We start from the raw sequence: 144,179 nt of genomic DNA on the forward strand, positions 1-144,179 counted from the left end.
TGGAAGAGGAAGATTAAGGTTAAATTTTGAATCTAGAAGTAAACATGATTTACATCTATCCTTGACTCAGCATGTTTACCACAAATTTAGCATCATACCTTTCATAAAATAATAAAATATACTATTAATATGATTAGGAAGTCAGTAAGTTACATGTATTATATACACTTTTTAAAGTATCTATAATTATAACCTATAAATTACAATTTATAGTTTTAAGGTCTGGATAGCCTAAATTTAAAAAAATAGTTTTAGATAACAGTTACTAGACCTTCATAGCTGATTAACAGTCTGTATTCTACCAGCTTTTTAGTTCTGAATATAATTCAATAGAGTGGAACATTTAGGGGACAGAATGGATTCTGTCCTTGAATGACCTTTTAGCTTTATTAATCCCTGAGAACAACAGATGTTTATAAAGTTTCAAGTCAATTTCAATTAATCAATTGTTAAAGAAAGATAACTTTAATTATGCAAAAATCCTAGCCTGTTTGAATACTTATTCATGCAATTTTATATTTATATGAGCATAATAACAATTGAGATTTTAATTGAAATTTATAATAAAGTGCTTTCACAAAAATAATTTACTTTAAAATCATTTAGTTTAATCTCATATAATCCTGAAAGTATTATTATAAATCTGTTTTGTAGAAGAATAAAAATTAAAAATATGTTAATCTCAGAAAGGAGACTCCATTATATCAAAAGTGGTGCTGCATTAGGTGGCGGAATTAGGGCACAAACAAAATTTTCTGGCTCGGATCCAGTCAATAAGTACATAATAGCAGTCTAAGACAATTTTGAAATTATATTTATTGAAATCCTATGTTGTGTCCTCTTGTACTTCCTTTCAAAAAGGGAGGGTTTTTTTCTCTTTTTTACATAAGAAGATGAGATGTAAACAACTATACAAAAAAAGTAATCTGAGAATTACATAATTAAACGGATTGGATGGATTAGAAAATAGAGTCATAAGAAAACACATTTCTTAGGAAGGGTATGAGATCAGAGAAGGCATGGGAGTGGGAATGGGAATGGCATTTAAAAAGTAATTTCAACTCTGGTATGATTTTATAAATGAAAAATAATAAAGACATTTCTGGCAGAATAAAATAGGATAAAAGCCAGAAAGTGGATCATAAAAAAGGAACAGAAAATATGGCTCAGATATATGTTATAGATTTTTATTAATGAGAGACTGGAAATACACTCTGTGGTCATATTGCAGAGAGTTTAATTTCAGGCTAAGGTGTGACTAAATTTTAAAAAGAGCTAGATTTTTTCTTTGTTATATATTTTTTACAAACAGAATTAGTTTTTTCTCCAAACAATAACTTATTTGGAACCCTAAAGTATAAGACTTTAAGACACATTAAATTAGTGAAACCTAGGTTGAAGTTGGAGCAAGGAGGTAGTGTACATCTGTACTTATAATGATAATAACGATCACATTAAAATAAGAACTTTCATACTACAAAATTCCTACAAAGTAAATATGCTCTGATCAAAATAAAAATACAAAATAATTGCAGCAAATATGACAGACATGAACTACCTATGTAACATAGAAATGTAATGTACTTACGAGAAAAGCACAACTGCCCGTAACATAAATGTACCAAAGACACAGAATGGAATTCACACACAACCTGTACATTCATAAAATAGTATTCAGTATAATTAATGAAATTCAAATTAGAACCATTTTAGAATAATTTTTTCTATCAGATTAACAACTATTAAAATTTTACAAAGCACCAAATTAACAAAAACATGAGGAAATAGGCATTCTTACGCACCACAGGTAAAAGAGAATAAGTCTCCTCGGCTTTTGAAAGGGCAAATGGGCAATTCGTTAAATTTAAAAAGCATATGATCTTTGACTCAGTAATTTTTCTTTAAATAATTTATTACATATACATTATTATGTCACTGGGTGCAAAGACATAGGTGTATGTATAATCATTACAGCATGGTTTACAATAGTAAAATCCTAGAAACAGTGTACTTGTCTAACTATAGAAATCTTGTTTGTTTGTTTAATTGTATATATCAAACAAATGAAATGGAATGCTGTTTTTAAAAAGTTAAACTTGCAAGCGTTTTGTTTTGGAAAATTCTCAATGGTAAACCTAAGTAAAAACAAGAAAATTGGAGCACAGGGCAATATATTCTCACATTTAATTTTGTAGTTATTATTTCATAAAGAAAATAAAAACTGATATTGCAGTTACTATTTCCATATGTTACCATCAGTACATGTTGAACTTTTATCAACTTATATATCACCTTTATGATATAAAGAAATAACTAGTTTTCATAAAAATGAATAGATAAAGCAGAATGAATCAACAAGCTATGAAGAATACTAGCCCTTTTAAACTAAGTAAAAATGCAATTGAAATGCAGGTGAACTTACTTCAGAGTAAAATCAAAGAAAATCTACACTCATACCCAGGACCTGTGGATCAAAATCTAGAGTTCTGCTACTAAAAGCTTCCAGAGGGAGTGGGGAGGGGAAGAGGCAGGCTGTGCGAAGTGGGGAAACATGGAAAGCAAAAACCCCAAGAGATGTTTGCCCAGTTTGTTTTGTCTTTTTCTGTTTGTTCTATTTTCTTTTTTGTTTTTTAGATTCCAAATAGCATTGATTATAGGAAGTCACCAAACATGGAGAAAGGCTGGGTGCAGCATCCAGGATGGTTCCCCATCTTGTTAAATAAATCCATACATGGCCGGGCGCGATGGCTCACGCCTGTAATCCCAACACTTTGGGAGACTGAGGCGGGCGGATCACAAGGTCAGGGGATCGAGACCATCCTGGCTAACACGGTGAAACCCTGTCTCTACTAAAAAATACAAAAAAATTAGCCAGGCATGGTGGCGGGCGCCTGTAGTCCCAGCTACTTGGGAGGCTGAGGCAGGAGAATGGCACGAATCCAGGAGGCGGAGCTTGCAGTGAGTCCAGATCGCGCCACTGCACTCCAGGTTGGGCGACAGAGCAAGACTCCGTCTCAAAAAACTAAATCAATAAAATAAAATAAATCCATTCATTTTAGCTTTGGGCCCTTGAAATCTTCCTGGAAAGTAGAACTGAAATAGTTCCTTTGCCTGTGAATTCACATATACCGTGAAGTCCCCTTCAGCCCAACTAGAATATTTGTTAAGAATTCCATGTGTCCCAGTAATAATTTCCACTCATCAAGGGCTTACTAATAACGCCATACTTCAGTGAATACCTGAATGTGACCTCAGGCTGTCTATGCTGGAACAAAGCTATGAAAATTCTTCATCTCCCTTTAAAATATTATCCACGAAAGGAAAGCTAGTTTTCTCTCTCTGTCTCTCTCTCTACCCCTCTTCTTTCTCTCTTGTATTCATTTTTGAAATGGGGGCTTTCAATAACCTGCTTCCTGTTGCTATCACTGCCTGGTTAGACAGGGTAAGTCATATAACAACTTTGTCAATCAGGAAACTCTGAATCAGTTCTCCAGAGCTTTTTCTGTCCTGAAGGCCACATAGTAAAGAAGAAAGAAACAGGAATGCATTGAATTGTGAACTTTAGCTTTCTCCTGGTAAAATGAATAGAAGGATATCCGACATTTGTTTCACGTACCAAATCAATTGCTATATATGAAATCAATTTATAAATATTAAGCATGAACCAAAGTAATATATAACTATTTGTCTCAGTAATAATAAGACCACCTACCAGGCACTAAGTGAGCACTCTGTAAATACTCAGCTTTATCCTTAGCTTTTTATTCACTTTTACAAATATTATGCCCATATTAGGCCTTTGCTTTATCCCCAATAGATATGATTTTTGCCTTTGCCTTTCCCAAATTTGCAATTTTTCTCTACAAAGTGCAATCTGCTCAGGGCAGCTAACTTGAGAAGAGTCATTATTAATAAGCAGAGGTTACACTCTTCCAGCAGGCAAATGTCACCCACAGCAGCTGAGGTCTGTTGTACAAGAACTGATTACCTACATTTATGTCTGAAGTTTCTTTACATGAAGCTATAGTTAGGTTTTTAATGGCTATATGCCAATGAAAAATCAAATTGATCAGTTCAGTGACCCTGGGAAAGTTTCCACTGGCATTCCTGTAAGTCAAAGGGGAGGGAAATGGAGATATGGACTTCAAATATTTGAAGAACCTCAGTCTACTACTGTGTGTCCCAGAAAGGAGGAGTAGGGTTAATGAATGAGAGTTAGACAACAGCCCATCATTGTCTACATCGTAAGAATATCAGATGATGGGTCTCACTGAGAAAGACACATAATTGTTAATTTTCTCCCATCCTAAAGTGTTCAAAATTGATCAATATTATCATGACTCAAAAAACACTTGAATTTTCTTGCAAAAGTGACACGGAGGCAATTGAATTCTAATTTGTTTTCAAGGTCCAAAAAACAAAGACCAAAAAACTCCAACACTTTTTATAGCACCATGGCAATTTAGCAAAAATTTTCAAGATTTAATGTCATGACCTCATTGTGCTAGAGTTCTCAAGGGCTACTAGCTTAACTAATCCACAAAACAAGATTGGTAAACCAGGAGAACTATTAATATCTAAGTTTTCCAGTACAAAAAAGAAAGCAACGTGTTTATTTTTAAGAGAATTGTGTTCACTATGGAACTAAACACATGAATTTTTCTTAGAAAATTTTAGGAAAATATATGAATTTAATTAATTTTGACAAGTTCACACTGTATTAACATGAAAAAAGCAGGATAAATTAGGAAAAAAGATAAAAGAAAAAGAAAATTCAAAGTTAGGCTATAAAAAGAGAAAATCGCAGATGGCAAAATCTAAAAAAGAAAGTGAAAGTAGAATTCTCAGGGGAAGCTGCCCTTTGGGCCAGCAAAGTTTTCAAACTGAGAATAGGCTCTAAAGTCTGAGTTTAATGTCTACCAGAGTCCAAAAGTTATGTTTTAGGCCTGCAAATGCTAGAGAGCTAGACTCAAGCTTCCTGCATGATACCCTTTGAAATGTTTCCATCTTACTGAAAATCCAGAGAAACATCAGGAAAGATTATATCTCTTTGAGCATTCTGAGCAGTGGGCATTTTGGGGCAGGGGGTGGGGAACACTTACAAGAAAGAAAAATGTTCACCTTGTGTTCAATGTGAGTGTATGGCCCACATTGATTCTACCTGAATGGTGTAGGAACTGAATCCCAACATGCAATATTTATATTTAAATGACTCAGTGCTATTAACACAGGAAGACAACTTGAAAGAGATACAAATGGGAATCTATTCAATAAAAATAAATCTTCCAAGTTTTTTTTTTCTTATCTTCTCAAGCCTCAAACTTCCAGAGCCATGGCCCAAGTATGTGTCCTTGAGTATTCTATTTATACTTGATTCATCTCATAGTCTCTTCTATTTGGATAGGGGTGGAAATCACCTTGGTTTAAGAATGAATAATTTGTAAGCCTTTATATTCAACCATGGGATGTTGAGGTTATAAATAAGAGAAAACACCATGAGCACAATTAAGTACAAAGGAGGCAATATTTTATAAGGACATAAAAAATATTCATGAAACCCAAAGGCAGGGATATGGCTGACCCAGAAAAATGAATGAATGGATTAATTAAGTTTACAAGAAATCCAATAAGTTAAAATCCTCTCTATCCATCCAGTTATTTTTCTTTTTTTTTTTCACTTTTTCTTTTTTTTTTTTTTTTCTTTTTTTGAGACCGAGTCTCACTCTGTCACCTAGACCTAGGCTAGAGTGCAGTGGCACAATTTCAGCTCACTGCAACCTCTGCCTCCTGGGTTCAAGCAATTTTTCTGCCTCACCCTCCCAAGTAGCTGGAACTACAGGCCTGCGCCACCAAGCCTGGCTAACTTTTGTATTTTCAGTAGAGACTGGGTTTCACCATGTTGGTCATATGTTCTCGAACTCCTGACCTCAGGTGATCCACCCGCCTCAGCCTCCCAAAGTGGTGGAATTACAGGCATGAGCCACCACACCTGGCCCCATCTGGTTACTTTTCTATATCTCTACTCTAATTCTCCTTTTTTCTCTGTATTTTTTTTTCTCAAACCAATTTACATAATAAAAACCTGGTTAAGAAAAAGATTATAAAGTTTTATATTACTTCTATTCAAAAGTTAAAGGTCGGAGATTCTGGGTTCAGTCTGGCAGTATACGCCGACTAAAGCCCCAGCATCTTCTGATTACAAGTAAAACTTTGGATAAAATACAATCAAAAATAAAATTATGAATGTAGGACCCTAGAAAGTAAACAACAATAAGTAACCTATGGAGGAGAGTGAAATATTGGAGAAGTGAAGAACAGGGGGTGTTTTCCGCTTTATTTATTTTTTCCTCTTGTGGCTTTGCTGTGAGTGTGATCCTTATTGGAGAATATCATGGAAACAGAGACTATGGAGATAAAACTTTGATAGAGACCCCATCTGTCTAGACATAGGAGTAATGAGGACTTTATGGGCCATAGAATGTACATAGTGCCAGAGGGAAAATGACTTTCAGGAGCATCCTCTATTTTGTGTATTAACCATCAGGCATTAACCACATATGTCCAGGAAAGACTCAAAACAAGGTAGCTAATGCTAAGAGTTCTGAATTCTTGTTTGAACCGCTCCCATAATTCTCAGACTAACACTTGACACATGCATGAGAAAGGCTCAAACCAGCATGGAAATGACTTCGAGAATGAAACTGAGATTTGAAACATTGCCTGTAGAAGGTGAACTACATCTTATCTTAATGATGCTGACTGGTTTCGGTTGAAATCCCTGATCCAAACCAAAGATCCTAGTAACCCAGAGTCATGTAATACCATTTCTATAATCCATTCACAATCCCACATTCTTCTTTTCTCTTTTCAGTTCAACTCTCCAATACCTTCCCTTCATCCTCACAGTCACTTTACAGCCTTGCTGAATAATTCACTGAGAAAATAGATAAAACCAGAAGAAAATTCCACAAGCCCCCAGAACATAACTACTTCACCACCCTACCTATGTCTATAGTCTGTCCATCTATTTAAAGTTACACTCTTTGAAAAAGTTTATTAAACTTGTTACCAAAAATTCTTTCTCTTCAACATTTTCTTGAGGTAGGGACCACCAGATTTTTTATACAGTCTTTTACTCTACCCTATGAAAACTGTCTGGCCAAGGTCCCCACTGACTTCCAACATTGATAAATATAATGTTAAATTCTGCCTACTACCTGAAGCATTTGATTGTACTGGCCATGTGCTTTTCCTCAAAGCACTTTCTTCACTTGGCATCCAGAACAAGAAATGGTATCTGGCTTTACTCTTTACTCCTGTGTTTCTGGATACTTCTCAATCACCCTTTCAGGTTCTTCCTCATATCTTCAACATCTATCTTTCGATCTCTCTCTCTCTCTTTTTCTGTTTACTCCCTTAGTAATCTCATCCAATCTTACAGATGTAAATACATTTATATGCTGAGGACTCCCAGATGTATCATTCCCATCTGAATCTTTTCCTAGACTCTAGGCCCTTGAATTCATCTCTCTAGTTACAATGTACAGTTGGATGTCTGTTAGGCATCACAAACTTTAAAAGTCATGAACTTGTGGTCTTCCTCTAAAAACTATGCTCTTTCTACAGTTGTCTTCATCTCAGTCAAATGGAAAATCTATCCTTATAGAAGTTCAGGAAAAAAGAACTTGGAATCATCCCTGACTTCTCTCTCTCAAACTTAGTATACAACTAGTTGGAAAATATTATTTCTACCCATATAATAGGGAATCTGATAACTCCCTGCTACTTCCATACCTACCAGTCTGGCTCACACCACTTTTTTTTAATTTCAATAACATTTTCGTTACATTTTTCTGCTTCTGAACTTACATATTTTGTACTAGTTTTAAGAAAGTGACCAAAATTCACCTTATAAACCATGTCAGATGACGATACTCTGATCATAATACTTTAATGACTATCATACTCATGTTAAAGCCAAAATCCTATTGATGGTCTACAGAGCTATACAAGAATTTTTACTATGTCAATCTTTATTGCTCTCTTCCTTTCTCACTACTCACAATCACTTTCGCATCATTGATTTTTCTCACACATGCCAGACATATTTTCACTTCATGGTCTATACATAGCTCATACCCTCACCTCTTTCTGTCCATTCTTTCCTTTCCACTGTGGAATATAAGCTTCATAAAGGCAGGGATATTTGTTTGCTTCACTAACTGTTGTAATCTGCCATCTGGTAGTGTCTGTGTCATAATAATCATTTAATAGATATTAGTTGAACAATGAGTAACCCCTTTCTCTGATGATTTAATCAACTGTCTTCATAGGGAGGCACGACTGCAGTGTGATCAGAAGAGCACTAAAACTTAAATCAGATTAAATGGGTTTGGTATCACCTCACTCCTTTTGTACTCTCAATGTAAGTCTCTTATTCTCTCTTGACAAGTTCTCATCTGTACATGTACATTGCTTTCTGTGTATTGTGTGTGTGTGTGCCTAGAAAACAAAACAAAATAACGCTTTTTGAATAGCCAGACAGTTCTAGGGTCCAAAAATAACTATTGAGTTTATACATGCAATAGGGAAATTAGGTTTTTTTTTGTAAAATATTCATATGAAACTTGGAACAATATCTGTTGGTCTTAGATCTGCCTATTCCCTATAAAAATAAGATTTCCTGAATTGGAGTTTACCTTATAAAAAGCTTTATACCTTTAAGTAGTATTCTGCTTATAAACCAGCACTCAGAGAATTCAGTCATAGTCAACAAAATTTATGATTTAGGGTAAGATTTCTCTATTATAGTATTTTAGTGATTCTTTATTGAATTTGCATTATTTCCAGACATGGCAAAGAGGTTTAAAATATTGTAGATGTCTCTAGGAGTACTTGGTTAATGATGTCATTAAATTATTGTACATATGCTATTGTCTCTTTTTAACATTTATAATTATTCTTTGGAAAAGTACTTAATTTTAGAATAAGTAGTATTATATTATGCATACTTCCCTCTTGCAAATCAAGTATAAAATTTTATTAATGCCTGAAAATTTCAAGCACAGAGAAGAAAAAGAAATGTATTTTTAAAACTATGTTATGTAATTACTAATAATTGAATGAACCGGAAGACAAATCCTCTTGTGTCTAAAAGTAACAGCTGCAGTGTTGGCTTGCTAATCTAAACATAAGTTTACAAAACTATTTCATGGAACACTAAAGAAGTGGAATTGAAAGACAACACTTTATGCTTATCTATTATTGGCATAGTTTCTTTTAAGTATTAAGTGTTTCAGCTCTAATTTCCATGAATTCTATGCCTTTCAGAGCTTCTCAAGGTTCTAATTTAAGATTCATAAGAACCAGAGATTTCATGCCTCAAGCCCCTTAGAATTTTCACAGTAGACACTTAGTTATCAGATATAAAAACTAAAAACAAACAAACGAAAGCACAGCTCCATGTGAGATGAACAGGAGCTGTATAATAGGACGCTTGTATATTCGAAATGACAGAGACAGTCCCTACAGTCGGTTCCTGTATCTTGGTAGAATAACTGACTGTGTTCCAATGTTGTAAAATATAGGAGATGAACAGAATGTTTGATTTATTCTGTCATCTGGTCTAAAATACACAGTTGGTGTATTCATACTTGCCTCATTTTGCATCATAATTATGTAAAGCTAAAATGGGAAACACACCTAAAGCAGCAAATGAACGAACAAAGCAGATTATTCTAATAAGGTGTGAAGAATGGATTATGGTGGGTCATTGGAGGCTGATTCAAATGTATCTGATGTATTTTGCTTCCAAGAGATCACGGAGGTGCAGAGCCAGTGAAAATCTTTTGGCAGTTCTTATATTGCCTAAGGGAGAATTAAAGTTTAAACTGTCAGGACCATGTCTAGCTCTGTGAAAAGATGAACTGATCCTATTGCTGCTGGACAGGGAATAAAGCAGCTGAACCAAGAGATAACTTCAGTACACAGAAAATAACTTCTCATATCTGATTGTGATCTGGTACAATATGCTAATCTTTCATTTCCACATGAATGAAGAAAAAAAATACTTCTTAACTTTCAACAATAAAACTTGTAGTTCCAGTCATGATCAGCAAGCTGGTATTAGGCTAACTCTCCCACTGTCAACAGAACCAACTAATCATCATCATCATCATAAACTGTTTATGAAAAATTATCTAAAATATATAAAGGAACTCTGTTTTGACATTAGACAATAATCAAGATAAACAAAGATAAAGATATGATAAGAGAAGATAAACATAGAAGAAGAAACAAACTTTCACACCAGTTTTAGTCTTGAAAGAACTGTCCAAATTGTTGTATGGGGAAAGAGAGACTAAGAAGAGAGAGGAGATTTCATGTCTTCTCAATGGGCAGAGGAGACATTGAATGTTGTCTAAGTAGGTGGCATTTGAGAGGATAGAACCCTGGAGAAGATAGGCTTTGGAGAAAAAGTTCCAAATATCTATGCATGCTTAGAGTACAGCCACTTGCAGAGCACACCAGGAAAATGTAGAAATATTTCAGAGACAATGTAAAGCTGAGAGATAGAGGTTGGAATTCAAGCCCAGGAGAATAGAGTGACCTTAGTGATCACTCTGGACAACTTGTTGAAACTCCAAAAAGAGTATAAATAATGAATAAAAAGCACACTCAAGGAATAATATTTTCAATTCTGGAATAAAGAAAAACCTGAAACAGGCCTGTCCTGACAAATATTAAACAAAGCTTTTTTTAGGATCAAGTTAATCTAGAATTTTAAAAGTATAACAGAAGAAAATTTAATAGTATTTAGAAAAAAATAACAACTCCAGATTATATTATACATAAGTTGAATAAAAATTGCTAGTTACGTGTGTTGGTTAATAGCAGCAGATCCAGTGATCTATATATTGAATTTAGCAGGCAAAGATTTCTGAATAGAATCTTAACGTATTAAATGGTTATTGATTAATATATTAAAGAAAATGCAGTAAAAGATAAAGTAATGGATGGAAAGAGAAATAATTTCATATTATATTTGAAATTGGTAAAAATAAGGCCAGGTGTGGTGGTTTATGCCTGTAATCCCAGCACTTTGGAGGCTGAGGTGGGTGGATCACCTGAGCTTAGGAGTTGGAGAACAGCCTGGCCAACAGGATGAAACCCTATCTCTACAGAAAAAATATATATATATACAAAAATTAGCAAGACACCGTGCCTTGCACCTGTAATCCCAGCTAAATGGGAAGCTGGGGCATGAGAATCACTTGAACCCAAAGGTTGCTCTGAACCAAGATCATGCCACTTCACTCCAGCCTGGGCAACAGAGTGAGAGCCTGTCAAAAAAAAAAAAAAAAAAGAAAGAAAGAAAGAAAGAAAGAAAGAAAGAAAGAAAGAAAGAAAGAAAGAAAGAAAGAAAGAAAGAAAGAAAGAAAGAAAGAAAGAAAGAAGGAATCTATCTTGAATTAATTTTGTGTATGGAATAAGGGAGGAGTCCAGTTTCAATCTTCTGCATATGGCTAGCCAGTTATCCCAGCATCATTTATAGCATAGGAAATCCTTTCCCCATTCCTTGTTTTTGTCAGGTTTGTTCAAGTGAGATAGTTGTAGGTGTGTGGGCTTATTTCTGGGTTCTCTATTCCTTTCCATTGCCCTATGTGTTTGCTTTTTGTACCAGTGCCATGCTGTTTTGGTTACTGTAGCCCTGTAGTATAGTTTGAAATCAGGTAACGTGATGCTTCCAGCTTTGTTCTTATTGCTTAGGGTTGCCTTGGCTATTCAGGCTCATTTTTGGTTTCATATGAATTTAAAATAGATTTTTCTAGTTCTGTGAAGAATCTCAATGGTAGTTTAACAGGTATAGTATTCTATCTATAAATTGCTTTGGGCATTATAGTCATCTTATGATATTTAATCTTCCTATCCATGAGCATGGAATGTTTCTCCATTTGTTCGTGTCATCTCTGATTTCTTTGAGCAGTGGTTTGTACTTCTCCTTGTAGAAATCTTTCACCTCTCTAATTAGCTATATTCCTAGGTGTTTTATTCTTTTTTCGTGGTGATTGTGAATGGGAGTGCATTTCTGATTTGGCTCCCAGCTTGACTATTGTTGGTGTTGCTTGACTGGTGTTGCTAGGGATTTTTGCACATTGATTTTGTATCCTGAGGCTTTGCTGAATTTATCAGCTTAAGAAACTTCTGGGCTGAGATTATGGGGTTTTCTAGATATAGAATCACTTCATCTGCTAACAGGCATAGTTTTATTTCCTCTCTTCCTATTTGGATGTCCTTTATTTCTTTCTCTTGCCTGATTGTCCTGAACAGGACTTCCAATATTATGTTGAACAAGAGTGGTAAGAGAGGCCATTCTTGTCTTGTGCTGGTTTTCAAAGGGGAATGCTTCCAGTTTTTGCCCACTCAGTATGTGGTTGGCTGTGGGTTTCTCGTAGATGACTCTTACTATTTCTGGTATATTCCTTCAACATCTAGTTTATTTTTTATTTATTTATTTTTTTGAGACAGAGTTTCACTCTTATTGCCCAGGCTGGAGTGCAGTGGCATGATCTTGGCTCACTGCAAACTCTGCCTTCTGGGTTCAAGCAATTCTCCTGCCTCAGCTTCCTGAGTAGCTGGGATTACAGGCACGTGCCACCAAGCCTGACAAATTTTCATATATATATATATTTTTTTTTAGTAGAGACGGGGTTTCACTATGTCGGCCAGGCTGGTCCTGAACTCCTGACCTCAGATGATCCACCCGCCTTGGCCTCCCAAAGTACTGTGATTACAGGCATGAGCCACCACATCCAGCACAATTATCTAGTTTATTGAGTTTTCAAGATGAAGGGGTATTGAATTTTATTGAAAGCCCTTTCTGCATCTATCGAAATAATCCTGAGGTTTTTGCCTTTAGTTCTATTTTTGTAATGAATCGTATTTATTGATTTGCACATGTTGAACCAGCCTTGTATCCTAGGGATAAAGCCTACTTGATCATGATTTTTGATATACTGCTGGATTCAGTTTGCCAGTATTTTGTTGAGGACTTCTGCAGTGATGTTCATCAAGGATATTGGCCTAGAGTTTTCTTTTTTGTTGGATCTCTGCCAGGTGTTGGTATCAGGATGATGCTGACCTTGTAGAATGAGTTAGGGAGGTGTCCCTCTTCCTCAGTATTTTGGAATAGTTTAGACAGGAATGGTACCAGCTCTTCTTTGTACATCTGGTAGAATTCAGCTATGAGTCCGTCTGGTGCTGGGTTTTTTTTGTGTGTGTGTTTTTTTTTTTTTTTTTTTTTGGTTAATAAGCTATTTAATACTGACTCAATTTCAGAGCTTGTTATTAGTCTGTTCAGGGATTCAGTTTCTTCTTGGTTTAGTCTTGGGATGGTTTATGTGTCCAGAAGTTTATTCATTTCTTCTAGATTTTCTAGTTCATGTGCACAGAGGTGTTCACAATATTCTCTAAGCATACCATTCAGGACATTGGAAAGGTCAAATATTTCATGATGAATTTGTCAAAAGCAACTGCAACAAAAGCAAAAATTGACAAATGGGATCTATAAACTAAAGAGTTTCTGCTTGGCAATAGAAACTATCAACACAGTGAACAGATAAGTTAGAAAATGGGATAAATTTTTGCAAGCTATGCATCCTCCAACGGTCTAATATTCAGCATCTATAAATATCTTAAACAAATTCATAAGAAAAAAAACAAACAACCCCATTAAAAAGTGAACAAAGGATATGAACAGACACATTTCAAAATAAGGCATACATGCAGCCAACAATCATGAAAAAAGTTCAACATCACTGGTCATTAGAGAAACAAAAATCAAAACAATGAAGATACCACCTCACATCAGTCAGAATGGCTATTACTAAAAAATAAAAAATAAGAGATGCTGGTGTGGTTTCAGAGAAAAAGGAATGCTTACACACTGTTGGTGAGAGTGCAAATTAGTTCAACCATTGTGGAAAACAGTGTGGTGATTCCTCAAAAACAGAAATACTATTTCACTCAGTAATCCAATTACTGAGTATATACTCAAAAGGAATTTAAATCATTTTAGTATAAAGACACATGTACATGTATGTTCATTGCAACACTATTCACAATAGCAACGATATGGAATCAATCTAATTCCCATCAATAATAGACTGAATAAAGAAAATGTTGTACATATGCATCATGGAATACTACACAGACATAAAAAATAATGCAATTATGTCCTTTGCAGGAACATGGATGAAGCTAGATGCCATTATTCTTAGCAAACTAACGTAAGAACAGAAAGCCAATTAGCATATGTTCTCACTTATAAGTGGGAGCTAATTGATGAGAACACATGGACACATAAAGGGAAACAACACACACTGGGCCCTTTTGGAGGGTGGAGGTTGGGAGGACAGAGAGGATCAGGAAAAATAGCTAATGGTACTAGACTTAATACCTCAGTGATAAACTAATCTGTACAACAAACCCCCATGACACATGTTTTCCTATATAACAAACTTGCATGTGTACCCCTGAACTTAAAGAAAGAATGAGAGAGAGAGAGAAATAAAGGAAAAAAGAAAGAAAGAATCCAAGGTACATTCCACAAATGCAACACACAACCATCTGAAGTTAAAAACTTGGTAGATGGGTTCAACAGAAGCCTGGACACATTGGAAGACAGGACTTGTGATTTCAAAAACACATCAATAGAAAATATCCAAACTGAAGAACTGAGAAAACACAATGGAAGAAGAGTAGATGGACATGTCATCACTCAAAACATTTAATACATGTGTAATTTGGGTATAACAAGAAGACAAAAGAGACTATTAAAAGAAATATTGAGAAAATATAATTAATAATTTCATAAATTTGATGAAATATATAAAACCACAGGTTGAGGCAACTCGGTGAACATGAAATTGAATAACTACAAAAGAAACTACAAATAAGTGCATTATAAAAAAATTACTAAAACAAATTCAAATTGAAGATACATAAAAAGCACCTAAAGGTATAAAAAGACAAATTATTTAAAACAAATAAAAAACAGTAACACTGGAAGTTGGCTTTTCAACAAAAACTATAAAAGAAAGCTGAAACATGTCAATAAAATATTATCCAAAAGCAAAGGTGAAACGAAGACATTTTATAAAGAAAGAGAGAAATAAAAGCTAGGTGAATTTTACTCTAGCAGATCTGAATTGCAAGAAATACTAAAACTACTTATTTATGTTAAAGGTGAAGCATGCCAAATGAAAACATAGCACTGCAAGAAAAGTGGAAAAGTTTGAAAAATGGTGACTAAATGGATAAATATAAGCAATATTGATGGATCCAAAAAGTAATAAAGTATTGTAGAATTTAAAATACATAAAATAAAACATAAGAATTAATAGAACAAATGGTAGAAGGTAAATGGTGGTGGGTAATTATAACATCATTTGGAAAATGGTTAAGATATTGATTTAAAGATATTTTTAGTAAATGAAAAAAGGAATGTTGTAGTCTGTAGAACAGCCAGCTATCAGAGTAATAAAAACACATACAATGAGAAGCTAAAAAATAGGAAAATGATTCCAAACTTGAACAAATAAAAGGGTTGGTTAAAGAAAATAAATGGGATAAATTCTAAACAGTAGCAACATACTGAACTTAATCCCAACTCAACCAGTAATAACATGAAAATTAAATGGTATACCAACCTGGGCACATGGTAAAACCCTGTCTCTTCTTAGCCAGCTACTTGGGAGACTGAGGCACAAGAATTGCTTGAATTCGGGAAGTGGAGGTTGCAGTCAGCCGAGATCACACCACTGCATTGCACTCCAGCCTGGGCGACAGAGTGAGACTCTGTCTTTAATTAATTAATTAATTAATTAATTAATTAAATGTATAAAAACTATTAAAAACCAAGATTATCATCTTGGATATAGGTAATAGATAAATATATACTTGTACCACTTTATACATATAGAGTATATATATATATGGCCACTAAATATGAGAGCACAGTTCAGCTAAAAACAGATGGCTAGACTGGGCACGGTGGCTCATGCCTGTAATCCCAGCACTTTGGGAGGTAGAGGCAGGCGGATCACGAGGTCAGAAGATAGAGACCATCTTGGCTAACACGGTGAAACCCCATCTCTACTAAAAATACAAAAAAATTAGCCGGCCGTGGTGGCGGGCGCCTGTAGTCCCATCTACTTGGGAGGCTGAGGTAGGAGAATGGCGTGAACCTGGGAGGCCGAGCTTGCAGTGAGCTGAGATCGCACCACTGCACTCCAGCCTGGGCGACAGAGCGAGACTCCATCTCAAAAACAACAACAACAACAAAAACAGATGGCTAGAAAAACATATACTATATCAACATTGAAAATTTAAGTGGCTGTTGCTTATATTAATATCAGATAAGTATTTTAAGGCAATAAAATTATGGAATCTAAGAAAAATGTTTTTTAGTAATAAATGTCTCAAGTCAATATTAATACATGGAAGTCCCATTTTGGTAAGCACCAAAACATATAGAGTAGTAGAAAGAAAATTAAACGGAACATAAAGAGAGAAAGAGTAAGAGAGTAGAGAGAGAGAGAGAGACTGAGAGAGAGAGAGAAATCATCTCTCTGGAGATTTTAATGAAGGTATATCTCAATGTCAAATAAAACATGAAAAAATGTGAGGAAGATTTGAACAATATAATTTGCTAACTTACTTTGATTGATATTTATAGAACATTACACCTATATTTGTAGGAAAAAAAAAAAAAAACTTTTCAAGTACATACAGAATATTTTCCGAAGTATTTTCTAACTTAAGACATAAAAAACACCTCTCAGCATTTGAAAAGCATTGAAATTGTATAATTCATATTCTTTGGCCACAGCAAAATTAAATTTAAACACATTAGTAGAAGGGTGACGACTATATCTCTCTGCAGGTGTTTGGAAATTAAGGAAACTACTACTAATTCACACCACCCCCCTGGACAAAGGAAAGAAAACACAAGAGAAAATTTTAAATATCCTAAGCTGAATGATAATGCCAATATGACATACCAACGTTTGTGTAACCTACATACTACAGTCTTCATATGGAAATTTATAGCTTCAAAAATCATGTATTATAAAAGAAGGAAATTTAAAAATAAAGTATCTAAGCTAGAAAAAGAACAACAAATTAAAGCCAAACGAAAAACTAATAAAGAATTATTTTTTAAAATGAGCAAATACCAAAGAACAAAAATAGGGATACAAGAGAAAAATTAATAAAGCCATATGATGACTCTTCCAAAAGATACACGAAAGAGGCAAACACCTAGCATAACAGATCAAGAATAAATGAGAATTTATAAATTACCAGTGTCAAGAATAAAGAAGAGAATGCCATTATTTTAATATAAATACTAAAAATATAATAAGATATTATGTATGATTTTATGCCAATAAATAAAATTTTAATAAAACAGACAAATTTCTTATAATTTACCAATACTGACACAAAAATAAATATAAAATCTGAATAATCCTGTATCTATAAGAGAACATGTATCTACATACAATTCTTTCAAAAAAAAAAAAAAAAGAACTGGATCAGATGGTTTGCCAGACATAAGGTCAACATACAAAAAATCCATTATATATATAAAGTATATAGAACATTATATACCTTAACAATAAGCAAGAAAAAATGAAATGAAAATCAGTTACTAAAAAATATATAAAATATCTGGAAATTGTATAATGATTAATTAATCACTGATGCATTCCTTAAAATATTGAGATAATCAATTATAACAAGTGTTCCAAGATGTTGTTCATAAAATAAAATGACAAGCAACATTTTATATCTTATTTTATATATAACCAATATAATGCTGATTTCAAAATATGACAAGGACATTAGAAGAAAAGAAAATTGGAGACCAGATATTTCCGTGAACATTGACACAAATATTGTAAAAAAAAGTTAGCAAATTTAATTCAGTGATATATCAAATAGTTAATGCCTGATAATGAAGTAATGAAGTGGTCAATCAGTCCATTTGATTCACCAGAGTGACAGAAATAAATATGACACAAAAAATGCAGAAAAATAAATTTAACACTATTTAATGATTAAAAAGATATTCTCATGAAACTAGTAACAGAAGGAGAGTTTCTTAATGTGACTAATATAATCTGCCAAAAATATCTGTGTCTAATACAATTGTTGAAAGATGAAATGTTGAATTCTTTCTCATTAAGGTTAAAATTAAATCTAGTATCAACACTACTATTCAAATTTTACGGGATGTTCAAGCCTTTGAAATAAAATGAAAAAAGAATAATTATGATTGCAAAATAGTTTTATATTAGATGACATAAATTGTACATGAAGAATAAGATTATATCTAAATATAAATAAATTACTAACAAATAAGAAGTAAATTTAGAAAGCTTGCCAGACATAGGGTTAACTTACAAAAAAATCTATTTTATATATTAAGTATATAAAGTGTTATACATCTTAACAATAAGCAAGAACAAGGAAATAAAAATGTTAGTTACACTTATTCACAAACATGTAAAATATCTGGAAGTTATATAACAAAAGTAAGCAATACCTCGAAACTGGAAACTACTGAGAATTACTGAGAGAAATTTAAGACAAAAATCCATGGGCAGTGAATCAATATTAGTGGATTAGAAAACTGGGTATTTCATGAGGTCAATTCTCTCCAAATTGATATATAGATTCAACACAATACTAGAAGCCTTTTTATTTATATTGACAAGCAAGTTATAAAATCTACATAGAAATGCAAAGCATCTTGAATATCTAAAGCAATATTGAAAAACGAACACAAAGGTAAAGGCCTTTCACTATCATAGTTCAAGACATTCACAATAATTTTGACAGTGTGATTTTGACCCCAGGGGTTGAAAAATGTTGTCAATGTAATATACATCTAATTCCATGCAAATACTTCAATGAAATTTGTTGGCAAAATATTACCTCTTTAATAAATTAGTGGAAGGAAATAAACCTTAAGTTCTGCTTTGTACCATAACACAAATATTAATTACATATAAATTAAAAGACAAATTGTGAAAAGCAAAACAGTCTTCTAGAATACAACACTGGATTTCATGGTTTAGTAAAGGCAAGGCTTACCGTACAGAACCCTGAAATCAATAGCCATTAAATAAAAGATTGATGAACTTTATTAAAGCAATGTTTAAACTTAATTACTTTTGTTAACTGAAAGTAAGGTGATCAACTCTTCCAAGGGTTCCCAGGATGTGGGACTTTTGGTGCTAGCATTTGGACAATCTCGGGCAAATCATGATAGATTTTCACCCTATTTTCAGATCACCCTACTTTCAGAAAATATGAATAAATTTGTGATTCTTTCACCCAAAAGAGTAGGATAGAAATGATGTTATAGGACTTTAAAAGCTAGATCTTAAAAGGTGTTTCAATCTTGCTCTTGGGAAAATTAGCACTGGGGCCCTAAGCTGTTGTGGAAGCAGTCTGACTGCCTTCAAGCCACCATTCCAAGAGAAAGCCCAGATTAGTCCACCTGGAGAGATCACATGGACAAATGTTTAAACTACATAAAAAAAAGATGTCCAGCAAGCCCCTAGCTTCTCCAGCAACCTACTCTTCCAAACCCATCAGCCATCTGACCGCAATTTCAAGACAGACATGAAGCCAGAACTGTTCTGCCAGGACATTTCCAAATCCCTGACCCATAGAAACTGTGAGAAATAATAAAATGAGTGTTACAGCTTTAAGCAGCTCAGTGTTGGAGTGAATTTTTATGCAGCAACAGTAACCAGAACAGTAACTGATTTTTCAAGAGTTCATATATTTTTATATTTATCTTAGTCAAGCCTCATTTTTGTCCAAATGACATATTAAATGAAAAAGCTAAGAAAAATAGGTATACTATGATACCATTGTGTGTGTGTGTGTGTGTGTGTGCAGGAGTGAATAAAATTTTGATAGAATCTCTGACCAAGACAATAATTTTTACTGTAGGTATTTATATATTGTTTAACTTTAAAATATATTTCCATGTATTATTGTACAATTTTAAATGCCCTTATTTTTAGTTAGAAAATCTATTGGGGCAAACTGGAGTATGAAATTTAAATAGAAATATCTTTATCTATGAGAGGACTTTACAAGGAAAACATAAAATATAATTTTCATTTTGATGATAACATTTTATTGATTCTATAGTGGAAGTAGAATAGTGAATGTACTGTTTTAAATTTTATTATTTTGATTTTCCATTGCTTATAATCAGTATAAATTAAATGGTTCAGATTATTAAGCTAAGCAATGACTTAAACAATCAGAAATATAATGTGTCTCATTATTTTATTGATTCTCAGTTCATGAGTACAGATGTTAAACATTAAAACATAACTTTATTAGCAAAGATCTATTTTGTTTAAAGATGATGCATAGTTTTCAATGTAAAGAAATATGTTAGTAGAAAGTAAAAGTACAGTATATTGTAGATTTTTAAATGCATCTCTCCAAGATCCTGCTCCATCAATATTAACCATAATTATTTATATAATTCATTGTTAGATCCACATGTAATGCTTTAACCCTAATGTGTTTTAGTAGTGTTTTAATAACATTTTCACTTTAAGACTATTCTTAAAATGTAACTTATATGATGTTCACTAAAATGTCTGTGTTTGCTTGTGAGATAAAATAGAGAATAATTACCTCCACATGTTCACCAAATTCTATTTATAGCTTTCATTACTGCCTTTCACTTTTGTGTTAAATACTAAAGCAGAGTGGCAACTTTGTGATAAAAATGAATTGTGTAGAAATGAGGTGATAACCCAACAAAGCTATCAAGTTATACAATGACTATTTTTGGAGGAAGAGGAGCCTTAAACTACCCATAAGAAAACAATAATTAAGGCAACGTTGGAAATATAAACTTTTGGACACTTTTGATTATGCATCAGAACATACATGAGATTGTCTGAATAAATTGAAAATATTTATCATGGTTTCCTATCCTCATCTTTATACAATTTCCAAGTTGTAGAAATCAAGAGAGAAAAACCATAAACTACTACTTCAAGTAATTTATGCTCGCTTTAATATTTTAACTCTTTTATAGCTTATATGGAATGTCTAATCCCTCACTTAGAACATAGATCACTTAGAAAAATAGCACAATAATCATACTTTCTAGGTGGAACTTTAAAAAGTAAATTCATTGCTTCTATCTCTTTTGTATTCTATTTCGTTGGCAGAGCTAACTCTAAAATGAACCGGACTTTCATTATCTAACTAGAAAAGAGGGCAAAAATAATTTACTGACTGCTGATGCTATAAATGGACAGAAAAAAAATCCTTTTATTATCTCAAAGATTTTTAAAGAGTTAAAAAATTAACAATTTTATTATTGTTTGAACATTTCCTTTATATTTGAACCTGCATATTTATTCTGTTAATATGATCAATTAATAGCTCTTTAAAACAAAATTCTGGAAATAGGTTTTAATCATAATGTTCAAGATAATTTTATAGTAAAAAGAAATTTATTGACATATAGTACTTAAATATGTAAAAAAGTTATTCAGTCTAAGAACCTTAAAACGATAAACCACCAGAATCAATTTATATTCTCCCGGTAAGAAAAAAAAGGAGATAGAGAAAACAAGAGCTCTTTGTTACACCTTCTGCTTTACAGCAAAACCTAAAAACATCTGGAAACTCAAATAAAAGTGATCACTCTTGATATTTTTGTTGTTGTTTTTCTTAAGTGTAACCCAGCTTCATCCTACTGAGACTTTCTCCTCTCAAACTACAGTTTTAATCTCCATGCTTATTTTCTTATCTCTTATAATGTATTATACAAAGTCTCAGAGCTATTAGGACTCAGGATTAGTTTTCAAAACAAGCTTTGCTTATAAGAAATAGCTGTCAGAAGTGACAAGATACAATTGTTAAGATGTCTGAAATAAAGGCTAAATAAATGCCTGTGTATAAAGTGGTATTTTTCTGTTGTGTCTAAACACACCACTCTCTCTTCATTCATATTGCTGGACTCAATGTGTCACCCGTATCTTTACTATTAAAATGAGCTATCAGTGTAATGTTGCACATCATCAGTGAAATTCTGCTGAAATTATCTACACTACTGAAGACAACGGGTTGATAAACTTTATGATTTTAGTGTTACTAAGGAATAAACAGTGATCATTTTACTGCTGAACATATTGTGTGGTCTTTTATATGGGGAGGGACATAAAACTATTTTTCAGTGTGTGGGACTTAACATCTAAATAGTAAAAACTCTATATTCCTGTTTCAGATAGTCACAGAGTATAAAATATAAATATAAATCAGTAAAAGTGGTTGATAAATAGAAAAGGTTAAAAATAAAAATTTGAGGACAAAACAGTATAAGCAAAAGGAGCTCAAATGAAATCCCTGCCTCTATTGTAAAGAAACCTAAAGTGATAGAAAAAGTGATGTGGAAGAACATAAAGAAATGACAAAATAATATAAGACTCAGAAAACAGTTTTCTCTCCTAGACCCCAGGCCTCAGCAGATTAGGTCCTTGAAAAACAGTTCCTGTTACACATGAAGACAATTACAGACAAATCCTCGACAAAATACTACCTAACCGAATCCAACAGCATATCAAAAAAATAATCCACCATAATCAAGTTGGTTTCATACAAGGAATGCAGGGATGATATAACATACACAATTCAATAAATGTAATACATTAACAATTAAAAACAAAAATCATATGATCATCTCAATAGATGCAGAAGAAACATTTGATAAAATCCAGCATCCATTTATGATAAAAACCTTCAATAAAATAGATGTAGAAGGAACTTACCTTAAAGTAATAAAACCAATATAATACAAAACCACATCCAACATCATACTTAATGGAGAAAAGCTGAAAGCATTTGCCCTGAGAACTGAAACAAGACAAGGATACCCACTTTCACCACTTCTATCAAACATCTCCTGGAAGTCCTGACCAGAGCAATCAGACAAGAGAAAGAAACAAGGGCACCCACATTGGAAAAGAGGAAGTCAAAGACAAACTGTCTGTTTGTTGATGATATGATTGTATATCTAGAAAATCCTAAAGATTCATCCACAAAGCTCCTAGATCTGTTAAACAAATTTAGTAAACTTTCAGGATACAAAATCAATGTACACAAATCAGTAGCACTGCTATACAACAACGACATAGCTGAGAATCAAATAAAGAACTCAATCCTTTTTGCAACAGTTGCAAAAAATAAGATAAATAAAATAAAATAAAATACTTAGAAATATACTTAATCAAGCAGGTAAAAGAACTCTACAAGGAAAACTACAAAACAGTGCTGAAAGAAATCATATATAATACAAATGAATGGAAACACATTCCATGGTCATAAATGAGTAGAATCAATATTGTGAAAATGACCATATTGCCCAAAGCAATCTACAACTTCAATGCAATTCCTATCAAAATACCATAATCATTCTTCACAGAACTAGAAATAAAAAACATTCCTAAAATTCACATGGAACGAAAAAAGAGACTGCATAGTCAAAGTGAGACTAAGCAACAAAAACAAATCCGGAGTCGGAACAAATCCAACTTCAAATTATACTACAAAGCTGTAGTCACCAATCAGCATGGTAATGGTATAAAAATAGGCACGTAGACCAATGGAACAGAATAGAGAATCCAGAAATAAGCCAAATACCTATAGCCAGCTGACCTTCAACAAAGCATACAAAAATGTAAATTGGGGAAAGGATATCTTATTCAATAAATGGTGCTGGGAAAACTGTCAAGCCGCATGTAGAAGAATTAAACTGGATCCCCATCTCTCATCTTATAAATAAAATCAACTCAAGAGAGATCAAAGACTATCTATGAGGCCTATCTCCTGAAATCATAACAATTCTAGAAGAGAGCATCAGAAATTCTTCTAGACATTGCCTTAGGCAAATATTTCAACTAAGACCAAAAAAGCAAATATAACAACAACAAGATAAATGGGACCTAAATATACTAAAAAGCTCCTGCATAGCAAAGGACATAATCAGCAGAGTTAACAGACAACCCACAGAGTTGGATAAAATGTTGACAAATTATGCATCTGATAAAGGACTAGTATACAGAGTCTACAAGGAGCTCAAACAAAGTAACAAAAAAAATCCTATCAAAAAGTCGACAAAGGAGAGGAATAGACAATTCTCGAAAGAAGATATACAAACAGCCAACAAACAGATGAAAAAATGTTCAACATCACTAATTATCAGGAAAATGGAAATTAAAATCACAGTGTGATACCTCCTTACTCCTGGCAGAATGGCCATAATGAAAAAGTCAAAAAACAATGGCTGTTGGCATGGATGTGGTGAAAAGGGAACACTTCTATGTAGCTGGTGAGAAGGTAAACTAGTACAACCTCTGTGGAAAACATTATGAGAATTCCTTAAAGAACTAAAAGTAGAACTACTGTTCAGTCCAGCAATCCCATAGGAAAATAAGTCATTATATGAAAAAGACACAGGCACATACATGTTTATAGCAGCATAAATCATAATTGCAAAGATATGGAACCAACTTAAGTGCCCATCCATCAGCAAGTGGATAAAAAAAAAAAATGCGGTATTTATGCACCATGGAATACTATACAGCCATAAAAAGGGAAGAAATAAAGTCTTCTGCAGCAACATGAATGGAGCTGGAGACCATTATTCTAAGTGAAGTAACTCAGGAATGAAAAACTAAATATTATATGTTCTCATTTATAAGTGGTAGCTAAGCTATGAGGATCCAAAGGCATAAGAATGATATAATGGACACTGGGGACTTGGTGGGGAAGGTTGTGAGGGGCGTGAGGGATAAAAGACTACATATTGTGTACAGTGTATAATGCTCTGGTGACCAGTGCACCAAAATCTCAGAAATCACCACTAAACAACTCATCCATGTAACCAAAAACCACCTGTACCCTAAAACTATTGAAATAAAAATAATTATTTAAGAAAAGTAAAATGAGAGAGAGGTGGACAAATTCACAAACAGTTTTAAACTAGAACACAAAGCTGTGGTCCCAGGGATCACAGCTTTCACAGCAGAGGTAACATTCATGGCAAACAAGGACTATCCAGGGCTAGAGATAATGACCCTTTCCATTAGCAATGGTGGGAAGAGATGGACCTACGGGCAGGGTCTTCTTGGAGTGGAATAAGTGTTCCTTCTGCTTAGAAAATGTAGAATAAAGTAGGGCAAACTTAAGGGCAAGAGGTCCTTGTGAAACTGCGGGGAATGTTCCCAAGACTACCTAGTAAACAATCTATTTGTTCTCTTGCATCAGATCTGCACTTCCAGAGAGACAAAGTTTGGACAGATAACTCTTAATAAAGAAACACAGCTATATTCCAAGTGTAATAGTTTCTATTTTCGTAACATTCTATCTACTGTCTTGAGACCATGGCCAGTTTTCCTAGATTCACTGTGTCATGTCATATAGGGTTAGTATGAGGGTTAATTTAGTGTATATATGTATTATTTCAAAAGTGTATGGCACGCAAAAAAATCTCTTTTACTGCTACAATTATTAACATTGATATACCTGTTAATTGACAGTTAGCTATTTTACTTTCCAAATGGCTTCTCTTCTAAATTACCGACCACAACTAAACATTTATCTGTCTTACTTAAGAGAGTGTTGTGAAAAGTTGGAAAATTTGGATTTGTAGATTAACTTTATATTGTGGTTCAAACTAAGAAAATTGGAGTATGTGTAAAAAGGTTGCATCTATTCATGATATTCGATACTTCAGCTCCTTTGTAAGCCAGAATACAGTCACAGGAATGTTAGGAAAGAATACTAACCATTAGAGAATAAGCTGCTAGTTTAGTCTGATTTAAGTAGAAATCGAAATAGATTCTCTCTATTAGGAAGAATATTGAGTACCAGGAGAAGTTGGAGTGCCATAATTAAAGGGTGTCACTGCTCAACTGCTTTCGACCTTATCTCTGATCCACTGAAGTTTCAAACAGGAATAGCTGGACCAATGGAAACAAACTAGCCATGTGTTGTGTATTTTAGGCCACCATAAGTTGTTAGGACAGAATAAAAGCAAGTTAATATTGTTTAATTGAAGTTAAGGGTTTCCTATTTGTTACAGGAACTGGTGGCTAACTGAATAATTCCCTCATCTTTTATTTACGAACAGAACCCTCCCTTCCAAGGGGTAATCACAACAAGGTAACTACATGCATTTTGCCAGTGATGGACTTTGGAAGTCTGTTAAGGGAGCAATGAATGTGGATAATCTTATGGAGGAGATTCTGAGACTTTTACCTCTTCAGTCAAAAAGACTTTTATTAATTTTGTTATTATTATTAGATGTACTCATTAAAAATACCTGCTATTTGAAAAAAAATGCAACTGTCATTTCAGTACTGTGATGTCTGTCTTAAAAATGGAGATACATTCTGAGAAACGCCTTCTTAGGCAATATTCTTATGTGAGAACATCATAGAGTATATTTACACAAACCTAGATGGTATTGTGTACTAGACACCTAGGCTGTATGGTATAACCTACAAATGGTATAACCTTACAAATGCAGGCACACAACAAATGAAGGTTCTTTCTTCTAGTTTTGAATATTCTTGTGTGATCAGGTGATGCTGGAGATAGCAGCAATCATTCTGCAACTATGAGAGGGCAAGCCTGAGGGCTGACACCAGAATGCGGAGGACAGCTGACTAGAAACATAGAAAGATGGAAAAATAAAAGTTCTGTGCAAAAATTTCAATTATGTATTTCTTCAAAACCCATATCCAATCTGTCAAGAAATCATGATGACTCTTCCTTCCAACTATATGCAGCATCTGACAGTTTCTTACTGCCTCCACAACTACCATCCTAGCATAAGCCACCATTATCTCCTGTAAGGCAATCCTTACAATTCCCTTCTATCTGATCTTTGATTTAGACCCTAGTTCCCTTTAAATCTAACCTCAACTCAACATCCACGGTGGTTTTATTGATAAATAAGTCAAATTTTATTATTGCTTTACTCAAAACTTACAGTGGTTCCTCTTGTCATTCAAAATAAAAGACACATCTCTTGTAAGAGTTTACAAGACCCTGCCTTATCTCTCCAAACTATGTTATCTTTCTAATTTCCTCTAGTACTGTTTTTCTCATTGTTTATTCTCTTTTAGCAACAGTGACCATTTTTATGATCCTTGAACATTTCAGGCATTAATATTCTGCAGAAAAATTTACCTATCCAAAATAAATTTTAAAATAATAAATGAATAAGTAGTAAGTTCTTTAGAGATTGCACTTTCCCCTCTGGAAATCTTCACCAATAAATGCTAAACCCAGTGGGAGAACCATCACTGGAGAACAGAATCTTCACAAGTTTTCAAACTATCCACAGAGTTTAAAAAATAATTATTATTAAGGAAAATTTCCTTTTATGAGCAAGAAACATAAATGGTTGAATGTAGTTATCAGCTTCATTAAAATTACACTTTTTATACTTCTTTCTTGTTTTGAATATCATTTTCTCCATTTTCTAGATGTATAACTCAATATCATCAATGTCATTTACCCTGTTCTTCAAGCTCCTAAAACAAAATTCTATTTACACAAGTGAAATAAGGGGCAATATATACATTATTCAGCATGTTTCAAATAACAGAGACTTTTTTTTTATTCTATACACAGTACCATTTTTTTAATAAAGTCCCCAATCACTTTTTAACTCTGCTGCTATACAGAGTTTCTACTCTCTGGCCATTCTGTTCTTATGCAGTGTGCCACTGGCCTCTCTGTCCTATATTGTTAAATCCCTTTTTTCTTCCCCAAGACTTTTTTCACCTGCTGCTCTGACTAGCACAATCCCTTGGCGTTTCTACTCCTGGAAAGGAATTTACACACAACTGGTAAAAGACACAAAACGTTCTCCATGTATTTTTCTTTTATAATTGTGATGTGAAATGTTGAAAATTGCCATGTGCCAAAAAAGGTTTAGTATGTCAATTGTGCAAATGTCAGAAACGGCTATTTTTACTTTCTACAAAGATGTTTATTTGGTAGTATCTATCAATACATTCAGATAAAAAGACTGGAGTATCATACCAGTACAATTTGGAAGAGCCTATCTTGAGGGTGATATATATTTCGCTGGAATTATAAAAATGAACTTTATAAATCTGGCCCATAGTATACTATACAGTAAAATGATTTTTAAGAGAATTTCTATTATTTATTTTTTTTTTCTGTAAACGTGGATTATCACGCAGAATAGCACATCAAATTGGACCATACCTATAGTGAAGTATATAAAAGGTGGGAACAATGGAAAAAGTACAGAGAAGTATCTCCTCTTCTGGTATCATTTCCTGGTGCTTTTGCCCCGTACCGTCCTACAATATTCCACCTACCATAGGAATCTGTGCTTATGATGTTTGTTCTTTCAAAGTTTCTATGAACAGCTCTTCCTTTACGTCTTTCATGATAGGACCTTTTACAACCTTTCCAGGAACAGCTAAATAAATGAAAAGTTTTTCATTTCTTCTTTGGTCTGCAAAAATAGCTTTTGTTGATGATGAAAAGTGCAACCTCCCAAATTTTTCATTTTTCCATGAAGCAAAAGGTTTACTTTCTGAAGGTTTTCACAAGTACTATGAATCACTATATTTATCTTCCCTCTGGATGTTGAAAAATGGGTGGCAATTTAAGCCCAGGCCTTGCATGTTTCTCAGAATATGAAACCATGATCATGTCCATATTTGCTTATTTTGATTATACTCTAATTTTATTTTTATCAAAAAAGAACTTAATTGTGGTTACAATTGTGTATTCTTCTTGTCAAAACAACGCAATGGAAGATATAGCTTAGCAAATCATTCAAACCTAGTCTCCAGATAGGAAAAACCTAATAGCTGCAACTAAAAAGAAGCCTATTATTTAAACATGCTAAACTATACCTCCAATTTTTCAAAATACCCTCTTTTATGTTTAAGAAAATTGATGTTCAATAATTCATTCTGAACCAGTGAAATAATTACATATAACAGTGAGGTTTTTCAAATAGATGCTTCCTTTTAAAATATCAGGTTAATATCATAAAATAGGTTCACATCTCAATAATTTATTGCAATTTCACTGATATACTGGTAATTTTCTGAAATGTCATTGGAGGTACAGAGTCTTAAAAAAAGGGGAAACAACAATATAAATGAGGCTTTTCATTTTGATGTTCCACAAATAGAACTCTTTGAAATATTTAATATTATTGCCATTCATTATTAGCTCCTAATGGAGATCTTTAAAATGATAGGTTGTTGGTTAAGAAATTGAAATAATTGCTTAAGCCCTGTACTGCTGGAAAAAAGTTTATAATTGTTATAAAGTGAGCATACATTCATAAATCTATTTATAATGCATGCTTTCATGTGAATATTAAGTATTTTTAAAATAGATTCCATGCACAAACATGCGTGCCCTAATAAGTGAGAATAAGTAGCACATTAAATCATTAAATTGTTTATACTCAAATTATAAAGGCAAATAAAAAGCTGTTTATGTTCTGCTTTAACAGATTTGTAGGCCTATGCAAGTGTTACCTGACCTTAGTTCCTTTTAGAAACTAAGAATATTTAACACCAAAACACTGTGAAAGGCAATCACCAATTCAATTAATTAAGTAACTAAAGTGAAGAAATTATACATTAGGTAAACTATTTTTAAAAAGTTAATGGAAACCAAAGCCTGGATATTTGACCACTAAAGTTTGCTGGTGAAAATAGGCCATAATATGGTAGGGTGTAGTTTCTGTACCCACAAATACATGGGTAAGATGTGTAAACCAATATGTTGAAATTCATGATCAGACAACTGTTGCTCTATACTAGGCTAAATATACTGTTATTCATTTTAAGTCACATTTTTAAAATTAAAGTTAATGAATAATAAATGGTTTATTCATGAATGTAATAACAAATTCCATTTTCTTTACTATCCTACTTACTATTATAGTTTAACCTCAGGGCCTACCTGAAGAGTGAACATCCATATTTGTTTTAATTCACCATCTTTGTAAAGGTGTCAGGCTTTAATATTTTAAGGCAAAGGGAATTTAAAATAGTTACTAATTTTAATATGATATCCCAATGGAACCAGGCATTATAATGTCAGATCTTTTCCTGTTTTTGTCAACCCCCCCACCACACATACACATACACATACACACACACCCAAACTAATTTTGTATAATTTTTCAGTTCTAGTTAGAGCCTTTGTCCCAGGGGCTTGTTAATCTTGTATCCCATTCCTGCCTTGTTACAATTTAAAGATTGTCACAAGAAGGATAAATTTCATGCCATTTTCTGTTCTCATTACAATCTTCAGATTGTTATGAGAACGGATTAATTTTGCTCAATTTTCTGCCCTCGTTACAGACTGTTATGAGAATGAATTAATTTTATGACATTTTCTTCTTTCATTATAATCTTTGTTATGGGAATGAGAATATGTAATGAGAATGAGAGCATATCAGGCATTAAAAGGTCTGTGAGAGCTCATGACAAAGATTGTAACAAGAAGAGGAAATGGCACCCAATCCATTCTTGTGACAATTTTAAGATTGCCAAGCGAACCCAGAGTGACACTGCATTTATCCACTCTGAAGACAAAGATTGTTGAGAAAATGGGAATGAGAGCAAAATTAATCAGTTCTCCTGACAATCTTAAGATTGTATTTAAGCTTACAGTATTTTTTCTGTGATACAGTACTTACATGAAAACATGTGCATCACAATTAAATGTTATTTACTGAAAAAATATCATTTCTGTATTATATTTTATTTTACTCTCTCCTCTCTCACTCTTCTTGCTTTCTTTTTGGTTGTGTTTGATGCATATTATGGCCAATATTATATAAACATTATTGCATTTAAATGGAAATTAGTATCAACTAAAATACCAATTAAAAACAAAAGAAAATAATACAAAAAATCCATACAAAATAAAACAGGAGGCAGGGTAGGTCTCTTATCAACCATTGATATTTTATTTCAAATGATGTATTTAACTCAATCATCTTCAAATTCCCAAAAAGATAAAACAAAGTTGCCTTTGCAAACGTTAATCGTCAACATAATGACATCATCCTATGTCAACAGTTGTATTCTTTTCAATAATTTTATTTATTAATAAATACTTCTCTACTTTTTGATATGACTTTCCTAAGCTTGAAGATATGTTTACTGATGTTTACAAATAATATTAATGTTCTTTTTTCAAGAGAAATTATCTGGTAATTTTAATATACCTTTATTTCTCTTCATTCTATTAGGAAGTCCTCTGTTAAAAAGACTTTTATTAATTTTGTTGTTGTTTATCAGATGTACTCATTAAAAATACCTGCTATTTGAAAAAAAAAAAAGCAACTGTCATTTGAGTACTGTGATGTCTGTCTTAAAAATGGAGATACATTCGGAGAAATGCCTTCTTAGGCAATATTCTTATTGTGTAAACATCATAGAATATATTTACACAAACCTAGATGATATTGTTTACTAGACACCAAGCCTGTATGGTATAACTTATTGCTCCTAGGCTAGGAACTTGTGCAACATGTTACTGTACTAAATACTGGAGGTAATCAAAACATAAAGGTATGCATTAGTGTATCTGAACTTACCTAAACATAGAAAATATATAATAAGAAGAGGCAGAAACTATTTTTTAAATGGCTCATCTGTATAGGGCACTTAGCATCTATGGAGCTTGCGGGACTGACTGCTTCCCTGCGTGAGTCACTGAGTGAGTGGTGAATGAACGTGGAGACCTAGACCATTGCAGTATGCTGCTGTAGACTTTAACACCTCACACATACACAACACTAAATTTCTTTAAAACATTTTTCTCCCTTCAGTAATAATTAACCTTAGCTTACTATAACAGTTTTACTTTATAACTTTAAAAATTTTTAACTTTTTGACTTGTTATAATAGCTTAAAATATAAACACATGTACAGCTGTACAAAAGTTGTTTATTTCTTTATACCTTCATTCTATAAATTTTTCTCTATTTTGAAATTTTTCATTGGTTATACTTTTGTGTTAAAAAGTAAGACACAAACACACACATTAGTTTAGGCCTACACGGGGTCAGGATCATCAAGATGGTAACATAATTTTAAGGGACCATTCTGGTACATGCTGTTTGTCCTTAGCCAAAGCATTATGCGGTGAATGACTATATGTACATACATGTACATATAGAGTATATGTATATATGTGTGTGTATATATGTATATATAGATCTCTCTATGTAAATACATCTGTATCCACAGGTTTCACATTCACAGATTCAACCCATCAAAAATCAAAAATATTCAAAATATTAAAAATAAAAATAAAATACAGTACAAACTATAAAATAACAATACAGTATCACAACTATTTTCCTAGCATTTACACATTTACACTGCATTAGAGATATGTGGAACCTATATGCACATACTGCACCATCTTAAATAAGAGGCTTGTGCATCACTGGATTTTGATATCCATGGGGAATCTTGGAACCAGCTCCCACTGATACCAAGGGCTGATATATATATAGGGAGAAAGAGAGTAAGGTGTATTTCTGGGTTCAACAATTCCAGGAGACTCTGGAATACCTTCACTGATATGTAACCTATTTTAACCAGGTGCCTTAATCATTCATTTTCCCAAAACCACTAGCTGCTTCTTTAAACACTCAAAATTCTTATTACTAAATTGTCTTCATACCTGAAGGCAGACATTACTTTTTCCATTTCTTTCCTATTACTCTATGAAACTATCATCTTATGTACTCCCAATTCACTATGTTGCACTTTAGTCGGTATTTTTAAAAACATTTACAGCAGATGTTCTCAAAGAATGTGTATGTGTGTGTGTGCACGTGTGTGTGTGTGTGCGACTGTTTGCATGTGTATTATAGTTTTCAATATTGATGCTCTATTATAGTTTTCAATATTGTATATCAGATGGCACTCAACAAAATTAGTGAGTCTGGCATGATCTAATCTTCATGCAATGATGACTTTTATATTGTTGATGCCTGTAGTATTATATCTTTATAATGACAGGATAAAATATTCAATAATATCACACAATTCACTTTGTCACTATTTCAGGATTGTATATCTGATATTATATATGTATTTTATGTCCTGACTTCTTAATCTGTTATACCCAGGAGTAAAGTTGTCACATAATTCTGAGATCATTAACCCTGAGATCATTAAAGACATGTCTCTTATTTCAAATCATTCTGTTCATTGTTATATCTTACAAACATCATGGATACTAATGTATACTAAGTGGTTGCAAAAAATAAATATTTAACATTGATAAAAATTTGATATTACACTCAACAAAACTTCCTGGTCACATATCAAAATATGAATGAATAGTCATATTGATGAATGAGTCTCATTTATAGTATGAGAGCAACCTTAAGGATCTCTTTCAATATCAGTTCACCTTATCGTATTTCTTTTAATTCTTCTCTTATTTCTTATGGCACAAAATCCTTAGCCTCTTTCTGGTCTAGTTAGGACTTTCATTTTTTATAAATTTCTTGCCCATTTATCTGTGTATATTTGTGTGCATATGTAACATGGTCATGAGCAATATTTTCTAGAATTGACTCAGATTTGAACACAGCAATATCAATCCACTTCAACAGTCTGAGATTTTTTTCTAAAGGCTTCATTTTTTTGCAGTGGCATTATCAAACCAGTTAACTACTAACATGGTTTGAGGTGAAGTAGAAATAGCATCTGATAAGTAGAAGAAGTAGTCACAGTGTGCGTGTGCTGTGAGAAAAAGGGACATTCCTATCTGCTCCCTTAAAAAGAATGGGCCTGGTGTAATAATTTAACCCTTAGGTTCTCAACCCAAATCATGTTCTGCCATAAGGATTAAGGAGCCAACTTAAATTGGTCTCAGAGACTCTTGTAAATTCAGCCATTCCATTGTTGCTAGAATTATTTATTTAAACTGCAGAGTTTGACATCTCTTTGCTGCTTACCTGCTACCCATCATCCAGAAAATAAAGTCAGGGCATCTTAACAGGACATTCAAGGTCCTCAGTGACTGACCTTTGCCTGACTCTTCAGATCTTGTCAGTTTTGCTCTAGATTGTTTAGCTATAGAACCCCCCTGAGTTATTTCTTACTTCTCTGCATTTTCTCATGCCCCTAGTTTTGAACATTCTTCCAAGTCAGACACCCTGATTCACGTCTCCTTATCCTTTGTGACGTAGCTTGTCATCAATTCCTCTAGAAAGGGTGAGGGACCCTTAGCACTTAAAGTGCTCCTCTTTGATGCTGCTACATACTTAACCAAGCTCTCTATTGCTGTCTTGTGTGTATGTGTGTATCATTCTTCTCTTGTGTCCCATTCCAAACTCTTTGTTGAGAATTTTCCTTAATTTGATTAGTGTCCTAAGCATCAGCATATTGCTGATTCATAGTTGGCTCCCAAGAAAAATCTAAACAACTGACCAAGGATTAGTTCCTACAGCAGGGTAACATTTAAAGTTATGATTTCTTAAATATTACGCTTCGACAGCTAGCCTAGCAGTTGCTAATATTTACTGACTTCCTACTATGTATCATTCAATCAAGTAAAACAATTCATTTCTGCTACCTAATTACATCCTCATGACAATCCTGAGAGTTAAGTGTTATTGTAATCCCCATTTACAATTAAGGCAATTTAAGATTAACAAGATCAGGTATATTTCCTACAATTACAAAACTCAATGGTGGAGCCAGCTATTGAACCCATATCTGTGTAGATGAAGAATGCACATGCTGAAACACTATATGTATTATCATTTGTAGATATATTATTCTCTTTTTTTGATAGGCAGTTTTTACATAAGGAAGAATTTTATATATATATAAATAAGTGCAATTTTAATATATATTCAATATTATATAACATATCAGTACAAATATATTTTTATTTGTATGTATATTATTTATATGAATACATAAATGTATATCTAGAGAGATAGATCGGTACATTTAAAATATTTTAGGAAGAGCTGAACTTTTAGACTGCTACTTTTCTCCAGTAGTCTTAAGTGTATGTGTAGAATACATCAAATGCATTCAGTTTTAATTGTTTTTCCTCAACTTTAGTAAGGTATATTTGATAAATAAAAATTACATATGTTTATGATATATAATGTATCTTGATACAGTTTCTTGCTGTGAAAAGATTAGATCAAGTAAATTATCATATCACCCCCTTCACGTAGCTATTTTCTGGTAGTGAGAACATGTAGAATCTACTTAGCGGTTTTCAAAAATATAACTTTACTATTAATTATAATCACTATTAACTATAATCACTTCTGTAACTTATTCATGCTGTCTAAATATAACTTCAAACATTTTCCACCCCATTTTCTCATTCCCCCAAACCCTGGCAACTACCATTCAGCTCTTTGCACCTATGAGTTAGATTACTTTAGATCCCACATGTAAGTGAGATTACGTGGTATTTGTCTTTCTGTGGCTGGTTTATTTCACTTCGTGTAATATCCTCAGGGTTTATTGATGTTGAGGCACATGACAAGATTTTCTTCTTTTTAAAGGCTGAATAGTATTTCATTTTGTGTGCCTGTGTGTATTTGTGTGTATGTGTATCTATCTTAACATTGGTCTGGGCAATGATTTTTCAGACATGACCACAAGAACATGGGGAACAAAAGCAAAAATAGATAAATGGAACTGCATTAAACAAATAACATTTTGGCTGGGCACGGTGGCTCACTTCTATAATCTTAGCATTTTGGTAGGTTAAGGTGGGAGGATCACTTGAGGCCAGGAGTTTGAGGCCAGACTGGCCAACATGGCAAAACCCTGTCTCTACTAAAAATACAAAAATTAGCTGGGTGTGATGGTACATGCCTATAGTCCCAGTTACTTGGGAGACTGAGGCAGGAAAATTGCTTGAACCCAGGAGGCGGAGGTTACGGTGAGCCAAGATTGGATCACTGTACTTCAGCCTGAGTGACAGAGCAAGACTCTGCCTCAAAAAAGTAAAAATAAAAGCTTTTGGCACACCAAAAGAAACAATCAACAGAGTAAAGAGACAACCTGCAGAATGGGATAAAATGTTTTCAAACCATATATCTGATAAGAAGTTAATATCTAAAATATATAAGAATCCCTAATGTTATTTATTTCAAAAGGTCTGTTTTCATAAACAAACTAAAAATGAAGTTGTAACTTTGAATTTCCATTTTTAAAATAATATTGAAATAATATTGAGGCAAACATCAATAAAATAGGATTATTTGGCAGTTGGGGTAAAACATTATTTTTGATGCTTTTTTAGGGGAAAGCTGGGGTATTTTCAATAGTAGAGGTTAACTTTAATTCTATTATTTGTCAGATAATCACTTAGTACCACAGTTTACTTTATGTGCATATACATACAAAGTATATGTTAACCTTCCCATTGAATTTCAGTATATGATGTTCTATTTGTAAAGACAGCTGTATATACACTGGTTTGTTTCATTCAATATCATAATTTGACTCATTTAAATTCATATTCAAATATATAGGCCCATTGAACAATACTTTATGCAATTTTGGAGACTGAAGCAGTGGGAGAGAGGAATCTGCTTCAAAATGGTAGCTGGAGAAAGTCTTACCTATTAACTACAAGCTTGCTGATTTTATTTTTGTAGGGGAACATATGTGGGACTGATTACCCAACAGTTTTTCTCTTTCCCATCACATCTTGTTTTTTTCTTTTTGCTTTTATACCAATATCAGTTTAGCCATTCTCTGGAATCTTGAAAACAGATAATATGAAAATTAGAAAATGTTTACAACAAAGTCAAGAAAATGCACTCCTAGAATTCCTTTTTATTGATAGATAATAATTGTACATATTTATGGGGTACAAATGATACTTTGATACATGCATACAATGGAATGATCAAACCATGGTATTTAGAATATCTTGTCACACTAAGAAACTATCTAGTGTTAATCATAGTTTTCTTTGTTTCTAAAAATCTGTGGATTTAATTTCTTTGATATGTCTTGAACTATGGATAATGATACACACCCAGAGCACACTCAAATGCACCCAAACAAGAAACACATTAAAAGGGGTGGGAGGTGCATATTAACAGCAACAACAACAAGCATTCCAGTAAGTCTCGGAAAAAGCTAAAACTTACTCTATTTTCTCATAGTCTGATGTCAGATGTAAAATGAATAGGTCTGTTCTGAGGTCAGAATGAGAAGAAAAAGATCAACACGACCTCTGGGAAATAAAGGTTATTTGACATCTTTGGGATTATCTGCTAAAGGCATTGGCCACATATCAGAGTAAAGACTTGACAGGCAAGGGAGACTTCGTTTTCCCCAAAGTTAAATATAAAGCCAGACACTTCGCCCACACCTCCCCTCAGCTAGAGCTGCTGCTGAAATCAGTAGCCATGATCGATGATGCATTTTCAAAATCAAAACAAGCATCAGTGTCTCCAATCTAATCACATCTTCTAAAACTGCTGCTTCCTGTGGGAATTTAATTGCTGTGACATTAGACTCCAGACAACAGACACTACTCAAGGCTACCCATCAGGGCAGGGACAAAAATCAGTAGGATAGTGTCAAAGCTGTTAGACACAAAACCTGTTAAAGACCCCATGTGTGTAATTTTCCTCTCTCCAACTTCAGCAGTAAAATTTAATAGGTCATTAATAACAAGTTAAAAAATGTCCCAGTATTACACCAACCATGAAAATCATAAAAATATTTTTGTCTTGCAAAATCTCAGCCTTAGTTTTTCCATGCTCTGAAATGCACTCTGACACACTACTATGGCTTTCTTTTGATTTGTTTTTATCTTTATTTTTATAGGAAGTTGTGGCAGTTAGAAGGTTGCTTCTTTCCAAAAGCTTATTAAATTTTTAATTAAAATGTTTATGATTAGATATTTCTGCTTACCAATCAAATAGAAAAATAAAAAAAAAATTCCCTGGCAAAAAATAGACAAACAAATAAACCAAAAAACTGATCTCGTATCTCATATTCATATCTTTTTAATACATAACACTCCCTCTTTCACTCAAAGGCCCTTCAGCCAAGGGAATCACTTTCTTTCTGTATCATCATAAACTCTAGAAGCCGTGTGATACTTAATCTGAATTATCCTCTTTACATTACCCATATCACAGAGAAACTGAACAAAAATAGGAAACTAATGAAAATTTAATGGTGAAAGCAAAGTATACTTTAAAACTTTAAAGGGAAAAATGAAAAATCCATAGTAAGATGTAATGTGGAAGAGTCACATGAGTCTAACATAATTTTATGAGGTCTTAGTGAACATAAAAGGATATTTCTTCATATTGTACAAAGTAGCTTAGTGTACTTGGATAAGCTAAAAACTGAATGTGGTGTTTTCTTTCCCTATTGGAATAGAAGTCGAAAGATTTTATTAGGAAGTAAATTGCAACTAACCTTTCTCTAAACTGCCCCTCTTTCATAAGATTCATATTCTAAACAGACATTTTCTTATATTTACAGTTCAATAACAGGGTAACATGATGCTCCTTTATGACTGATGTAGCAACTTAGTCTTGTAGTCATGTGGCACTTTGTGGTTTAAAGTTTTTTTCATATGCATCATCTTGCTTGGCAATTCCTAAAATTTCATAAAGTATTGTTATCTCCAGTTTATTGAGGAAGAAATGAGAGTAATTTGTTCAAAAGATCTCAGCTAGCAAATAAGGATCTGAAACTTTAAATCTGCAAAGTGATTGCAAGTCCAACATTTTTTTTCCACCATGCACAGTATTTAATATTTAGATATTGACTTCTGAGTACTTGCTGACCTTTTGTGACTCATTGTTTCAATTATTTATTGCTGCATAATAAACCATCTCACAAGTTGGAAGATTAAGACAACAACCATTAATTATCTCTCATGATTCTGTGGATGAACCAGGGTGTTCTTTAACTTCATGTGGTATCATCTGGGGCACAATACGGTTGGAATTTCCAAAAGGGCCTCAATTAAAAGGCTGTCAGTTAGTCTAGCTGTGGACTAGAAGCTCAGCTGAGGCTGTCAGCCTGGGACCTTCTTCCTAGTCCTCCTTCTCCTGTTGTCAAGATTCCAGAGAATGCCTAGACGGATATCAGGCCTCCAAATGTGGCTTCTTGGGTTTCTTCACAGGATAGAAACTAGATCTAAGAAGGAGCATTCTAAACAGTAAAGGTAAAAGTAACATGAAGCCCATCCTCACAAATAATAAAGCTTACTTTTACCACATGCTATTGCTCACAGCTGGGGAGTGGGGTGGGTGGGAGGGAAGATGGACAGGTTCACTAATAATCACTCTTTGCCTGGAGCTAAGATATTTTCTTGGATACAGGACTTTCACTACCAAAAAAGTACATTCTGGGCAAATCAGGAACTTTGGTCATCCTAGACAGACCAAATTCAATGACAGTGATAATAAGTAGCATTTTTTGACAAGGAGAAAGCAAGTCACATTGCTAAAGCAGAGACAGTGGATATTGTTTTTCAGCTTTGGAAATACAGTCTACTGTAATAGTTGTATCTGAGGGAAATTCCTACACTCAAAGTTAGCTAATGCATTCAGTTATCAAATCAAACTAAATAATTATTTACTGAATTATTTACTACATCATTGTATAAATAGTTCTCAAATTAGAAATTTCTAAAAGTAGCAATGAGGACATAAAATCTTCCTCTTCTATATACAAACTTCTGCCAAAACACCTTTAAGGTCTGGAGAAATAGAGTCCTATTTTCTCTTGCTAATACAGTTCGATGACTATTAAATAGATATTGTGGATTAGATGGAGAATATAATCTACATCTGGAATCCTTCTTTTTGCCTTTGTGAAAATGTATTCTGAATTTCAATCATCATTGTAGATTCTCTTAATATACGTGTTGCCTCTTTCCTGGAAAATAACTATAAAAGAAAAACCTAGTGATTCAAGCGTGCGTACATAGCTTAATAAAAGAGTGTTTTCAGTTTAACACTTTCCATGACAACATTATCCAACAGAAATTTACAGTTTACTTTTTAGTTTAAATCTAAAAGTCAGATGTTGTTAGAGGCTGTCATGTTGAACAGCAATTCGTTAATCTACTCGCTTTTTTTTTTTTTTTTAACAGACTTTAAGTTCACAACAGAGTTAGATGGAAGGGAGAGTTCGCATATGCCTTCTAGCCCTGACACATGTGTAGCCTCCACAATTATCAATATCCCCCATCAGAGTAGTACATATATTATTATTACTTAACCTACATTCACCTATAATTACCAAAAATCCATAGTTTACATCAGGGTTCAGTCTTGGTGATGCACATTTTATAGGTCTGGATAAATATATAATGACATGTATCCAACATTATAGTATCATACAGAATCATTTCACTGTCTTAAAAATTCTCTGTGCTTCAACTGTAAATTCCTTTCTCTCCTCTAACACCTGGAAATCACTAATTTTTTACTGTCTCCATAGTTTTGCTTTTTCCAGAATGTTATATTGTTGGAATCATAGGACATGTAGTCTTTTCAGATTAGCATCCTCCACTTAGTGACACATATTTAAGTTTCTTCCATGTCTTTTCATTAGTTGACAGCTTATTTTCTTTTAGTGCTAAATAACATTCCACTGTTGAGATGTATTTTAGTTGATTTACCCATTCGCCTACTAAAAACATCTTGGTTTCTTCCAAATTCTGGCAGTTATAACTAAAGTGGCTAATAACATCTGTGTTTAGGTTTTAGTGTGAACGTAAGTTTTCAGTTCATTTGGGTAAATACCAAGGAATGCAACTGCTGGATCATATAGTAAGAATACACTTAATTTTAAACTAAATTCTGGAACTCTCCTCCAAAGTGGTTGTACTTTTACATTCCCACCAGCAATGAATGAGAGTTCTTGTTGTTCCACATTTGTACCAGCATTTGATGTTGTCAGCTGTGTTAGTCTGTTCGCAGGCTGCTAATAAAGACATACCCAAGCCTGGGTAATTTCTAAAGGAAAGAGTTTTAATTGACTCACAGTTTCATGTGGTTGGAGAGGCCTCACAATCATGGCTGAAGGTGAATGAAAAGCAAAGTCACGTCTTACTTCGTGACAAGCAAGAGGGCATGTGCAGGGGAACTCCCATTTATAAAATTGTCAGATCTCATGAGATCTGATAATATTCATTATCATGAAAGCAGTACGGGAGATATCCTCCTCCATGATTCAATTACCTCCCACCAGGTCCCTCCCATGGCACATAGGAATTATGGGAGCTACAATTCAAGATGAGATTTGGGTGGGGACACAGCTGAATCATACCATCAGTGTTCTGGATTCTAGCCATTTTAATAGGGATGTAGAGGTATCCCATTGTTGCTTTAACTTGTATTTCTCTGATAACATATGATGTGGGTCATCTTTGTATATGTTTATTAACCATCTATATGTGTTCTTTGATGAGGTGCTTGTTAATGTCTTTGGTCATCTTTAAATAAGATTGTTTTCTTATCTTAGCTTATCTTAAAACAGTTGAATTTTAAGAGTTTCTTATAAATATTTTGGATAACAGTCCTTTGTGAAAAAATATGTCTTTTGGAAATCCCATCTCCTGGTCTCTGGTTTGGTTTTTTATCCTCTTGCCAGTGTATTACACGAGCAAGAATTTTTCATTTTAATGAAATCCAATGTATCAATTCTTTCTTGTGTTGAGAGCCTTTGATGTTACATCTAAAATGTCATTGGTAAACCCAACGTCATGTAGATTTTCTCCTATATTACCACTTAAAAGTTTTATAGTTTGCATTTTACATTTAGGTCTCTAATCCATATTGAGTTTAGTTTTCTGAAAGGTATAAAATCTATGGCTATATTGTGTGTGTGTGTGTGTGTGTGTGTGTGTGTGTGTGTGTGTGTGTGTGTGTGTATTTCCAGTTTCAATATCATTTGTAGAAAAGACTCTTTCCACCATTTTATTTCCTTTGTTCCTTTTTCAAAGATCAGTTGACTATATTTGTGCGGGCCTATTTCTGGCCCTCTATTCTGTTCCATTGATCTCCTTGTCTATTCCTTCACTAAAACCACAGTGTCTTTATTACTGTAGCTTCAGAGTAAGTCTTGATTGAAGTTAAGTAGTGTCAATCCTCTAACTTTGTTCTCCTTCAACACCGTGTTAGCTACTCTGGGTCTTTTACCGACCTGTGTATTTCCTTTATTTCCTTTTCTTATTCCTTAGCTAGGTCCAGTGCAACATTGAAAAGCAGTGATGAGAGGTGACATCCATGCCTTGCACATTACCTTAGTGGGAAAATTTTGAGTTTCTCACCATTAAGTACACTATTAGCCATAAGGTTTTTTGAAGATATTTTTATCATAATGAGAAGGCTTTCTTCTCACTCCTAGTGTACTGACAGTTTTAAACATGAAATGCTGCTGGATTTCATCAAATACTTTTTCTGTATCTATTGATATGATCATATCATTTTTTTTTACTTATTGATGTAATGGATGTCATTAATTGATTTTCAAATATTGAAACTGCTTTGCAAACCTTGAATAAAGTTCACTTGGTCATGGTGTGTAATTATTTTTATATAGTATTTGATTCCATTTATTTCCATTTTGATATGATTTTTGCTTCTAAGTTCATGGGAGATGTTGGTCTCTAGTTTTCTTCTTCTGTAATGTTGTTTTGGTATTACAGTAATGCTCATCTATTTATAGAGTTAGGAACTATTCTCTTTGCTTCTATATCCTGGAAGAGACTGTTAAAAAATGATATCATTTATCCCTTTAATGTTTGGTAGAATATACTCATGAACCCACCTAAGCCTGGTATTTTCTGTTTGGGAAGATTACTAATTATTGACTCATTTTCATCAATAGTGATACACCTATTCCGATTGTCTACTTTTGGTGTGTGCATTTGGGCAGATTATGTTTTTCAAAGAATTGGTCCATTTTATCTAGGTTACCAAATTTGTGGACACAGAATTGTTGAGACTATTTCTTTATTATCCTTTGAATGTCCATGAGATGCATGGTGATAACTCCTCTTTGATTTGTTATATTAGTAAACTGTGTCCTCTGTCTTTTTTCCTGACAAGAAGCTTATCAATTTTATTGATCTTTTCATAGAGTTATTTTTTTATTTCATTAACTTTTCTCTATTGTTTTATTGTTTTCAATTTCACTAATTTCTGCTCTAATTTACATGTCTTTTTTTTTTCCTAATCACTATAGATTTAATTTGTTATTCTTTTTCTGGTTTCCTAATGTGGAAGTTTAGATTATTATTTTCAGGTTATTTTTCTCTTATATGTTCAACACTGTAAATTTCCTTCTAAGCACTCCTTCCATTACATCACATAAAATTTGATCATTTGTGCTTTAATTTTTATTTAATACAAAATATTTTTAAATTCTTCTTGAGGATTTTTTCTTAACCCATGTGTCATTTAGAAGTGTCTTGTTTAATCTGTATATATTTTGGCATTTTCCAACTCTCTTTCTGTTAGTGGTTTCTAGTTTAATTTTTATTGTAATCTAACAGCAGGTATTATATAATTTCTATAATTCAAAATGTGTTAAGATGAGTTTTATGATTGAATGTATTCTGTCTTGGTGAATATTCTACGTGAGCTGGAGAAAAATGCATATTCTGTGAAATAGTTGATAGATGTTAATTATATCTAGTTGACTGATGATTTTACTGAGGTTAACTGTTCTTATTAATTATATGTGTGCAGGATCTATTCATTTCTGAAAGAAGGATGTTGAAGTCTTCAACTACAATAGTGAATTAATCCTTGATGTTCTATTAATTTTGCCTCATGTATTTTGACACCATGTTTTTAGGTGCAAATGTAGTAGAGATTGTTGCATCTTCTTGGAGAATCAATCCCTTTATCATTATGTAATGCCTCTCTTTATTTCTGATAACTTTCCTTGCTTTGAAATCTGTTCTGCCTGAAATTAATATAACTACTCTCACTTTCCTTTGATTAATATTAGCATGGTCTGTCTTTCCCCTGGCATTTACTTTTAATCTATATGACTCTATATATTTAAAGTAGGTTTCTTGTAAATAATACATGGTTAGGTATTATTTTTTGATTCACTCTGACAATCTGTATTTTAATTGCTGTATTGAGACCGTTGATGTTCAAAGTGATTACTGAGCTGGGCATAGTGGTACATGCCTGTAGTCCCAGCTACTCGGGAGGCTGAGATGGGAGGATAGCTTGAGCCCAGGAGTTCTGGGCTGTGGCGAGCTATGCTGATGGAATATCTGCACTATGCTCCACATCAATATGGTGACCTGGGAACAGGATGCCACCAGGTTGCCTAAGGAGGAATGAATCGGCGCAAGTCAGAAACGGAGCAGGTCAAAATTCCCATGCTGATTAGTAGCGGGTTCATGCCTGTGAATCACCACTGCACTCTAGTCTGGGCAATATAGGGAGACCTTGTCTTTTTTTTAAGCGGTTATTAAAATAATCACATATATCATTTGTTATTTTGATCTATTTGTTGCCCTGTTTCTTATTACTATTTTTATACTCCAATTTTTTTCTGCCTGTTTTGGTTTTATTTTAGCATTTTATATGATGCAATTTTCTCTCCTTTCTGAGCACATTTTTCTTACCTCTTTTAGTGGTGGTTCCAGAGTTTGTGATACTTTTACAACTAACCCAAGTTTACTTTTAAATAACACTATACCACTTCAAAGGCAGTGTGACTAGTTTATAACAATAAAGTAATCCTAATTTCTCCCTCTTGAACCTTGCATTATTTCTTCCATTGAATTAACTTATACATAAGCATACATATATATAAATACATAATTGAATACATTGTTGCTGTTATTATTTTGAATAAACTATTATGTGTTAAATTAAAAAAATACAAGTTTTATTTTGCATTTATTATCCTAACAGTGATTCCCTTTCTTTCTTTATGTGGATCTGAATTTCTAACCTATATTTTTTTCTCCTCTCTAGAGAACTCTTTTTACTTTTAACATTTGTAATGCAGGTCTACTGGCTATGAATTTCCACCAATTTTTGTTTGAGAATGTGTTTATTTTTTCTTCACTTTTGAAGGATAATTCCATAAGATAGAGAATTGCAGGTTGGCAATTTGTTTCTTTTAACACAATATTTCACTCCACTCTCTTCTTTCTTGGATGTAATTCTTGTATTTCTTTCTCTGCAGATAACATGGTTTGTTCCTTTGGCTTCTTTCTGGCTTCTTCTTTATCTTTTATTTTCTATCGCTTGAACATGATATACCTGCATGTAGATTTTTGGCATTTATCCTGCTTAGTACTCTTTGAGCTTCCTAGATCTGTGGGTTAATGTCTGGCATTACTTTGGAGAAATTCTCGTCATTATTTTTCAAATATTGCTAATTTGGTTTTTATTTCTTGTTTTTTTCTTTTCCTATTCTCATTACACATATGTTACATCTTTTGTATTTGCCCCATAGTCCTTGTGTGTTCTGTTCTTTTTTTTTTTTAATTCAATCTTATATTTGGTCTTTAGTTTTGGAGGTTTCTATAGAGATATCCCCAAGCTTGGAAGTTTTTTTTCTAACTGTCTAGTCTTCAGATAAGCCCATTAAAGGCATTCCTCATACCTGCTAATGTTATTTTTTTTTGTTTGTTTTAATCTTCCGTATTTTTTTTCCTTCTTAGAGTTTTAATTTTCCTGTTTACAATGCCTATCTGTTCTTGCATACTGTCTATTTTCTCCATTAGAACCCTTCACACATTAATCATAATTGTTTCAAATTCCTGGTTACAAAATTCTAGTACCCCTGCCATAACTGAATCTGGTTCAGATCTTTGCTTTTTATCTTCAAACATTGTTTTTTGACTTTTAGTATGTCTTGAAACATTTTCTTGACAGCTAGGCATGATCTATTGGGTAAAACGAGCTGTTGTAAATAATAGGCCTTCAGTAATGTGATGTTAAAGGTTAGGGGGTAAAGGTGAAAGAAACATTATATCCTCTGATAATTAGATGTCAGTAGTTTAGTGAACCTGTGGCTCTGGACTATGAACGTCTTAGTCCTTTTCCACTTCAAGTGGGACAGAATATCTTGAGCGTGTCAAAGTTGGGTATTTCCTTAGTCCAATGTTGAAATCTTCAAGTAGACAGAATTGGATGTTTTCTTTCTCTTCGGTCAATCAGTCTCTGAGAAAAAAAAAAAAAAAGTACTCTGGTATTTCAAAATAGTTACATGTCACCTACCCCTGCCAGTAGCACAAGAGGATTTTTCTTCAATATTTACTATTAGAATCTGAGAGTTCCAGGAGGTAACACTCACAAAGTATGGGGACTCTCTGATTACTAGGCCCCCTGGAGTTTTAACGTCTCAGACTTGTCCACACTAAGTCTTGAGTAATTCCTCAGTTACATTTATAATTACAGTTTCTCTACCCTGGCACTGGTTCCTGCAGGGATTTTTTTTCAATAAATTCTAATTCTTTGCATTCACCTGTCATTCTCTCCAGTTTTGGGGGCAATTGTGACCTCACTATTTTGACAACTCCAAAAAATGGTGTTGAGTTTTCAGTTTTTTCAGCTTTTTACTTATCAGAATAAAGTAGCGCCTTCCAAGCTTCTTACATGCCAGGCCACAAGCTGGAAATTCTTACCATCAGCCATACAGTTTTGACATCATGATTTCCTTTAGTGAAAAGCAAAAGGAGAAAATTGCCAGTATGTAATATTGTTAAATAACGTGTCTGACAGATATCAGGAAGATGATGAAATAGAAGATTCCAGTCTTCAAACCTCCAATAAACATCAATTTTAACAACCACTCACGGACAAGAATACCTTCACGGGAGCTCAGGAGTGCAACTGAGAGGCAGCAACACCTCGGTGGAGAAAAACGCAAGACAAAAACATAATAGATATATGGGAGAGAATAAGAACAGTGTCACTTCATCTATGTCATTTTTTTTCCCAAAGCAGTACAGCTCACTGGCAAGAGAGAGCCCCTCGACCCATAATTTCCCTCATGGGGAAAATTTAGAGTGAAGTGAGGACTTGGTTTCCCTAGCCTTGATGGGCAATGCCTAGGAGGCCCACTTCTGTCTCACCCCACCCAAAACACTGAGGGATTCAGAATAACTGAATCTCCTGGGAGAAGCTAGGAGAAGAGAATAGGGAGGGGACTTAATGGCAGCTCGTGCACAGATCTAAACAAATATCCTACTCACATACAACTGACCTTCAGATCCATCAAGAGTTATTCCCATAAACTCCATGGCCCATCTCACCTGCGAACCTACTCAACCAGCTGACATATGCCCTCAGCAGTTTCCTCCACCTATGGCTAGTGCCCCACCCTCTCCAGCAGATGGTGTGCACTCCCACACAGGCAGCACATGCTAGCCTCTGAAGAGAGCACACAGATATCAGCAGCCAATTAGACTCTCTTGGATTGGGAGAAGGTGCACAACCTAGAGTGCTCAGGGCATGTCCCTAAGAAAAATAAACAGGAGACTTGAGGCACCCAATCTGGACTAGTGGGATCAAGAGAAGGCACATAATCTTAAAACTTTCATCCAAAAAGGGAACAAGAATAGTATAGTGGGTACATCCACATAAAAGACCTGAGAGATTCTCCAAATCTCTAGCTGGACTAGCAGAGAATAGTGTTTCTTTCTCAAAATCAATCTGTAAAAACTGGAAGATGTGACTACTTCTTGGATTGCCAAAACAGTAATATAAGTCTTCAAGGAACATTAACATTAAAAGTTTAAAAAGGACCAAAATAAAGCCCCAGTGGCTCACCTCACAGAAATAGAGATCTACAAATTACCTGAAAAATGAATGAAAATAATGGTCTTAAAGAAGCTCATTGTGCTATGAGGACACAAAAGGACAACCAAAAGAAATCAAGATAACAATATATGGACAAAAGGAGAGATTCAACAAAGAGATATAAATTATAAGAAAGAACCATATAGAAATTCTGGAGCTGAAGAATTCAATAAGTTGGCTAAAAACTCTTAATTAAGCAGAAGAAAGAATCAGAAAATTTAAAGACAGATCATTCAAAATTAACTAGTCAGAGGAACAAAAAGAAACAACATTAAAAAACAATGAAGAAAGACTATGAGACATATGAGACACTGTCAAGTAACCAATATACGCATTATAAGATTTCTAGAGGAAACAGATAAAGTAAAAGGGGTAGAGGCTTATTTAAAGAAGAACAAAATAAAAAATTACCAAAATCTGGAAAAAGAAATGGGTATCAAGTTCCATGAAGTTCCCAAAACTTCAAATAGATTGAACATAAAGAGCTTCACTGAGACAACTTACAATTAAATTGTCAAAAGTCAATGGACAAAGACAACATTTTGAAAACAGCAAGAGAAAACAGGTAAATCACCTGCAAAGAAAAACCCATAAGAATATAAGCAGACTTTTTAGTGGAAACATTATAGGCCAGGAGAGAGTGTGATAATACAGACAAATTAACAAACTTAATTTTTTTTTAAACCTGCAAACAAAGAACATATTTCCTGGCAAAGATATCCATCAGGAATCAAGGAGAGATAAAGACTTGCCAAGCAAACAAAAGCTGAGGGTGTTCATCATCACTAACGTGCTTTATAAGAAATACTAGGCAGGGCGCAGTGGCTCACGCCTATAATCCCAGCACTTTGGGAGGCTGAGGCAGGCGGATCACGAGGTCAGGAGATCAAGACCATCCTGGCTAACACGGTGAAACGCCATCTCTACTGAAAATACAAAAATTAGCTGGGCGTGGTGGCGGGTGACTGTAGTCCCAGCTACTTGGGAGGCTGAGGCAAGAATATGGCGTGAACCCCAGAGGGGAGCTTGAAGTGAGCTGAGATCGCGCCACTGCACTCCAGCCTGGGTGACACAGCGAGACTCTGTGTCAAGAAAGAAAAAAAGAGAGAAAGAGAGAAAGAGAGAGAGAGAGGGAGAGAAGGAGAGAAGGAGAGAAGGAAGGAAGGAAGGAGGGAGGGAGGGAGGGAAGGAAGGAAGGAAGGAAGGAAGGAAGGAAGGAAGGAAGGAAGGAAGGAAGGAAGGAAGGAAGGAAGGAAGGCAGGCAGGCAAGAAAGGAAGAAAGGAAGGGAAGAAAGGAAGAAAGGAAGACTAAAGGGATGTCTTCAAGTTGAAATAAAGGGATGCTAGTTAGCAATAGGAAAGTATAAGACTTATTGGTTAAGGTAAGTATATAGTCAAATCTAGAATACTATAATACTATAATAAGGGTGCATATATCACCTTTAGTTGTAGTGTAAAAGTTAAAAGACAAAAGCATTCAAGTAACTATAGCTGCAACAATTTGATAATGTTAAATATAATGAGATGCAAAATTGATATCAATAACAAAATATGGAGAAGTAGGAGAGAAGTAAGGGCAAAGAGTATTTGTATGCAATTGAAGTAAAGTTAATATTGCCTTAATATAGACTGTTAAAAGTCTTAACAAATTTAGAAAGACTGAAATTATATCAAGTATCTTTCTGCCACAATTATGTGAAACTACAAATCAGTAACAAGGAATGATTTAAAAAATTACAAATATATATATTTTAAATAACACATTTCTGAACAACCACTGGGTGAAACTAGGAGTCAACAGGGAAATAAAAAAATCTTGAGACAAATGAAAATGGAAACAAAACATACCAAATCTTGTAGAATGCAACAAAAGCAGCTTAAAGAGAGAATCTTATAGAAATAAATGCTTGCATGAAGAAAAAGAAAAATGTTAAATAATTAACCTAGCTTTATACTTCAAAGAAATACAAATAGAATACGGTAAGCCAAAGTTAGCAAAAGAGAGAAATGATTAGAGCAAAAATAAATAAAAAATTAGAGAATCAATAGAAAAAAATAAGTGAAACTAAGAGTTCCTTTTTAAAGTCAACAACATTGATTAAGCTACCTTAAAATAAGACAAAATAAATAAAATTATAAATGAAAGAGGAGACTCTACAAATCATAACACAGAAATACAAGGGATCCTACAGAACTACTATAAACAGTTATATGCCAACAAGCTGCATAACCTAGAAGATATGGATAAGTTCATAGAAACATACAAATTGCCATGACTGAAAAATGAAGAAATAGGAATTTTGAACAGACCCAAAAATTAGTAAGGGGATTTAATCAGTAATAAAAAATAAAACCTTCTGACACAGAAAATCCCATATGATATGGCTTCACTGGTGAACTCTACCAACATTAAAGAAGAAAAATTGTTTTCAAAACCTTCCAAAAAATTGAATGAAGAAGCACTTCTAAACTCATTTTAGAAGGCTAACATTATCCTGATACCAACACAGGGACACTAAAAGAAAAAAAATTTAAAAATTACATGCTGATATTCCTTTGAATATAGATGTAAAAATTCTTAACAAAATACTGGTAAAACAATTTCAACAGCATATTTAAAGAACCATACACCACAATCAAGTATAATTTATTCCTGTGATTTAAGGATTATACAAATAAATAAATGTAATATATTACATTAAGAGTGAAGGATAAAAATCATAATTATCTCAATTGATGGAAAGAAAACGTGTTTTACAAAATTTGACATCAGTTTGTGATAAAAAACTCTCAACAAATTAGGTACGTAAGAAATTTAAACATAGAAAGAGCCATATATGACAAGCCCACAGCTAACATTATACTCAACTGCAAAAAGTTGACATATTTTCCTCTAAGAACAGGAAGAAAACGAGGATGCCATTTCTTACCTTTCCACTCAACATAGTACTTGGTATTGTAGCCAGAGCAAACAGGTAAGAAAAGGTAATAAAGGCATTCCAATCAATAAGGAAGAAATAAAATTGTCTGTGTTTTCAGATGACATGTTTTTATACCTAGAAAACCATAAATGCTCCATTGATTATTTTTAGGATCTTTTTAACTGACAAATAATAATTGTACATATCCATGGTATACATAGTGATATTTGGATGCATACTATATATAGTAATAAAATCAGCTAATCAATAAATCCAATACAACTGCAGAATACAAAATAAAATATAAAAGTCAGCAGGGTTTCTATATACAAACCATGAACTAACTAAAAAATATGAAGAAAATAATCCAATTTAAAATAACATCAAAAAATAAAATACTTAGGAATAAATTTAACCAAGGTGGTGAAAATTCCATACATTGAGAACTACAAAACATTGATTAAATATATTAAATATATTTTAATATGTGTATGTATACAGACACACTCTGGGTTCATGGATTTTTTTTTTTTTTTTTTTTTTTTTTTTTGAGACGGAGTCTCGCTCTGTCGCCCAGGCTGGAGTGCAGTGGCGCGATCTCGGCTCACTGCAAGCTCCGCCTCCCGGGTTCACGCCATTCTCCTGCCTCAGCCTCCCGAGTAGCTGGGACTACAGGCGCCCACAACCGCGCCCCGCTAATTTTTTGTATTTTTAGTAGAGACAGGGTTTCACCGTGGTCTCGATCTCCTGACCTTGTGATCCGCCCGCCTCGGCCTCCCAAAGTGCTGGGATTACAGGCGTGAGCCACCGCGCCCGGCCGTCTGGGTTCATGGATTTTAAAGGTATCCTGGGTTCATGGATCTGAAAGGTATCCTATGTTCATGGATTAGAAGAATTACTATTGTTAAAATGTCTATACTACCTAGAGTGAGCTATAGATTTAGTGCAACATTTAATAGAAATATGCCCCTAGATTGTCTCTTCAATACATGCTGTTGGGAAAACTGGATATCCACATGCAAAAGAATAAAATGAGCCTATGTTTTTTGTAAGTCACATGGTAACCACAATACAAAAAAATCTATAGTAGATTGCCTACAAGATAAAGAAAATTACCTCAAAAGACCAAATTAAAGAATTATTGGTGTGCAAGAGGGAGTTTAGAAAAAGCAAGGGGTAGACAGTTTATTCTAGAAAATAATAACAGAAAACTTTCCAAAACATGAGAAAGATATGCATATCCAGCAAAGGAAGGTCAGAGAACACCAAACAGTTTGGACCCAAATAAGACTATATAAAGGCGTAAAATTATCAAACTCTCAAATCTCAAGGACAAAGAGATAAGTGGCAAAAGCAAATAAGCAAATAAAATATAAAGGGGCTCCAAATCATCAGGCAACAGACTTCTCAATAAAATCATACAGTCCAGGAGCCAGTGGAATGACTTTTTCAAACTACTGAAAGAAAGAAATTTATCATCCCAAAACAACGTATCTAGCAAAGTTATCCTTCAAATATGAAGGAGAGATAAAGTTTTTCCAAGACAAAGAAAAGGTGAGAGAATTTACCACTACCAGACCCATCTTACAAGAAATACAGTCTGAGAGAAAAAAAAACAAAACACTAATGATCAAAAAAAAAAAAAATTGAAGATATAATATCCATTGGTAAAAGAAAGTACATGGATAAACAAAGAACTCTCTAATACAGTGTGAAAATCACTCATAACTCTAGCATGAGAAGTCCAAAAACAAATCTATCATAAACAATAATAGATACAGCTGCCTATTAAGAGATAGGTAATATAAAATATGTAAATTGAGACAAGTAAGTGTCAAAATATATGTGTTGGGGGTGGAGATAACATGTAGAATTTTATTTCCATTTTTCTATTTGTCTCTATTCTTTATCTATGATAAATTGTCATCTCTTTAAAATAGCTTGCTATATTTATAAAATATTTTTTGTAAGCCACATGGTAACCACATCACAAAAACCTATAGTAGATTCATTAAAAATAAAAAGCAATGAATGAATTAAAACATAGCAATGAATGAATTAAAACACATAGACAGACAGAAAGAAAAAAAGGAAGGGAAGAGTTACAAAACAACCAGAAAGTAAACAACAAAATGGCAATAGTAAGTTTGTTATCAGTAAGAACACTGAATGTAAATAGATGTGATTACTCAATTAAAAATGTAGGGTGGCTGAATGGATAAAGAAACAAGACCCAACCATATACTGCCTACAAGAACCCCACTTCACATATAAAGACACACATAGACCCCTTTATGTGTGTCTTTATGCTGTGAAGGAGCAGAAAAATACAGTCTATGCAAACATAAACCACAAAAAAGCAAGAGTAGTTATGCTTATATTAGATAAAATAGACTACATATCAAATACTGTAAAAAAGATACAAGGAAGGTCACTATATCATCATAAAGAGGTCAATTCAACTTGAGTCAATAATGATTATAAATATCTATGCACCCAACACTAAAGCTCTACATATAAACAGCAGCATTAATAGACCTAAAGGCAAAGGCAGACTGCAATACAGTAATAGTAGGAGACTTTAACACCCCACTCTAAGTAACACACAGATTATTCAGACAAAAAAAATCAACTTCAGACACAAGCTACACACTAGATCTAATAGGCATAATTGGCATTTAAAGAACATTTCACTCAACTGCTGCTGAATAAACATTTTTATCACCAGCACATTCCCCAGAATAGATAATAGCTGAGGCACCGAAACAAGTCCATACAAATTCAAAAATGTAGAAGTCATATGAAAAATATTTTCTAATCACAATGGAAAAAAAAAAGTCTAGAAGTCAATAATAGAGGAAGATCAGAAACTACACAAACACATGGAAATTAAATAACATGCTCATGGACGGAAAATGGGTCAGTGAAGAAATTAAGAACAAAATGTAAGAATTTCTTGAAACAAATAAAAATAAAACTACAGAATACCAAAAATATGAGATACAGCAAAGCAATACCAAGAGGGAGGTTTATAGCAATAAATGCCTATATCAAAAAAGGAGAAAGGTTTAAATAACACCCTAGTCATGCCCCTCAAAGAATCAGAAAAGTAAGAACAAATCAAACCCCAAATTAGAAGGAACACAATAATAAAGGTCAGAGCAGAAATAAATAAAATTGAGGCCAAAAGAATAACACATCAGAACAATTAAATGAAAAGATTTTTTATTGAAAAGATGAACAAAATCTACAAATATTTAGCTAGACTAGGAAAAAAGAGACAAGACCTAAAAAAAATAAAATCAGTAACAAAAAGGAGGCATAGCAACTGAGGCCACAGAAATGCAAATAATCATTAAATATTACAAACAACTCTATGCAAACTTAGGGAAAAAATGACTAAATTCCTGTACATATACAACTACCAAAATTGAACCACTAAGTAGAAAATCACAACAAGCCAAATGACTAATAAGATCAAAACCGTAACTTTTAAAAAGCCCTGGACCCAATGGCTTCACTGCTGCATTCTACCAAACATTTAAAGTAGAACTAATACCAATTATACTCAAAATTTTATAAAATTGAAGAGGAGGGAATACTTCCAAACTCATTCTATGAGATCAGCAATACCTTGAAACCAAAAACCAAACAAAGATACAAAAACTACAGGACAGTATCCCTGATGAATATAGATGCAAATATCTTCAAGAAAATACTAGCAGCCCAAATTCAACAAAACATTAAAAAGACCATTCACCATGATCAAGTGGGATTAATCCTAGGGTTGCATGAATGGTTCAACATACACAAATCAATAAACATAATACATTGCATTTACAGAACCAAAAGAAACAAATGATTATTTCAATAGATACTTAAAATGCATTCATAAAATTCAACATCCTTTTATGATGAAAAAAACCTCATCAAACTGGATATAGAAGGAACATACCTCAAAATAATAACAGCCATATATGACAAACCCACAACTAACATCAAACTGAACAGGAGAAAACTTGAAGGCCTTTCCTTTAAGATCTGGAACAAAGCAAGGATACTCACTTTCTCCACTCATATTTAACATGATACAGGAAGTCCCTACAGAGCAACTAGGTAGCAGAAAGAAATAAAAGGCATACACGTTGGAAAATAAGTCAAATTAACCTTGTTTGCAGTTGACATGATCTTATACTTAGAAAATCCTAGAGATTCCACCAGAAAACTATTAGAACTGATCAATAAATTCAGTAAAGTTGTAGGATAAAAAAATCAACGTACAAAAATCAGTAGCATTTATATATGCCAATAGCAAACATTCTGAAAAAAATTAAAAAGTAGTCCCACTTACAACAGCTACAAGGAATATAAAATACCAAAGAATCAATTTAATCAAAGAAATGAAAAATATATCCAAAAAATCTATAGAACACTGATGAAATACACTAAAGATGATACAATGGAAATATATTCCATGCTCATGAATTTGAAGAATTAATATTGTTAAAATAGTAACACTACCCAAAGCAATATACAGATTTAGTGCAATTCCTATCAAAATAACAATTACATTTTTCATGGAAATACAAAAAATCTTAAAATTTATATGGAACCACAAAAGACCTTGAATAGCTAAATCAATTCTAAACAAAAAGAGCAAAGCTTGAGGCATTACAATAGAACACAGAATATGCAAGAAACCCAAACAACTCACCAGCAAAAAACTCAAATAATCTACTAAAAAGTGGGCAAAGGATCTGAATAGACATTTCTCAAAATAAGTCATACAGATGGCCAAAAAGTATAGACTGCTTCTTGACTAAGTGCATGTAAAAGTAGTATATGTGGGCCTATCTCTAACTTTATTTTTGTAGCCTATTCCATATAAGAGTTGGAAAGCTCCTGTGGTATGCTGAAAGTGGTAATGAGGAATAATCTGAGCACAGTAAGCTCAGATCCCCATGGACATTGTAATAAAACTATTCCCTCCTTCTCCAATAAACTGTGAATTTGTACAACTCACTCTGCTTTTGACGATGCTAGGTTGGTCTTTAATGTATCTACTTTAATTTTGGAAGCTATAATACATTTTTATAGTAATTAACTTTTATAATACATTTCTCATCAAAATAATAAATTGTCTTCCTAGCAAAATAGACATTTACATTCCTAAACTTTTGCTACTTTAGAAGAAAATCAAGTAAATGTCTATGAAATATTCAGTTGCCTGAAACTTCTAAACGTAAGCATTTATCCTGTAACTCCTGCTTTTCTAAAGGAGATAAAAATTATCTTTCTAGCAAGAAATACCTTGCAGAGAACAATGACCAGATAGAGATGACAACAGTATTCATTTAAACTGGTCATGCCTACTTATCAAAAGCAAGATTGGTCAGAGGGTGAAATATACCTTATTTAAGTTAATTGCAGGATATATATTTTTAGTTCCTTACATCAATGATAACTTTCTTAAACTTATGAATCACAAAATTGATTTTTCTCTTGAACAGGTAATCTGCCAGAATTTATTGTTGTCTAAGTAAAAATAAGTCTGTGGTTGATCAAGCTAAGAAAGCCAAACAATCTTTAATTTTCTTTTTGGTCCAGAATTATAACAAAAAAGGAAATATTTATGATGACTATGGATCATAGATAACAGAATATGCATGACTTTTTATTTACCTTGAAAGAACAATTTCTACATTCAAGCAGCCCTCTACTTGGTCTCAAAATGGTTGGCCTAGGTGTCAAATTCGTCCATGAAAAGATCCTAGGCATCCTTCATTTCTCACCTCCTTTGGTGTTTTTTAACTGTTTTGGCTTTATACATTTAGGAATCCACTTCCCTATTTTGCTATTTGTAAATAAAAGATAAACAAGGCAACAAGATTTATTTTGCATTCTGGTACATCCAATAAATTAAGTGACAGGCACTGCACCAGCTGAGTTCTCTAGAGATACTGATATAGAACTATGCATTTACTCACCATTTTTCAAGTAAAAAATTATAAACCCATACACTCATTCTTATATAACCTAGAATAACAGCAATGCTTCCTCTGTATTATTGCGTCAATTATTCCTAAATGCTGTTTTTGACCAGGAGCACATTATGCTCATCTTTTTTCCCACTTCCTCCAGCTTCCATTTCCTTAGCTTTGTGTTTTAGATTCCTTTATTTGACTCTTCGGCCACTACTGTACCAACAGGCTAAACTCCACAGTCTTTTTGAGATCAAAATCTCAGAAATGACTTCTCATCTAAAATAGTTAATTACCTTCCTGTAAATTGGACATTCAAATCCCTAGATAAACTCTACCCTTCACATCTTGGAAATACATGATATTTTCTAGTGGAGAAAACTGATAACCTTTTTGTACCCTCATTTCCATTTGTCAACTAGACACTTTAATGTGAATACCACAGACATCTCAGATTCTTTTTGCACAGGTCTATTTTTCTCTAAAATACTACTGTTTGTTATCTTAGTTCCCTTAGCACATGAAAATCCTCCTTGACACGAACCTCTTCCACATTCAACACATTAAACTCATAACTAAATTTTTCATGTGTCTACATTCTTTAGGGACATGTTCACATTTCTCAAAAATCCAACTGTAATATTAGTCTGAGATATCATCTTCTATCAGCTAGATGAGCTCATTTATCACAGCTAGATGACCTCTACAGTCTTAAATTCTCTCTTCTACCAGATTTGGCCCCACCAAGCTATTCTCTACAGAGTAGCCTGAGTGATTTTTCTGAAATTCAATTTGATGATTTAATTATGTAAATCTTTCTTAAAAACTATTTCAATTGGTTTCAGGGACTCAAAAATATTTGAGAATCTGGCCTTTATCTAAAACTCCAACTTCGTCTCTTCATTGTTCACCTAGTCATGATTAACTTATTTTCTCTATAACTGCTCACATTCAAGCTTTTATATTTTCTCTTCTCTCTGCAAACTTTGTTAATCAAAGATTAATGAGTTCAGTGGGGGCAAAAATATAACTATTTTCTAAGAAAAAAATCTGCTGATTGAGGAGACATAGCCTTCAGTACAAGTGAAAGTATGTTCTCTATAGAAAAAAGGAAAGATCTGGCTTAAAGGTGGAAAGTTCTTATTCAGGTTCTCAATCAAGTCCATTTATGCAAATCAAAGACTCAAACTTGTTTGGTTCTGATTGGTCAAAATAGGCAAGCCCTGTTTGGATGGTTTACAAGCCCCAAACCAGAGGTCTCTGTCAGATGTTTCCATCAAATAACCAGTGGGGTAGGTGGGTGTTGGCCACAGTTTATCTCGGCACCCACAACAGGAACTGGTTTGGCTTGATTGTAGAAAGGAAGGTCTTGTAACACTTTCACAACATCTTTCTGATAACATACGGTATGTGACTCCTCCCTCACCCAGCTATGGCTGCCTGGTCTGCCTTAACTTCAGTCATCTTAGGTAGCTATGGGGAGTCCATTCTCTGTGTCAGCCAGGGACATACTTTAACACCTTGCACCTATCTCACCACGAAATCTCTTTGGTTGTCAGGCCCTTTCACTCATCTATTATTTATTCTCTATGTCTTTTTGACTGACCACTATACGTCGGTTATATATTATACTGAGTGCTAGGACATGCTAAGTGAATAGAATAAACATCTCTTAAGTTAAAATATTTATACTAGCATATATTTCAGGTGTCATTTTAAAACTTCAAATTACTTTAAGACTAGATGAGTTACCATTATTATGTTTTCTTATAACAATGTGTACTTTTTCCATCATAACCTTTATATTTTATGTATAATTTTTTCATGTTTTCCATACAAATTAGAAACTAACCTTGCAAGGGTAGAAAACCAAAGCTGTCTTGTTTATGACTGCATGTATGACATCTGGCATATTCTAGCACATAGTTGGCACTGGGAGAATATTTTTAAGTGAAATGAAAAGATATATGGATGCAGTTGAAGAAATTATGTCAAGATCCATTTACAAGTGATCTGCCCATGACATAGCACTTGTCATTGCCAACAGTCCTCGAAAACAGTGAAAATGTATTATGTAAAGTTAGTAAAAAAATGGAAGTGAAAACTTAACAAAACGTAAAGGAATTTTCTGTGCATGTGTTTTTGTTTCTTTTTAAAGCAGATTGACAGGTTAAAAAACAAATTTACATGTTTCACATATTCATATAATACAAAAATCATATCTAGGCTTCATAAATAATTTATATATTTAAATATACTATGAAATTAATATAACAAATAATAGAAACAAATTAAATTTTTGAGAAAATTCTATGCATATGTGAAAGGTTCATGTTTTGGTAAATGCAATTTATATTATGAAAATTGGCTTGAAAATAGATTTGGTGAAAGAAAAGAAAACATTGTGTCTTAAAAACCCATTCAAAGATGTCCTCTATATATGTACCTTTTATTTTAAGTAAATTTACTTTTTCACATTGATTGTTATCTGTGTGTGTGTGTGTCTCTGTTTTGGCTCCATTAAGAGTATTAGATATTGGCCGGGCGCGGTGGCTCATGCCTGTAATCCCAGCACTTTGAGAGGCCGGAGCGGGCAGATCACAAGGTCAGGAGATCGAGACCATCCTGGCTAACACCGTGAAACTCTGTCTCTACTAAAAATACAAAAAATTAGCCACGCGTGGTGGCGGGTGCCTGTAGTCCCAGCTATTCAGGAGGCTCAAGCAGGAGAATGGCATGAACCCGGGAGGCATAGGATGCAGTGAGCTGAGATCGCACCACTGCACTCCAGCCTGGGTGACAGAGCGAGACTCTGTCTCAAAATAAATAAATAAATAAATAAATAAATAAAAATAAAATTTTAAAAAAAGGTATTCGGTATTAAACTAGATATTACTAAAGTCATGTTATCAGTGTATACTTCCCAATTATTTATATCATACATTCTGGAAATACAAGGGGGAGGCCCAGTTGTTCTTCCAGAACAAATTGGAAAAGCACAGGAGAAATAGTGGAAAGAAGGGCACAAGAATTTATTCCTGGATAATAATACAACATCAAGGCAGTGCACCATTGTTACTGTACAATGCATGTGATTCCATTTAAAACTGAAATACTCAGCTTATAGACTGGCAAATATAAGTTGAGTGTATAAATATTTTTGATTTAGGCAAATAATGCATTGGTGTTTTTGCTCTTAAACTTTTCTACTTTTCTACACTTTTCTACTTTTATAATAGAATGTAAAATTACATAATAAAAGTGAATCTCATATCATAATTTCACTATTTTTAAAAAATTTATTTGCTGCCTAAGAGTACTTTTTTCAGATATTTAAGATATTATTAGTTTATTTTCTAGTATGCTATATTCTATTACAATATATCCTATTTCTTAATGTTGGTATCAAGGGACAGCTCTGGTCATAGGAAAACCAAAATTTTTGTATTAAAAGAGCCATAGTAAATTTGATCAGCAAATTCACTTTGGAAGGTAGTTAGATAGATGAATAAAATATTGTACTCTGGTGAACACAGCCCATTTTATGGGAAAATATAGAAAGACTCATATTTTTCAATTTCTTTGTTTCTCTTTCCCACCTCCCCCCATCCACCACCACCATCAGGCACTTCCCTCACACACCTGCTTCATTCAAGAAATGAAAGCACTGTGCTGTATCCCTCTTGCAGATGAGCATAAGAAATGTCAACTACAATTACTCCAGTCTTCCTCTTTTGATATTTTGATTTTCTCATTCCCCAATTGCTAAGGGGACACAATCAATTTGAATTTAAAAATCTTTTTCTAGCAACTGAGCTATGATTATGCAAGGACATGCTAGTGTTACTTCAATCTTTCCTCTATCTCAGATTGATGATAATAGGGGAAAATCAGACTATCATACCCTCACATACATTATGATTAAAAGGGTGCTAATCTCTTTTCAAGTCTGCCCACTGTTGATAACAAATATTAATATGACTGATATAAGGCACAATACAGTGGCCAGTAATCAAACTGCTGATATGAGAGCCCTATGAGAAATCAATGGAAGAATAAAAAGTTATGCCAGTGTAGGCCGGGCGCGGTGGCTCACACCTATAATCCCAGCACTTTGGGAGGCTGAGGAGGGCAGATCACGAGGTCAGGAGATCAAGACCATCCTGACTAACATGGTGAAACCCCGTCTCTACTAAAAATACAAAAAATTAGCCGGGCGTGGTGGCGGGCGCCTGTAGTCTCAGCTACTTGGGAGGCTGAGGCAGAAGAATGGCGTGAACCCAGGAGGCGGAGGTTGCAGTGAGCCAAGATCACATCACTGCACTCCAGCCTGGGTGACAAAGCAAGACTCCATCTCAAAAAAAAAAAAAAAAAAAAAAAAAAAAAAAAAAGTTATGCCAGTGTAAACAAGTCATAAATGTCTGGGGTGAAAGATCCTTAGCACAAGCTTATATTCTTTCAAGTGCTGATGGCAACAGTCTCCTAGTTAGTGAGGCAAGGAAAAGTGGAAGAAAACTCCCCATTCCAATTAAGTCAAAGTGTACGATATGTACTCACTTCCCTTCTCCCTGCACTAGCATCTCACCCACACCAATGTGGCCCTATGCTTTTCCATAATATCATGGCAACTCAACACCTACAAAGAATCCAGATGTTACTTTGCATAAACATTTTTGCTATCAATAGAAATCAGAATCTTTGTCCTAGTTACATTTGATGGAAACTATTTTTATACAGGACCTTTTTGTCTTAGGTTCAATTTACCTTTTACGTAGGGAAACAGCTGAATTAGTTAAAGGCAAAGTCTGTCATGCAAAATTTATATCATATTAAACCTAAATTCTAAAGAATCTTGGATAATATGTGACATGAAATGATTTCAAATATAGTAACTAGTAATTCTGAATATGTCTCTCATTAAATCACTTATCATTAAAAATAAACTATAAAATCTTGCAAATACAGTTATTTCTTTTTGACTTTCACACTTGGAAGATGGGTTGGAAAATTAGTTTTGAAGATATATTGGGCAACAAACAAAGACATTTATCCACCTTCCAAAAAATTTCCAGTTTTTCTATTTGTTTTAATCATTTAAAAATAATGCCAGAACACACCCCATTATACATAGCAAAATCTTTCTATAATTCCATTAAATATGGGCAGTTAATCACATGTACCAGTATTACTGCAAAATCAAATCTGATAACTTTGACCCCTCAGTGATGTAATTGGATTAAAGAGCAAATAGCTCTATTAGTAATTTCCCAGACAATGTTGTTTAATAAGGACCCCCAATATTTCACTGACTTTGTGACCACAAGTGGTTACTTTCCTAACTGTTGTGTTTTCTGGGTGGCTTAGCTTCAAGCTACATGTTAGGTTCAAGTCTTCTCTATGTGTCTCTCACTGGTTCCTGGAAAAATATTTCATGAAGTAATAATATTGATAGTATTTATTCTGAATCTTAAAGGATAAGTGTTATGTTAAGTGTAATAGCCAAAGAGAAAGAATACTGTGTGCTCAGTTTTATATGTGGAATATTTTTTAAGAAAACAAAAGTAGAATACATAGAAACAGAGAATAAAATGGCAGTCGCCAAAGGTGGGAAAGAGAGGTGGAATAGGGAGATGTAGGTCAAAGTGTACAAAGTCTCAGTTATGTAGGAAGAAAAAATCTAGAGATCTAAAATATAGCATGAGAACCATCGTTAATAGCATCGTATTGTGTCCAGGATATTTTCTAACAGAGCAAGTTTAGGCGTTCTTACCACATGGACACAAAAAGTACCTATGTGAGATGATGAATATGTTAAGTTACTTACCTGTAATCATCATTTAACCATGTATCAGTATATAAAAACATCATGTTGTATACTGTAAATTTATACAATAAAAAAATTAGAGTGATAATATTTTGGAGAGAACAATTATATTCAGGTCTATAAGGATATGAACTATCTCATATTCCTAAAATTATTTTTTTACTTTTAACAGTTATCCAATTTAAATTTTAAATCATGTATTAATTTTGTTCATTCAATCAGTCAAAGAAGATTGACAACGTTGTGTCAGACAATGTGTTGAAGATATGAACAAAATGGAGATAAATAAATAGACATGGTCCCTATTCTCTCAGAAAAATGAAGGAAATAATCAAATAATCACATCAGTAAACATCCAATAACATACTCAGATAAGGGCTCCGAAAGAAATTATCAGAGCTCTTTGAGAATATCTAAGAGGAAGCCTGATGCACCCTGAGGCAGTAGGCATAGCTTCCCCCAGAGAAGTGATGCTTCAGGCAAGGACATATTAACTGGAGGGGAGGGAGAATTTTAAGCAGATGTGGAAATGTGGTAAAAACCACATGACTTAGAAATGATTGGATACGGCATGGAGGAGCAAAGAAGAGGAAGATTTTTCTGACTTACACTGTTTGATGTCTTATTCGTTTTTGCTTTCTTTCTTTCTTTCTTTCTTTCTTTTCAGTGGTATATCTCATGATCTCTCAATTTGTCAACAAAAAATGAAGAGATTGGGCAAATCATCCTCCACATAAAGCATTTTTGCCCTCATTTTGTAATTTCCTGTCTTTATTTCATTAACAATTTATTATTGAGGATAGTAGAATATAGAATTCTTATTTATTTCAGGGCTCAAAAGAGGCAAATATTACTTACAGCTTTGTTTTTTCTTCTCCATAAGCTACATACTGTGAATGTCATTTGTGTCTAAAAAGATGAATATTTATTTTTGGGAGGTTTACAGGTGATAATACTTTTTATTTAAGTTTATACCCTGTGCATTTTCTTTATTACATTTTTACGTACAATTTAATACCTGAATAAAGATTATTCTACAAAATAGACAACCAAACGTGATCAAATGATGAACTATAGTATCCTTAAAAATAAGTTCTTCCACAGTAAAATGAAATTTCTTGAAAATATATTTTTTTTGTATTCTAGATTAGAAAATAAGAAATATTCCTGGGTAATGGTACGAGTGTGCCCATGTGTCTATGTAACAACAGGGCTTCTCAGCTATGTATCTGTCTTAACATACATGACAATTGACACGCCTATTAATAAAAATTATATAACCATATACATTCATGGCTATACCATGACCTACATTCATGGGCTATACCTATGGTTAACATAGCACATATTTGAGTGAGTAAATATTTTTCATGGGTAAATAGTATTATGCATAGATAATGTTGATTCCAAATGGTTTTTTATGTCAATCGTTAAAGCCACTGGTCAGATATATTAAATTGCATCTTTTTTCTTCTAAATCTAAGTAATTGATTTTTCTAATGTCTAATCTTAACACATACTGTGATGTGGAGGCATTGGCAAACTTATCCAAACTTAAGCAGAACTTCAGCAAAAGTGTTGAAGAAAATAATCTTGAGTAATACAAGCCTCAAACTTTGCGTTTAAAAAAATTATTAAAGATTTGTTCAGAGCTCATTTTGATTCTAGACCAGGTTCCTCAAAAATCCCAGACCCAGAATTTCAGAAAAGTATAGAAAGTCTTATAAGTTTAAGTCCTTTCCACTCTAATGGGTCCTGAGAATGAGAAGGAAAATTGCAAATTTACCTAGGTAACAAACCTTCACATGTACCCCCGAACCTAAAATAAAAGTTAAAAAAATTGCAAAGGCATGAGAAAACAGAATAGCATGGAGCCTTTGGTATCAGAAAAACCTACATTCAAATTCCAGCTCTCCAATCTACAAGACTTGACACTGAGCAAGTGTCTTAAAGTGACTTCGTGTGAATTTCACAACTTTTAAATTGGATTTGTATTGTCATACAAAATGTAATGTATGTAAATCATTTAACATGGTATGTGAGATCTGGGGCATACTCAGTAATGGTAACTAATGTAATAGTAATAATGTAGTATCAATGTCCGTGTATGCTTGAGAGTAGGACTGCTTAATCTTCAACCTTAACCCTTAGTAAGGTTAATATTTCTGGCTAATATATATGTAAAATTAATACATACATTTTACTTGATGGTACAAAGGTGTTTCAAATGCAGATTGTCAAAGATTTTCATAAGATATATTTGCAGTCATGGCTAAACATCAACTGCTTGATGTTGGCAGCCTGGCAAATGGAAACTGTGCCTCCAGCCTTATGGGAGTCTTCTGGCTCTCCTGCACTCTGCAATGCTTGCCTGGGCAGGGACACACTGTTGCCAGCGGAAACTCTGGGCTTTCTGGCATGACAGATGCTCAACTATTGCTGCAACAGAGCTCAAGGCTGTGACTCCCAAAGCCCCATAAATTGGGAGAGTTTTGCCAAGAGCTTCAGTGTTATATGGCAGGCAGCAAGCCCTAACTATCAAGGGAGTTTAAGGGGCTATGTGCTGAAAGTTGGCAGGCAGCCACTTACAGAGATTTTTGAGACCTGATTGTTGTATTATTCTGGAATTAAAGAAATACTCACATACTCACAGTGTGAAAACCATTTTAGAAGCCATGCTCCCTTTCAAAATGTGCTTTGTCACATGGGTTTAATGATAGAAATATTTGAGGTCTAAAAATAGTTTGGTTTTACAAAGAAAAAAAAAAAAAAAAAAACTAGTTCAGTTCTCCTGAAATTCAGCTTTCTTTGAGAAAGAAAGAGGACTAAGAATAGAGGCAAAAATATAATAACTATCTATAAAAATAGCAGAGAAATAGTGACACATTATCGTGGACTGAATCAGAGTTACATGCCATACATTTGGCTTCATGTTCCTTTTAAAATTGCATTCTTGTCCATTCTTATTAAGTTTGGATTCCTCCTAAGAGTTCCTTTGTGGCTAATTTAATACCTGTGAACTCATGGTGATGCTAAGTATAAATTCATTGCTTACTGGATGGGTAATTTTATTTTACTTGAAAGTTATTGCAATAATTAATAAAATTTTATAAAAGCTTATATTGGTTTAAATCACTTTATTCATTTTTTCCATCAATTAATTAGAGAATAATTTATGACATTAAAAATAACTTTTTCATATATTAAAAAGCTAGGTTGGAAACATAACTCTTTAACCATATCAAAAGCACTTAAAAATCATGTCTTTGAAAGCATTGAGTTAAAAAAAATTTGTGAAGTCAAGTTAAAGCCTAATGTCTTCTTCAATTTGTTCTTTTCACCTTTCACCTCATTTTACCGTGTCAATTGTATTTTATGAAGCATTGTTAGGATGGGGTTGCAAAAAAATAGCCTATTAGTTGGATAAACCAACTGCGAGACATGACTATATAGCAGTATATATTGAATTATGCAGACCAAATGTTTTCTTTTCACTCTAATCATTTTACATATGTAATATTTTGTACAGAGTGGAAATCAACAAGATAGAACCTGGTTATTGCCTAGTAGAATAAAACACACTGGAAAGAGGTAAATGCTATAGACACTGAAAATGCAAGTTATTCCAAATTATAGAATTTTTAGTATGTTTAAGAAATTTAAAAATATGCTTTTATTAGAAGAAACAGGAGTTAATAGAACATATCTAATGCATATTTAATTTGTTGAAGTCTTTAACTGAGGGTTTTATTCTATAAGTTAAAAGTTTTACCTTAAAAATAAATATGCCAAGTATTTAAGCATCATGTACCATGGCACAAGATTTTCTTAAACTGAAGGCACGTACTTCTATGCATCTGGAATTCAAGTACTTTCGATCAGAGCTTTCTTTACTTGTAAGAAAATGAGGGAAATCATATGGATTATTCACAATCAATATTTATTTTGTTTATACTATGTGCATATATTCTTTTTGGTTAAGCCTAATACAAGTATCATCTACACTAAAATTATGAGATTATATTAAGAATTCTAAACTCAACTACCTACAAAGGTCATGCAAGTAACAAAAATGAACGAAACAGGACTAATGTAAAGAAAGAGAGAATGGTAGAGACTTACGTAAAAAAAAAATGTGTTCATCTAAAGGCATTCAAACATAGTGTGTGGATTAAGGCAAATATACTTCAAAACCCAAGCTAGGTAAAAATGAAAGAGCTTCTTTTTAACATTCAAAGAGAAAATTATAAAGTTATTAAATTTCTTATTAGGAAATAAAATCATTCACACAAAAGCATTTGTGAACTATGCAATCAAACTTAAAAGTAAAGAAGAACAAATAGATTCCATCATTCTATATATATTTACTCCAAATACATTTTGAATGATTTCTGTGTGCTGGACATTGTGCTAGACAAACAGAAGGAAATGGTTCTTAACTTTGTAAAGCTAACAGTTAATAAACACAGACGTAAAAGAGTTCATAGCATCCTTAAAGTAGTTCCAAAAACTCTTTACTGTATCCATGAGGGTCCACTGTGCTGCCCTACGCCAGTGGTTTTCACGTGGAAAGTACTTTAAGAGAAGTCTGGAAATATGTGATTGGAATGGAGTGATAGTTGTGGCATTTAGTAAGTCAGGACTAGAGAATCGAAACATTCCACAATGTGCTGGTGAATTACACACAGTGAAGGATTTTCCACTCCAAAATGCTAGCAGTTTCCTGTTTGAGAATCATTGCTCCAGATCTTATCATCTCTAATCCAAAATTTTTATTACAATTATCCCACTCTTTGATCACAGCATCTTATTGTTTTAGATCATTTAGTGTCCCTAATGCATCTGATCTTTGACCTCATCAGTATTTCTAATCTAATGACTACATGTTTTCTTTGATTTGCCCAGTAACTTCATGTTCTTATTTCTTCCTTATCTTGATTATGTTTCATTTCAACCTCATAATCCTTCCCCTACATGTACACTACATTTCCTTACTCCTCTGTTCCTCAATGCACTCTGCTGGCAAAAGACAATTTTGATTTAACCAGATTTTTCTCTGATTTCCTTCCTAAACTCTTGCTCTTAAATATAATGTAAGATAGGAGAACGTGAAAGTAAAATGACCTTTCCCACTTTATTATTTTATCTTCATAAATCTCAAATTATTCTGCAGTACCAGGTGGCAATACTAGTAGAATTATCTAAGAAATATTCTGACTAAGCAAAACATGTTTTGCCAATTTTCTTCTGTTATTAAGCTTTCAATAGATGACTATGTTTAATAATTATCTCGGCAAAAATAGGTCATTAGAAGAGATCAACTTTATCTTTTTACCGATGAGTATATATCTATGTCTTTTATTATGTCAACTTTTTTCTCTTTGAAAGTTAATCAGTGGCCTTTTCTCTTTCCAAGTATACTTTATTTATATCCTGACCCTGACTCCTATTAGTTGAAACAGGAAGTTCTTCATTCACCTAATGTTCACCTTCTTTAATCTGCTAATATTCCACTGTGCTGAATAATTTCCATTAATATATACACACAATACAAGTGCTCTCCCTAGCTAATATCTCATTTCTCTGCAGTTCTTCATTGCAGAACTCCTTAAAGGATTATATAATGCTATCTTCCCAGTCTTACCTCCCATTTTCTCTTGATTGCATTCCAGTTAGGCATTTTCCCCAGTATTCTTCTAAAATCACTCTTTGCAAAGTCACCAGTATTCAGTTTGCCAAATTCAGAGATCCCTTGTCTTCATTATATATATATATGTATGTATGTATGTATGTATGTATGTATGTATGTATGTATAACGACTCCCAAATGAGAAACTTCACATCAGAAGTCTCCCCTGAGCTCCAGACATAAATATCCAAATTCCTACTCAAGGTCTCTTATGTATGTCAATTTGGCAACTCAAATTTAATACGTAAATCAAGCAGTTTTGACTTTCCCTTTAATTTCATCTCTAGAACTTGTTTCTATTTCAACCTACTCATTTTAGTTAATAATTTTACCATTTACTCAATTGCTCAGTCCAAAACTTAGAAATTTCCCTTGAGCTCTCTCTCTCTTTATGTCTATATACAATTCACCAGAAAACTGCCAACTTTCCTTTAAAACGTATCTCTATTATGAACACAATGTGCCATCTTCATCCAAATGTTCTTGGTTAAAAAAAAAATTCTGTTTTGTTTGTTTGTTTTTTGTTTTTTGTTTTTAACCTAGAATATTCTATCTTGTTGCCTTATAATTGACACTTTATACAAAAACCAGATCATTAAAAATAATATAAAATGAAAACCCTCCATTAGCTTTGCATCGCATCTACAATTAAACTTAAACTCTTTGCCCCCTGTATGCTTTGGCTGCTACCTGTGTGCCTGAATCCACCTCCTTCTGTTCTCACTCTTAGTTTCTGTTCTCCCTCTTAGTTTCTGTTCTCCAATACTAGTGGTTTTACTATTATTCTATAAAATAGCATTCTTCTTATCCCGAGTCTTTTAGTCCTGCTTTTCCCTCTATCTGTAATTCTCGCCTCTCCCATCCCTCATTTAGATTTTAAGTTCTCACACACATATTGAAATCTCTGCTGGGAAGTTATCATTTAAAAGGTCCATTAACTGTCCTTTCTAGCTAACATATTCCTTGCCATAGAACTCTTTCTATTTAATTATCTGCTGCTATTTAACACCACTTGAAGTTACCTTAACCATTTTTTTTACTTTACCAGTTATCTCCACATTTTTAAGATTAAAGATCCATGACACAATAGCAAAATTCCTGTATTCTGTGTCAATAATATCTCTTCAGCGTTATTAACATCACCTGAAATGAATAAATGAAGAGCTGTAAACTAACATAATGGATTGGTTTGTAAGATCATTATCATATAAATCAGAGATCTTGTCCATTATCAAGCTTAATACTTTCAAGAACATAAGCCATCAGAGAGGCTAACATTGATGGCAGCCCCACAAATTCTCCATACCTGCAGTGGACACGTACTCTCTGGTTTACTGGGGACAAAGTCACTACTTTACGTAAATTACTAACTTACATCATGAGGAGGAGTTGGTTTTAGAAAACTCTTCATTTTATAGTAGAGTTTATAGAAACTTTTGGAGGGAACAGGCTTATATCCTAGATTTGGGGTTTTAGATACTATAAGCAATGTTTAAACAGGGACATCTTGTTAAGAACATTTAATAGATTTCTCCTCTTTATACAAATTATTTAACCATTTACGTGGAGGTTCAGTAATCACGTTGACAAGATTATTAGACTGGTTTGTCCTCCTTCTTTGCTTTCCACTGGCGATAAATAATCACAGAAGTGTATTACACTCCAGTTGCTTTAACTTCCTCCTCAGCAAGCATGGCTAAATCTCAGAGGATGAAAGTTTGATTGGAAGGAATTGGTCAAAAAAGGTAAATAATTACCAGATAATGAAGGGCCTTGTACAGCAGTCTAATTTTTGTCCAACCTGAAAGGTTTTGAACAAGAGAATTATTTAATCCAATTAGGATTTTTAGAAATATCTGTCTTAGAGCCTCCTAGTCTACTAATATCTCGACCTTTAGTGTCATCCCTCCCTGCTATGTTACCAAGATCTCTAGAATATTATTAAATAGAATTGGGGTCCATAGGCATTCTTGTCTCTATCACAATCTCGGGAGAAACATCATAGAGTAGGATGTTTGTTATTCTATCTATGCTTCTAGAAGCTTTTGCTTGTTTTATCATGAGTGAGTACTGAATATTGTTAAATGAATTTTCTGTATCTAATAAGATAATCACATAATTTTTCACTTTAATTATGTGAATGCAAAGAATTAGATTGATTTCTCAAATGGTACACTAATACTGTTTTTCAGGGATAAATCTAACTTCATTTGAGATATCTTCCACATTCTATATTGTTGAATTTAAATGACTAGTATTTTCTTTTTTATTTATTTATTTATTTTTTTTCTTTTGAGATGGAGTCTCTCTCAGTCGCCCAGGCTGGAGTGCAGTGGCACGATCTCGGCTCACTGCAAGCTCCGCCTCCTGGATTCATGCCATTCTCCTGCCTCAGCCTCCCGAGTAGCTGGGACTGCAGGCGTCCGCCACCACTCCCGGCTAATTTTTTTTGTATTTTCAGTAGAGACGGGGTTTCACCGTGTTAGCCAGAATGGTCTCGATCTCCTGACCTCATGATCTGCCCTCCTCAGCCTCCCAAAGTGCTGGGATTACAGGCATGAGCCACCACGCCCGGCCTTATCAAGAGTGTTTTATGTGTCTGTGTCTGCATGTGTGTGCACGGGTGTGTGTACTTTTGTCCATAAATTCTATAGCTTTTCTGTTCTTTTCTTTAGTTCCTATCTTTTTCTTCCTTATCGAGTTCGGTAACTTTTACAGACATAAATTCTGGTCATCAAACATCTTTTTTCTTTTGTCTATTTTGTTACAAAGCCAATATATAGAGCAATGAGATGCAATATTTTATTTTCCCAATTCTCTTATATATTTCACCTTGTTTTCGATTTTGTTGAATATATTCAATGTTTTTGTTTCAATTCCACTATTGTATAATGTACATATCTATATTTTCTATGGATCTGTTTTAAATATTTGCCTTTTTTCCCCCATTTTAAAGGTATTTTCATCTCCCTTCTTTCATGCCTGGTGATCCCGTTGAATGCTGGACACTGTGTTCGAAATACTGAAGTTTCTGGATTATGTTACTAAGTTACAGACATAAATTAATTTTCTTCAGTGAAAAATGAAAACAGATAGATCCTCTTGATTCTTATTACCCAGTTTCTTATACTGTCAAGCTTTAGCAACACTTCCAAGGATACAGTCACTCAAGAGGCTCAGTGAAACTGAGAGGTCTGGGATATTGATGATGACTCCCTAGTATTCTTCATCCATTTATTGGACTTGTGCATTCTATTTAAGTAATGTTTAAAAAATTAGTATCCTTTTTAAATGAATTTTATTGTTAAGCCTGTTCATGGAAAAGGTCTTCTCATGAATAATAATTATATTGTTACACTTAACACAACTATAATTTAATAAACAGTTTTATAAACATTTATCTTTTTCCACTAGACTCTTATCTTTTGTGACATGCAAGAATCATTTTCTCCTTAAAAAAGAGTTCTACATCTTAGATTAACTTTATTTGTAAAACTTATGTGTAAGTAGAATATTCAATATATTAGCATTTAGAAAATATATACATGTGTATCCATCTACTGCTCTCTGTTTCAGCACCAATTAAGACTTCCCAGTACTAGATATTACCTTGAAGAGAGAGAAGATGGACAGACATTGGCAGTAAAAATGCTCCTGAATAGAAATTTCTCTGGTGAGCAGAAGGCCAAGGATATAAAAAAGAGTATTTAAATGCATGTTGTCTTCACAAAGCTAAAATGCGGGCAGACAGCTTATTGCTGTTTTAATGGCACCTCGCAGAGATGAAATTAACATTTGATTTACATGAGTGTCCTTGGGCAAAAGCAATTGTGACTACTCATATCCACTGATAGGAGCCGAATTAGTTTTAACCTCTCAAAGAAATAATCTAGAAGTCATAATGAAAAGCTAAACGCAGATGTCCACTTAATACATAGTGGTACTTCAAGCAGTAACAAAGAGATTGCAGCATAATAGTATTTTATACTTATTAAGTAGCTATCCTTTAAGGAGTCAAAATAATTTATACCATTTTCAAATGAGATAAACTAGTCACGAAATGTGACTTTATCATTCTGAAAGTAATCTATGACTTGAGATTCAAGAGACTATATAGTTAGAAAACTCTAGGACCACAAATTCAGATGCCTTCTGGAAGTCACCAAGGTTTTAAATATGAAATAGCCAATCTGACATTTTAAGATGGGATAAGAACTGTGATTAACTGGAAAGTACAAGTCTTGCCTAAAAGCAATGAAGTTTGTTGTTTTGTATATTTTTCTGGTAAAATAAAATATGAATGCAAATAATGGATTCAAGGGCTACAGATTTTTGATTTTTGATTCTAGTTCAGCACCTTGACTTTAATGTATGAGTCACACAAATTTTAAATAGGCAGATGACTTGCCCAAGGTCACATAACAGATTACTAGAAGGAGTTAGGATAGTTCTTATTCTGATGGTATTATTAAATTATGAACCTCCTTAATCCAAAATGTTTATGAATTCATATTTTGCATGACTCTAATTAAAACCTATAATATATACGGAAGTTATCATCGTTATCATCCAAGTTTTGTAAATAGAAACACCAGTGCACTGAAATTGAGTGAATTACTGGTACATCTGAGAATACAAAATAACAGTTAATTGAGCACCAATTTTCACACGCATTATACCATCAATAGTTGCAAAGCTTTTTGATATAAATCATGAATGTAATAAGTTGAATAATGTCCCTCAAAATTTCATGTCCAGGTAAGATCTCAGGATGTGATCCTATTTGGAAATAAAATCTAGTATTTACAGATGTAATTGAATCTGGCCCAATTGTTCTATAGAAATGATGTTTCTGGTTTCTTTTGAATAAACACAGAAATTAACCCAGTCTTAAAACTTGAAAAAGTTACAATTATCTTACCCGAGTTCCTTTCTCAGGAAACTAACTATCAAGCCTCCCAGATAGTATTAAGGAACTGAAACTTACCAGGTCACCACATCTGGACAAGGACATGCTAGACCCCTCATGTATTATGATTGTCTAGCCGAACGCCTGCTTTCTGTTGACCAACCCCTCTTCCCTAGTTCTTGTTTTCCAACACATGGATACATTTCTTCCCTACTATACAAACCCTTAATTTTAGTCCATCAGGGAGACTGGTTTCAGACAGATCTTCCATCTCTTCCACAGCAGCACCTTATTAAAGCCTTCCTCCCTGGCAATACTCATTGTGTCATTGATTGGCTTTCAGTGTGATGAGCAGCAGGACACAGCTCAAACCCCTGGTGTTTCAGAAACATAATCAGTTAAAATGAAGCCACACTGGATAAGAGTAGACTATAAATCCATGGACTAGTGTCCTTTTAGGAAGATGATACACACATAGAGACAGTTAGAAAGAAGGTCATGTGATAATGGAGGCAGAGATGGGTGTAATGCAGTTACAAACCAATCAATGTCAAGGATTGCTTGTAACCATAAGAAGCTAGGAGAGAGTCATGGAACAGATTCTCTTTCAGAGCCTCCAGAGCCAACCTGCTGACATCTTGATTCCAGATTTCTGACTTCCTGAATTACAACAGGAAAAAAATAATGATAAAATCCTGAACCACTTATTTGTGGTACTTTGTCACAGTAGCCCCAAAAAACTAACACACTGAAGAAAATCACATTTTTACTTTACTAATAAAAATATTCAATAAAATGTTATAGCAATACCCTTACCTAATTTATGAATATATGTCATAATGAGAGTGCAATACAGACCCAAAGGCTACTAATTCATTTTTTATACCGTATCAGTTGTTTTGTCTCCATGTTTATAGGGACATGTTTCCATTTATTTCAAAGCTATCTTCATTAGTTTGAAGATTGTTCATTTCAATAGTTTTTAGGGGGAATATTGTTCACTAAAATGAAATAGAAATATTTGAGCTTTAAATACCTTAACAATTCAAATAATCTAAAATTGTGTCCTTGTTCCACTACTACATAAGCATTAATACGCTACCAAAAGTAAAACTACATTATTCTAGATTTTCAAACCTTCAGGAGTTGGTCTATAGGAGGATAAAAGTCTTAATGTGAGTGATAGCTATTATTGAGTCTCCGTCAAGGCAAATGACAGGGTCTTCGATTTTTGAAACTCAGTATCCAGGTCCTGGATGAGTTGGCATTATTGCTGTGTGCATTTTGCCTGAAAATGGTGATGCCTTAATGAAGAAATGGAAGTCATCTAAGGAAGAACAACAGGTATAAAATATGTATAACAACATTTTCAGTGGAAAAGAAAAAACAGATAACTAAACACGATGGTGATTGTATGTTGAAATTGAACATAACAAGAGAGGCTTGGCAGATATTCTTATTTAACGTTTCAGTGAAAAAGGGAAATAATATTATTTAGTATTTGATTATAACAATTTTTAAAGGTATAAAATAAGTATTAAATGATTACTTATATATAGTTAGTAGACAAAATAGGTCCATTTGATTTTCAAAATCTACACATAACTGTATTTGTAAGACCCACCTATAATGAAAATGTATTGATTACCACCTATGCAATAAAATCATAGTCACACATTTATTAATTTTCAATCTAAATATACTTAAAAACAATTGATTTGTTTGAAGAGAAACAATTTGAAAAATCAGATACATTTTACATCGGTTATCAGGAATTCCTGTAATAGATGCAAAGCATCTAGTTTTATGATGTTTAGATTATAATTTCAGGAATTCATTGAAAGTGGGATCAATTTTATATATAAAACTTTTGTTGATATTATTAATACTTCATATATGGAAAAATTTTAAGTCAGAAATAGATCCAAATGTGATTTCCAACTCACTTAGAAGTCTCCAGATTATTGTTGATATCCAATTAACCCATAATGTACCTAGCATACAGAACACATGGTGGGGTAAAAATTACTATAATATCACCTCCTTGGGTAAATCACTTGGGTTTTTTGGTTATTAAACTTGCCCTTTGCCCAAGCTAGTCCCCATGGTAATACTGCCCGTGGGCAGACTTACTTCCCCATTTCTACCCATGTTAACTCTCTTTAAGTCTCCTGCTGTGGTCAGGGTCTGAGAAAACCTGGAATTGGGGTAGTATCACTTTAGGATATTTGGGGATTTGCTTAATAATAATAATATAGGTTACCTTTTTAAGCACACACATTCGTAAGAAACTCTTCTGAACATTTTACCTTTTAAAGTCATTTAATTTTCGAACCTTAAAAGGTACAATATTAGAATTGTTTTAAGATAATGTAACATAGTATAAATTTTTCAAGGAATAAAATAATGTATATAAAAGTGTATAAAGGGTTGGAAAGATTCAGGAACTAATCAGAAAATAAAAGCTAAGACCAAGAGGTCAAGAAATGGCAGTAGCACATACAAACTTTATTGAGTGAGGGAGGTGTGAACAAGTTTGTATGTAGGCCGATGGAGGAATCCCTCACAGCAGGAGGCTGTCTAGGGGCTATACAGCAGAGTTGCTACTCATAAGAGGAGGAAGGCAAGGAAGGAAAGTCCAAGGGAAAAGGATGCTGGAGATGGGGTTTACCTGTCTAGATGCTGTCTCTCAGTAGCACTGTGGAGACTCTGTGCTAGAGAACCACAAAGGGCAGCAGCAGCAGTGTGTTGGTGTCCTCTGCAAGGCTTACATGAGGCATGGCTGGCAAATGTTGGCTTTAGAAGCATGCAAAGCAGACAGGCTCTAATGGTTAAAAAGGGCTATTTTGAAAATAATTGAATATGTAAAAGTTTGAATTTAGTGTTGTTGGGCTTTCAAAATAACTGATCTTAGCCTATAGTAAATAAATAAGCAAATTAGATGTCAATACACAGAGACCATCTTTTTGAATCATTTACATAATAGTGTTATAATGTTGGTTATTTGTATTACAAATCTCTCAAAAATACATCTGTTGAGGAGTATCTATGGGATACATATTATGGAAGCAATTTAGGAATGTACAGTAATTATTATATTGCACTTACAATCAATGAGATTATGCTTTGATGGAAGTGTTTGCATATACCCAAATTGACCTCAAACAACTTTCCAGATGGAGTCTTCAACAGCAAGTTAAAGTCCAATATTGACAAAGCATTAACCTTCTAGTGTTATTTTAGCATTGGCCTAATGTTAGCACTTTCTATAAGACAAATTTCAGTTACTATATCATACCTCATTTCTAGCTGATGCTTCAAGTCAACATGTTAATTTATTTCAACCTTGTCCAGTAAATTATATGCAAGTTCAGAAATAAAAAAATATATGTATTATATACTACACAATCTCTGAGATCTTGTTCATTAAAACTCTATGGCCATGTATGAACAATCTTCTGTGTTTTATACAAATCTTTAAGCCCCTTTTTTTTAACCCAGTGAACTATTTTACTTCAGCTAATGGCATAAAATTCACTTTAATGCTCTAATAGCATAGCAGTGGTTCATTGCAATTATGTCTATGAAATTATTGTTTGGGGATCAAATAAAAAATCAATCCATTTTTTAATAGGATTATAGCATTCTGTTCAAATTATTTCTGTTGAACCAAAGTCTGTAGAGGCATCAACATTAACCTAAATTAAGAAAAAGAGATGGTAAGAACAAGCTTTGAAATAAATTACTTTTGAATTTAAGTATTTAAATGAAAAGTTTCTGACATATTAAATTTTGGGAACTACTTCACTCACGTTACTTTATCTGTTATAGGTCACTAGAATGCTAAAGAATAAAACTACTTTCAAAGAAACTATTAGGCCTACAAACTAAACCTAAACATACCAAAAATAAAATATAAATTTGTACCTCATCTCATTACTATGGGGAAGAGTTTTTTCCTTGTTTCACATAACTTGTTCTAATTATAAAGGAAATTATATTACTGATAGATACGAAAGCTCAATAATACAAATGGAGAACAAATCACTTGAGATTATGAAAGTCTCTTTAATATACTATAATAATAAGAATTAGATAATCTAAGTAGAATACTAATTTAAAGACACTTTATTTGATTATACGTTTTTAAATTCATCTTGTCATTTATTCTCAAAATGATGAATTTAATTAATTTTGGGGTGCGCTTACTTCGTGTCATATTTTACAATAAGTTTAGCCTGGAATAGAGAATCATTGAAAATTAGTGAAAATACTTAAAAATTAAAAAATACTTAAAGATCCTTAAAATATTGTAGTAAATGCTATGAAATCATTTTATTCAAGGTAGTCAGAAAGAATTTTTCAATGCACTCTAATAGTGCTACCTAATTTACAACTCCTCTCATCCCTTAAGCATTTATTTATTTAATACTACAATTTTAAACTAAAGTAAGAAAATTTGTATTTAAAATTTAAGCCACAGTTCACAAGAGTCTAGAAGTTTTCTGAATATATTATGGAAAATCTTTTCTGTGTGATTAGGATAATATTATTGATCAAAGTTTTGTAATGGTACTAGGTGCCTTTGTTTGTTGTTGGTTTTTGTTTTTCTAGTTTGCTACAAACACAACTGTTTGGAATACGGAGCCACAGCGTCATCAAAAGGAAACAGTGGAAAAGAAGATAGTGGAAAACTCTTCTTTTCCACTGATTATGCAAAGTAAGAACAGCTTTTACTGCTGCCAGTTTCAAACATGCTTTTCATGTTTTTAAGCAAAAAGAAAGCAGCAAATCGTACCCAAAAAAACCAAAGCATAATTTTCCAAAAGAATTGGTCTAGTGAAAAACAGAAACAACAACAACAACAAAAACAGGTGCTCGTACACTCAAATTTATATACAAATACTCTTTATTTACATATAACTCTAATACATTAATTTACTCAATCTCTATTTATGTAATTATCCACAGGCAGTTTGGTATTGGGTGTATGTGATGTAGTATTAGAGATAAAATCTGCCCTGTGTAAGCTAATATTCTAGCAGGGAAAAAAGACAGTAAATCAGAGATTATTGACCATTGAGATGAATTATATGATAAAATCAGGCATTTAATTAGTTTAAGGAAAACTTCTGCGAAAATAGTTTTAAATTGTCACAGATTATTTTGCATTATTAATTCAGTTTAAAAATCTTTACTATTCACTCTTTAAAGGTTATACATAAAAGCTATAAAACTCTTGTCCATTTTTCTTATTGTATTTTTTTTCCCCGAAACAAGTCACAGGAAATTCCTTAAAAGATTGTCATTGGAATACACTCAACATTGTGAAGTCCCCTCATGCTCATGCTGCTATAATTGTCATGCATCTGTAGGCCACCTATTCATCTCAGGGAAGTTGCAAAAATCCTTTTAATAACAACTCAATCCCTTGTCTGAGGATTATAAAGAAAGAGTGGTAGCAACTATAAAATGCACACATAAAAATAGAAGAATAGCAATGTGTACATCGATTTTATTTGATCTTATCACTGTTGTTTTGGATTGTCAGTGATGTAACAAAGCAGTCTGAAGAGCTTATTACACAGCCTTGCTGAAGCAGGGTAGTAGGATTGTATTATTTTAGTACATGTTAAATAGTTATTTTTAAGCAAAAAACATTTTGAATTTTGTTTTTTTTTCTCTCAAAACTTACTTTATGGAAAAATTTCATAATATGTGATATACAACGTAGTAAGTCAATTTAGAAGTACTGCAAGGAAGTCTTTACTGACAAAGCTTTGTTAATATATTTTAGTGAACCAAGAGAAAGTATTATTTGTATAGGTTAAAAAATAGTAAAAATATTAGTCTTCTGCCTAATATATTCACGAAACTTGTTTATTTGTTGTAAGTGCTAAAAAGCATATGTCCATTTGTTGTATATCTATTTAATAAAGAAAAACATATGCTTTCTTGGTCTTTTCATGTATTCTTTACATAATTTAAAATATTGTAATATCTGAACATTCTACTGATGTTTTTTAAAAAAACAAGAGCTTAACATTTAGAATTATAGAAATTTTTAACATTAATTTCTGTATGTTTATTCATGGGCTATTATATTACAAAATCATATATCTCTGGACATATTAAAAGTAGATTTACCAAGAATTACCACATCAAAGCTAAACAGCTATTAACGACAGTTCAAAACCTGCAAAATCTAAGATTGTTCACTTAAGTGTTCACTAATCACCAGTAGCAAGGACTGTGTTTCACTTCTTATGTAAAACAGGTTATTCAGCAGTCAGAGTACTGAGAATTTCCAAGACATGAAGCTGTTTGAAATTTCTACTTCACATTTCAAAAGGAAGATCCTCGTGCTAATCAACAATAAAAATAGCAAAGAAATGCTAAGCTGGAGTGATTATATGATACACAGGTACTACTCAACTCCTCCATCTAAAAGAAAGAGCACATTACTTATTTTAACGGTGGTGACTTGCAGAAACGTTAATAACCCAAAAGAAGGTTAGTTAGAGGAGCCAGAAGCTACACCAAATGATTCTGCATTCTGGGAAAGGAAAAATTCTTACTCACTTAAGTAATGTTTTGGGGAATTACTAGGGGAATCATAATAAATGTGCTGAAAAGCAGCTCCCAGGTCTGAGGACAAAGTGCTCTAGTAGGGACTTTTTCATATAACAAAGGTACAGCAGCTTAATGGGCATTCTGTCGTCATAACACACGTATCTATCATAAAATTACAATGAAAAATATTTGTCCTTCAGGCAGATCTCCAGTTTGTGACTGCTTGCTGCTATCCACCTTTCTTTCTTTCTTTTTTTTTTTTTTTTTTTTTTTTTGGAGAGACAGGGTCTCCCTCTGTCACCCAGAGGCTAGAGTGCAGTGATGCAATCTCGGCTCACTGCAACCTCTGCCTCCCGGGTTCAAGTGATTCTCCTGTCTCAGACTCCCGAGTAGCTGGGACTATAGACACGCACCACCACACCCGGCTAATTTTTGTATGTTTAGTAGAAACGGGGCTTCAGAATGCTGGCCAGGCTGGTCTCAAACTCCTGACCTCAGGTGATCCACCCACCTTGGCCTCCCAAAAGTGCTGGGATTACAGGCCTGAGCCACTGTGCCCCGCCTCTCCACCTTTTACGGAAAGAAGAAATAGTATTTATGTAGGATCACTTGATGCACTGTACATTCACTCGTTTATACTAGTCACCAATACAGGACAATCACCCATGATAGTACAGGAAGAAAATATTAGAATTTCTATTTCCATTTTTCTACCTCATCCTATTTATGTTTTCATGCATGATTTATAATGTACAAAATACTTAGTAGAGTGATGTTTGCATAAAAATATTTCAAGTTTGAGATACATAAAGTTGAGATGAGGGCCCAACCCTCAAGTAAACTTAATAATTTTGGTTTAAAATAACGTCATTTGCTACAGTGAAGTACACTATATGTATAGCATTACATTCTCTCTCCATCTGTGCTAAATGTGCCTCAATTTTCTTTCAGTGAGCTAACTCTCTCATGATAGATATTGAATTATTGGTGCTACCTTCAAAATTTTTTGCCCTCTCCTGGCTGAAGAATGGGCACACAAGCAATATTGAATAATCAGACTTCCTCTCCCTTGCGACTGTAAGTCCTGAGCAGATAAAAACAAAGTCTGAAGATGGCTGCAGCTGATCCATTCAGAAGGTAATGGCCTGAAGAGTTTACCCAGTAGGTCATTCATTTGATGGATTTGTTCTGACACATATTGATGGCAGTGGCTGCTGTCATCATGCCGGCTACAGCGGGGAAGCGTGGCTGGGGATGCACACTCCATGGAGCCAGTGGGAGCCCTGCCACTTCTGAAGAGAGCTCCCTGTGCCACTACAGCGGCCCAAACCGCCCCTGCAATTCCAGGCCTCCTGCTCAACGACGCTAGCAGGAGCCCCAGGGACGGGCTACAGTTGTCCAAACTGCAGCTATGGATCCAAGCCTCCCTGTGCTCTTGGGTGAGCCAGGAACAGGCAGGATCAGCCCTCCAGGGTGCAGCTGCACCCTCCCCACCTGCAGTTGCGGACCTGGGCCTCCCGCTCCATGAAACAGGCAGGAGCTGGAGACAAGTGGGAGCCCTGCCCCTTCCAAGTTGCTGGGTGCAGCTGCGGCTGCCCTCCCAGGCACAGGACCTGGGAGTCTCAGCAGCCTGCACCCTCGGGGCCCCAGGAAGGACTAACCCCCCACCCCCAGTCCCTGAAGGTTTAGGGGTGTCTGCTCCCACTGCCTGGCCACTCTGCTCCTGTCACCTGCTCCAATCAGATGGAGGGGAGGGATGGCCAAGCCCTGGGGTCATGAATGGGAGCAGTAGGCAGCGAGGGTCTGAAGACTGAGGGCCGGGCTGCCAGTCCTGGACCAGAGTGGGGACTCCTTCTGCCTCTTCCGGGCCTGCACATTCCTGCCCATGGGCCAATCCACAGGCACTTCCTCCTTTCTGAGGCTTGTAAAAGCCGTGGGCTCAGCCAGACAAGGGCGGAGGACTGCCAGAGGATGAAGGGGGCGGAGAGAGAGATGTCTTTGGCAGGGACGACCCGCTGCAGAGAGCAATACCTTCTCTGCTGATAGCTGGGATGACCAGCTGCAGAGAGGAGTATCTGAGGAGTATCCTCTCTGCTGAGAACTGCAGAGACGACCTGCCGGCAGAGAGGAGCCGGCACAGAGGAGCTACCCTCTCTGCTGAGAGCTTCAGAAACCTGCAGAGACGTAAAAATGACTTGCCTGCAGAGAAGAGCCACCCTCTCCAGGGACGCCTCTGCTAAGAGCTGAACACTCGACCGGACGACCAGAGAGGAGCCACCCAGCCCTCTGAGCTGTTCTAACACTAAATAAAACTCTTCTTGTGGCCGGGCTCAAGGGCTCACGCCTGTAATCCCAGGACTTTGGGAGGCTGAGGTGGGTGGATCACTTGAGGTCAGGAGTTCAAGACCAGCCTGGTCAACATGATGAAACCAGGTCTCTACTAAAAACACAAACATTATCTGGGCGTGGTAGCACAAGCCTGCAATCCCAGCTACTTGGGAGGCTGAGTCAGGAGAATTTGTTGAACTTGGGAGGCGGAGGTTGCAGTGAGCGGAGATCACACCACTGCACTGCAGCCTAGGTGACACAGCAAGACTCCGTTTCAAAAAAAAAAAAAAAAAAAAAAAAAAAAAAAACACTCCTTCTTCACCCTTCACTTGTTTGCCTACCTCATTATTCCTAGCTACAGGACAAGAACTCAGGCAAAGGTGCTGCGCCATAGAGGTTTCTGGCCAGAAAATCGAAATGCCCCCCTCCCAGAGATCTCATGACAATATGATAATTCTTTTTAATCTACATTTGATCATAAAATTATGCTTATCTGACATAAAATGGAAAATCAGAATTTAAATGGATGCCAGTGGTGTGTAAATATATATCAGTTCTTTTAATTATGCTAGAATGGTGATGATTTCTCCAAATGCTTTTCTGTTAGTCTCTGATTTTCTTTTTTTTTTTTTTTTTTTTTTTTTTTTTTTTTTTTTTTTTGAGACGGAGTCTTGCTTTGTCACCCAGGCTAGAGTGCAGTGGCCGGATCTCAGCTCACTGCAAGCTCCGCCTCCCAGGTTCACGCCATTCTCCTGGCTCAGCCTCCCGCGTAGCTGGGACTACAGGCGCCTGCCACCTCGCCCGGCTAGTTTTTTCTATGTTTTAGTAGAGACGGCGTTTCACCATGTTAGCCAGGATGGTCTCCATCTCCTGATCTCGTGATCCGCCCGTCTCGGCCTCCCAAAGTACTGGGATTACAGGCTTGAGCCACCGCGCCCGGCCTTGATTTTCTTAGAGATTAAAAATTTCTCAGAATTATAGAAATCCCTATATTCATCCATATAACATTCTCTGTCAACCAAATAAGATGAGAAGTCAAAAAACAACATAGACTGGGCATGGTGGCTCACACCTGTAATCTCAGCACTTTGGGAGGCCTAGGCAGGTGGATTGCTTGAGGTCAGGAGTTCGAGAACAGCCTGCCCAACATGATGAAACCCCGTCTCTACTAAAAATACACACATACACACACACACAAAGTTAGCTGGGCATGGTGGCACATGCCTGTAATCTCAGCTACTCGGGAAGCTGAGGGAGGAGAATGACTTGAACCTGGGAGGCAGAGGTTGTGTTGAGCTGAGATAGAGGTACTGCACTCCAGGCTGGGTGGCACAGTAAGACTCTGACTCAAAAAAACCAAAAATGCATATATATATATACACACACACACACATACACACAGATACATATATAATATATACACCAATGCATTTTTATATATGTATATACCAGTTATACACCAGTGCATATGTGTATACACACACACACACACACACACACCCCCGATGATACTAGGTATATGGCTTTTTCGAATGACATAAGTAGGTATCTGTATAAGCATATATTATTGGTCTATTGAGCAATGCCCAATAATAAATCTAGACACCAAAGTTCCAGGTTATCAGATTGACCTTCCCTGGTTGTCAATATTTTTGCATATAGTTACACACTTACTGAATTAAGCATTGTCCCTCTGACTCCACTGGGAGAGGACAACTGGAAGCCGGTGCTGCTTCTCTCCTGAACTCAACCAATTCATTGTAAAATTCTAGTTGAAATAATGTGTGTTTACACATTTAAGTTAATAATGACAACAATAATATGTAATATATATTGAGAACTTATATTTTTATACCCTGTCATATTTGATCTCCACAATTCTAAGGGTAGATTCCATATAATTCCCATTTTAGAAATGAGAAGACTGAGGTTTAGGTGAATTAGTTAACTTGCTCAAGGTCTCACAGCAAGTAATTAGAATAACAGATATAATTCTAAAGAGTCTGACTCTTGTGTTTCTCTGGAGTCTTCTGAACCACTAACAAGGCAATCAAAAAATGTTTTAAAAGCTCAAATGCAGTAAGAATCTCAAGTCAACCTGAATGTTATAGAAAAAAATAAAGTCTAGAATTGTCTTGACAATTGTGTTGTATGCATATACATTATATCTTCCTTGAAATTCACCAAATAAACGTATATATCTATTTTAAAGTCCTATTTATATGCAAAGTTACCACAAATAAATAATGAAATTATGAAATAACCACAAAAAATATATCTTCTCCAACAAAAAATATGAATTTGACATTTTTCATCCTAATACTAAGTGTCTTAGCTTAGCTATTTTTATTAGTTCTGTATTTTAAAAATTTACATATTGTTCATTTCATTCCCAAAGAATTGACATTTTGATGTTAATGCAGTGTTTTTTCTCTTGTAAATTATTTTTGTCTTTTGATTGATAAAAGCAGACTGAGACATAAAGCAAGAGACCAAATGTAAAATGCTTCCATTTGAAGCATTGCTTCTGGGTTCCAGCTGCTGAAGTATGTTTATATGCAAGGGTGCATGCTATCATAAGAGCCACAATAAAGAATTGTCCAAAATAGCAGATAATAACACTTATTTTATTCTTGTAATGCCACATTGTCTTCCTGTTCATATGGAGCAGTCAATTTTATAAAAATAATACACTGTAAGTTTTACTATGGAAAGGGTAGAAAACTAGCTTAGAAAACTAGTATTAAAGCTATTTCTGCTACATATTTCCTTTGCCATATTCGGCAAATAAATTAGCTTCTTAGGTTTTTACTCCCCCTTTTATAAAGTAGTGTTTGTACTATATTATCTAATTCTATATGGTCCTTCTAGGTTTGAAATATCCATGAATAAATTAGTCAGCAAGAGATTTGTTTCTTTTAATTCTCACTTGATGGTTTCTCACTGAGAGTTGTGACAAGTCGTTACAAGAATCAGTTGCTTTCAGTACAAGTTAGTTTAAAGACAGCCAGAGATTCGGGGATTTGTGACCTTTGGAGTGGGTGTACTGGAAACCATTATAGTGTTCTGCATGCTCTACAACTTTCAATCCTACTCAACAGTTTATAGGTCATCATCTTTATGCCTCCCAAAATGAGCTAATTTAAGACATATTTAAAGTTTTAAGCATGATTACCACAGGTTAAAATATAGAAGAGAGGTTAGAATTTTGTTTCAGAATGTAATCATAGAAATATCTACTTTAGAAAAAAGTTTTAGGGGTTATCCAGCATTACAATTCCATTCATTCTGGATACATTAAAATGATCTTTTTCTTAGTTCTCCCCTCCTGTTTTGATTTTAGACCTACTTATTTATTATGATGATAGCTAATGTTTATTAAATGTATTTATAAACTTGGCAGTGCTCTAAATTTTCTTCATGCAATATTTTATTCTTTTTATATAAAACCTACAAGGTACACAATTTTGCTTTTATCCCTTTTTTTATGTCTGTAGAAGAAGCGGAGATTCAGAAATCCAAAAGGACTTGCCTAAAGTCACATAGCTAGCAAAGTGTAAGTATCCAAATTCAAGCTACTTTACCTCTAAAACCCATCCTCTGAACCACTATGTTTATTTCCCTTAAAAGACAAAAAAAGAGAGGAAGGGAGGGGAAAGAAGGGGAGGGGAGGGACCCTAAAGTGTGACATCACATGTTGAAAATTTGTCACATAAATACACTTAAGATATATAACTAAATTCTGTCCATAAAATGTGAAATCTTTAAATATATAAAAATAAAATATTGTCATAAGTGGACACAAATATTTTGTGGGATTCAGTTTGTTATTTAAAGAAGATTCTCTAGATAAATAATAATAGTTATCTTAAGTATTTACCGGAGACAATAGGAAATACAAATGTGGTTTCTCCAAAGAATAAACTTCTGTATTCCTCAAGGATCAGTTTAAGTATTTTTAAATGGTTTAGTGTCATAGCATAGTTTAATTAATATGAAAAATATATTTATATATCATCTAAATGTCTTTAAAATGCTGTGGGATGGTTTTCATAATTGATATTAAATTTCTTATAAATAAAAAAGCAATGGTATGAAAATTATAAAAAGAGTCATCAAGTTACATGTTCATAAATAATGCTGTTCTACTTGAGGAATAAGCTTCCCACAGCATTGAGTCTATCTCAGCACAAATAACTCATCGCAAAATACTACACATTTGCCAGGGCTGTTTTCATAGCCTTTGGAAATACAGTGCTTAATAACTAGACTCATTAATGCTAATGGAAAATCAGTGAGATTAAATATTTCTATAAATCATTTCATTAATAAAACAGAGGGCCCATTAAAGAACTATTGAACTGTTAAGCTGCAATATTTCAGAATCAGCATTTTATAAACATTTCAATTAGCATAGGCTGACAACATCCATGAAAGGCACAGCACTCCAATGCCAAAGGATAGAAAAGCATTCACTGGTTAAGTGAATTAAATCGTGAAGAATGCCATTTTCTTCAGAATATTGTAATGTATAGTATCATTATATATAAAAACAATGGAGATTATATATTTACATGTATTTATAACCATATTCTGTCTCTTGTAGCTTTCAAGAACCAGCTGAAGGATGACATGTTATGATATTCATTTGTACACTTTATCATTTTACTATAAATCTTAGGTGGATCATGGATCTTGAGTGAAACCCGTCGATTCTAAAGGAGGGAATACTTCAACAATAAAAGAACATCATAGTTTATAATAACCCTCAGTAAGTATTTGCAACATATATGAACTAAAAAATGAGAGATAAAGCATGTTAAATAGTGCAACAAAAGAACAAAGCAGGAAATGACCACACACGAAGTGGTGCATAGAAGTATAGCATGTTTCAGGTCTCTCACATGTGAAAACTTTTTATCTAGCATTTATTTCTGCTTTCAACTAGTAACCAAGTTTATGCACATAGACATTTTTTAAAGCCTCCAACTCAACATTTCGATGAACAAGGGGAAACTATTCAGTTGGTAGAGTTAATTTTACCCTCAAGACACAGTCTCTGCTCCAGTTCTGAATGCTTATAATTTGCCAGGGAGTGCATATTAGCTTAGGGGAGGTGAAGAGCCAAAGTGTAAGAAAAGCAGCTGATCTCCTGGCAGAGGATCGAGGCAAAAAAAAAAAAAAAAGAGCTCAGGATGCAGAGAAGCTGGGTAAATATCTAAACTCAAATCCCTTGTTTACTATAATGTTTTCTGTGTTGGGAAAACAAGTCCATGCAGCTCGGGTTCTGTATATTGGAGGGAGGAATTCAGGTGACTTTTTGCCAGGCTAGTGTTTGTACTGGCATTTGGGGATTGAGCTTTTTGAAGCCTTCTCATTAGAAAGTGTATGGTGAGCCACATGTTAACTAATGCAGCACTGGTTTGAAATAGAGTAAGCAAAACTAGGAAGTAAAAGAATATTTCAAGAGTGTCTTTTTGGCCGGGCGCGGTGGCTCAAGCCTGTAATCCCAGCACTTTGGGAGGCCGAGACGGGCGGATCATGAGGTCAGGAGATCGAGACCATCCTGGCTAATACGGTGAAACTCCGTCTCTACTAAAAAATACAAAAAACTAGCCGGGCGAAGTGGCGGGTGCCTGTAGTCCTAGCTACTCGGGAGGCTGAGGCAGGAGAATGGCGTGAACCCGAGAGGAGGAGCTTGCAGTAAGCTGAGATCCGGCCACTGCACTCCAACCTGGGTGACAGAGCAAGACTCCGTCTCAAAAAAAAAAAAAAAAAAAAAAAAAAAAAAAGAGTGTCTTTTTAACAAATACATATCCAAATTAAAGATTGCCACAAATCACTTGATTTTATTGTCACGAAGAGGTAGGGGTCTATTTTTTTTTTTTTTTTCTCTCCTCCTCATGAATCTGTGCTGAATTGGGACTGCTTTGACAAATAGAATGTGATAGAAGGGATATGATGCCATCTCTGCATTTAGGAATTCAAAGGATTGGCAGATTTCACCTGGATGTCTGGGGACCATGATCCACCTTGTAAGAAGTCTAAATATCCTGAGGTTGCCAAACTCTGAGAAGCCTAAACCACAAGAAGAGCCTAAGCGGATGATTTGCTTTGTGGAAAATGAAATAAAAAACCAAGACCATGGAGGAGCCAGACTGGCCAGTAGATCCTCTGTTTGACACCCCAACTGAAGCTACTTCCATCAGAGGCTAAGCATCCAGCCTAACAACCAAGTCCATCCCAAGTTTATGACACATAAAGTTGTTAGTGAAATGAAATGGTTAAGCCAGGTGCTTTCAGGGTAGTGTGTTACAAAGCAATAGATAACCAAGATGGTGTTAGCATAAGACGCCTCAGATTTCAACAAATCTGATTTATGAAGAAAACCAGTGTTTCAAAGTTATTTTTCCTTTCTTTATACCTCTTGATTGATGCATTCTTTTGTTGTTTTTAATAAGAATCATTAACTGTAATAACACATCCAAAGTCATTCAAGTAGTTTGGCTTTCAATAAATGAACCATGCAATATTGACATTTATGCTAGTAAATATTCCTAGGGGATGAATTTTACCAGCTAGGAAAATTACTTTGTATTTACCTGCTGAAGTCTTTAAAAAAAAAAAAAGAAAGAAAGATAAAAATATATTGTTTCCATCTCAGGAAACATTTTAATACAATTTCTCCTTTTTAGATAATTTTTCTTAATCTTCTATAATAAATTATGATTTTAAATAAAATTGAATACCTAAAGAAAATATATTTTATAAAAGATTAACTGTATTTCAATATAGATATGTATTTCTTTAAGGACATTTTAGGGCTAGGGAATACTATTAGCTTTATTAATCTAGAATATTTGTATTCAATGAAATATTTATTTCAAAGAATTTCCCAGTGATTAACCTTCCACTTGCTACCACAGTGATTGATTGTGCATACACTGTATTTCTGGATAAGAATATTAGAGTGCAAAAATAAACTGTGGAATAAATTAAAAAGTGTTTTTGTGTTAAGGATTTGCCATCTGAAAATATACTGAAAATAATATGAGACTTTTCAAATTATTGAATGGAAAGAAAAGAATAAACTGTATTAGCAGGGGACAGGACCAACATTAGTAACAGAATTAAATACATATACATGACAAACGTCAAAAGAGGGTGAAATCTGTACGCTTAATCTTATAATTTTAAAATATTCACACTGAAATTAATATTTTTAATAACCATTATTGAAGTTTGCCTAAAATGCTGCAACAGTTTATCAACCATTTTCCATTATTAAGATTTAATTTTGTGAGGTCATGATATATAGAGTTTTAAAGAAAACTATCAAATATTATCTAAATATTTTAACTAAAATAAATACCTGGAAAAAATTTACTTTTATCCATGATTAATAATAGTTATTATTTCATTTAAAGGTGAACATATTAGTCAATATAAAATATCATGATTTAATTATATTTTATTTAGGAAGAGGTATTAGCTAATATGGGAGGCTTTGAAACGAGACTTCACAGGTTCAAAGACTGGTTCTACTGCTTCTCATCTGTGATATTTTAAGGAAGTTATTTAACTTCTCTGTGTTTCAGTTTCTTCAACTTTCAAATAAGTTAAATGGTACTTTCTTTTAGGGTTACTGTGGGGATTAAATGTGTTAGCAGCTTCAAAGCTCTTAGAAGAGTTACTGGAAAATAATGAGACCTGTAAATGTGAGGTATCATCATCTTCTTTATTGTTAGTAGTATTATAATTATTTGCATGTGTGAGTCACGGCCAGGGTCACCCTCACCCATTAGCAGAGTTGCCACTTGTTCCAGAAGACTTCATGAGGTATTACCACACATGTCTCTGTTCTAATGTATGTTCTTGCAGGAAATTCCTTCAGAAATAGCAACAAAATATTGAAGGGACGTTTTCTGACATCTCAGAAATTCAGCTCTGGTCTTCTAAGTTGAAAACAATAGCTGCTAAGTATATTCTCACATTTGAAAGAGGAAGGAAAGAAAGGCACCCCTTGTGGGGTTTGTTAAGAGGTGACCCAATTCACTGTGCAGACATCAACACACTCACCCCCAAAGCCTATGTGAGCAGTCACCTAGGAAAATTGAAGGAATTTTTGGATATTCATGGACAGTGAGTCCTAAGAACTTCACTTTCTTTCTTTTGAGATCTTGGAAATACCAACGTGATGGAGAAGACACAGCAAAAGGAGATGAGCTAAACACCAGATGGTAGGAAACCTGAAGGAAAGAGAATCCACAGGAAGCTCTTGTAGAAATTGGGACTACCTGCTGTAAGGAAAGGCTGGCATTGTTTATCTCATTTTATAGTTAGATATTGTTGTTTTACCCTCTGTTGTATTTAAGCAGGAAGAAATGGAATAAAAGAGAAGTGAAAGAGGGATTTAGACTGAGAGAACAGTTCTATGGTGAGGCAGCCAGTTTTCCCCTCTTTTGGCTCAGCAAGGCTGCGTGATTTCCTGTGAGCCAACCGGATATAGTAGACGATGGCTACGGCCAGCTTGACAGTATGTGGCCAAGAGGACTACTGAGCTGGCAAGAAGACCCCAGGCAAACAGAATTTGGGACTCCTACAGAACGTGCCTGAGGACTTTCAAATTACTAAACACGTCATCCAAAGTAGAGGTTACCTCTGGATGCCTGAACCCAAGGAATTTCCTTTAGGGAGGGCACAGCAGTACAAATTAAATAAGGGGTTAATGTTTATCATTCATTCTGTCATCAAGTTCAGGCCGAAGTAGACTAGCTAAATTTTATTTTTATAAACTTACGTTATATGAGGCTCTCTTACAGAAGATGCTCATAAAATCCTCAGAATAATCTAGACTACTTGTACTCTATTTTTCAGAACAGAAAACAGAGGATCTATATATTTTTTAGAGTAATAAAGATGAACTGACTTTCCAATGTTTCTCATTTTATGTTGAAGTCATGTTCAGTCGCTGGTATCTTCTAGCTTAGCTAGTAGAGTAGGCAACAGGGGAGTTAGACTCATGTCAAGTAAATATTGACAAGAACTACAAAATTGTCAAGTGGCAGAGAACTTTTCTCTGAGGCATGGAAAACCAAGAGGCAAAAGAAGAGCAATCATCTCCTGAAACATTTATGTTATGGAGCACTGTAAATACATGTGATTGGGTAACAAATATACAATTAGTTTTTCTTTAATTTAATTTTAACTTTAATGCAGTAGAAATTCTTAGTGATCAAAACGGGATTGGTAAGAAGGCTTTCAAATTTGGAAATAGTAAAATATCAAATCTAACATGAAATCCAGTTGTTGAAAACATAGGGGTGGAACTTGTTAACATGAAGGCAAAGAAAACTATTCCTTTGAATTTTAATGTGTGAATTCATGTGAAAAGAGAGAAACAAGTATTTTTCAATGAGGTTGACTTCTCAGGAGAATTAAATGAAAGGAAGTTTTGGGCTTCTAGCATCCAAATGACAAATGAAATTGAGAAGATGGCAGTTTAAACTTATAAAACGTGCTATTAAACATTCAGTATAAACCATTAAAATGCATGATGTTATTTAAGAGGAAGAGACTAGTCAACTGCAACTGAATTCTGTTGTCACATTCCAAACACCACATTAGCTGCCACCTGGCTTTGATTCCCTCCCAGATCTGGGTAGTTGTGTATAAGACAGTTTTTGTCCCGCAGATCCAACTCTTATGATGACCCACATTTTTATCCTTGGGCTCACTCTCCTCATCCATTCTTTCCAATGACTTCAATATTTATTAAAATTCTCTCTTTAGTGCCAACAATGCATTCTAACCAACACAGAAAATACAGGGAAACAACTCTGTATGGTTAAATATTCATGAAATCAAATGCTTAGAAAATGGGGTGCCACAATTTACTGAATGGTCTTGTTAGTATCCTATGAAAAACACTTGAACAGTGCTTACTCTATGTCAGACATAAAACTCTCAGGGCTTTTCCTTGATTAACTCATTCGATCCTATCAACAACTCTATGAATTATGGACAATTATCTCTAACAAGACACAGAGAAATTAGTAAGCTGTCCAAGGTCAGTTAAAGTCAGGGGCAGAAAGTGTATAAAGACAATCTGATTCTAGAGATTGACCTCCGAAACACAGGAATTCCACTGCCTCTAAGTCTCACTAAACATCTCTCTCAAGTATTTATTTACTGTGATAAAAAGTCAACAAACTGTTTAATTCTATTTAACTACCATGATACTCATGAAATATTTGAGATCATCATGTCAGCAATGAATTATCATCATATAATTGAATAAATGTGGAAAAATAAAATATAGGATATTAAACACACAATTATGTAATCAATAAACTTTCAGATATAACATATAGGATGATAGAACATGAAATAAAAATGTAGACACATTTTGAAAACACACATTTTGAAAAGACAAACATGTAAATATGTCACTACAATATTGTGCCACAAATCCTGATAGAATTATGACAAAACATTCTGAAAACACTAAGAATAAAGCAATATATTCACTGGGGGCTAGTAAGGAAAGGCTCCAGAGAAGGCACATTCAGGCTGTCTGTACAATAATAAATGTTGTCCAAAGGCTGCAGAACATTTGGGATAATTTAAAATGAAATATTCATAAATTGATCAATCAACAGGTATCTAAAAATGTGCGATTGCAAAGAAGGCAGAAACTACCAATAGAGAATATCAGTAATTGCTTTTGCTATTAAAACATCATTTCTTATATTACATACCAAATTACTGATTCTAGGGAAAGAATTAAAAAGCTAAACAATAGTGTAAAAAGCTAAACAATAGTGTAGGTGTTACATTTTTACACCTTTTTCCTAAAATGTTAAATATAATTAAACAAACATATTAAATAACTATCATGAATGTAAGACATTACTGGTAAATCATAGATGAAGAAGATACTATAAAGCCTACTCTGTAAGAGCTCACAAGTTCAAGACAACAGATACATATATATCCACCCGGATGAAAAATACACTCTAAGTTCCTTAACAAAGCTTTGTCAAAACATTATGTGAGACTAGGGAGGAGAGAAATTAAAAATGAAGATATATATGGTCAGTCCATTAGGGCAAGATAATTCTAGGTAAAATGCATAATAGCTAAGATTTATCAAGTATTTCTGTTTTAACAACTTATTTAAGCTTCATAACAACACTGTCATGTAGCTACTACTAAACTCTGTTTTACAGATGAGGAAACCACAACACAAAAAGGTTTTGGTAACTTATGTAAAGTCCTCAGAGTATGAGGGAATGTAGGAACTCTTGCTACGTTGCCTTACTTAACAGCTTTACTACCTCACTAGTGCAAGGAAAATAAGAAAAGTAAATATAGAACATATTTGGATTGAGCAGGAACAAAATGACTGTACTATATTTGGTAAAAATGATCAGAAGGGAAAAATGTAATGATAGATTACATTATTGCAGTACATTAATAAGCAATGAGTACCTAAGATACATTTTTTACAAAGTTTATTAACGTATAACAATATAATGGGTTTCTATGCTATTTCCTATGTTGGTAGGAACACAGTGTGCCAAATCAGAGCATTCTACAGCATTTGGAAGGACATTAGGAGATCTAAACACAGTAAGGAGAAATAGGTTGCCAACTGTTTTTATTCTTGTAATCCAAAGTGAGGTAGATCTCAGTTGGAATTCAAGAGCATCATTTCATGTTAATAACAGCCACATGAAAATGAAGAAACTACTAATTAGGAAGAGACTACAGCAATATTCATTTCTGCTAACTCCACCTGAGTGAGAGTTCTCAGGTGGAGTTTCTGAGAGACTTAAATGGAGAACATCAATGAAATCATGTAGGAAATCATTGCAGAGTAAATAAAAGCATGAACAAATACTGAACTCTGGAGAACATTCTAGGTACTGCAAATATCTTCTATTTCTTGCAGATATGCTTGAGAGCAGTGTAATTTAACCAAGTGTTCTCAGAATCACTTGGTCTTATCTAGTCTACCAGGCAATTTTGATAGTTGGAAGGATCTCTGGACCAGGAAAAAGTTAATTTTTAAGAATATCTTTGGATTACAGCAAGACTGGTAACTTGGCGCTGTCATACTTGGCATTATCTTTGCTGCCCTCCAGGAAAACTGTCTACACCTAAAGGAATTAAGATACGTAGAGATGGAATCAAGAGAACATTTTGGACACGATATAGCGTGGAAGAGTGTTGTATTTCTCACCACAGTATCATTCTCTTTCTTTAACAGTCATTGCATTTGGCTTGGCCCATGTACACTTGGATGGAGACTGAATTCTTAAATTCCATTTAAATTAGGTATGTCCTTATGCCTGAGACCTAGCTAAAGAGACAGAAGCAGAAATGTTGTGTGGCGGCATGCTTTCTTTTCTTCTTTCCTTCTTTCCCCGTAAAATTTACTTGGAACATAACTGTCAATACTTGAGCTTCATTTCAGCCTATGACAATTGAAGTTCACGTATAGGGATGGCAAAGCATAGAAGTGGAAAGGGGTCAGGTATCCATGGGCTTTATGTAGCAAAGCTGCTATGCCAGCACCTGATTACTTGCCTTAAGAATTGTACATGAGGCAGACGGATCACGAGTTCAGGAGATCCAGACCATCCTGGCTAACAGGGTGAAACCCCATCTCTACTAAAAAATACAAAAAATTAGCCGGACGAGGTGGCGGGCGCCTGTAGTCCCAGCTACTCAGGAGGCTGAGGCAGGAGAATGGCGTGACCCCGGGAGGCAGAGCTTGCAGTAAGCCGAGATGGCGCCACTGCACTCCAGTCTGGGCGACAGAGCGAGACTCCCTCTCAAAAAATAGTAATAATAATTGTACATAAAAGATGGATGCATTTGTCTTCTTTCAGCCACTGTTATTTTGGGCCTCTTTTCTTCTTTGATAGAACCTAGCCCTAATTGATACATTGTTTATTATGGAAATGTTAAAATGTTAGTTGCTAGCATTTCAGAAAAGATTTTGATTGCTAAATTTTTGTTTATAGCATTTATGCCCTGGAAAACCATTGTTAAGTAGATAATCAGGCCGGGCGCGGTGGCTCAAGCCTGTAATCCCAGCACTTTGGGAGGCCGAGACGGGCGGATCAGGAAGTCAGGAGACCGAGACCATCCTGGCGAACACGGTGAAACCCCGTCTCTACTAAAAAATACAAAAAACTAGCCGGGAGAGGTGGCGGGCGCCTGTAGTCCCAGCTACTCGGGAGGCTGAGGCAGGAGAATGGAGTAAACCCAGGAGGCGGAGCTTGCAGTGAGCTGAGATCCGGCCACTGCACTCCAGCCTGGGCGACAGAGCCAGACTCCATCTCAAAAAAAAAAAAAAAAAAAAAAAAAAAAAAAAAAAAGTAGATAATCAATAAATATTTTAGGGTTAATGGGGAAAATCAAACACTGGGCTTAAGTAGCTGCTGGTCAAGAAACTGTTATAACAGATCAAGAGTAATAAATGAGCATTTGAAAGAAGGAAATTGAGTATAAAGAGTGATATTTTAAAACTCTTTCTACTGCATATTTTCCCCTATTTACATTCATCAATGATTTTCTTAATCACTAAAAATATTTTAAAATTTTGTCTTAAAAGTAACAAGTTTACACTCTTTTTTGAATTAGTAAAATTTTCTTCAGCTTTTTCTTACACTTTGAATGACATTTATCCTTTTTCTTTTTCTCAAAAACATTTCTGTTAAATTTGTCCAGAATGCTAGCTCTATAGAAGAGTGACAAAAATAATTGTGCATTTGTGTACGGGATAGTATCTTGGGCAAGCTTAAATGCTTAATACCCTGTTTAAAATTCAAGATTGATTTATGTGAGGCTAATTCACAAAAAGTAAAAAAAACTAGGGGTTTATTTTTAGTCCAATAACATTTTCCCACACAATTTTTTTTTGTTAGTTTATGTTATTCTGAGTTCCTTAAAAGAGATGTCATTATTTAAGAAATAATTTCTATTTTTCCTTTGAATAAAGTTTCCCTGTGAAATGCATATTATTTTTATTTCCTATGTAGTTAACACATTTCAGATTTTACAAAAATTTAGGTCACTTCATAAAATATATGCCAAGAATTTCAGCTAGAGCAAAACAATTTTTCATTTAGTAAGTATGTACTTTTGGTGATGTCTCTTTTATCCTAATGTTTTTTACCTTAACATTATTCCTTCCCAATTTTAAATAAGAAAAAGTCAGTTTTGAACCTCAAACTTGGTAAATTTACTTATTTATTCATTCAGCAAATGTGTACTATGTTAAGCCCTGTGTTAAGAATTACAACATTTTCTTTATGTATCTTAATGCTTTACCTTTCTGGGAGAATCATTTCTTTCTTAGTGTCCTTCACCCTCCATACACTGTTTTCTGCCACAGGCTATCATAAATATTTTATAGACTTCATTTTTGTTCATATGTTTCACTTATCTAGAATTAGGAAGGAACTACATCTGTCTTCTGTCAATATACTTGATACCTAATTTGGTGCCTGGCACATAGCTTCTGAATGAATATTTGCTAATGGATGGATGGATGTTAATAATAGTGGATAGATGGATCTATGGATGATGGATAGATTAAAAAAAAAACAGGCTAAGGAAGGAAAATATTCATGAGTACAAGTTGCCTGGGAAAGAAATAAATACTACATATATTTAACTGTTTGTAGGAAAGAAAATGGGGAAAAATAATTAAAAGAATTTGTAAGACTAAACTGAGAAAAAGCACACAAGAGTAGTGTTTCACAGATAAAGGAAGAAAGTTTTCCAAGGAAAACAAAATCATCAGTTTAGATTGATGCACAGAGGCAACCTAGCATGACAAAAAAAAAGATTTCTAAACGTAGTAACTACAAACTAACACAGTGAGTTAGACATTTCTACTTAATGTGTATTCTATTATGAATCTGTGAATATTTTAATAAACTGGTAACATAAAAAGACTGTTACAGACATTGACTCTTTTTGGGAAACAGAAGGCAGTGGAATTCTGACTGGTATGTAATATTTTGTAAATGGGATTTTAGAAACATATTGGCACATATGCACTCTATTTTAGGATCTATTCTTTTGAAGTAAGACAACTATTTAATTTCAACTATAAAGAACCCTTCTAGCATGAAATACAGCAACAAACTGTAAGGAGGCTATGCATATGTGAGGACAGGGATATATGAGAAATCTTCGTACCATCTGTTCAATTTGCCATAGACTTAACGTAGACTTAAACTTCTCTTAAAAACTGTTTTTAAAACAATATATTTTATGAATTTAACCTGTTTGTAGTCTCCCTCCTCGAGATGCCCCTTCAGGGTAGGGGCACTTGTTTATTTTGTTTATAACTGAACTCCCAGTGCATGGCGGTAGCCTGTGATACATGTATGTATGTGGAATGAATGAATAAATGTCTTGGATTTGTGTGTTTCTATCTCACGAACTTAATATTCCCTAGTAACTGTAGATTTTTCTGTAAGTATATGACTTCTACCATCAAATTTTCTGGTAAAAAGAGATCCGATGGGACAGATGGCTTTGCTGTGTCTGATGTTTAATGGCTTGCTGTAACGAACAGTGAATCCCTATGATCCAAGTGCATGCACTAAAAAGGGATTGTGGCTCCCACTGCTAAGCAAATTATAGGCATTGACATTTTGGCTGTTTGTGGCACAGAATATTACCACTGCCTTAGAAAATGAGAGTCATAAGAGTGGGGCTTCTCAATTTCTGCCTGCCACTTAAACTACCCAAGCCCTATTGGGTTATTCAACAAAAGCAATACTGCATACTAAATTGAAAAAAGGAATTACTTTGCTAATTCAGAACTTACTACATATAGAAATGTTACAAACCACCCTGTCACCGTGTAGCAGCCCAGTTTGGTTGGTCAAAAAGGTCTCTGCCCATTGAGTCTGACAATGGACTACCACATTGTGAATGCTAAGGTTCCACCCTTGGCCCCTGAGGTACCAGATATTATCACCTTCACTGAGACATTTGCAACCCATAGTGGAGATTGGTATGTTCTAAGTGAGTTGACTAGTGCCTTATTCGCAATTCCATTGGAGAATGAAGATCAAGACCAATTTGTTTTCACATGGAATGGCCTACAGTATACTTTCACTGTGTTTTCTCAGGGACACTTCAATTCCCCCTGAAATATGCCATCAGTAGGTACAAGCCCAAATCCTCACAAAAGTTTTAGTGATTTATTATATTGATGACACCTTGAAAGTAGGGCCCACTGAAAAATAGGTGGAAGATGTACTGGGCTTAGCTATTGACACCCTGACTAGTGCTGGTTGGATTATCAATTTGAATTAAAGCCCAGGGTCTAGCACTATAGAAATAATTCCTATGCATCCCTTGGGATATGATCAAGCAAAAACTGTTGGTCTGAAAGGCATCCACTAATAAAAAGAAGGTCCAACAATTGGTAGGCCTCTTTGGGTACTGGAGACAGCAAATACACCACCAGGGTGTGCTTTTGCCCTCCTTAGTCAAAATGACCCACAAGATTCCAACTTTGAATGAGTCTCTATGCAGATTTAAGTATTGGAAGCTGTTCAACAAGCAGTGTCCCAGGCACTGCCTTTGGAATATTTTAGAGCCTGCTAGCCTGATGGAATTTCCAAGTGTTCATAACCTCCCTGCTTGCTGAATGGAGTCTCCAGCAATAGGAAATTTCCACTGGATTGTACTGGATTCTCAGATTTTTGGACAAATAAATTTCCTGAGGCAACTGCCAGATATACCCCTTTTGAATGACAACTTGCTTGCTAGTGGGCACTGGTACACACTGACCACCTTACACCCAAAGTGCCATGTGTGATGTTGAAACCTAAACTGTTCAGTCTTATTTGGGTGCTTACAAATCCTACCAGTAAAACTGGGCATGCTCACCACAGCTCAATTATCAAACAGAAATGGTCCCTAGCTGGGACCCCGAGGGACTAGCAGGTTCCGTGAACAAACGGCTACTTTATCAGAAGTGACTGAATGACTCCTGGAGGATACTTTGGCCCCTGCCGTGACTGTCTGGGACTCATGATTCAGAGACATCCCTACTGGCACTTAGGCATGGTTACTTATGGCTCCACAAAATGAAAAGAAGAACTCCACTGGACAACAGTCACCATCTGGTCAGTGGATGGCTATCTTTGGACTGAGACTGAGTACAGACATTCCACCCAATGGACCAAACTACATGCAATGGTGATGACTGTGCCTCCTTTCTGTGAAATCCCTCAGAGGTTGGGAGTGGGACAAGGAGTTTAAAGACGCTAGAGTCCCTCCAGTAGCACCAGGGACATCTGATCCTTCTAGTTGGATGGGCAATGTTATGAGACATGGCAGGATTTTGTAGAATGTGACCTCCCTTCCTGGACTGGACATCAAGGCTAAAAGGCCTGAGTCAAGCAACAAGGGCAATGGGTACCTATAGAGATAGTAGCCTCAGGACTGGGACAGACAGCCTGGGTTGTAATACATGGACAGTTGGCACCCCAACTAATAAGGAGAAACACCCTTGACCACAGTAAATATGGGAATTTGGCAGGGTTTGGGAAACTAATCTTCTCCACCCTTCTGCCTTCAGAATATCCGTTTGTCCCTGGAATGACAACATACAGGTGAAGATCAGCAGGTCAGGAGCAGCAGGTGGCAATGTGAAGTATTGCTCAATCTGCTACCCATGTATGCAGAGCATTACTCTCAGGTGCAAATAGTCCATGGCCTATTGCTAATCAAAGAGGAGTCCCAAAGGCCATCAACAGTTCTGACTAGAGTAATACCCTCAGTGCAGGTTCAGCTCAGCAGAGTATCTAATAACCCATGGATGAAGAACATTGACATAAAATCACGAGACAAACTTTAAACATCATTGATGAAACGAGAAGGTCCATACACCTGCAACTTTACCCTGCCATCTAACTCATGGCTAAAACAGACACAGGCTTTGTACAATCCAACTTGTAACTCTTACAGTGACTTACCTCTGACTGGAATGAGATGTGTTTCCCCCAGATCATATGTTGTTCTATTGTGAGGCATACTGAGCTATGGAGTACTTCTGACTCTCAGATGGGGCATGCTCTTTGGGAATTGTGGGTGCTCAGTTGTTTGTGAAAAATGGCACTCTAAACTGAAAGGGTTCCACATTTATAATACACCAGAGGGTTGCCCAAAACACCTTGTCAGCAAGACAAACTAACAGCTGGTTCCATTCTGCTGTCAGTGTCCTCATACCTGGCATAGGTGTGCATGCCCTGGAAAAAATGGGATGCAAATTGTACCTTGACCATGATGATGATAGCTGATGCTACAACTAGCTATTCAGCACCAACAAGATTTACTGAACTCACTGGCCAGGAGTTACTCACTGGTAACCAAGGGCCCTCAATTATCTAGCAGAATGGGCTGGCATTTGTGTTATTGCCAACAATACCTGATGTACCTAGATAAACATCTCAAGTATTACAGAGAAACAAGTGGAAGAGATCCAGAAGCAGGCCCATTTGCTCCACCCAGTGGACCTGAAGGACCGATCGTTCTTTGAGCTCTTTAGCAATTTTATACCTAGATCACTGGGATCCTAAGCTAGGTCACTGCTCCAGGCAGGCCTGGTCATCTTGCTTACAGCAATAGTCCTCCTGGGTATCATGAAATAGCTATGGATCAAGGATGGTACACTGAGATATATCAGGCAAGGTATGATATTGCTGTGAGGAGACAAACTTCTGCCTCCAAATCTGGGGAGACAAACCTCAGTGGGCATATGAAATGGTACAGTTCTGCTAAGGGGGAGATAGTTGGCCTGGGTGATGGACTGTAGAAGGAAAGGTCCCAGGTAGTCTCTGCTGACCCAGCCCTCCCTTTTCCCATTTGTAGTTTTCAGAATAACTGTACAAGGTACCAAGAATGCAATGTCCTGAGATGAGGAAGAACCATCCAGAACAGCTCAGGCTGTATCCTGTTTTCTCCTAGAACAAGAAGTTCTGCAATGCTTGAAATCAGCAGCGAAAGTGACAACCAGATTATAAAACCCAGGGAAGAATGCCTTCAGGTTCCTCAGCTGAGCTGTGACATGGGGCACAGTGATGAAACTCCATCCACCCAGGGCAACTTTCCTGAGCCTTGGAGGCTGGCTCATCATGTTCCTTCGGATTCTGTTTATTCTTGCTGCCTATCTATATGTAAGTAATTAATCTACTTTGCCTGACTTGTTCTATTTCATTGACTAGACCTAAGAATCTTTGCAACAGTAATTTAGTACTGTAAGATATGTAGTACTTCATGAATAGTTGTGACCCATATATATGTATAAATCTTTATATTTATCTTTCAATTATGTTTCTATCATGTATCCATTTAATTCTCCATTATTGTAGTTATCTTTACTTTGAAAAACATTGTTCTCTCCATGCATATTACACTAGTTTCCATCTAGTAGAAGAGATCATGCTTCTACCACAGAATCTTATATTATTAAATATTCTACTGATACATAAAACCATTCAATTGAATATGTGCTCCAGACAAATCTGGTTTTTACGTAACAGAAATTCTGTAAATACTAATCTTCTCTGGATTCCTAACTCTGTACCAGAGAAAATTGAAATTTTGCAAGTAATATATTTAAATAATTTAATTTGAAAGTTTGTCAATATATTTAAGTTTTTTGTTTTTTGTTTTTTCTTTTTTTTTCTTTGACACGCAGTCTCACTCTGTCACCCAGGCTGGAGTGCAGTGGCGTGATCTCAGTTCACTGTGGCTCCCCCTCCCAGGTTCATGCCATTCTCCTGCCTCAGCCTTCTGAGTAGCTGGGACTACAGGCGCCCGCCACCACGCCCGGCTAATTTTCTGTATTTTTAGTAGTAGGGGTTTCACTGTGTTAGCCAGGATGGTCTCAATCTCCTGACCTTGTGATCCGCCCTCCTTGGATCCCCAAAGTGCTGGGATTACAGGCATGAGCCACCACGCCTGGCCATATTTAAGTATTTTACTGAGTAATTTATAACTAAATTGAAGTGGAAACATTGCTATTAATTGGGAATGAATTTCTTCATCAGATAATTAAATATATATAATATTTAAATATATTTACATACATTTATTTACATATACATATATAATTTTTTGAGTACTAACTCAAAATTATCAGAGTAGTATCTATAGTACCCTAGCCCTTGCAAAATTTACAGAAGAATAAATTTTCTGGAAAAGCCAGCAAATTGCTTACTTTAGAGATTGTCATAAATACTTGAAAATTCATATTGTGCATTTTATTTTTAACCAAATTGTATATACAAATTTTATAAATATTATAAAATACATATAAATTGTATAAAGATATAAATTTTTCTGATATATCATATATAAATATATATAAATTGTATAAAGATATAAATATATAAAAATTTATATAAAAATTATATAAAGATATATATATCAGAAAAAATTATATCTACTCTTTGCAATGAAAAATTTTGGTTGACAATGGTCATAGAAAATTGAGAATTATTTTTCTGCCCTAGGTCACTGATTTTCAAATATTTAAACTTCTATATTAAACTGAATTTAAGATATATATGAAATATATCTCCTTTCCTAGAATAGCTTTACTCATAAGGAGCGAGTACCAAAAACCAATCAAAACCAAAAAAAAATCAACACGTTTTTCATCATTTTCCTTTTTTGTCGTTTCCCCTGGCAATAGATAAAAGTTTTTACTTCAAAATTCTTTAATAGCTTCATTTTGGCAATATGGCCATGCTGAGGGGATGAAGGGATTTCTTGTACACTGCTCTTTACCCTTAGACGTAAACATCATTGTCATTCTGATTCCAAGATCACAGAGAATTTACCTCTGCTATTTCTTATTTTCCAATTTTTACCCTCTCTCTTTCCTGACTTATAAACAAATTGATATTAGAAAAATATAAGACCACTGGTAAGAAAAGGATTGATGAAGGGAAGGAATAACAGCATATTCTCATATATTTTTGATACCTCTTGAATGAGTAGCTTTGTAAATATATATAGTCATGTACCATGTAAAGACATTTCAGTCAAAGATGGATCCAATATGTGATGGTAGTCCCATGAGATTATAATGGAGCTAACAATTCCTATTGCCTAGTGACATTATAGCCATTGTAACATCATAGCTCAAAACATTATTCTCATGTTTGTAGTGATGCCGGTGTAAACAATCATACTGTGCTGACAATCATATAAAGTATAGCATATGCAATCATATACAGTACATAATACTTGATAATGATAATAAATGACTGTGTTACTGGATTCTGTATTATACTATTTCTCATTACTTTAGAATGTATTCCTTCTACTGATTTAAAAAATATTAACTGTAAAATATTATACTGTATTACACTGGCAGCAGACTCATGCATCTCATGTCTAACTTGTCTCCTGAATGCACATTTTCTCTTGTGCTTGATAATCTTGTGTTATTTTGTTCATCATGGCTCATAAGTATACAAAATCCATTGCTAATGTTGCCAGTAAGAGGTTGTATTAAGGCTGAACTTGAAAACAAAATTGGAAGTGACTAAAAATTACAAAGGTAGAAAATCAGTGATGGCGAATGTGTCATTCCAAACATGCGTCATTCCACCATAGCTACCATCTTCAAGAACAAAAAGTGCCTGAAGCTGTCGAAGGATATGCTTCATTGAAGGGAATGTGACTAACAAAATTCAAGCAAAGCCTATCAGATATGGATAAACTTCCAATGAAAACTTCTAATGATCTGGATTGAAGGCCAGACAAAGAAGCTTATCTCTCTCAGTACCATGATAATCAGAGTCAAAGAAAAATGTTTGTTTGCAATGTTGAAAGGAAAACCTGGACCCAACTACAGTGATAAATTTCCTACTAGCTCTGGGTGGTTAAATGGTTCAAGAATCATTATCCATTATACAAAGTAATAATGACTGGTGAGTCTGCGAGAGCTGATGTGAGAGGGCAGCAGATGAATTTTGGAAACTCTAGATAAGTTGCCTGTGGAAAAAAATTACTTGCTAGAGCTAATCTTCAATATGGATGAAACTCCCTATTCTGGGAACAGATTCTTAATGTACTTTCATGCGTAAGAAGACCAAGTCAAAGCCAAGTTTCAAGACTATTAAGGACAGGGTAACGGTCTTACTTAGAGGCAATATTGCAGGCTATGAATTGAAATACTTTATGACCTGTCACAGTGAGAACCCAGAGCCTTCAAGTATTAGTAAGCACACTCGTCCTGTGTATGACAGGAGCAATAAGGAGTCATGAATGACCCAACCGCTCTTCCAATATTATTAAGCATTCGACTGATAGTGCTGAATTGTTGTGCCAGTGAAACAGAGAAGTGCTATTAAGGGAATAATTTTCCTTTGAAGAGTTTGCTTATTGTTGGTAATATTCCTGCACATTCTTCTTTTACTGATGATCTTCATCTCAAAATCGATGTGTTGTCTCTCCTTCCTAACACTACCTCTTTTTTTTTTTTTAATTGTTGTTGGTTTTTTTTGTTTGTTTGTTTGTTTTGCTTTGTTTTGAGACAGAGTTTTGCTCTTCTCACCCAGGCTGGAGTGCAATTTTGGCTCACTGCAACCTCTACCTCCCTGGTTCAAGCGAATCTTCAGCCTCTGCCTCCCACATAGCTGGGATCACAGGCCCCTGCCACCATGCCTGGCTAATTTTTTTTTTTTTTTTTTTTTTAATTTTTAGTAGAGATGGGGTTTCTCCATGTTGCCCAGCCTGGTCTCAAACTTCTGACATCAGGTGATCCACACCTCTCGGCTGGGATTACAGGCGTGAGCCACCACACCCAGTCCAGCCCCTAACACCTCCTGTTTAATCCAAACAATAGTAAAGGAGTTCTAGCAGCATTCATGAGCCACTACCTGAGGAGAAACTTTGCCCAGTGTATTACTGCAGCTGAGGGAAATGATGAAAAATAAACTGACACAATTTTGGAAGGATTACAACATCTACGATTGGATCAAGAACCTTGCTTGCACTTGGGGTGATGTTACCAAGGCGTGAATGAGTGGCATCCGTAAGAGGATACTTAAGAGGTTCCCCTGTGAATTCAAAGGTTTGTCAAAGATTAGGAGGTTGCAAAAATCAACACAACTGTGGTTTGTTGAGAGGCAAGCAACTTTAACCGGGGTGTGGATGAGAATGACATTGAGGACCTCTTGGAGGTTGTTCCTTAGGAATTGACAAGTGTGTAGTTGGAACTGGAACAGCAATACACAGTTGAAGAAGAGACAAGAGAAAAGGAAACTGCAAGAGAAGAAAAAGAACCCCTAAGAAAATTCACAGTGAATGGCTTAGCAGAAGCTTTTGCAGACATCAATGTGCTCCTTAAACAGTTTGAAAACATGGACCCACAACACTGAAAGGTTTATTCAAAGAGTAAAATGTTAACAGTGTATTATTTTCTTACAAGAAATCTATAGTGGAAAAAATAATAACAAAAATACAAGCCAAGCAAATCTCCGTTGACACATTTCTGAAAACAGTGACACCTCCTCAAGAGGAGACTCAGGCAGGACCTTCGAGAGGTATGCCAGAAGAAAGAACTGCTACCAGAGGAGATTATAGCGCCACGCCTGTTATTGTCCTTTGTTCCTTTGGGACAAGATGTGGAGGTGGAAGACAGTAATATTGATGATCCCAACCCTGTGTAGGCCTAGGCTAATGTGTATGTTTGTGTCTTAGAGTTTAACAAAGAAGTGTAATGAGTAAAAATAATAAATAAAATTTCTTAAATAGAAAAAAACTTATAGAATAAGAAATAAAGAACAAATATTGTTGTACAGCTGTGCAATGTGTATTTTAAGCTAAATATTTTTACAAAAAAAGTCAAAAAGTTAAAACAAATTGAAAGGTTACAAAGTAAAATAGTTACATAGTAAGTTATAGTAAGCTAAGGTTAATTTATTATTGAAGAAAGAAATCTTTTTTTCTTTTTGTTTTTGAGATGGAGTCTCACTCTGTTGCCCAAGCTGGAGTGCAATGGCTCGATCTCAGCTCACTGTAAACTCTGCCTCCCGGGTTCAAGTGATTCTCCTGCCTCAGCCTCCTGAGCAGCTGGGATTACAGGCACCTGCCACCACATCCAGCTAATTTTTGTCTTTTTAGTAAGGAACGGGTTTCATCATGTTGGCCAGGTTGGTCTCGAACTCCTGACCTCAGGAGATTCACCCACCTTGGCATCCCAAACTGCTAGGAGTACAGACGTGAACCACTACATCCAGCAAAAAAATTATTTTTTATAAATTTAGTGCAACCTAATTGTACAATTTATAATAGTGTACAGTAATATCCTAGGCCTTCACATTCACTCACCACTCGCTCACTGTGTCACCCAGAGCAACTTTCAATCCTGGAAGTTCTACTCATAGTAAATGCCCTATACAGGTATATCATTTTTTATATATTCTACTGTATTTTTAGTGTACCTTTTGTATGTTTAGTATACAATGGCCTACAGTGTTAAGTGCAGTAACATGCTGTTCCGGTTTGTAGCCTAGGTGCAATAGTCTATACCATATAGCCTGAGTGTGTAACAGGTTTGCGTAAGTACACCCTATGATATTTGCACAGTGACAAAATTGCCAAACAATGCATTTCTCAGAAGTATTCCCTTTAAGTGATTCATGGCTGTACACACACACACACACACACACACACACACTCATCTGAGCCTTGGAGATCCAGATCTAAGCATGCAGATATAAAGCACTTGGCCATCAGATACTTAACAAAAGTTTTCTACCACTGTTTTTTTTTTTTTTTTTTCTATTTAATCTCTAGTACTTCTCTCAAAGGCTTTCTAATAATTACAAATTCTTGTTGTTGGATACCAGGTTCAGTCATCCTGACCTGGAAACTTTGTTTCATCTTCTGAATTAACGTTCAGACTTCCAAAGATCTCCTGACAACAGCAATGAGCAGAAAACAGTTTATTTTCCCCCTTTTTTTCAGAATATGAAACTCCTTATCTTTGTCTGAGACTCTAATTTTTTTAAAGAATGTCTCAAAGTCCAAGTTGCACAAAATTCTAATTGTTTACCAATGATTTTGTAAGCTTGTGAACCAGTCAACCACATCTAAAACACTGTTAGGAGTTCTTAGATCCTCTGAAAACCATACTTGACTCAGATCCAAAGGTTGGAGAATGCCACTAATGCATAAGGGGATGATTCCTTAGGGTTGCCATCCACATATATGTGTGCAGTTTAGTACAGCTTAAATGCATAGTAGGGACTTTTCATTCTATTATAAATCTCTTCCAGGTGGGCTTTACTTGATATCTAGATATCTCAGATCAAGTAGTCCCTCGACTGGCCACCAAAACGATGTACAGGAATAGAAGAAAGGAGGAATGAAGGAGAGATAGAAGAAAGAAAATTAATTTGCATCTTGTCCCTATTTTATATATGGTAATAACTGCAAAGTATATAACCTTTGTATTTGTAGATAAGAAGATTAAAGCTCCTAAAATCGCAGAATGGCAGTCTCTTATCTCATCAAATTTCACATGGCAGGAGACCAGGAACAATCAGATGTCAAACCTGGGTGATTGTAAGCTTGATCTTTTAAGTAAAACTGAGCTCTCTTTTTTTATATAGGACATTGCAATAATTCTGCAACAAAAACTTTAACACCTGCAATCCCTCCATTTGTCACACAGTATTAACCCTCTCATTAACCCTGATTTCTAGTTTCTAGAATAGAGCAAAGCCTAAAGTTAGCACGAAACAATGACATTAAAACTCTTATTTTAAAAATGATCACCATCCCTACCCTGCCCCTGTGTATCTCCTCTCACTTTCAGCCTAATAAGTTAAAAGGAAAAAGCAAAATCCTCACCTTCAGTCTTTGGAACCATATGCTAAAGAGTACAGTTCATGTCATAAGATTTATTCTTCTCTGAAAATTTCGATTATGTGGTTCCATGGAGTAAATAAGCCCATTAGTTTCTCAAAAAGAATAAGGTAAGGCACATCAGTTATAATAAAAATTGTGGCAGCTTTTCTTTTCTTAATTTATTTTGTAAACATTGTTGATTATGATTGTTTATGGGCAAGTGACATCACCTTGCCCAACCATACTTCAACAGAGAGAATTAGGAAGTCCTTCAAGTACTCTTGTCCTTTTGCTTTGTTACGTGCAGAATAAATCTTTTCAACAGTAGTTTTTCAAACCAGCAGAGTAAAAAATATGCTTTGCCTACTGTACGCTGGGGAAATGATAGAAACTTTCTATTAAACATAATTAAACCATGCACTGATATGCTCTCACATTCAGGAAAGAGTTATATATTCCCTTTAATTTGTTTGATTTTTCATTTTATTATACAAATAGTTTGGGGAAAATTATTTTATAAGTAGACTTTTAAAAATTGGGTGGCAACTTTTTTTAGCTTTTAGTTTCCACATGTCAAATTAATTTGTAAATTTTAGGCATAAGACAAGCCACAGCTGTTCATTTTGACTCCCTATTCCTATATATTAGGAAAATTAAGATATTGTTTTACTGTTTTCTCAGCATTTAGAAATAGTAGCATTCTGACAAAGCAGATAATATATAAACAAGCTGGAAACAGTATCAAGAAAGGGCATATATTTCCAAAGGCAACATAAAGTACCCTGTGGAGAGAAATATTTATATTTATGCATAAAATATTCTTTATCAAATCGATGGACAGAGATATAGAAACAACTTGACATTACATTCACAATAGATTACATTGAAATGTGACATTCACCCTATGTTTTATGTTTATCAAACATAAAATTATGTACATGAAATTATGAAAATATATGTAATATTTATAGAGTTATGAAAGATACATAGGACATAAAATCACACCTTAAATTAAAATGACCACCAATATTCTGTTATGTCTTTTTCTATTGTTTATTTCTATGCTCATATATTTGTTAAAAATGTGGGCAAATGGCATTTATATTATACATATTAAGTTTCTAACTACATTATCCCCACTTACTCTCCAAAATTACCATTTTAATGACTGAATAATAAGATTCTATCATTTAGGTGTGGCATGATGTATTTATTCATTTACCTTATGTTTAAGCATAGTTTTAATATTTCATAATTATAACTCATATGAAAGGAACATATTTACATAAGTTTTTACCTCTGTTTCTCCCTTTCTTAAGAATTGGTAACTCTATTATAATATTGCATTAATGATATATAATATATATACTTATATAGATATTGTAAAGCTTAATAAATATAGCCAAACTATTTTCCTGAATGTGAAGTTCTACTCTTAGCATGATAATGCATATAGAGAATACATTATTTTTAGGGCAGGCATGGTGACTCATGCCTGTAATCTCAGCACTGTGGGAAGATTGCTTGAGGACAGAATTTTGAGATAAGCCTGAGAAACATAGTGAGACCCCGTCTCTATAAAGGAAAAAAAAATTCATTAGTTACATTAATCTGGTACAGCGGGATGGACCTATAGTCCCAGCTAATCTGGAATTGGTAGGGGGCAGGGGCTGAGGTGGGAGGATCCCTTGAGCCCAGGTGTTCAAAGCTGCTACAGCGAACCAAGATTTCATCACTGCACTCCAGCCTGAGCAACAGAGCAAGATCTGTCTTAAAAAAATTTATTTTTATAACATCTTAATATGCAGAAAATGATGTGATATTCTTACTTTAATTTCACATTTCTTCAAACATAACAGAGTATGAAGAATATTTCATAAATATTATCTAAAACTTAAAAATTGTAATGAATTGTGAGTTCATTATTTTTGTCTATTTTCTTTGAGGATTTTAGAGGTTTTCTTTTGTTTTTGACTCAAGTAAGCCAATTACATTCCATGAGGTTACCTTTTTTCATAGGCCTAGCCAATAAGTAAATATGCACACATGTAAATTGAGTAAATATGCATGTGTGTGTTTGTGTGTGTTCTCCTTTGCCATCTTTTTCTTGTTTTTAGAAAATGCAACCAATTAATTGTGATATTTATTGTTCTTTTGTCATTAATTTCTAAATAATTTTTACTTTTTTACTTAATACAATGCTAATTACTTTTCCTGACTTTGCTTTTTAATTTTTATACAACTTTAACTGTTTGGTTTTCATATCCAAACTTGTGAATTCCTGGTGTTATTGTCCTTTGATCAGAAAATGTATATTATAATTTTTTACTTTGTATCGTATTAGTTTTTACTTTAATTTCTTAAATCAATTTTGAAAACAAGCTTTATTAATTCAACATACACACAAAGACATATATGTACGTGTGTACAATTTTCCAATAATCAATATTGTTTTTTAATATTATTCTCTGATGGTACTTTAAGACCACTTCCCCTTTTATTTTGTTACATTTGCTTGACATATTTTGATATTTGTTGGTACATTTTTATTTTTATATTTCTGTGTCACTTGTATTTTATTTGTGCATGTTGTAAACAGCATATAATTTGATAATCTTTAATTATTTTAAAAATAGTCTTTTTAATTGGAAAGCTTCCTTCATTTTCATCAATTACCATAAGCAATAAGTTTAATTTTACCTTAGATCTATTGTTTGATGTTTTTCCTAATGAATCCTTATAGATTCTGTATTTTCTGGCTCAAGCGCATAATCTAAATTTTTATTTGCTTTATTGGGAAAGTGTGCAACTTTAATTCTAAAAAGATTGTGTATGAAGTTATCTTATTAGATTTTACTAAAAATATTCTTAATAAATTTCAAAACTAATATGCCCTTTTGTATAAGATGAAATTTCTCATGCTTTTACTCACTCTCTTAAATACATATTTAGGAATTTTGCACTTATTGTCTTCATAACCAAAATAGTTAATTTATTTTCCTTTACAAATTATTTAAATTTTATTTTATAACCATATGTTTAAACCTTTCTCTATGATCATGTTCAATTATAGAGTGCTACTTGTGTTTGCATTGAAAAAATCACTAAATTGTTCCTAGTGACTGAAAGATTATCAAATATCATTCCTAATTTTTAGTAGAATTAGAGTTTGAAAATATCTTTTTAACAATTTCATTAATATTTAATTAGGAAAGCCAAAAAGTACAAATCGGGGCAGCTAGTCAACATCTTTATTTAAAATCAATCTTTGTAATATCAGACAACCTGTATTTATTGAATTGGTTCTAGTCAAAATACTTCAACAACAAATTCCTACAGAGAAAGATATTTCCATGTACTTACAAAAACACTCCCTTGTACTTTCTAATAGTTGGCTGTCTTTTGATTACAGTAACTTGGATAAATGTCACACTGCCAACTTTAATGGATTAATGTCACCAATATCAATCATACCTAGCTTGAAGGTCATTTTCAAATTGACAGTTTAAAATCAAGTCACCAACTGTTAATGATCCTACACAATAACTGTTCAGATAACTGTGGACCTATGCCACATTTAACCATATTTCAAATAGTTTGGGGTAATTCTTCATAAGATTATTCTTAAATATTTCCAAAATGTATAAATATATTTGCATATGCACCTTTTTCCAAATCTGAATGCTAAATTTGTTTTTATTATCATTTCCAAGTCTCCCCAAAATATCAACCTTACATGTAATATACTATGGTTTTTGAATAACAGTCAATTTTCAACTAGTAAAAACCTGGTTATTAAAACAACAATTTGATATAACATATAACCTGGCTGTGAACTGAAAAGCAAAGTTATATGAAAGATACATTTTGAAGGAATGTGAGACATCCAAAAACTACTTTGCATGAGCCATTTTTTTTACTGTTTGATCATGAAATTAGACTGAATTAGCTTTAACTATCATCAATAGAGTTTTATAAATTAAGTTTTACTAAAGCTTTTGGGGGATAATGTAAATTTACAAAATGTGAAGGCTAGTTTAAGAAGAAAAGCATAAAAATGTAGAAATCAAATTAAATCTACTTATAAAAATTTTGAAACCCAAGTAATTTGGATACCAAAAACCATCAGTCACTCATATCCTGTCCCAAATGTACAGACTTCCTTTCAGCCAGTTGTTCCTATAATGTTCAGCTGAGCTCAGTTTCAGACCAGCACAGTGTATTTTTGCCACAACCTAAATAGGTTTAGCTTGAAATCATACTTCAAAGTTTCAAATAAAAGTTATGTGGAGAAAAATACACAAACAACTTCAAAGGACTACAACTCTTGCTTTGTAGCACAATGATAAAAACTTGTCTAGGATGAAATCCTGTACTGCCCTTGACTAGCTCTATGACCTTATGAGAATTAATTAGGTCTTCTGTGCCTCAGGTTTCTCATCTGTAAAATGGTGATAACAATAATCAGTCAGTGTTGTTGAGAAAATTAAATGTCACAATTGACAGAAATCTTTTAGTTTCAGGTACAGGGTAAAGGCAATATTAGTTTTAGATATGACTATCGTATGGATTCCTTTCCATCCTGCTCCATCTCCAATCTACTGCCTTGTAACAATGATATCCAACAGAGCAGGAAAAGGAATATGGATGTCCAAAGCTTATATTTATTATTTACAACATGTATAATTGATGCCAGTGGGAGATTAAACAGCTGTGAAAAATTCAAGAACTCCCTAGCATGGAAGAAAACTTTAATATTCTTTATTCATAACCCTATGTTGCTTCTTGTCAGGTTCTAACTTAGCACCCAGGGCAGTTAGTGGGTGAGTAGCAGGTAGCTGGAAAAACACTCAGGGAATCACAGATAGTTTTAAGATGGCTTTACTCTCTCTCTGGGTATGAGCGAGCCTGAGTTTAAGCCGTATTTACAGCGTCAGCAGGGTAGTTACACATTTTACAGACAATAGTGGTTCTGAGCCAAGCACAAGCTCACGTGGCATGGTTACATAATGTGCGGAGTTGTGCACCTGCACTCCAAACCCACTGAGTCATGCTATGCTGGATATCTGTCTTGGCCTATTCTTGACTGCAGCACATCTATTTTCCTTACACTCCATCCCCTAGGCCAAGAGAGACATAGGTCTTAGACACACAGGTCTGACATATAGGCCTTATACATACGTTTTGTGCACACAGGCTTGACACATAAGCCTTACACATATGCTTTGGGCACATAGGCCTGACACACATAGGCTTGACATATAAGCCTGACACATAAGCTCTGGCCACACAGGCCCAATACACAGGCTTGACACATAAGCTCTGGCCACACAGGCCCAATACACAGGCTTGACACATAAACTCTGGGCACACAGACCAGATACACAGGCTTTACATTCCACCCCTTTGGCTGAGGGAGTTCTTCTAGTGGGGAGACATGCCCACAGGGCAGAACCCTGGACCCAGAGGCCACAGCAGTAATACAGGGAGCAATAACTCCAAGTTATGGCAGGCAATCACCCCATCGCGATGTTACCCCAATGTTGCTTTATGCATTAAGCCAGGTTTTTATTTCCCTACCTTTAGAGGTATTGAGGCAGGCAACAACAGGTTACTTTTCATCCCCATACCCAGTCACAGAAGGTCATCCTCCCTCTTATAGGTCTTGCCACATGACTTGGCCCCACATGGGCTGGTGACTAGCCACTTCTGTAACTTCCAGATAGTTAACCACAAGATTAAACCTCAATAAATTGCCCAGTTATTGGTGCAGATTACTATAGGAATCACCTCCTTGGTGATCACCATGCACATTGCTCTGGGTTCAGCCCACTGGCTACTTTGTCCACACCTGGTTTCAAACCGTATGGTGTCAGTATTAGGTTGGAGAGCAACAGCAGTCCAAGCAGCAGTAGCACCTTAACTAGACCCATCTGTGTACCATGCCTCATTGGGAATGAGGGGACGCACTTCCTTAAATGGTGATGGCTCAAGGTCTAGGGGTGCCTCAGGACCCGTGGCCTTATCTTGAATTAGGACTACAGGTCCCAAGACCTCTTGCAACTCTACTGCTAAAAGACTTGTTCTCAGTGTACTCCACTGTTCTCAGTAAGCATCCCACTTTGCTAAAATGAATGTCTGTGCTGTCCTAGTTTGGGGGGGGAGGGGTCATTATCCATGAATGTACCCATCCCACTATCAGGTAAGTCATCTGCACAATGGCTGTAACCCATCCTGTCACACTCTCACAAGCCTGAAGGGTGGCATATACAGCTGTTAGCTGTTTCTCTCTCAAGGAATACTGGAGCTCAGCTCCCTTCCATAGTTGGGACCAAAAACCTACTGGCATTCTCAAGTGCTCTGTGTGCTACCGCAGGCCCCACTGAAACCATCTGTGATCACATGCACACCCAGCTCAAACAGGTGCCCCTGGTCTACTACCCATAGGGCTTGTGCCTACTGAATAGCCTGTTTGGCTGCCAGGAAGACAGTCTCAGCTGCACCATCCCAATCTCAGGCAAGAGGAGTGCTGCTGCTTCTAAATCTGCAAGAGAATTAGAGGTTAACATAATATTATCAACAAGACCATGGCATATGGTGGGGTTATTTATATAGCCCTATGGCAACACTGTGAAAGTCCATGGTCACCATCCCATGAAGGCAAACTGTTCTTGGCTCTCTAGGGCAATATTAATTGAGAATGCATTGGTCAAATCCACCACATAGTGGTACTGTCCCAATTCTGTCATGAAGTGGTCCATCAAGTCCGTGACAGATGGCATAGCTGCAAAGCTGTATAAAACATCCACCCTCAAAATGTATTCAGGTATGGGAGAGCCATACACGGTACATAAGCAAAGAGCCAAGCAGCCGATGCCAAGGTGCAAAGATACAGGTTTCACTTTCACTAACCGGTCTTCATAACTGCCTATGCAGTCGTGCCCAGAAATTATCCACGTGCAGGGACTTAAACTGCCAAGTCTGCATGTGGTCTCCCATCATCCAGTGTCTCCACAAGGTGGGCACCTAGGCCAGTTTTCTAATCAAACAGAAAAAGCTTTACACCCCCACCTGGCTGTAGCACATAGTCTTTGAGCTGGAGCACCCAGGTGGGACCGGGTCACTCAGCAATGTCCTTCTTCTCCTTGGGCATTTTCTGGAATTGCTGCTCCAGAGACAACTGTTTCAACAAAGTTAAGAGTACTTCATTGGACTGCTTACCAATTTCCTCCCAGTCAACCCCGGCAAAAATCAAATCTATCCACATCTGCGAACATGTCACTCATTGGGAACCCATTTTCTCCTACGGGGGGCCCCCTGTGGGTGGAGAATCTTTCCCTTCTTTACAGCATAGACCCCTCGGTCCCATCTGTGGGACCAAGTCACCATAGCAGCTGTTCCAAGCTCTGTAGCCAGGCTTCCAGGCACCCCTACCTGTGCCTGAAGGTCCCCATTCATAGCAGCTTCTAACTCTTTTTCTGAGCTGTGCAGCCAGGCCTTCAGGTGCCCTGCCTGCACCTGGAGAGCCCTTGCCTGCACTACATCCCTCAGAAACTGGGTGTGTACTTCTCACAGCACAGTCAAAAATGCCCATCCAAATCTGCTGGCAAAATCTATCTCCTTCTTGATGCTCTACAATTCCAGCTGTTTCAGCGCCTTCTCCACGCTTGCAGAGGACTCATCCACCACTGCCCAGGTTTCCACAGGAGCACATCTAAGCAGCACAGTTCAGGATCCTGCTTGTGATGCTAATTGTCAGGTTCTAACTAAGGTCTAAGGGGAGTCAGTGGGCAAGTGCTGGGTAGCTGGAAAAATACTTGAGGAATAGTAGACAGTTTCAAAATGGCTTTACTCTCTCTCTGGGCACAAGTGAGCCTGGGCACAAGCCATATGTACAGTGTCAGCAGGGTAGTTATAACTTTTACAGACAATAGTGGTTCTGAGCCAAGCACAAGCTCACATGAATGATTACCTAATGTGCCTCACGTGGCATGGTTACATAATGTGTAGAGTTGTGCACCTGCACTCCAAACCCACTGAGTCATGCTGCACCGATGTCTGCCTCAGCCTATTCTTGACTACAGCACATCTGTTTTCCTTGCACTCCTCATTTACTAATATGAGTGCTGGCAAATCTGTATCCATAGAGGACTGCAGTAACTTCAATTCTTGCCTCTTGAGAAGAAAGAATATGACTGAGGGGCAAAAGGCAAAAGGAGAGACTGAGGTAAGTATCAGAGCAGGAGTGAAAATTTATTTAAAAAGCTTTAGAACAGAAATGAAAGAAAGGAAAGTACACTTAGAAGATGGCCAAGCAGGTGACTTGAAAGATAAGTGTACAGCTTGAACTTTTGACTTGAGGTTTTATATGTTGGCATACTTCCAGGGTCTTGCGTTACTTCTTGCCACTCTCCCAGCTCCTGAGATCTTACTGAGAAGCTGCTGATCACCAGTTTTAGGTGTTTTTTTCTATTACAAGACTGCCTTTCCTGGCACTGCTGTGACCAATTATTACTTTAGAGAGACAGTTAACAATCGCCTGACCATTACTCCTGGTGTGTGTGGGGGACTGGAAAACCCTCTTCTGTACTGCTCATACTGAACTAGCTACCCACACTGTAACAATGTCACTCAGTGGTCTGCAACATGTTCCATCCAAATCATTGCTTAAGATGATGCTTTGAGAAACCTGAATGCTTCGTTGCTTTCTTTCTCTGTGACTGATTTTGAGAAACCACTCTCCATGGATTTCTCACATTTAAACAGTCTTGTGACAGACCAGTTCTCTATCTTCTTTTAAAAAATACTGGTCTCATGAGCAACCTTGAATGATACTCTCTCCCATTAGGGCAGAAGGTAGAATTATTTGCTCTCCAGCATAATAATGTCTTCCTCTTGGACAAAGGTTGGGCAGGTTTCCTTATATTTCCTTATTAAATCAGGGGTTCTTTATATATGGGGTTCCTCATCTGTGATAGAAGCTCATTGCATTCTTGGAATCCACCTGGGATCATCATTACTGTGGAAATGATATGATTTTGAAGATTATACTTCCTGATGTGCCATGAGTAGTAAAGGTCTTCATCTAAGACTTAGAAGTATCATGTCTTCTGCCAACATCTACAGAACTTCTTTATGCTAACTTGTAAATTTGTAGATAGGATAAAATGTCAGACCCTTACAGTTATTGACACTTATTATTATGACTCCATGTGCACAAGGTAAGATAGAACAATTTCTTGGAAAGAAAAAGTGACACTTGCTCAAGTTTATTCCTTCCCAACACCTTGACTATAATTGTCTCAGTCCACTGTAGTACTGATTCCATTTACTGATGAAGTTTCTGCACTATTCTCCCTTTCTTTTGCTTCTTTCCTACTAGCCTACACTTTCCTTTAATTTAATGTATTTATTTAGTTAGTTCTCATTATACTAATACATTGTTTTCTCAGATACAAAATATTCATCTTCTAATTCATATTGTCCACATACAGATTCTTATGCTAATTCTTCAGCATCTTGAATGAAATTCTAACATTTCTACTGGTTGGATAACAATATGGACTACTACAGAAAATTAGAATACATGATACAAACTTTATATATTAAAGTCTCTGCTACCATATTCTGTATCTTAGTCTATAATTCTATAAAATAGAGGAAACATTATACAGAGAAAATACATCTCCAGGGAGGACACATATTTTGATAAATTTTACTTTCCTTTTCTCCAAATTTTATTATAGGCATTTTATAATCATGCTGATTACTATGTGTAATCAGCATTAGAGTCATATATATAGTATTTTTACTTAGTCAATATGCAAAAAATGTATGTACCAAGACCTCCAGAGCATTCCAGTGTTAGAGAGGACTTGAGGTAAAATTTCTATAGCACCTAAAAATCAAGAATGATGCAAACATGTAGAACAATTGAGAAAATGTGGGTTCGGAAACACTTGGTTTATAAATGGAAGTAGTCATTACTCCAATGGTGGAAATGATTGACAGACATGGTGGGAAAAACTTTTTTAGTAGTGTCTCAATGTAATCTCTTAATATGTCCCTTCTTTTACATCGTACAATTCACATATTATTATTTGTTTTACTGTCACAAACTTTCTTTAAATTTTATGTGAATTTTCCCAGTGGAGAAAAAAAGTGTTTTCAACAAATGGCCCTGGGGAAACCAGATATCTATACACAAACAAGGCAGTTGTACCCCTGCTTCACCTCATATCCAAAAACAAACTAAAAATGGATCAAACACTTAAATGTAAGTACTAAAATAATAAAACACTTAGAAAAAAACATAAAGTTAAACCTAATGAGCTTGGAAAAGGGGATGATTTCTTAGAGATCTAAAATAAATAGCATAAGAAACAATACATAAGGCAGATTTTATCAAAATTAAGTTTTAGTGCTTCTAAGGACATCATCACGAAAGAAAAAGGCAAAACACAGAATGAAGGAAGGTATTTTCAAATCATATATTTTCACAGTAACCTCAGAAACTGGGTGTGCACTTCTCATATTCTATATTCAGAATGTATAAATAAATAACTTTTATCACTGCATAATGAAAAGACAAATAACTAAATTGAAAATCCGTAAAGTATCTGAATATAAATATCTCCAAAAAGATAAAATATCTAGTAGCACATAAAAAGAAGATTAACATAATTAGTCATTAGGAACATGCAAATCAAAACCACAATGAAATACCACTTCATAGTCATTAGGGTGATTACTATCAAAAAGACAATCACAATGTGAATGAGTGTAATAGATTGAATTTTGTCTCCCCAAAAAAGATATACTGAAGTCCTAAACCTCAGTACCTCTGAATGTGACCTTATTTGGAAATCAGGTTTTTGCAGATGCAGTCAAGTTAAGATGAAGTCACTATTCGGGGCTTTAATCCACTGTGTTCTTTATTAAGAAGGGAAATTTGAACACAGAAATAGACAAGAACACAACAAGAATTCTATGTAATGATGAAGATAGAGATACAAACGATGTTATTTACAAATCCAAAACACCAGAAGTTATGAAGTTGTAAGAGTGGCATAAAACAGATTCTCTCTTTTAGCCCTTGGATGGAATAAACCTTGCAAACATATTGATCTTGAACTTCTAGTCTGCATTACTGTGAGAAAATGAATTTTTTAAGCCACACAATTTGTGATTCTTTGTTATGACAGCCCTATCAAGCTCATATAGCCATAATGTAGAAAGGCTATAACCCTCATATACTGCTGGTGAATATGTAAAATGGTACAGTCACTGTGGAAAAGGGTTTTGCAGTTCCTGCAATGTTGAACATAGTGTTACTCTCTCACCCAGTAACTACATACCTAGGTATATTCCCAAGAGAAATGAAAATACACATCTACATAAAAATTTGTACAAGAGTGTTCACAGTAATATCATTCACAATTACCAAAAAGTGGAAACAATACCAGTGTATATCAACTGATGAATGGATTAAATAATGTGGTATATCCATACATGTAATATTATTTGATCATAAATAGGAATGAACTACTGAAAGTGTCTCAATATAAATGAGCCTTGAAATGGTTAGATTAAGAAAAAAAAAAAAGTCAGGCATAAAAGTGCAGGTATTGAAGCAGCTATGTTGTCTGGGGTATATATCCGGTGTTCATCATCTCATGCCAGGAAAATTTAGGACATAGACACACACAAGTTTAGCAGTGGAGGTTTAATAGACAGAAGAAAAGAGAAAGAAAAACTGCTCTCACTATTAAGAGAAGTGACTTCTGAGTGGAAAAAAATGGCTGGCAACCGATGTGCTGGGTTTTATAGTCCAGCTTGCAGAGGCAGTGTCTGATTTACATAGGGCTCACAGATTAGTTCAGTCAGGTATGGTGTATGCATAGGGTGCAGGGAAGGCTGGTTGCTCCACCCTAATCTTACTATGCAAACGAATTCTCCCCTCAGTACATGCCATCTCGTCTGATCCTTACTGTACATGTGACTGGCAGATAAGGGAAGATGGAGCTGCCATCTTGAACATGTGGAAGGGAGCTTAATTTTAATATTATCTGACTATGACATCTTTTCTGCAAACAGGAGGGCAAATGGTCCAAGGTACTTTATATGCAGGCTTTTTTTTGCTCTGCAAGGCAACCCGTATCTTTGCAAACATGCCTAGTTTCTAGTTCCTGCCAGCATTTACCTGTGCAAGCTCCCAGCTTTCCTTCTTTCATTTTTTCTTTTTTCTTTTTTTTTTTTTTTTTTTTTTTGAGATGGAATCTCGCTCTCTTGACCAGGTTGGAGTACAATGGTGTGATCTCAGCTCACTGCAACCTCTGCCTCCCAGGTTCAAGTTATTCTCCTGCCTCAGCCTCCCAAGTAGCTGGGACTACAGGCATCTGCCACCATATCCAGCTAATTTTTGTATTTTTAGTAGAGATGGGGTTTCACCATGTTGGCCAGGCTGGTCTTGAACTCCTGATCTCAGGTGATCCACCCACCTTCACCTTCCAAAGTGCTAGGATTACAGGCGTAAGCCACCAGGCCTGGACCCTAGCTTTCTTTTCTATGTCTGCAGTTTGACTTTACAGGCTGCTCTTTGTTAGAAAATGATGTGGGATTGCTTTTTATTAAAAAGAAAAGCCTTACTGAGGACCACACTACCCTTACTATCTGCCAAAGTGATTTTCTTCTTAACTCCTGTATCCTTCCTCACTCAGGAGTGGTAACCCTAATTGCTGTTAGGGGTGTTGGTCGATGACTCTTTCTGGCTACTTCTTGCTGAAAAGGAGTGTGGGGAACAAAAAATAGGACTCCTCCTGGGGTTGAACTAAGAGTCTTCAGAAGAAAGGCGTGTCCATGCGTGGTTCACCCTGCAGCACCATTTGGAATTTGATTGCTTCTAGGCAAGAGGAAACAATTTGAGTAACACTATTGAGTAGAGAAGGTCCCTTCCACAAGCCAGTGTGGTTCAAGAGGGTAAGAAGATCATGCCCTTATGCAAAAGAAAATGGGCCACGTTTTCTTCAAAGTCTCAGGACCAAAGGAGTCCCAGTGCTTCAGAATGCACTCCAGAGGAGTACAGACTGAAGATAACCTATTACCCATCTAGAAAGAGAAGTGAGAAAAAGGCATCCCTTTTGCCTTCTTCCTTTTGGTGTGACCCAGGGTTGAGAGGAAGACAGTGTGGGTGTCCCCCAGCTGTTTTCCCTCCATGGTTCCTGGGTCCTGGCACCTTGTTGAATGTGCTGCCCATGATTGCAGGTGTGACCCCCAGCCATGGAACCAGAGGAACTAAGAGATTTGGATGAGTCATGCCCACCATGCAGCTGTAGTTCTCTGCCTGTGATTTCCCTTTGACTTCCTAGACTTGTGTGACCTGCCTGGCTCCCCACCCCCCCAAAAAAATGGATCTCTGGAGAGACTATGTGCAAGTTGCGTTTGGGAAACTTTTGTACTTTCCTCCTTGATGGAGGAAGTGTGTTGATTTGGGCTCTATATCCTACTATTATAGCCCATGCTAAAGCATTTAACCTCAGAAAATGGTTCTGGTTAACTTCTGAACTTAAAAATCCCCTTACTAATTAAGTACATTCTAATTAGAGGCAGAATAGGTGACTTAAAAGAATGTAGGAACCAAATGGCTATTTTCCTGCTGATGGGAGAGTATTGAGACTAAAATTTGGCTTCAGATAGCATTTTACTCCCAGTTATTGAAGGCAGAATTTCCCCATTTATAGAAGCAGCATGAAGGCCGGTTTCTAGTGTCTACAGAGAGGCATAAAAAGGGAAGAGAATTGGTAAGCTAACAGTGTTTTGGTAAAGAACCAACAATGTGCCTCATGGAGATGATACCTATTCTACTAGGCAGTGCTATTGACCTTGAAATGCTATGTGCTCTCCAGACCAAGGGCAGAGTGACCTTGACATGCCATGTGCTCTTCAGACCAAGGGCAGAGAGAGACCTGGAAAGGCCAGATGCTCTCCAGACCAAGGGCAGAGAGTGACTCTCAGTGTAGAAAGGAGACCCTCTGTTCCTAGAAAATCAGAAAAACACTTTCCCTTGAGCTATATCCCCAGTTACTACAATATCCCTTGATCTTGCCAAATAAGATTACTTCCCTGAACTGTAAAACTTACCGCATATTGCATATGCAGAGAGCATAGGAGATATGGCAGTTGTGGAGAGGAAAGGAGGAAATTACAATAGAAAAGTTGGAGATTCTGTAGCCAACACTGCACTGGGTGGTCAGAGGTTGGGGTCAGTCCAGAAGCCTTTGGATAACACCAGAGGATAGCCCCAGCCAGAAATCTTCAGTTGCACTGAAATCTCTTTCAGTTCCATATGACGGTTAAGTCCTCCATGAAAGGAAGCTGGTTCAAACATGGCCAACATGTCCAGCAACCTGTGGTTGCAGGGGATTCTCCATGCTCTCCTTAGTAAGCTCCACATCTAAGTCTTTAAGAACAGCAGCCAAGTTAACTGTGTTTTTACCTGGCTGATATATGCCCATTATTGATTTGATTTGGTTCTAAAATGGAGGGCAAGAGCCCCGACATGAAAGGACAGAGTTGGAGTTCGCTCCTCTACTCACCATTTTGATAAATGTTGCACCTTGGTATCATGGATGAGATCCCCAATATAAAGCAACTATGTTGTCTGGGGTATACACCCAGGGTTCATCATCTCAAGCCAGGAAAATTTAAGACATGGTCACACACAAAAAGTTTAGGAGCAGAGGTTTAATAGGCAGAAGGAAAGGGAAAGAAAAACAGCTCCCTCTCTATTGAGAGGGGACTTTCAAACAGAAAAAAACAGCTGGCGGTGGACACACCAGTTTTTATATCCTGGCTTGAGGAGGCAGTGTCTGATTTACATAGGGCTCACAGATCGGTTAGATCAGGTATGATGTTTACATAGGGTGTGGGGAAGTCTGGTTCCCCCGTCTTAATCTTAATGTGCAAATAAATTCTTCCGTGGCCGGTGCCATATCTTATCCTTATTGTACACGTGGCTGACAGAGAAGGAAAGATGGAGTCACCATCTTGAACATGTGTAGCGCCTAGTGCCTGCTGGCATTCACCTGTGCAAACTCCCAGCTTTCTTGTCTATGTTTGCAGCTTGATTTTACTGTCTGCTCTTTGTTAGAAAATAATTTGTGACTGCTTTTCATTAAAAAGAAAAGCCTTCCCAAGGACTCCCATACCCTTACTATCTGCTTAAGTGATTTCTTCTTAATTCCTGTATCACTATTGCATATTTTCATTTTTATGACAAATAGGCAAATTCATAGAGGCAGAAAGTGAATTAGTGGTTGCCAGGGTCATATGTATGGAAGCACATTGAGCCATGCGGAGTGATGAAAGTGTTCTGAAAGCAACCTTGAGATATACTATTAAATATCCAGTAAATTGCATACTTCACCTGTATAAATTTTATAGTATATGAATATCTCTCAAAACTATATTTCAAAAAATAAAAATAATGAAATTTAAAATTATAAGTGCATAACTGAAACTAGAATGTAGCATACTAACCCTAAACATCTAGCATACTAACTTGTAAATCTATATTAAATATGGCTTTTCCACAGAAGACATTCCATAATACAAAAAGGATGTCAAACAAATAGAAATACAGCAGAAAGCCATAATCTTATAGGCTTGAGTTGTCAGAGAATCCAATAGGACTTCCAAAAGAGAGGGATTATAATGAATAGAATCCTAAAATCTCCACTTAAATTGCTGCTTAACCTCTTTATAGACAGTGAGATTATACATGGAGGGAGAATAGATACCAGAAAACAGCACGTTAAAAGCTGAAAGTAGTAAGCAAAGATTTAAGGTACCGTCCACCTCAGAAAGAGAGAGTTTGCAGTTTAAACACTTCCAGATGAGAGGGTTTTGGTCAATATCTCAGGCTTTCCATAGATCTGCCCTAACAAAGCATAGATCAAGAATTACAACTTCAAAGTTATCAATCAGTAGTTTAAGAGCCTGCTAGAACAAAATCCACATTTCAGGGCAAGATTATAGAATTCAAAATTTAGACAATATATCATTCACAATGGTAATGGTATGACAAAATATTAACAGACATGAGAAAAAGGAAGCAAATGTGATCCACTGTAAATAAAATAAATATTCCTAAGAAACAAACTCCTCAAAAACCCAGTTAATAGAATTGATAGTCAAAGACATGTCTATTATAAATACGTTCAATGACTTAAAGTGAAAATAACTGAGCCAAAACTGCACCACTGCACTGCAGCCTGGGCAACAGAGTGAGACTCCATCTAAATAAATACATAATACACAAAATATGCATTGCATAAATATGTAACATAATGAACATCTATATAAAAAGATGTTTTCAAAAATGTGTGGTTGTGTTCACTAATTTACAAAACAAAAAGCCAATTGGGATGTTAATGAGATTTCAGGGAATCTATATCAATTTGGGGAAAATTAACCTATTAAAAATATTGAGTCTTCCAATCAAATATAATTTATCTATTTCTATTATCAGTGTTCTGTAGTTTTCAGCATACTGATTTTAAAAATACATTCTACTATATTTATACGTAATATTCAATTTTTTTATACTTGTGTAAGTGGAATTGGTCTTCACGTTGTATTCCAATTGTTATTTGCTAATATGTAGAAACAACAACAGTTTTGGTGTATTTAGTTTGAACTCTCTGTCTCAGCCAGGCTCACTTGTTAATTCTAGGAGTGTCCCCCATTAGATTTTTGAAATCTAAGAGACGCAGTATTATTCCTTTCTTTCTAATCAATTTATTATTCATTTTTATTGCCTTATTACACAAGGTAAATCTTCCAATAGGATGGAATTATATAAAAGGAAATGCTTGCTTTGTTTCCTATCTCAGTGAGAGTATTCAGTCTTTTACAATTAAGTATAAGGTTAACTGTGAATTTGTTTTAGATACATTTTATGAAGTTAAGAAAGTTTCCTTAACATTTTTCTTGAGTTGCTGAGATTTTTATCTGAAAACATTAAATTTTATCAAATACTAGTTCATACATCTAACTTATAATTATTTTTTCTTCTTTAGCCTACTGATCCAACAAATTATTGATTGATTTTCAAATGCTGAACAAACCTTGCATCCCCAGGAAAAATATATATTGATCATAATGTATTTCTGTATTTTATACATTGTAGGATATAGTTTGAAGATATTTTGTCAAAGATTTTTGCATCTATGTTCATGAGAGACACTGATTTGTAGGTTTTTTGGTTTTATTTATTTATGTATTGCTTTCAGTATAGACTAAGGCTATCTTCCTACAATAAATTGTGAAGTATTCTTTCCTCTCTTTTCTGAAAATGTGGTATAGAATTGGTATTGTTTCTTTATTGCTTGGCAGAATAGGGCAGTGAAATAATTTTGGTCTATAGTTTTCTCCATTGGACAATTTTAACCACAAATTTTATATATTGTATATGATTAAGTCTAATGAGATGGTGTGCTTTTCTTTGAGTGTTTTGTTAGCTTTTCTCTTTCAAAGAATTAGTCAATATTATCTAACTTTTAAAAATTGTGAGCCTAGGGTTTATTATGGTATTGCTGTATTGTTATTTTTACAATTGTGGGATTTAGTAGTGATATCTCCTTTTCATTCTGGCACTTATAAATGTGTCTTCTGTCTTTTTCCTGGTCAATCTAAACAAATTTTTATCACTTTTTTTGATCTGTTTGAAGAAGCAGTATTTCATGTCATTGATTTTTTTCTTTGCTTTGGTGTATCTAACTTCATTAATATCTGCTATTATCTTTATTATTTTTATTTTTCTTCTGGCTTTAGTTTTTATTTGCTCTTCTTTTTCTAATTTTTCAGGTAGAAGTCTATATTACTGACTTGAGAACTTTCTCGTCTTCTTATGTAATCATTTAATGCTGTAAATTTTAATCTCAGCAGCTTAAGCAGCTTCCCACAAATTTTGAAATAATTTCTTCTTTTTAAATATAATTCAAAATATTATAAAAACTTTTTTGAGATTTATAAATTGAACTATTATTTATAATTAAGTTGTTTAATTTTCCAGTAATTAGGAATTTTCCTGATATCTTTTTGTTATTGACTTCTAGTTCAATTCTGTTATAATCTGTAAAATGTTTGAATGATATTTTATTATTTTAATTTTATTGAGTTTGTTTTGTGGCCCTAAATATAGTATATATAGATTAGTGTTTTGTGTGCATTTTGAAAGAATATGTGTTTGATTGTTGTTGGCTCGAGTTTTCTATAAAAATTCATTTGATTTAGTGGGCAGATAATGTTGGCCAATTCCTCATTTTAGTTATCCTATGTTTCCTTTCAGTTTTATAAGAGTTTTCCTCATGTATTTCGAAGTTCTGTTGCTAGGTGCATATACATTTAGAATTGGAATGTCTTCTAGGTGAATTGACTCCTTTGTCATTATGAAATGTTCTTTATTATCACTAGTATGAATTTATACTCTGAAATCTAGCTTTTATAATATTAATATGAATACTCTAGCTATAAATTTTGTAGACTACCAAGATTTCATTATTAGGGTTGAAACAACATATTTTATTGGCTTCCTACATAAACTGTGGCAGCAGATCCTCTGACACTAATTGTTTTTATCAAACCAAAGAATCTGAAATTCCATTTTCTCCAAGATTCTGACAATTGCTTGTCTCTCATACTTAGTTTTCTTTTGCTGCTGTGAACATTTATCTTTTTTTTCCCTAGTATTCACATTTCTATTAGCGAATAATGAGAGTTTCATTTAGGTGCTAGTCTATATTAAACCAAAAGTCTCATAATTGACTTTCAACTTATCTCATTAGAGTCTGATTTTGATGGCATGCCTTTATTTTATAAAGCATATTGTCGTTTAACATAAAGAATAAATGTTGGAAGCCACAAAAAATTGAACATAATAGAGTGACGTTTTTCGGTCAGTTGCACATGAGTACTGCCTTAAAAAATATAAAGGTTATCAAATGTGTCTGGCTTTAGACACTTACAATCTAATTTAAGAGTCTATTCAGGTTGCAGGATAATATAAAGGAAAGAGAATTGAGCTAGAATTGGGAAGACTTATATTTGATACTTATTTTCACAACGTACTAGTAACCTTAGGGAAGACATTTAGTATTCAAAAGCCTCAGCTTCTTAGTAAGAATAAATAGAGACAACCTGACAAGTATAGGAGGCCCAAATTAATTATCTATAGTGAGAGCATTACAAAGTGTTACAAAATCATTTGCTTTTATTAAGTTGATTTAGTTTTAGGTTCTTTAACAAATATTACAAGGCACTACTGTATTAGTTAGGGTTCTACTGAGGGACAGAACTAATAGGATATATGTATGTATAAAAGGGAGTTTATTAAGGAGAATTGACTAACACGATCACAAGGTAGAGTTCCAAAATAGGCCATCTGTAAGTTGAGGAGCAAGGAAGCCAGTAGTGGATCAATTCGAGTCTGCACACCTCAACAGTTGGGAAACTGACAGTGCAGCCTTCGGTCTGTGGCCAAAGGCCCAAGAACTCCTGGTAAACCACTGGTGTAAGTCCAAGAGTCCAAAAGCTGTAGAACTTGGAGTCTGATGTTAGAGGGCAGGAAGCACCCAGCACAGGAGAAAGATGAATACTGGAAGACTCAGCAAGTCTGCTCTTCCACTTTCTCCTGCCTGCTTTATTCTAGCTGCAGAGGCAGCTGATTAGATGGAGTCTGATATGGTTTGGCTGTGTCCCAACCTAAATCTCATCTTGAATTATAGCTCCCATAATTCCCACATGTCATGGGAGGGACCCAGTGGGAGGCAATTGAATCATGGGGGTGGGGTTTTCCCCTGCTGTTCTCATGATAGTGAATAAGTCTCATGAAATCTGATGGTTTTATAAAGAGGAGTTCCCCTGCACATGTCCTCTTGCCTGTCACCATGTCAGACGTCCCTTTGCTCTTCCCTTCTCTTCCACCATGATTGTGAGGCCATCCCAGCCATGTGGAACTGTGAGTCCATTAAACCTCTTTCCTTTTTATTTTTCTTTCTTTCTTTCCTTTTCTTTCTTTTTTTTTTTTTTTTTTTTTTTTTGAGATGTAGTTTCACTCTTGTTGGCCAGGCTGGAGTGCAGTGGCACGATCTCGGTTCACTCAACCTCTGCCTCCCAAGTTCAAGTGATTCTCCTACCTCAGCCTCCCGAGTAGCTGGGATTACAGGCACCTGCCACCACGCCCAGCTAACTTTTGTATTTTTACTAGAGGTGGGGTTTCACCATGTTGGTCAGGCTGGTCTCAAACTCCGGACCTCAGGTGATCCACCTGCCTCGGCCTCCCAAAGTGCTGGGATTACAGACGTGAGCCATTGCGCCTGACCAAACCTCTTTCCTTTATAAATAACCCAGTCTCAGGTATGTCTTTATTAGCACCATGAGAATGGACAAATAAAGTGCCCACCCAGATAGAGGGTTGTTGTGCCTCTCCCAGTTCACTGACTCAAATGTTAATCTCCTTTGATGACAGCCTCACAGACACACCCAGAAACAATATATTGCATCTTTCAATCCAAAGAAGTTGACACTCAATATTAACCAGCACATTCTTTTACCCAGTTGAGCAATAATGTTTCGCAATTGCAATCACTTAATGAGGTATATAATAATACTGTAGTTACAATAATAGAAAGCCTATTTCTGCAACCCATGAATTTAGGAAGACATTACGTTTTTTTCCTTATAGAGATAGGATCAAAATCAAGTGTTAATTGAGAATTTTTTTCCCAATGTCTTCATTTTCATATTTTGTAATCTTCTTGTCTCACTTAGGATGTTATAATTTATAATTTGACATTGATGAGTAGTACTAGGATCAGGAAATAGCATGGTTAGTTTCCTGGCAGCTCCATGCTGTCAGTCCCATCAGTTAATTTCTTTTCTCACGTGCCAGCTTAACAATGCACCGTCATTTGAAAGCTCTATATAAGAGTCTCCCACCTTCTTTTCTTGTAATAAGGAAGTTCCCTGAGCTTCTCTGACATTATACATTCTTTAATCTCTTTGCAAGTTATGTGACCCACTGTATGGTTTCCCTTTTATTAATGCAAATGTCCCTTAAATGTCTAGAATTAAACATTTTCTGTCAATTTCAGGAGATGGAGTTCTGTTCAGATAATGAGAATGCCACTACAAACCTTGCTTTAATTGCAGCACTATAATCTCTAGACCTGAAATCCCCTGGAGACTCTGGTATTATAAAATGCTTTTCAGCTATGCAGGTGTGGAATTAATTACAAGTATGTTTCATGTGAGAATATATCTTAAACTTATTGAAAACATCGTTGTCTTGGGGTGTTTGATAACTTGAATTATTATTTAAAGTATAGCAACAGTGACATATTGGAAGTGAGTAAAAAGAATAATGCATATATTTATACTTTTGAAGACACACATACCTTTAAGGGAAATAAATAATAGCAGGGGTTTTTTTGCTGAAAGCAGGGGAAAATGAATATATCTGAATAATAATAAAAATTGCCAATAAAATTATAATTTTTAACATGTTTAATTAATAGTAAGTCTAAAAGTAATTTCTGTCTAGCATAATATTAGTGGCCTGTTAATTATGCTTATTATACATTTACATTTTAAATGAAATTTTTAAAAAATAAAAAATATCAAAAATATAAGCCTATAATATGTGACACACATTTATATATCTAACTTAAGTAATTTTTTCTCTCCTCTAAGTACATTTTCAAAATGCATTTATCATGAATCTAAACATGTAATCTGTTTTGTGGTTCCCATGCATTTTATTCATAGTTAAGTCTATGGTAAATGCACATCTTGCACCCATCAACAGATTACAAAATAGTGTTCACACATTTCAGCAATAGTAACAATATAACATGTGATATGATTTTTCTCATTCCATTGAATCATGATGAAGATAATTTCTGAGGCCAATGCCAGGGCGGTCTGAGATTAGTGCATCTCTCTCTTTCTCTTTCTCTCTCTCTCTCTCTTTTCTTAGTCGTATAAGAAATCCATGTCCTCTAAATTAACTGCATGAGTCAGGATGAAAGAAAAAAGAGGGAGTAGAAGCCCTGTCAGTGAGTGTATTAATTGGCCCCTGTGCATTATTTTTTCTTTGATGACTTAATTTAAAACCATTTTTACTGAGAAAGCTTTTGAAAGGGAACACAGAATTTTCAAAGAAAAGTTGTGAGACAAGCTGATCAAAGTGACCATCGGTTGGAATAACATTTAACAGTGTGTGACCTAAAAACTCCTCATAATGGAGCTTAATCATATAAAATTGAAAAATAAAATGAACAGCAAGCATGAACATGGTGAGACAGCTCTCCTTTGCCAATCAAGCAAACAATATCTCAGTGCTTCAGAGAAAGGACCCCAATCAGTGTGCTGATGTGAGGTCTAACGAGGTCTTAAGTAGGTACTGGTGTTGACCTCTTCATCTCCTCTAGAGAAGAGTTTTGAGAATAAAGCAGGGCTCTGAAAAATACACAATAGTAGATATAGTATCACCAAGATTCCCTTAATGTTTATCTTTATGTTGACATGCTGGGGCATAAGAAATAAAAATACTGTATTCAGTATAATTCACAGGAAGAAAGTAGCAAAACATATATCATAATTTGCTATAAACAGTATTTCTAAGAGTCCAATATTCACATGATTGTAGGATTTTATTCCATATATTTCTCCTTTGTATTGCTCTTTTCTAGAGGAAGTTTCAAAATTAAAGTTATTCTTTATAGAAAATTATGTTTTCTCTCCTAAATAATATACCCAAGTGGACATTTCTATTACGATCATAAAAAAAAAAAAAATCTACTATCCAAAGCCTCTGAAGTCAGCCATAGAAGGGGTTTTCCTGTATGTCCTACAAGTACTTGGATGAAATTAAATAACTTGTACAAGAAAATACTTAGTATTAATATTTCTCTGTCCATGCAGAATATTGATATAAAATACGCAGATATAATACATCTGACTCAATCTGTTATGCATAATAGATGCTCCCTATATGTCCTCCTCATTTGCTCAATCAGAATACCTCGGTTTTTTTTTTTTAATGAAGTAAATATGTCTGACTATACTATTTGATGACTATACAAGCGATATTATGTGGGCAAGTTCATCTCTGTGTAAAAGTTAGATGCTTCCTTAAAATAGTAGGTTGTAACATTTTCCACAGACTTGGATACATATGAATAAAATGCTTGCTCTGAGTTTTCTGTACATTTGTAGATTTCCTTCCAGTCCATTGCTATTTCTTAATCAGAAGGCCATGGTAACATACCAACCCATGTGGCATAGCCTATCAGGAAAACAACACCATCAGAACATGGTAATTTAGTGGGTATTGACTCTGACTAAGTTTTTTACTGTGTATACAAAACTACGACATAGACGTATTAAGTTAAAAAAAGAGAAATACTATTATTAATACTTGCCACGGGTATTGATGGGTTAGAAATTTAATTGGATTTAGAATGCTAACTGAGTTTTAAAATAGGCAAAATAATTATCTCAATATTTATTAGGAAATCTTACGTATTCAAAGAAACTATGTAGGATGAGACATGTTAAATAAAGCTTAATAATCTTGAAGCTCTGTGCATTTGTACAATGAATTCAGTTTATAATATAATAGAATAAAATATGATAAATAGGAGTAATGTTTAAATGTGCTTTCATCACAGGGAAATTTTGGGACAAAAAGGGTGAAAGTTCCAAGCCACGGTGTCTTTTTTTGTTTCAAAGCTAGATTTCCTCCTTCATGAAAAGAGCCTGTTTCATATTTTATGCCCACAAACTAGAGAAAGTATGCTTGCGGTAAAGCCATGTCAGTGGGAAGTAGTTTATGTTCTGCACTTATGTGGGAATAACAAATCAAAACCAGACATATGTTTGCTTTCAAATGTAGGGTTTTGTTATAGATTTACTTAATGCTTGAAATACTGAAGTGCTATTAGCCTGGGGTTTGGATAGGAATAGAGAAAAGTTAACAGGTTACATTTTTGCCAAAGTATTGATTTACATTCCACTGAAAGCCTCTTGTTGTTTTATATTTATTTTATATTCATGGAAACAGAAATATGTGTTCAGTTTAAATATCAAGTTATAGGACAAATGGTGAATATATGGTATTGAGAAGCTGAACTTCCAAGAAAATTTGAATTCAGTTCGGTTGTAAAACCAAGATACTTCTAAAATGTATTCTGTAGGTTCATTATAGGCAGAATTCAAATTTTCAATAACTAGCTTAAAAGTTGATTTGGCTAGATGTAGTTTCCAAAGCTGTTATTAGTTGCAAAGTAAGGCAAAACTCCAGAATAACATGAGTTACTTTCCTTTATAAATTGCAAATACAGCACAATCCTTAGAAAACTTCTTATTCTGTCCTCCTGTTTACACTTTTATTAGAAAGTAGGTTATATTTTTGGGGGGAATGGGGAGACAGGGTCTCACTCTGTCATCTGGGCTGGAGTGCGGTGGCCTGATCACGGCTCACTGCAGCCTTGAACTCCTGGGCTTAGGTGATTCTCCCACCTCCTGAGTAGTTGGGACTATAGGCATGCACCATCACATCTGGTAATTTTTTTTTTTTTTTTGTATTTTTTGTAGAGATGAGGTTTTGTCATGTTGCCCCAGAAGCATCTTTTCTGTTTTTAGTGATTCATTTTTAAAATTAAAAATAGCAACACTTTTGCAATGGTTGAAAACAGTCCACAATTTTGTTTTTCTTTTGGTATAAATCCTACATTTTAAAATCTATTTTTCATGTAATAAATACATGTGAGAATTACTTTTCCCTGTGCATGTCACTGGATTGTGGAAAGGTGAAATGATGTGAATATAATATTTGTGTTATTTTCATTCAATGAGAAGTATCATAATCACATTTTTCCCCTTGTGTGAACCACTTCCTGATATGGCACTAGCTTGGACTCATAAGATTGAATTGAAAAACCTAATTTGTAAATGGACCTTGTTGATCTTCCATTTGGTGGACTTTTCCAATGAACTCATCCATCAATACTGACTCCTTGTGGTAAAACCATTTCCCATTGTATAATTTTTAATGTACGAGTCAGTAGGCCTGTTATTTAAACGTTTTATCTTCTACACTTTGCATACTGCTGTGACTCTAAAAGTCATCTAATTTCTAATGAATCTTCTAATATCATTAGGCAATACTAATACCTGATCTAAATATACTTTAAACATACTAAATTTTCATTCAATAAATCTTAAAAAGACAAACAAACTTATTTAATAATTTAAAGATAAGGAGTTGGATATGAAAACTGTGTATATAAAATATGGGACACTAAGATTGGTAAGAATAATAAAAATACTTGGAAATATAAAGTTCTTCTTGTGTATATAGTGTAGTATAGGTAATGGAAATTCTTATAGGATTTTCTTATACAAAACTATACAAGTTCAATCTTATAAAACCAGATAAAATTCCCTTGAGTTTTTCCTGGCTATTCAAAAAAGCATTTTGAATGCTTTTAAGGTAATCATCGGCAGGCAAAAGAAATCAACAATTAATGGATTCCAATAATCTTAATCCAATTATTTTAACAGAATCAATGTTATGCACTAATTATATATATATATGTATGTGTGTGTGTGTGTGTGTCTGTGTGTGTGTAATATCTACTGATTTAAATCCAAAGATGTCCCAAAATGATTTATTATTGGGATATAAACAAACTTTGATAACATTTTAGTATTTATCATTCTTTATATTTACTTGCTTTCTATTAGTAGGATTTATAATCTGGGTAAACTCTCAATGAACGGAAAAATAAAATAAAACTACCTATTGCTGATCTAGAGGTACAGCAAAAGTTTGAAATTGTGATATAAGGTGGAATTTCATATATTTCACATATATTTTGATGTGTTGTTTGATAGAGCTGTTGGTCTTAATTTTCTTTAGAATTCCTACAAAGCTATATGTAAGTATTCGATTTATTTGAGTACAGAGTTACTTTAGAACGTGTAACTATAATTTTTTAAAAACAAGTTCTAGGCTGGGCACAGTATGCCTGTAATCCCAGCACTTTGGAAGGCCCAGGCAGGCATATCACTTGAGGTCAAGGGTTGGAGACCGGCCTAGCCAGCATGGTGAAACACCTTCTCGATTAAAAATATAAAAATTAGCCAGGGGTAGTGGTGGGTGCCTGTAATCCCAGCTACTCGGGAGGTTGATGCAGGAGAATAGTTTGAGCCTGCGAGGTGGAGGTTGCAGTGAGCTGAGATGGCACCACTACACTCCAGCCTGGATGACAGAGTGAGACTATGTCTTAAAATAAATAAATAAATAGATAACATGTTCTAGACATACATCATTTCAAAAACGTAGTTTTATGTAATTTAAGATTGACACTGACTTGGGCAACATGGATTTCAACTTCATAAAATATTTAAATAATTTTTTATTATACACATCTCAATTAGTAATAAATATAGTCTTTTTTCGAATAGACTCAAATTAGTTTACTACTTGTTAAACATTTAACAACATATGTGATATTAATATTCATACACTTACAGAGTTACTGTAGTCTAAACATATATTTTAAGACCAATTTTTGATTATTCCCGATTTCTGGAGATATATGATGATCTCTTAAACAGGCCAGTTATGACACAGATTGTCTAGATTTCTGGGAAGGCATGAATTTATAGTACACATTTTCAGATTGCACAGGGGTTTGCATATATGACTGTATGAAAAAATGGGCCTACTATGCTAAAAATACTACCTTTTGTTTTCCATTGGATCCTTTCTAGTACCGTGAATATTTTTAAGATGGTGTTGCTTTTCACACACCTACATAGCACATATTATTTGTATTTTTTAATAAGTAAATGGAAGTTTGGGTTCTGTTTATTTGCTTTACAAGAAACACAAGTAATAAGAAAAGCAGTGGTAGTTTGTTTTGGATACAAAAATTAAGAAGCAAGATAATATAAACAGTGTATTACGGTAATAGAGATTGTACATATACAAATAAGGTAACTTCAGACTATATGGAAGGCATTATTTAGATTTTAATGCTTATACTTGTTTTTTGTAAAAGTCAATACTAAGCAGTACAGAAAATATAAAATTAAAATATGCAATAAATATTTTTATTTTGTTATATTTTAAAATAAAAAAGAAAAGGGTAAAAATGTTTAAGAAATTAACAGCAGAGGAGAAGGTTTACTCAGCTATAATCTAAATTTTAATTAAAGCCATGATTGATGACAAATGCCATCTTGCAATGTGACCTCTAGAAAGATCTACAGCTGTTGAATCAGTTGAGAAGATGATTTCTACTGTTTTCAAAGTAATGCACAAAGAAGATAAATTATATTTAGAATTATTAATCATATGAACATTATATTAATGATTTGGAAATTTGAGGACGGGCAAAGAGCAGTCCTAAAAAATGAAGTAAATATTCAGATAGGAGCTTTGGGAATGCCTTATTTGGGAAGCCATAATTTCCAGATTATTAACCTAATCATTTAAAAAGAACTTTTCACTGCATTAATCCCATTTAAATTTAAGATGGAAACACTGAATAAAGATGAAACTCTATTAGCTGCACAATATGAATTAAATGGGACTACAGATAGGCTGGAAATAAAAAAGGGAAAGTAAGCAGGCTCTTGAAATACATCATCAGTGAATCAATATTCAGTGAGAAGGGCATTTGCATTGGTGGATTTTTTACCCACCAAGTGTTGCTATCTCTATACACATCTGATTAAGTCATTAAAGTAAAGCAAGTGATTGTAAGAGAATACATTTTAAAAACACAAGGAGTTACTCACAGTGTTTTGACATTATTGATGAAGATCACAGGGCAGCTATAAAAATTTGTTTAAAGGGATTTAAACAAAAATCTACTAGAAAAACCAGCAAACTCAAGGTCAAACTGCCTCTAGAACACCCTAATTTGACTCCATTAAAAAAATAAAAACAAGAAAGAAAAGAACTCTAATGCCAAAAAGAAAACTAAAAGACAACTATGTTGTTTAAAGTAAAAGTTAAAGGCAAATGAATTATATAGTTTGAAGAAAATACATTTTTAGTATCTGTCTTGAAGTCTAGGAAATTCTGTTATTTAGACATTACTGCATTTTCTCAAGAAGCTAAGCAAAAGGCAACAAGCTTAAATAGCATTGAGTGGGATTTATGCTATAAAAAAGATGAGATTTCCTGCACTAGGGTTTGTTAAATCCACAAATAAGGGACAGAAGGAAGCTATACTTTCCTTTGAAGGGGTAGAGAATTAAGGTAGCTACTCATCTGTCAGAAAAGTTTAAGGCAGGGTGAATAGATTAAGTGACCTTTCAAAATTACTTCCATCCAGGGATTTTTGATGTCAATATAAACCAGCAGCCAAAATGGAAACCAGGACAGGAACCACTGACTCTTGTATTTGTTTCTGTTCTTCCTTGAGCCCAGGCATACTCGGTATCTTGTTAGAAGCACTAGTAGTCAACCATGCAAACTTTGGAGTCAGATAGCCTGGGTTCCAAGACTCTGTGAGTTTCAGCTTCTTCAGCCACAAAAGGTGGATAACTGGTATTTGGATCATTGGATTGTTGAGAACATTAAAGGAGTTATCTATGTAAAATACCTAGCATTTAAGTAGGTATACAACTATAATAGTATTCTCATTAAACTCTTTTCTGCCACTACATCAATCATTGTGATATAACATGATGCTACTCCAATGACAGCTTTATCTTTCTTACATCTAAGTTTTCTGATTTTTAAGACTATTTATTAGATTAGTGTTAGGTTTGAAAAAGTTGAGAGGAAGGTACAGCAATATTCGATAGACCTCTGGCCCCCACACAGGTATTACTTCGCCCATTATCAACATCCCCCCACCAAAATGGCACATTTGTTACCACTGATGAACCTACTACATTCATACAGCGTAACCAGTCAAAGTACATAATTTGCACTGGGGGTCACTACTGATGTTATACGTTCTATGTGTTTCAACAAAGTATAATGGCAACTATCTGCTATTACATCACTTAGAATATTTTCACTGCCCTAAAAATCCTCTGTGCCTCACCTGTTCATCCTTTGCTGCCTCCCTTGTAGTTTTGCTTTCTCTCCACTTCTACTCTCAGTAGAAAATCCCTGGTTTATATTAACAGAAACTGTTAAGTACTACATTTTAGATACACAATATAAGTACCACAATACAGATACAGATGATATGGATTCAGCAGATGTATGAAGGGCAGGTGATGTGTTCTACTAATCAAATTATTGAAACACCGGATAATGAGCCAAATATCAGTAAACTATGATTTATTTTGGATGAAATTTTATGCATCTATTAAACTATTTTGCAAAAATATTTAGTGACGTAGGAAACTGCTATAAGGTAAGCAGATAAAATGGGCTAAAGAAATCTGTGTGTAAATAAAAATAAAGTAAAAACACATAAATCCAAAATAATAGATTTTGGAAGGTAAAATACTCCAAAATATTTCAGTATTTACCTGTTGTTATAGCAATGATTTGAGTTTTCTTCTCCAGTTTATTTTTCATATGTTGCAGATTTTATTATCAGAAAAAATTAGTTGTTTTGCTTTATAAAATATGACTTTTTATTCCTACTCTTGTTTTATAGCCTTTTCAAAAAGCTATCAGCTATTAGTTCTTCTAGTTGTTGTTGAAGGGAGAAACTGGCCCTTGCATTTTATTTTTTACATGTCATTTAGAAATGATTTGTAAGCACAAAGACTTAATAATTTATAAAAACTTTTACCAAGACATTTATGCATACATATGCAAGTATCAACTGCAGATGCTATGTCAAGATGCTAGTGGTGAAAGGACTATAAATTTGGCTTTGATTCTCTTATATCAAAATATTACTGTAGCTCAGTAAAAAGCAAGTCTACATTTTCTTCATTTTTCTTTCAAATAAAATCTGTATTAGAATTTATTCAGGATTTTGCAATTCAGTGACATATTACCAAATAAGTCAACAGTTACATGGATGTGGATTCAAATAACATGTATAGAAATTGTGTAAATGATGTTATATTTTTAAAGTATACATTGATTTGCAGTACTTTTAAAAAATAAATTGTTCATTTCTTGTTACATGAATATTTCTCTCCAAAAGCAAACATTCACTTTTTAATTTTGATTGTTCAATATATAACCTCATTAACAACATTTTTTTCTCCATCCACTATTTTCAGTCATAGAAATATCTGTACCATCATTTTCTACTGATAATGCCTCCCACCAAGATATTTCAGAAAATACTGTAAAACTAATATTGGTAAAGTGAGTGATGATGAGAAACAGAAAGCAGTTAGCAATAACAAGGGCCTTTTTTTCTTTCACCTTTAATATAAACCAACTAATGTTTATTTGCTGCTTTCTTCATTCCAGGAGTCATAATGAGGAAACAAAGCCAAACACAATGTCTATATTTCCATGGTACGTTGAATTTTAAAAAATATTTTTACATTTTATTATAGATAAATATATTTCTCCTGATTAGACTATAAACTACTAGAGGACAAAGGCTATATTGCTTTTTTTCATTATATTTCTAGTGCTTGACAAATAATCCTGCTTTTTCGAATGACTAAGTGAATGAATGATTGTTGTACTAAAGAAGTTTGTCTTTTTTTTTTTTTTTTTTTTTTTTTTTTTTTTTTTTTTTTTGAGACGGAGTCTCGCTCTGTCGCCCAGGCTAGAATGCAATGGCATGATCTCCGCTCACTGCAACCTCCATCTCCCCAGCTCAAGCGTTTCTCCTGCCTCAGTCTCCCGAGTAACTGGGATTACAAATGCGCACCACCACGCCCAACTAATTTTTGTATTTTTTTAGTAGACACAGGATTTCACCATGTTGGGCAGGCTAGTCTCGAACTCCTGATGTCATGACCCGCCCACCTCAGCCTCCCAAAGTGCTGGGATTACAGGCATGAGCCATGGTGCCCGGCCCAGAAGTTTGTCTTCTAAGAGAATTACTCTCTATTATCGTAATAGAACCCAAATACCTTGGATGAGAATGCTTAATTTCTTATTTTTGACAGGAGCATCAGGACTTATTTTCTTTTAGTCATTGTGTATAACTTTAAAAATGTAAATAAACATAAATGAGAGGAGTACAGTTACTATTTGTTTAACTTTCACATATGAGTTAATTGTATCTCAAGTAACTTTGGAAGAATCATCACATCGTTAAAGTTATCCTCAAATTCCTTTGTCATTTATAGGTTTTTGTTTGTGTGTTTGTTTCAAATAAATTCCAAATACATACTGGTCAACTATGTACCAGTATCTCTATTTGACCTTATTTTGCAAAACATTTCAATCTGAATCAATCTTTATGCAGGACAGGGACAATTTATCAAGTAGTCCTTGAAATGTCCTCTTCGTTTTGTTCCTCAGATAATCATATCATTATTGCTGTTTCCATAATGAGGCCTAAACATACTGGAGAAGTCACATGAATATAACTAACTGATAATAACAGAACTGATGAAAGCAACAACAACAAAACAATCCTGTCCGTCACCTTAAGAAATGTCACCCCCAGGAAAATAAAATTGAGCATGTAGTGTGTACTGTATCTATCTGCCTGCATCCCTTGGGCCAAAAAAAAACAAAAAAAGTTTTATTTGTGTTTTTCACAGTTCTGGCTTACTGATCTTCTCTGGACCTCTTGACTGTCAATATTTTTGTTTGGGGGGAATATTTTTTCTCTTTCCAAGCTGAAAGAAAAATACAAGCTTGTTTTCTATTTTCCTTCAGGATATAAAAGAAGAAAAACAGCAGTTAGAAAGAAACCCTTTTAAAAAGCAACTGCCATAAAAAGAGAAAGTAGACACATGACATGGAGAGAATTCAAATGTTTGCTTATTTCAGGAGAAAGTTAATGCCTCAGAACGGTGATTGCCTTCACCAAAGTACTCTTTCTGTATTTCTCATAAAGGTGAATCCTTCTCAATTAAAAAGGTAAAGGAAACGCCGACATCTTAACAGATTGTATTAAATAGAATGGTCTCCTATATATTTATAAGGACTTACGTCTGATTTTCAGAAAGAGGTGATAGTGACTTTGATTGTGATTGTCCTAAAGACAACTGTCGTTTGGCTCAGTATTGTCTTTCTTTTTTTCTCTTCTATCCAAACCAGTTAAGGGTGTGGAATCGCCAGTGTAACATCTGGAGCACTGTATTGCAGATACACACAGATTCCCCATACCACACACCAATTTATTTCTGGCTCAAAACAATTTTTTAATATTACTTCAAAATCTCTATCCATTCTAGATTAATATCTTGTTTGCCTACTGATTATATTTTTATAGTGTTGACAGATCCTTTCCAATCAAGAGAATTGAGCCTGCGTATTCTGCTGCCTAGAGTCAAACTAGCCACCTTATAAAATGTAGTTACTGACCATGTTTTTACTTGAGTCCAAAGATCTGAAAGTTAAAAAAAAATCCAAATAAATACACATGAACCTGTCATGCACAATAAAAGGTGCACCCAAGTTTCTGTTTGGAACTGGCATGCTCTGCTAATCAACCAGAATTCCCAGTATTACGCATCCACATATAATATAGTTCAGACACCACTGAATTCAAAATGTCTTTGTTCTCACTAGTCTCAAAATGCCATAAAGCTAATGAAATCCGTGATTTAAAACAGAAAAGCTTTTGTGTGTCCCTCCTTCTCTCAGTCTGTGATATCATATGGATGGTTTTGCATTTCTTATAATTACCTAAAACATACAGGTAAAGCTGGTACATTTGAGTATATTTTCATCTTATGCATATATGTACTACTCTGAATCAAAAACAAATTACATATTTTAAATTTAAGCATTTGCTGCACCAGGAAAGATTTTTTAAAAGATCCACAGTTTTTAAATCCCATAATGTACTTGATAACAAAAGTTAAGAGTCCAAATTCTCCAGCATGCACATGTGAAGAAGAAAAATAACAAAAGTACAGCAACATTTCAATTGAATACTTTGGTTTTAATGAAGCAAATGCAAATATCCTACATTTAGCTGCCCATGTCTATTCAAATATCGAATAAGAAATTTCAGGAATAAGTTCCAATCACAGAGGAGCAATTACAGTTGAATAAAGTGAGCTATAACTACAACTCTGTACCTGTTGAAATAATTGTTGAGATTAAATGGCCTGGCAAGATGAATAGTATTCATGGTAGAAAATGAGCATTTTGGCCACGAATTTAATGAGCTCAATGAGATTCTTACATGCTCAGAAAAAACACATAGAACATCTGGCACTGGTTGTTACAATGATAATTCAAGGATTGTTTTGAATGTTATATAAAATGTCAGCCACCAAATAGCGTCTATTTAAATAGATAATTGTAGGAGGTATAGTAAGAAGTATAAGAGGTTTGTGGTAACAATTGTCCTCAATTTAAAGTCCAGATAATACCCGTGCTTTCATTTTCTGAAAAGCACATGTAGATTATTTTCCCCTAAATTCTCCAGTTCAGCTCTTTTACAATAATGACAATAAAAAGGAGACAAAGCAGTCTGACATTTCTGACATTTCTTAGCCTCTAGTAGCTTACATTTAAATAGAGTAGCCACTGAACCAACCATTGGTTTTTAAAACACCATTCAGCATGGAATTATGAAACAAGACAATAAAGGTGAAAATGTATAACATTAGTAAAATTAGTAGCTATTTACTGGAAATTAGAAGACCTATTTCTAGCTCAATTATAAAACACCTTTGGAGAAATAGTCTGTATTTAGAATACCTAGTTGGAAAGCTGAATAAGATAAGGAAAAATAAAGCTGCTTCTTGCCATCCACACTATCATTTTTGCTTCTCTGAATTGGCTGCTAGGTTTACATCTCATTAACTGATCCACACAGAATCATTAGGGCTGGAGGGCTAATAGATGCTTCTCTGTCTCACAATACCTATTAAAGCAATCGACACATCTTTAATGTGGTGTAACTTCCAATTAATTTTTTAAGGTCAGCCTGTCACATTGCAGTCAGCGGTGGTATTGTCAAGTCTACAAACTTGTGAATAAAAGTCTAACAAATCTGTATTCTGAGTCACTCTCTAGCTTGGTAGTGGGTTACAGAGATCATGGCTATACTTGCCTTCATTCTCTGAGAAAATATATTTAAAACTATTTAAGAATAACAATAATATATCATATACTGCACTAATATAAATATATATCAGTTCTTCCATTTTTATAGCCTAGAAGATTTAATAGCAATTTAGTCATGTTGATTTTATATAGTAAAGAATAGTTTTAACTTTTTAAAATGAAGTACAGCAAAAATTGCTACTGTATTAGACAACTTTTATAGATGTTTAATATATTTTAATTAATAAGGTATACTAAAGTTCTTTCTGTAAAAATATGCAATCAGGAGAGACAAAATAATGACACTGATAGCTCATACATACATGTTTGTCTATTCAAGTTAAGTAACTTGATACAACTTTCTTAAATGCTAATCTCTAAAAATACAGTGCCAAAATAATTCTGTATTTTTGGAAAATAATTACAAAAGCATATTTATAAATCAAACACAAAAAATGGCTAAACACGGTGGCTCACGTCTGTAATCCCAGCGCTTTGGGAGGCTGAGGCAGATGGATCACTTGACGTCAGGAGTTCAAGACCAGCCTGGCCAACAATGTTAAACGCCATCTCTACTAAAAATGTAAAAAAATTAGCTGGGCTTGGTGGCGGAGGCCATTATGTAATCCAAGCTACTCCAGAGGCTGATACAGGAGAACCACTTGGACCCATCAGGTGATGGCTGCAGTGAGCTGAGATCTGGCCACTGCACCCCAACCTGGGCGACAGAGCAAGACAAAAAAAGAAAAAGGGAAAATAGAGAGAGAGAGAAAGGAAAGAAGGAAGGAAGGAAGGAAGGAAGGAAGGAAGGAAGGAAAGAAGAAAGGAAGGAAGGAAATCAAATACAAAATATGTATTACACATATAACACATATAATAACATCTATTTGATAAAATGTTTTCAAAAATTTTTGGTTGTGATCACTTATTTAAAAAACAATATCAAAGACCAAAATGTGTAATTAGCTTATGAAATGCAGGCAATAGTTTTAAGTTGAGCAGTTAAGTGCCTTATTTCCCTGCAAAATAACTAAAACCTTCATATTAAATGCCTTCTATGAAATGACAAGCTTGTAATAATAAATCACAGCCAATGCATTATATAATATATATTTATCTTTTTTTTTTTTCTGTGGCGACACTCAAATTGAGTGACCAAATTGCTTTTACATATATATGTACATCAAGAATACACTGTATTGTCACAGTAAATTTGGGACTCAGAGTCTTACTTTTAATTTTTCATTGGGACTCTTATTCTATTAAGATTAAATTATGAGATAACTCAAGTTGTGTATAGTAGATAAAACTATCAAAACAAAAATGATCAAAATTTTACAGAAAACGTATAAGATTTTATTTTTGAACTAAACGTGCAAAAAATACGTCATACTTTGTAACATCAATAATTCTATGCTTCTTGCCAGTAGCATTTGTAAATCTCAATATTGACTCATTAGAACTTAGACAGTTATAAAGAGCACTTAAAGCATTTATTAAACCTTACATACTAAATAATATTTGTGTAGAAATAGCACGCTTGTCTACATAGCTTGAGTGAGTGTGAAAGTTGAAGTATGTTATTATGGTAAATGGGAAGCAAAATATTCCAGATGGACATAGTTAATTAATGTAGACAATTCAAATTTATATTTCACAAGTACAGAATAACTTATTCTTCTATTCACTGTGTAAAAATTACTCTATGTTTAAATGCAGTCCTATGGTTGGTCAAAAATACATTTTATATGCAAAGCAGTGATTGAATCAGTTTGAATGTTCCAGCTTCTTTCATTTCTAAGCAAATGTTGAGAAAAAAAATGCTTAAACACTGAGAACGTTCTGGT

Source organism: Macaca nemestrina, chromosome 6, assembly GCF_043159975.1.
Source record: "Macaca nemestrina isolate mMacNem1 chromosome 6, mMacNem.hap1, whole genome shotgun sequence".
Classification (NCBI taxonomy): domain Eukaryota; kingdom Metazoa; phylum Chordata; class Mammalia; order Primates; family Cercopithecidae; genus Macaca; species Macaca nemestrina.